At 44.1% G+C, this 144,179-nt stretch overlaps 3 protein-coding genes across 3 annotated transcripts in view; 2 read left to right on the top strand and 1 right to left on the bottom strand.

The window, feature by feature from the left end:
• Positions 1 to 12,079, bottom strand: part of HEPACAM (hepatic and glial cell adhesion molecule) — a 16,992-nt gene extending 4,913 nt beyond the window's left edge. Inside the window, exons 1-2 of the mRNA XM_068978895.1 lie at positions 11,995 to 12,079; positions 1 to 34 (exon numbers count right to left, since the gene is read on the bottom strand). The exon at positions 1 to 34 is cut by the window's left edge and continues 308 nt beyond it. Coding sequence (XP_068834996.1) covers positions 1 to 34; positions 11,995 to 12,079 — 119 coding nt within the window. The remainder of the gene's footprint in view (positions 35 to 11,994) is intronic.
• A 20,886-nt stretch (positions 12,080 to 32,965) lies between these two features.
• Positions 32,966 to 81,946, top strand: CCDC15 (coiled-coil domain containing 15). The gene is made up of 16 exons (XM_068978450.1): positions 32,966 to 33,145; positions 35,314 to 35,463; positions 36,023 to 36,214; positions 41,787 to 41,900; positions 45,357 to 45,479; positions 46,168 to 46,182; positions 47,555 to 47,671; positions 47,939 to 48,442; positions 49,370 to 49,492; positions 52,310 to 52,384; positions 53,284 to 53,406; positions 59,995 to 60,087; positions 60,243 to 60,346; positions 79,163 to 79,339; positions 79,845 to 79,993; positions 81,263 to 81,946. Exons 1-16 carry the CDS (start codon positions 32,966 to 32,968, stop codon positions 81,382 to 81,384), a joined length of 2,361 nt encoding a protein of 786 aa, XP_068834551.1. The 3' UTR covers positions 81,385 to 81,946.
• Positions 81,947 to 111,300: 29,354 nt separating this feature from the next.
• SLC37A2 (solute carrier family 37 member 2) lies at positions 111,301 to 139,103 on the top strand. Its single transcript, XM_068978186.1, has 19 exons — positions 111,301 to 111,417; positions 126,228 to 126,309; positions 126,795 to 126,888; positions 127,004 to 127,082; positions 129,283 to 129,418; positions 129,799 to 129,875; positions 130,784 to 130,950; positions 131,476 to 131,513; positions 131,749 to 131,901; positions 132,228 to 132,318; positions 133,791 to 133,853; positions 134,144 to 134,229; positions 134,695 to 134,743; positions 134,914 to 134,987; positions 135,253 to 135,331; positions 135,451 to 135,548; positions 135,779 to 135,843; positions 136,059 to 136,115; positions 138,099 to 139,103. Exons 1-18 carry the CDS (start codon positions 111,359 to 111,361, stop codon positions 136,084 to 136,086), a joined length of 1,518 nt encoding a protein of 505 aa, XP_068834287.1. The 5' UTR covers positions 111,301 to 111,358; the 3' UTR covers positions 136,087 to 136,115; positions 138,099 to 139,103.
• Positions 139,104 to 144,179: the final 5,076 nt, after the last annotated feature.

Below are 144,179 nucleotides of genomic sequence, written 5' to 3'. Positions count from 1 at the left end.
ACCGGGCTGGTGATGTTCACGCCTTCCAGGGGCTCTGTGAACAGAAGCCCACAGAGAGAGGGCAATGTCAGGCCCTGGCTCCTTACCTCATTCTCATTTCTGATTCCTCTGGTCTCTCCATGCCTCACCATGCTGGGCTCTTCACTTCCTAACAGTTCTTCCTTTTTCCAAGCCAAAAGGCAATGAAACTAAAAGGTTAGTTGTGCAGATCAAAGCAAATTAAATTTAATAAACATATCCAACCCATTTTGGGAACAAGTGCTTTGTTAGGTAGTGAGCTCCTCATCTTTAGAAGCAATCAAGGAAAGGCCAATTGAATGTTCATTCCCCTCTCTGTGCTTTCATTTTCTCCTCTGAATAATGAGGTAGTAGGACCAGATAATCTGCAACCTGACATTCCAATCCTGACTTTCTATCATCATGTGTCAAGAATGTTATAATAAAAAAAACCTTTAGGTTTGGAAGACACTACCACAATGATGAAAGCCACCATATTCATGAATATTATATACTTGTCATTGAGGGGAGTCTCAATTGTGGGGGGAGTTAGAATGGAGAAAACCAAGTATTTTCAAATTTTCTTATTAAAGGTATTTTTGTTCCCCAAAACCCTATATAAATTGAAAAGAAATGAAACTTAGTTCTAGCTCACTTGATTTAGTCAAAGAGGTGGTGAAGACCTGAGTCCTGTCCTTCCCAGGATCTCGGAGCGCTGCTAGGGAATCTTCTATGGCTCCATGCATCAGACTGAAATCTGATTGACCTCATGATACTTAAGATTTCTCCAGCTCTTGGTTTCTGGGATTATATAGATGGGATTTCCTGCCTAGCAGGTGCTAGGTCCCAGGCTTGGTTTGACTTAGAAACACAAGCTTTCAAACTTCCCTGAAAAGGCAAATTGGGTTTGGTGTAGGTGACTTGAAGTGGCTCTGAAAATAATCAGTGAGCTTCATTAAGGGCCAGGATGGGAACATCTACCCCCCTTCTCAGGGCCCAATCTGAAGCAGTGGGGTCAGCACATGAGGGTGATGTATGCAGAGCCACCCTGGGGTTTAGCAACCCCAAGCTCCTTGGTTCTCATTTCTTCTTTCCAGGACGCTGGGCTATGACAGTCCCAGACTCAAGGAAAAGCGGAATGGATTCCCCTCCCTGCTTCTTTCTTCTTGGACCCTCCCTTGAGTTTCCCCTGTGTCTACTCTGTCTCGTCACATATAAGGTCCTAGTAGTGCTTTCGGCGAAAAGCAAAGGAGAAAAGGAAAGATATAAGCATCTGAATGCAGAGCTCCAAAGAATAGCAAGAAGAGACAAGAAAGCCTTCTTCAGCAATCAATGCAAAGAAATAGAGGAAAACAACAGAATGGGAAAGACTAGAGATCTCTTCAAGAAAATTAGAGATACCAAGGGAACATTTCATGCAATGATGGGCTTGATAAAGGACAGAAATGGTCTGGACCTAACAGAAGCAGAAGATATTAAGAAGAGGTGGCAAGAATACATGGAAGAACTGTACAAAAAAGATCTTCATGACCCAGATAATCATGATGATGTGATCACTAATCTAGAGCCAGACATCTTGGAATGTGAAGTCAAGTGGGCCTTAGAAAGCATCACTACAAACAAAACTAGTGGAGGTGATGGAATTCCAGTTGAGCTGTTTCAAATCCTGAAAGATGATGCTGTGAAAGTGCTGCACTCAATATGCCAGCAAGTTTGGAAAACTCAGCATTGGCCACTGGACTGGAAAAGGTCAGTTTTCATTCCAATCCCAAAGAAAAGCAATGCAAAAGAATGCTCAAACTACCACACAATTGCACTCATCTCACATGCTAGTAAAGTAATGCTCAAAATTCTCCAAGCCAGACTTCAGCAATATGTGAACCGTGAACTCCCTGATGTTCAAGCTGGTTTTAGAAAAGGCAGAGGAACCGGAGATCAAATTGCCAACATCCGCTGGATCATGGAAAAAGCAAGAGAGTTCCAGAAAAACATCTATTTCTGCTTTATTGACTATGCCAAAGCCTTTGACTGTGTGGATCACAATAAACTGCGGAAAATTCTGAAAGAGATGGGAATACCAGACCACCTGACCTGCCTCTTGAGAAATCTGTATGCAGGTCAGGAAGCAACAGTTAGGACTGGACATGGAACAACAGACTGGTACAGTACATCAAGGCTGTATATTGTCACCCTGCTTATTTAACTTATATGCAGAGTACATCATGAGAAACGCTGGACTGGAAGAAACACAAGCTGGAATCAAGATTGCCAGGAGAAATATCAATAACCTCAGATGTGCAGATGATACCACCCTTATGGCAGAAAGTGAAGACGAGCTAAAAAACCTCTTGATGAAAGTGAAAGAGGAGAGTGAAAAAGTTGGCTTTCAGAAAACAAAGATCATGGCATCTGGTCCCATCACTTCATGGGAAATAGATGGGGAAACAGTAGAAACAGTGTCAGATTTTATTTTTGGGGGCTCCAAAATCACTGCAGATGGTGACTGCAGCCATGAAATTAAAAGACATTTACTCCTTGGAAGAAAAGTTATGACCAACCTGGATAGTATATTCAAAAGCAGAGACATTACTTTGCCGACTAAGGTCCATCTAGTCAAGGCTATGGTTTTTCCAGTGGTCATGTATGGATGTGAGAGTTGGACTGTGAAGAAGGCTGAGCGCCAAAGAATTGATGCGTTTGAACTGTGGTGTTGGAGAAGACTCTTGAGGGTCCCTTGGACTGCAAGGAGATCCAACCAGTCCATTCTGAAGGAGATCAACCCTGGGATTTCTTTGGAAGGAATGATGCTAAAGCTGAAGCTCCAGTACTTTGGCCACCTCATGCGAAGAGCTGACTCATTGGAAAAGACTCTGATGCTGGGAGAGATTGGGGGCAGGAGGAGAAAGGGACGACAGAGGATGAGATGGCTGGATGGCATCACGGACTTGATGGACGTGAGTCTGAGTGAACTCTGGGAGATGGTGATGGACAGGAAGGCCTGGCGAGCTGCGATTCATGGGGTCGCAAAGAGTTGGACACGACTGAGTGACCGAACTGAACTGAACTGAGTGCTTTTGGGATGTCTTGCCCCCTTCAAGTTTGCTCTTTCTACCAATTTGTTTATTTATTTTTGCTACATGATGCAACATGTGGGATCTTAGTTCCCTGACCAGGGATCGAACCAGGGTCCCGTGCAGTGAAAGCATGGAGTCCCAACCCAGAACTGCCAGGGAAGTCCCTCTTTCTCCCAGTGTAAATTTGATCCTTCTGGGGACTTCCCTGGTGGTCCAGTGGCTAAGATCTCCCACTCCCAATGCAGGAGGCCTGGGTTCCATCCCTGGTCGAGGAACTAGATCCTGCCTGCCAACTAAGACCTGGTGCAGTCAAATAAATAAATATTTAAAAAACAAAAAGTAAACTTGATTCTTCTGGATAAAACCATTGGAGAAGTTACTGCATATGGATCACCTTGGGCCTCACCCTCCTCTTGGTGGGTGCCTTCCCCGTGTCTGTGAACGAGTCGTGCCCCTGAGTCATAGGGGTGTATGTAGGCATGTTCAGAAGTGGAGGGCGCAGTCTTTCCCAGAAGCTGACAAAGAGCATTTTGTGCAGAGCAAACACTGTTTCCCAAAATCTAGCCAAAACTGGAGTTGGTTTTAAGGTCAGGGTCCCACAACTTTCAAGGGACACAGAGAACTAGGACAGGTGCCAAGGAAGGACACAGAAGCGAGGAAATGGCTAATGGTGCAAATAAAAGGAACTAAAACTCTTCAACCTTGAGAAACGATTAACTTAATCATCGTCCTCAAGTCTCAAAAGCATCATTAGGTAGAAAAGTCTCCATTCCCGCTGGAGACTGAACAGAAGGAAATTGACCTCGCTGCAAGATGTCCCTGCCAACTTAAATGGCCACACGGATCAGGGAGGTGGCCCTCATCAACTAGGATTTAAACCTACTATGACATCAAAGAATGTCAAGCTTTAACGTATAAGAATGTACCTGCCAATAGCCTTGGGGACCCTTAATAGCCACTTTCTTAAACCATCATCTGTTCATTTCTATGTGCCCTTTTTGGTGGGCAAAGGTTTTCTATTACCAGTATTTGCCTTAAATTTACCTTTTAAACATATCAGTGAGAGGGGTTTCCCTGGTGGTCCAGTGGCTAAGACTCCTCTCTCCCAATACAGGGGGCCTGGCTTTGATCCCTGGGTCAGGAAGATCCCCTGGAGGAAGCCATGGTAACCCACTCCAGTATTCTTGCCTGGAGAATCCCATGGACAAAGGAGCCTGGCGGGCTCTAGTCCCTGGTGTTGCAAAGAGTCAGACATGACTTAACGACCAAGCACAGCACAGCACAGGGAACTAGGTCCCGCATGCCACAACTAAGAGTCCGCATGCAAATACGAGTCCACATGTCACCGCTAAGAGTCTGCATGTGGCAACTAAAGACTTCATGTGCTGCAACTAAGACCCGGTGCAGCCAAATGCTGTTCAGTCACCGAGTTGTGTCCAACTCTTTGTGATCCCATGGACTGCTGCAAGCCAGTCCATGTCCTTCCCTGCCCTTCACTATCTTCCAGAGTTTACTCAGACTCATGTCCATTGAGTCAGTGATGCTGTCTAACCATCTCAAAAGCATTCATGAGATACTGTGAAACATGTTATACCTAATCCACACACTCTGACACTCCGGACTGCAGGTATGTCCCTTTTTAACTGAAAGGCTATTTCTTTTGTTTGGATCTGTCTCTATAGGAAGTCCCTCCTTCCCTTGGGCTAGCATAGATACCCTTATTTGGGCTTTCTGCAACTCTATTATTTCTTTTTTGAGGTGTGGTGACCAGAACTGCATACAATAACCCAAAGGCAGCACACAGCATGGTTTTCTTTTTCTTTTTGGCTGCACTCCACAGTATGTGGGGCCTTAGTTCCCCAACCAGGAATTGAATCCACATCCCCTGCATTGGAAGGCAGAGTCTTAACCACTGGACTGCTGGGGAAAGTCCCATATGCCATAGTTTCCTAAAAGCAAAAAATATTACTTTTTGCTCTTCATTTTTATTTTTTTTATTATGAATGAATTAATAATAATGAATATTAAATGCTCTGAGAAAACAACACCCCTCCTCTGCCCCTATTGTAGAGGAGCTTCACTGTTGGGGTGACTGTGTTAGAGTTTTCTCTTGTTACTACGTTGAGGCCTACAAGAGTGTGAACTCATTTTAAGTGTCAATCACTCATGAATAGAAGGGAAAATCAGGATACAGAAATTGTGAAGAAGGCCCTTGGGATCCAGGAAAAGAGGGGTAGCTTTTTTTCTATACTGTAAAGAAAGCAAATGTTCAGTAACGTGTACCTAGCTAATAAGTATAAAGATAGCACACAGAGATACACCATGCTTTGGATAGGAGTAGTCATTAATGTTAAGCTGTCAATTTTCCAAAGCTGGCTTATAAATTTAATACAATACTGATCAAAATCCCAAGAGATTTATCCTTGGCACAATAGACAAGTATATCAACAGAACAGAATGAAGAGTCCGAAAACAGACTTAAACATGATAGCTTGACTTTTTATTTTTGGTGTGAGGGTTGTGGGATCTTAGTTCCCCAACCAGAGACTGAACCCTTGATACCTGCAGTGGAAACCTGGAGTCCTAACCACTGAACCACAGGTGACATGCAGTGAAGTACAGAAAGGATTTTTTTTAAATAAATAGTGCTGGGCCACGTTGGAATAAAAATGAATTTTGGTCCTTACCTCACATCTCACACAAATATCAATTCTAGGTGGATTGTAGATCTAAATGTGAAAGGTAAAACAATGTTTTAAAAAGAAAACATTAAAAAAATAAATAAAAAGAAAACATAGGAGAATATCTTTGTGACTTGAGGACAGACATAGATTTTTCGACAGGACACAAAGGTGGTACCCGTAAAAGATGAAAATGATACAGTGGACAATAAAATTAAGAGCTTCTGGTTGTCAAGAGACACCATTTAGAAAGTGAAAGGCAAGCTGTAGGAGATCACTTCCACTTTCCAGGTGGCACTAGCTGTAAAGAATCTGCCTGTCAATGCAAGAGACAGAAGAGATATGGGTTTGATCCCTGGGTTGGGAAGATCCCCTGGAGGAGGGTATAGCAACCCAATTCAGTGTTCTTGCCTGGAGAATCCCATGGACAGAGGAGACTGGCAGGCTACAGTCCACAGGATCACACAGAGTTGACACGACTGAAGCGATTTAGCAGACACACACGCACAGTGGGAGATAGTTGTAATACATATATCCTATAAATGACTCATATCCAATATATATATTTTAAAGTCCTACAAATTACCACTTTTAAAAAAATCTAGGAAACTCAAAAGAAAATAGACAAAAGACTTGGATCAGGTATTTCCCATAAAAGGATTTTCAAATAGCTGATAAGTATATGAACAAGACACAACTGCATTCATCATTATAGATTTGCAATTTAAAACCATAATTTAATGCCACCTCATACTAGGAAAGCTAAAATGAAAAAGAAGATTCAGTTATTGGTGAATATATGGAACGAACATCTGGGACTCTCAGTCAGGGGTGGTGGGAATGTAGCTTGATACAACCACTTCTAAAAACTCTGGCTATGTCTACTAAGCCTAAGCGCATATACATAACTCGGCAAATTCTACTCCTGGGTATATCTGTTCACCAAAAGTCATCTACTAGAATGTTTTTAACAACTTTGTTCATAAAGGCCCAAACTGTTAACAACCAAAGTGTCTATCAAAATTGAATAGGTAAACAAATTTTGGTATATTTATACACTGGAATACTATATAGCACTGAGATCAAACAAGTAACAATTTCAACAACATGCATGAATCTTACAAATTTGGTGTTCAGTAAAAGAAACCAGGCTTAAAAGAATGCATAGATATAATTCCACTTTCATGAAGTTCAAAGACACACAAAATTAATCTGTATTAGATATTAGTACACCACTGTGACCCTGGGGGAAGGCAATAGTAACAATATAGTATGGAGGTGCCTCTCAGGTACTGAAATATTCTTTTCCATGACCTTGGGGGCTAATTAAACGGACTTATTCACTTTTTAAAGGTTCATAAAACTGTATCCTTAGGCAAAATTGCATGTTCCTGTATATAATCTTTAATTGCAATTAAAAAAAAATATAGCACCTACAATATGGAAGGTGATCTTAGAATGCAGAGGGTGGAACCTAGGCGAGGGACTTCTTCCTAATGGGAACCTAGAGGACGGACTGGCTCTAGGATCCCAGAGAGTAACATCTTGCAAATCAGATTATCTAGATGTATGGTATGTTGTGTTTATGACTGTAAATTAGTATCCTAGCCTCTAGAAAAGCTGTGTTGGAATGTCCCAGGAATAGGGCTGTGATGAATTTAGGGAAGCCTCCTTAGTTCGTTAGGTTCAGAGCACCAAAGACTAAGTGCTACTTGCCTGAGGCAAGTAAAGTGGTTGCTGCCAGAAGGGAGTATTGTTGCTGTTCAGTCGCTCAGTCTTGTCCGACTCTCTGCAACCCCATGGTCTGCAGCAGGCCAGGCTTCTCTGTCCATCACCAACTCTTGGAGCTTGCTCAAACTCATGTCCACTGAGTTGATGATGCTGTCCAACCATCCCATCCTCTGTTGCCCCCCTTTTCCTCTTGCTCTCGATTTTTCCCAGCATCAGGGTCTTTTCCAATGAGTCGGCTCTTTGCATCAGGCAGTCAAAGTACTGGAGTTTCAACTTCAGCATCAGTCCTTCCTATGAATATTTAGGGTTGATTTCCTTAATGGCAAGGGATTAAGGCAGATCTCTGGGAGTCAGAGTCATATGGTCCAGGCCACCCTTTTAGTGCCAGCCTTAAAGATATATCTCCCAGCCTCCCTTGCAGTTAAGTATGGCTGTGTCACTACTGATTTCTACCCAATAGTACTAGTAAAAGTGGTAGATTCCACTTATAGGCTGGTGTACTCCTTCCTTTTTTTTTTTTTTTTTTCTCCTCTATTTCTCTCTTAAGAAATAGAGATAAATCTCAGACTGACCATTGGAAACACATGTGAAAGTTGATAGAGCTCCATGAGCTTGGTCTCTGGAAAACCTCATGGAACAGCCTTTGTTCATACCAGGCCTTGCTTGAAATGGTACTGACTACTCCAGGGTTAATCCCAGGAGAACTTAAATGTTGGAATTTATTTGTCACAGAAGCTGACATTTTCCTAATAGATTGAGGATGGCAGAAACTCCTCATAGAATCTCAGCCTTTATTGCTTTTGAATCCACAGCAGTACAATGGCCTGACCCTACACTTACCTCTTACCTATCTTAGTTTGTAACTAATATCTTATTAGCATAGTTTATATTTAGAATTTTTTGTTATATACTTTTTTTTTTTTTTTTTTTGGACCATGCAGCATGTGGGATTTAAGTTCCTGGACCAGGGATTGAACCTGTGCCCCCTGCAGCAGAAGCACAGAGTCTTAACCATTGAACCACCAGGGAAGCCCCTTGTTAAATAATACTCAGTTCCATTGTCTCTCACAGAATTTCCTTTTGTTTCTGCCTAATCACAGTGACTGACAAGATCCTTCCATAATTTTTTCTTTACCATATGATGCCCTGAAAGAGCTTAGGGACACCTCTGATTTGTGCATATCATTGTACATTTCCTATTCCCCATACACTGCCTCCTACCGTTAGCTCTCATTCCCTCCATTCAATGTAATTTCCACTGACACTGCTCTCACTAAGGCTAATGGTAACCTCTTCATGGCCACATCAGATAGGCTCTTTTAGGTCCTTATTACACCAGGTTCCGTGATACATTTGATGTCGACTCTCTGAGAATATCCTGACTCCCTTCACTTTCTGGACACCACAGTCTTCAGGATGTCCCTCTGTCTCTCTGATTGTTATGCGCCTCCTCAATGGGCTTTTGTTCTCTGTTTTCCTCTGCAAATCTTGGGATTCCTCAGATTCACACAAACTTAGAGAACGAACTTATGCTTGCTTGGGGGAAGGGATAGTTAGGGAGTTTGATCGACATATACACACTGCTATATTCAAAATGGGTAACCAACAAGGATCTACTGTATAGCTCAGGAAACTCTGCTCAACGATATGTGGTAGCCTGGATGGAAGGGGAGTTTGTGGGAGAATGGATACATATGTATGTATGGCTGAATCCCTTCACTGAAGCTATCACAAAATTGTTAACTGGCTATACTCCAACACAAAAAGGTAAAAAAATAAAAAAGTTCGCATTGGTTTTAAAAAAAGTCTTAGGGTTCCTCAGTGTTCCATATTCAGCTCATTTATTTATTTGTTCTCACTGTTTTAAATCTCACCTCTTAGCTGACAGCTTCCAAATACCACTTCCCAACCCTCCAGTTTTAGGTTGTTCAACATTTCCCTACAAATGTCTCACAGCCATTTCAACCTCAACATGAGTAACACTAATCATTATATCTCCCAATCTTGCCCCATTTTTAAATTTAATGTTTCACACAGAAACCCTACCTCCTTCCCTAGATTCTTTAGCTTCCTATCAATCACTAGGTCCTGATTTTCCCTCCAAAATATTATCGCATTATCCTTCCCTCCCTCCCTCTTTATTCTAATTCCAGCCTGGTTCATTTCTCTCTTGAACTATTGCAATAGCCTCGTTATGGGTTGACTTGTGCCCCCTATAATTTATGTCTTGAAGTCCTAATCCCAAGTATTTCAGTGTGTGTGTCCTCAGTCGGTTTCCTTAGCAGGGTTTACATATCTCACCTAACTCCATTCACTCTTTCCTCTCCAGAAGGAGTGACTGACTGGGCTGCTCCTAACACTTCAAAAGTGTCTGACTCTTTGCAACCCTATGGATTATACCCCGCCAGGCTCCTCTGTCCATGGAATTCTTCAGGCAAGAATACTGGAGTGAAAAAAAAAAAAAAAAAAGAATACTGGAGTGGGTTGCCATTTTCTGCTCCAGGGGATCTTCCCGACTCAGGGATCAAACCCACATCTCTTATGTCTCCTGCATTGGCAAGTGGATTCTTTACCACTGAGCCACTTGGGAAGCCCCAAGTATCTCAGAATGTGACCTTATTTGGCATTCAGGTCATTGTCGAGGTAACAAGCTAATGCTGGAGGGAGTGGGCCCCCAGTCTAAGATGAAAGTGAAAGTTGTGTCTGACTCTTTGCTACCCCATGGACTGTAGTCCATCAGGCTCCTCTGTCAGTGGAATCTTCCAGGCAAGAATACTGGAGTGGATGGCCATTTCCTTCTCTAAGGGATCTTCCCGATCCAGGGGTTGAACCCAGGTCTCCTGCACTGCAGGCAGATTCTTTACTGTCTGAGCCACCAGGGAAGCCCAATCCAAGATGACTGGTGTCCTTACAAAAAGAAGAAATACGAATATACATGCAAGCACAGGGAGAAAGCCACGTGAAGATTAAAGTTAACCTGTCACAGCCAAGGAACTACCCAAAGACAGCAGAGAGGCCCAGAGTGGAACCCTGCCTAGCACCTTAGGAGGGTGTACAGCCTTCCCGCCACCTTGCTCTTGAAATTTTACCCTCTGGAACTGTGAATCAACACACTTCTGTTATTGAAGTCATCCAGTTTGTGGTTCTACCAAATGGATACAGGCTTCCTTTCCTATCTTGCCTCCAGTTTTGCTCCAACGCCTCCGTGCATAGTGAGCGATCTCTGGCCCTGCTGGTTCCCAGACTGAAAACCATTCCGTGCCCTCCCCTGGCCCCCATTGTTTGCAAATTATCTTCCAGTTTCCTTAGCAAAGTTTACATATCTCACCTAACTCCATTCACTCTTTCCTCTCCAGGAGTGACTGACTGGGCTGCTCCTATCATGCGATACCATTTCAAGCTGTTGACCTTGGCCCATTTTCCTAACTATAATGCTCACTCCCACACCTACCTGTTTTTCTCATCCTTTAAAATTCAGTGCAGACACTCCCAAGTAACTTCCCCTGATATTCCCCTACTCGTATCCTGTGCCACCAGCACCAGCTTCCTGATAGTATAGGTGACCTCTCTCTGTCTCTCACTCATAGTAGTCTCTGCATTTTATTAAAATGATTTCTTCATCTATTTGCCCAATGAAACTGTATATTCCTAGGCTCTCTAGAATAGCTTGTGTGTGTGCACACGCGTGTGTGCTAAATCACTCAGTCATATCTGACTCTTAATGACCCCATGGATTGTAGCCCGCCAGTTTCCTCTGTCCATGGAATTTTCCAGGCAAGAATACTGGAGTGGGTTGCCATTTCCTACTCCAGGGGCTCTTTCTGACCCAGGGATCGAACCCGAGTCTCTTGCGTCTCCTGCATTGGCAGGCGGATTCTTTATCACTGAGCCACCTGAGAATCCCACGTGTGTGTGTGTGCACATAAGCACATATGTATTGAAAATCAGATCATTTCTGCAAGAAGTTGGTAGGGGGCAGTACAGAAGATAGGTGTGTCTGTGGCGTGCCTGAGTTACAGATAGGTTGGCGTTACTGTCCTAAGCCAGGAGACTCATTATCTCCAAAGCTTCTTTCATCTCCCTTGCCTGTTTTACACCCAGAGAAACCAGGGTGTGGGGTTGAGGAGGCACAAAACCAAGATTTCCCCACTCTTCCAAGCCCCACCATAATACCGACTGGGGATTATAAAGAATGCCTGACTGGCCCACGCCAACAAGACGTCCCATAAGCAATGGCTCGTTGCCCTCCATCTAATGTACTGAATGCCGTGGGAGCTCCAAAGTCATGCAGGCTTTGGGGGCTGGGGGGCAGGGGCCAGGCAGGAGGCATGCAGAATGAAGAAATACATTCAACACGAATGCCTGAATTCACTGAGCCGCTTCCCACGGTGGCTGGGCATTCTCCCCTCCTCCCGCCCCAGAGGCCTTCTGGCCCTCAGCTCCCCACTCCCTCTCCTTTGAAAGCCCCGGGCCCCTTCTGCAGACCCTGTCCTGCCCTCTGGTTCTCTTACCTGTCTGGATCAGAAGCAGGTAGACAAAAGGAGCGAGGCGCAGCGCACTGAAGGCTCTGGACGGGGCTTCCCTTTCTCTCTTCATTTTGGGTGGCGTTCTCCAGCTCTGGTGCAGACAATTAGCATGATTTCTCCACTCTGGGCACGTCCCTTTGTACCACTCGGAGTTTCTCTGCCCGGACACAACCCTGCCAAGTTCTCTCTGAATACACAGAGCTCTGTGTGTTGCTGGACTTGTTCTTTCCTCTCTTTCAGACCTGGCATTTTCTAGTTTCAAAGCCCTGCATCCCGGGTTGGGAAGAGGGTATCTGCTTGGAAGACCATCTCCAGCACAGCTTCCAGTCGGAGGGGTCCCAGCAGTTCTTCACCTGCCTGAGCTGAACCCCACTGCCAGGGGGAGATGAGAATCTGGGCCCAGGGAGGGAACTGGGATCCACACTAAACTGGACCTTGTGTGTCCCAGCAAGTCCTGTCTCCACCTCTTGCTCCTCGTTCCTGCGAGGGAGGGTACCCGCCAGGGACACACCTCCAATAAACTCTGAAAAGGCAGGGAGAGGAGTCTTTTGAAAGCTTGGAATGAGAGATTCCAGAAACAGCTGAATCTGCCCCTCTTCTACCCCAAAACAAGAAGATTGGAAAATGGCTTGAATTGTATTACTATCATAGCTGTCAAGTTTTGGCTTCTCCCTCCTATCATAGAATCTTGTAGATGCTGGGGATCTTTTTCCAGTAGCTACTCTGCTCAATCCCCAGCCTCCAGTCCATTTTCTAGAACATGTCAGAGCAAAGATGATGGTAATACCCCAAGAGCCTGGGGTTCGGCCACCAGCTACAGCCCAGCCGTCTCCTCAAGTCTTGAGGTGTGATGAAGTAAAGCACCCTAGCCCTGCCCTGAGCCCCCATTACCACCTCCACAGCTTCTCCTGCAGGTCGCCAATGGAACGCTTGCTTGCTCACTGTGTGATCTGGGGCAGACAGCCGTTCAACCTTGTTAATTCTCCAATTTCACATCTGTAAACGGGGTTGCGGGGGCAGTAGCTTCCTTGCAGAAACTGTTGAGAGGATTGATGAAGATTTAGTACAGTGGAGTGCCTAGAAAATTCTTTGTTGAGGAGGTGATATGCGAATGTTTGTGCGTGTGTGCATCTCAGTCACTTCAGTCGTGTCTGACTTTTCGTGATGCTATGGACTGTCGCCTGCCAGGCTCCTCTGTCCATGGGATTCTCCACGCAAGAATACTGGAGTGGGTTGCCGTGCCTTCCTCCAGGGGATCTTCCAGACTCAGGGATGGAACCCGCATCTCTTGAGTCTCCTGCATTGGCGGGCGGGTTCTTTACCACCAAGAACACCTGAGAAGCCCTGGAGAGGTGGTATTTTAAACTTAAAAGAAAAATCTTCTTCTAATTCCTTTAGGGATTTTTATGTCTTGGTGAGACCAAAGTTTACAACTCCTCCTCTTAGCTGTCTCTAATACTGGAACTCTGGTCGTAATTTTATAAGTGTGGAAGTTATCTTTTAAAGTATTCTTTTTACATACTAGAGAAAGCCTGTGTAAGCCAGGTTTCTATTTTTAAAAAAATTTTATCAGAGTATAGCTGCTTTACAATGCTGTGTTAGTTTTTACTGTACAGCAGAGAGAATCAGTGACATGTATACATATATCTCCTCTTTTTGGGATTTCCTTCCCATCTAGGTCACCACAGAGCATTGAGTAGGGTTCTTTGTGCTATACAGTAGGTTCTCATTAGTTATCTATTTCATACATAGTATCAAGTCAGGTTTCTAGAACTGAAGATTTAGAGCATGGTCCATCTGAGCCGAAGAATGGGGGAAAAGAAGTGGACAGCATTGGTTTTGAACGTCACAGAGGAACTCCAAAAAATATTCTGAAATACATAAATCAGGTTGTTTTTTTTTTTTTCCTTTTGCATCTCTATGATTGCAACTTCTTCCTAGACAGCTTATGGCACTTGTCTGCCTCTGGTAGAGTTAGTGGAGTTTCAGCAGGAATACAATGAAAAAGAGAAAGGCAATATTCAGCTTCTGACATTTAAAATAGTATTTTAGAGTCAGTAGCAAGATGAAAGGCTTGAAAGTCAGTCTTTGTAAGGAGCTAAAGGATATTTTAATTTCTTTTACCTGTTCGTTTGATATATCATGGAGAGCAGGCTGTGGACCGGATCGTTCTTTAGCGTAGAAATGGCCTCTTTTGCTTATGATGATTAGACCTGAAGGCTTATTGTCTGAGGTGAAAGGATATGAGGGGCTCCCAGGTGGCTCAGTGGTAAAGAACTCTCCTGCCAATGCAGGGGACATAAGAGATGCATGCAGGCTCCATCCCTGGGTGGGGAAGATTCCCTGGAGGAAGGCATGGCAACTCACTCCAGTATTCTTGCCTGAAGAATCCCATGGACAGCGAAGCCTGGCAAACTACATGGGGTCCAAGGGGTTGCGAACAGTTGGACATGATTGAAGCAACTTAGCACAAAAGATATGACCTTCAGGAAATAGAAAGCCTGAAGTCTGCCATTTTCAGCCTGAAGGATTATGGGAAGAGAACTGTGACAGAAGGCAGAAGCAGGAAATAAGTTCTTCCCCCCACCCTCATCCCAGGGATGAACTTCAGGCTCCTTACCCCCACACAGAATACACGAGTGCCCCCAAAGAGCCGCACACTTCCTGAGGGGACCCAGAGGTGCTGGAGAGAAAGAACCAGCAGAAGGCAGAACAGGGAGGGAAGGGGCTGCACTGGGTAGGCGAGGCCAGGCCACCAACCGCCCCTCAGACCAGGGAGCAACCGAGACTTGAGCAGAGACCAGTGGGAGTCCTGAAGGCCACACAGGTCCCCAGGCACTGTCTCCTCTGCTGTCACAAGGAGTCCTAGGCCACACAGGTGCTGTGGGAGACAGATGGGCTCCAGGCTAGACATTGACAACTGGCCTCCTATCTGCATTTCGTGGGGCACAAAGAAGTGGGCTTCAGGCTGGATACTTACAGCTCTTTAGCATTTCTTGAGACAAGAGATATGTGGGCTCCAGTTAAGGCATTTACAGTCAGCCTCCTGTTTGCCCTCTGAAGTGGAAGCAACAAAAGAAACAGGGTAAATAGCCAATGTTTGTCTTTTATAAACACCTTAAGGTAATAATCACAGCAATAGTCAAGGTAATAGTCATGGCAAGGACAAAGAGAGGCAAAGCCCTGTTTTAATAAATGATTAAGGGATCTCCGTGTCCCCCTCTTTTGGGACAAGGGAGACATTACACATGCACCAAAAGGCTCCTTGTGGGTCAGAAGTCAAGAGACAATGCCAATTGACAATGCTCCTCCCAGAAGCCTTCACTTGGAGATCCATCTTGGGTGAGGGGGCTGTGCACGCCCAGGGGAGTGTCCCAGGGTAGGTCAGGTGCAGAAAAAGAAACCAAATAACTGGCCTGAAGGAAGACAAAGACCTGGAAGACCTGCCTGATATAAATGACTTAACCGCCCACCTCTTGACTTCACCCCGCCTCACTAGAGGGGATGCCCACACCCTTCCTCTCTGGGTGTGCATCCCCGTCCTGTTTCTTTCTTAACTAATCAAACCATTTCTCTGTGTGCTCTCCAACTTGTTCTTGTGCTGTGTCTCTAATAATAAACTTTGTACCTGCCTCTGTGATAAATACATTTTTCAGTGGGGGCAAAGATCCAGGAAAAAATAGCTTCTAGCCTGTAGCCCTTGCTGGTCTGGTGGCTAGGATTCCTGGTTCTCATCTAAGCTACCCAGGGTCAATTCCTGGGCAAGGAATTAAGATCTCACTTCACGAAACCACTCACTGTTGCTTCGCCAAGATCACAGCTACGCTCACCCTAAACCTTCTCAGAGAGGAGCTGGGTTGGGGGTGGAAACTGAAAAGATTGATCCAAGCAGAGGCTAAGCTATGGAGACACGGGTTTGATCACTGAGTAGGGAAGATACCTGGAGGAAAAAATGGCAACCCACTCCAGTATTCTTGCCTGGGAAATCCTGTGGACAGAGGAGCCTGGCAGGCTACAGTTGGTAGGGTCACAAAGAGCCCGACATGACTGAATGACTGACACACACACACACAGCCCTACAGAACCTCATATCATCTGCTTCTGGGCTCTTCTCTCCTCAAGGACAGAGAAGGACAGTGTCATCGGCCTCTGAAGCCCTACTGTGTTATACAGGGTGGGGCACATAGTAGGTACTTAGCAGACAGTTGCTGAACTCTGAATGGGAGAGAACCTGTGGGGGTGGGGGGACTTCTCAAGCAGCTGGGTGGATAAGGGGCAGCTGTGTGTGAGGGGACTGGACCAGAGAAGGGACAGTGAGGAGGGCGCCAAATAGCAACTGCAGAGAACAGAGCAGGGTGTGAACACACAGGAGGAATTCCTTGGTGAATTCCCAGAAATAACTGGAACGTACTTTGAGGGTGGCCACTGATCTACTAGGCAACTGGGTCACAAAGACATAGGTAACAGCCCAGTCAACTTGGTCTCGTACACGACACGTGACGGCGATCTCACTTGCCCTGGTTGATCCTGTTTTAACCTCCCACCTGCCCTGGCTGACCCTGTTTTAACCTCCCGGGCATCCCCTGGGTTTTTCCCTGCGGGTGTGTCTGTTCTAGCTAATTGTTGATGAGTCAGGCTGAGGTTTTGTGTTTTATCGGTAGGGATATCCTGATTATAAATATTACATGTCTTTAACTTTGAAAGTATATTTGTACTGGTCAATCAGCATGTCCCTCTTTGGGATCAGAAAATATGGTTACTGTGGCCATCTCCTCATTAGCCTGGGAAACCTCTTCGGGGCCCAGGCTGTAGCTCTTTATTCTTGTGGGTCTCCTCCCAGGACCCAGTTCTGAGAGCTGCATAATGTGGCTGTTAAACAACGGTGGAAACACACCTCTTGACCGATGGCAGCCAAGGCCCATGCCCCTTCCTCCTCTGAGCACTTGAGCAGATGCATTTCCACGGGCATTTTCCTCTCCTGAGCTGCTCAACCCAGTCCTCTGGCCCTTCTGTTGCCCACGGTGGCTTCAGGCCACTCTTATTCGGCACCCACTCTGGGATTCCGACCTGGCCCCACCACCCTCCACCCCGCACTCACGGTGGCCCTGGCCTGCTGTTCTCAAGCCCTGTCCTGAGCAACCAGTGGTCCTGCAGCTTGGAATGGAAACCTTGCCCCAACACACACACACACACAGACACAGACACAGACACACACACACACAGACACACACACACACACACACACACACACACACACACACCCCTCCCTGCTGGCTTAAACTCAGAAGTGTTCCATTCTCCAGAATGGGAGGCACTGTTTTCGACTGAGTCACCACCTTATACAGACCTCTGTGAATTGCGGAGAAAAAAATCAAGCTGACTGGGGAATTTATAAAATGATCTCTGTCTTTGAAGAACTGAAGGTCTAGCAGGAGTGGCAGAACAATCAGAGCGACAGACTCACCACACTGTGAGAGACACTTAGGGTGACCTTGTCTCACTTCTTCATTTCTCAGATGAGGGATTAAGGGACAGAGACATTAAGGAATTTTCCCAGAGTTAACCTGCTATTTAACAACAGATGTGGGACTCCGAAAGTTACTTAGCAGTGCAGGCAAGAAGAGGTAAAACACACACACACACACACACACACACACACACAAATCATGTATAAATAAGCACCAATTTTAATAACCCTACCGTTAGATTTAGGAATGTCCCGACCTACTTGGCCTGTTTTATTTATTTATTTTTTTGTCTCCAGGCTCCAGGAAGAATGCTCTGGCACTGTTACTGCTAGTGGATTCAGTCTTTACTAATACTGTAACATCAGTGGTGATTTTATAGTTAGTGTCTTCCCCCTCCTTCCCTCATTCACTTCCTGCTATTAATTGAGTCATTTCTGTCTCCTCCACTAAATTGTAATTAATCTTTCATAGCAGAATGAAAAAAAAAAAACAACCTTTAACAAATGGCACCTAAATTCTTCTTGCAGAGAAGACACTTTTGTCTTTAGCAAGAAAAATATCTGAATATGGCACATGGAATGGAATGCAAGGTCTTAAGCCTAGGGAGTCAAGGCATAAAAAGATAAACTGCTGTGTAACAGAAACAGACAGGAATTTGGGGATGGGGAAAGAGCAGAGAGGGAGAATCAAGGAATGAGGTCGGGGGGAGTGAGCAACAAGGGATGAGGAGCTGAATAAAATTGAAGAACAGTTTGGGGACCTTCCTGGTGGCCCTGTGGCTAAGACTTCATGCTCCTAATGAAAGGGGCCCAGGTTCAATCTCTGGTCAGGGAACTAGATCCCACATGCTGCAACTAAGAGTTTGCATGCTGCAACTAAACATCCTGCCGCTGCTACGTCGCTTTAGTCGTGTCCGACTCTGTGTCTGACCCCATAGATGGCTGCCCAGCAGGCTCCCCCGTCCCTGGGATTCTCCAGGCAAGGACACTGGAGTGGGTTGCCATTTCCTTCTCCAATGCAGGAAAGTGAAAAGTGAAAGTGAAGTCGCTCAGTCGTGTCCGATTCTTTGAGACCCCATGGACTGCAGTCTACCAGGCTCCTCTGTCCATGGGATTTTCCAGGCAAGAGTACTGGAGTGGGGTGCCATTGCCTTCTCCAAACATCCTACATGAGAAACATCCTACATGAGACAACTAAGATCCAATACAATACAATAACAAAATAAAATACACTTAAAAAAGAAAAGCTTACATTGTTATACTATAAAACTCTTTCTCCTCTGTCTTCATCAAAACCCTCAGAAAAGTTTACTATACACAATTGGAGTATGTGTGTGTACTTCTAGCTAATAAATATGGCAAAGGTGATAGAATAGCCACTCCCTTGATCAGGTTATGTTATCTAAGACTCTGACTTAGCACATTAGAGCCAGATGGCTTTGCTGACTTTGAAGAAGTCAACTTCCCTGTTGTGAAACAGCCTAACAGAGGCTAACAGCTACTAGAGGCTAGGGGCCTCTAGTAGCCAAGAGCTACCCTCAGCTAATAGCTGGCAAGAAAATAGGAACCTCAGTCCCACAGCTGCAAGGAACCAAATTATTCCAATGACTATATGAGCTTGGGAGAGGACCTTGAGCTTCAGAAGGGAATGCAGACCAGCAGACATCTTAATTGAAGTCTGATGAAACCTTCAGCAGAAACCCCAGCTAAGCTGTACCTGACCCACAGAAACTAAAAAAATTAATGTATGTTATTTTAAGCTGCTAAATTTGCGGCAATTTGTTATAACGCATAGAAAACTAAAACGGGGTGTGTGTGTGTGTGTGTGTGTGTGTGTGTGTTTATATATTGAGACCAAGGACTGAGTTCCTGGTCCGGATCACCACTGTGGGCAGGAAGCGGCACGTGTAGAACAGTGAAATGATCTCGGAACTGATTAAATCAGCTGAAGCAGAAGTCCTGAGTCAGCGACGGTCCTGCGAACGTAGCCTTCAGAAATGTGGAGAAGTATCGGTATCTCAGCCTCCTCCACAGGCAAACACTGAGTCAAGAAGTTAAATTTCAAGGGCCTTCCTTGGTGGTCCAGTGGCTAAGACTCTGCATGCCCAATGCAGGGAGGCTCAGGTTTGATCCCTGGTCAGGGAACTAGATCCCACATGCCACAACTAAGACCCAGCACAGCCAAGTTAATTCTTTTTTTTAAAGTTAAGTATGGATATTTCATGTGAAAATTGATCCCAGAAAACTAGGTAGGATATTGGGGGAATGAGTCAGGCAAAGTGAAGGAAGCCAGGGAAGGCTGAACATCAAGCAGATTGCTGTGGGCAGCTAGAGCCTAATCCTGTGGGAAATAATGAAGAACAAGCCCCAGAGTTATCACACCCAAGGAGCATTCATCCACTGAAATGTTTATCCACCAACGGCCATCAGATCTGGGCTGAGGGCTGCTTCTGATGGGTAAGGAGAAATTAATTCCCCAGACTTCTGGATGACCCTCTCAGAGAGGCATACTGTCCAAGCCTTCTCCCCTTCTCGAACTGCTCTCAGTGGGTGTGTGTAAGCTCCTCCTCCTGTCAGGCACTTTATATCTATTTGTTCAGTTAATCCTCCCAGTATCTTCTTCTCAGTAGATATCATCACCCCATTTTACAGACAAGAAAGACTAAAACTTCAAGAAGTCAGCAACTTGCCAAGGTCATATAGTGGCAGTTGTTACTAAGTGGCAGTTGTTTCGTTTAGTTGCTAAGTCCCTTTTGCAACCCCATGGACTATAGCGTGTCACCCCCCAGCTCCTTGACCAGGCTCCTCTGTCCATGGGATTTCCCAGGCAAGAATACTGGAGTGGGTTGCCAATTCCTTAGGGTAGGACAAATTGAGAAAGTAGCATTGCCATATATACACTGTCATGTGTAAAATAGAAAGCTAGTGGGAAGCTGCTGTATAACATGGGGAACCTAGCCTGGTACCCTGTGATGACCTAGAAGGGTGGAATGGTGGAGGGAGGCTCAAGAGGAAGGAAATATGTATATAACTATGACTGATACATATTGATGTATGGCAGAGACCATAGCATTGTAAAGCAATAATCATCCAATTAAAATTAAAAAAGAACCTGGATTAGAAACGCAAGTTGGTCACCAATGAAGTTCAGGCTTCCGACCACCTCTCTGAGTCATCAGTCGGAAGTCCACTTCCTGGTCTAACCTTTGCTCCCAGGACCTACCCTCTGAGTAAGCTCCAGGATGTAAGGTGGACCTCTCTGCCCACTCCTGGTGCCCTCTCTTCTGGCTGAAGCTATTTTTGATTCTTGCTTCCATAAACCTGTATGTGAATGGTGCCAGGGTTGTCCCTACCATCAGTTCAATTTGCCAGAGTGGGGGGAGTGGGAGGACCAGAGAGTCTGTGAAGCTGAGGCACGTTGCCTGGGAAACGAAGAATTTGTGTGAGGCTTTGTGTGGGGAGGAGGCAGCGCCCCGCTGCTCCAGCAACCACGGAACAAGAGACAGATTAGCTGGCCAGCTCTCTCTGGAACAAAACAAGCTTTTTGTGGGCCTGGACAGTGAGGAACGGCCCTCCCCAAGTACTTTTTTTCCTTCTCCTTTTTCTTTTTAAAGCTCTCCAACTCTGGCTCGCTTCTGAGAAACATCAAAAAGAAATGGAGATAGGGCGGGTGGGTGTCAAAAACTCCCTTGCCCTTCCTGGGGTCTGCATCCTGCAGGTTGGTTTTGCTGCCTGCTGATGTCTATAACTGTGGGGATTAACCCAGAAGAAAAGCATCCTATAGAGATGTGTGTGTGTGTTAGTCGCTCAGTCGTGCTTGACTCTTTGTGACTCTATGGACTATAGCCCGCCAGGCTTCTCTGTCCACAGGATTCTCCAGGCAAGAATACTGGAGTAGGGGTTGCCATTTCCTTCTCCAGGGGATCTTCCCGACCCAGGGATTGAACCCAGTTCTCCTGCATTGTGGGCAGATTCTTTACCATCTGTGCCCCCAGGGGAGCCCTCTGCGGAGATGGGGTGTCTCAAAAAGACGTGGGGCTTGTTAGGAGAAATGTGTGATTCTGGGAGAGCATGGGGTCCTGGGGTAGATTTCCATAAGGCTCGGAGGAGGAGCTCCCAGTTTCAAACTGGAATACTGAAAAGCATCCAAGTGTTTTTATGCTGAGAGTCAATATTTGATTTCTGAATAGAATTCCTGCCCCCTCAGAAGCTGAGAGGAACTCAGGCTTGTGTCCACAGTTGATGAACGTGCCCTATTCAGCAACTCTCCAGAGGAACAAAGAGGAGCAGTTCACTGGCATCACAGCATGGAGAGATCCAGCTTTCACTGACCTATTTAAGATGCGGCGAGGACGTTCTAGAAAACATCTCTGGATTTCTGTTCATGTAAAGCTTCAGGAAGATCCCCTGGAGAAGGAAACAGCAACCCACTCCAGCATTTTTGCTTGAGAAATCCCATGGACAGAAGAGCCTGGTGGGCTGCAGTCCATGTGGTCATAAGAGTCAGATATGACTGAGTGGATTAATCAACAACAACAAAGTTTCAGTGCTCAAACAAAAGGAGGTTTAAAAATCGGGGAAGCCACAGATTACCCTCAATTCTTCAAAGGCTTCATTGTTTCTCTTCTAGATGCTCAGATGGTGTCCTCCCACCAATGGTATCCCGGAAAGTGTTTGCTCCCATCCTCCCTTCCCTGCCCTCCTCCCAGAGAGGGAGGCTCGGAAATGGAAGTCACTCCGTGTTCCAGACTTTAGTAAGAGGAGTGGGATGTGGGGAAGGGGACCTGTTTGAAAGTAACAGAAAACACAATCCTTGTGGAGGCATCTAACCCTACCTGGGAAAGCTGCATCTATTAATAAATCTGCAATGCCATTGATAATACAGCTCTACTGCCCTTACAGTGTGTCTTTTCTTATTTTTTTAAGGTTATTTTTATTTACAAGTTTGGGAAAAGGTACATTTTTTACATGGGTTACTTGGGCAAAATTAGAACAGTGATAAAGACACACAAATTGACAATGGGACAAAGGGACATTTAGAAGCCTTGTCCCGTACTGCTTCTTAAAGGTACCGTTTATCTAAAAGCGTAAATACCTACAGGAAGATCGCAGTGACTTTAAGGTTCTTTACTACGAAAAGGGACGAAGAAACTGAAGCATGCAGCATACACTGAGGATTTGAGGGGAAAATAGTTTACCATTGATATGTTCCTTTCCTTGGGCTAATTAAAACTTTAAAAAAAAATCCCAAACAAAGGGGGATTACACGTTTGTTTCTCTAGAATAGCATTGCTTCTTTAAAAAGATTAAAGGATCCCCAACTTTCCCTAGCTTAAAAACTAATGATTGTTTCCATTCCTCTGCCAAACTGTCTTTTAGAATACTGTCTTATTCTAACAACTCTGTGTGGCAAGAATTTTTTTTTTCCCAAGGAGGGACATGAAGCTCAGAGAAGTTAAGAAACCAGCTCAAAGTCACGCAGTTATGTCAACATAGTGTACACTTAGCCCATGCTTCTTGCTCTAGTGTTCACACCCTACACTCCTGAAAGAGATCACTTTCAGTCAAGCCCAGAAGTAAAAAGTGGGTAGAAAAAAGGATGTCTCTGAGACAAGGTATGAGACAAGGAAGGATAAAGGCAACCAACAGGAACTTAAAAAAAAAAAGATTTAGCAAGAGAATGATTGAGTCCCCCATGGTGACTCTGAGGACATTTAAGATAATGAATTTATGATACATGGGATTCAACGAAGGGAGCGACAAGGTTTCTTTTCTTTATATAAGTATATTTATTTATTTGACTGTGCCTGATCTTAGTTGTGATTGCAGCCATGAAATTAAAAGACGCTTACTCCTTGGAAGAAAAGTTATGACCAAACTAGATAGCATATTGAAAAGCAGAGACATTACTTTGCCAACTAAGGTCTGTCTAGTCCAGGCTATGGTTTTTCCTGTGGTCATGTATGGATGTGAGAGTTGGACTGTGAAGAAAGCTGAGTGCCAAAGAATTGATGCTTTTGAACTGTGGTGTTGGAGAAGACTCTTGAGAGTCCCTTGGACTGCAAGGAGATCCAACCAGTCCATCCTAAAGGAGATCAGCCCTGGGATTTATTTGGAAGGAATGATGCTAAAGCTGAAACTCCAGTACTTTGGCCACCTCATGCAAAGAGTTGACTCATTGGAAAAGACTCTGATACTGGGAGGGATTGGGGGCAGGAGGAGAAGGGGACGACAGAGGATGAGATGGCTGGATGGCTTCACTGACTCGATGGACGTGAGCCTGAGTAATCTCCGGGAGTTGGTGATGGACACGGAGGCCTGGCGTGCTGCGATTCATGGGGTCGCAAAGAGTCAGACATGACTGAGCGACTGAACTGAACTGAACTGAACTGATCTTAGTTGAGGCACTCAGGATCTTCAATCTTTGTTGCAGTATGCAGAATTTTTTAGTTTAGTTGTAGGACCTAGTTCCCTGACCAGGGATAGAACCCAGGCCCCCTGCATTGGAAGCTTGGAGTCTTAACCACTCGACAGCCAGGGAAGTTCCCTATAAAACATTCTTGAAATTCCTCTTTTGAAATTGTTTTTAGACCCTTCAATATACTTTTTAAAGTATCTTTTAAGATTGCAATTTTTTAAATTTTGGTGCTAAGTCACTTCAGTCATGTCCGACTCTTTGAAACTCTATGGACTGTAGCTTGCCAGGTTCCTCTGTCCATGGGATTTTCCAGACCAGAATACTAGAGTGGATTGCCATGCCCTCCTCCAGGGGATCTTCCTGACCCAGGGATCTAACCTGTGTCTTTTATGTCTCCTGCATTGGCAGGTGGGTTCTTTACCACTAGTATTGAGGAGTACATTTTCTAAAAATGTCAAAATATGGTGAATAATATAGAGGACAATTTATTGACAGATAAAATCATTTTGCAGAGAAGGCAATGGCAACCCACTCTAGTATTCTTGCCTGGAAAATCCTATGGACGGAGGAGCCTGATAGGCTGCAGTTCATGGGCTCGCAAAGAGTCGGACACAACTGAGCGACTTCACTTTCATGCATTAGAGAAGGAAATGGCAACCCACTCCAGTGTTCTTGCCTGGAGAATCCCAGGGACAGAGGAGCCTGGTAGGCTGCCGTCTATGGGGTCACACAGAGTCGGACACGACTGAAGCGACTTAGCAGCAGCAGCAGCAAAATCATTTTGACCCGAACTGGCTTTGTGTTAAGGTGAAGTCTCTCATCTTAGCAAAGCTTCTTTGACTACAAACAGCCATCCCAGGGAAGTTACCATCAGAGGCAAAGCATGCCACATGGGTCTAGAATTGCAGCGCTAATACACTGGAACCAATTTTTGTAGGCAGCTCTGAATCTTTTTGCTTATCGGCTACATTCTCTTACCTTTACCAATAGCCTCCCTCTATTTTTCTCACCTAGGGGCTGTCTATGTTACAAACAACATAAAACCTAATGCAAACTGGCATTCATGGTAAGGGACTTAATTGGCTCACATTTGCTCACAGTCTAGAGGTGGGGTAACCTTGAGAGTTAGCTTAATCCACAGGCTCAAAAGTGGCAACAGCTAATAGGAAGGACTTTAAATTGTGGTTAGACCATCTCTTTGAAATGTTGCCAGCCTCTTTGATGAATAAGAAAAGAATAAAGATGACGCTAGTGATAAAGAACATGTTTGTTGATGCAGGAGGCATAAGAGATGGGAGTTCGATCCCTGGGTTGGGAAGATCCCCTGGAGGAGGCAACCCACTCTAGTATTCTAGCCTGGAGAATCCCATGGACTGAGGAGCCTGGCGGGGCTACAGTTCATAGGGTTGCAAAGAGTTGGACAAGACTGAAGCAACTTAGCACATACACACAAGGACTATCTATGGATTTTACAGTGGGAGTAACATGGACTGAAAGCTGTTCATGCCTTGGTCCCTGAGGCGTAACAACACTCAGAGGGGGTCATAGCTGGTTTCACCAGAAAGCAGACTCTGAAACGAAGTTTCAAGTTCAGGATTTTATCAGGGACTGTGCTGGATATTGACACCTGTTGAAGGGAGGAGGAGGAAATAGGAGGAGGCACAGGGATCGATTGAGCTGTGATTCAGGCTGGACAGCCTCAGCCAAGTCCATGGGGAGCTCTGAAGCTGAAATGATGGCTCATCAGAATTGCTTCAAGTTAGGCAGAAACACCCACGCCTTATGTATCCAGAGAAAAACATGATCAAAAAGGATATATGTGTCCCAATATTCATTTCAGTAGCGTTTACAATAGCCAAGACATGGAAGCAATCTAAGTGTCCATTGACAGAGGAATGGATAAAGAAAACGTGGTACATATATACACAACGGCATATTACTCAGCCATTAAAAAGAATGAGATTAATGCCATCTGCAGCAACATGGATGGACCTAGAGAGTGTCATACTGAGGGAAGCAAGTCAGAGAGGAAAATATCATATGACATCACTTATATGTGGAATTGAAACAGAAATGATACAAATGAACCTACAAAACAAAAAGAGACTCACAGTCTTAGAAAACAAATTTAGGGTTGCTGCCGGGAAGGGATAGTAAGGAAGTCTGGGATGGACATGTACACACTGCTATGTTTAAAATGGACAATCAGTATGGACCTACCACATAGCACAGGGAACTCAGCTCAATGTCATGTGGCAGCCTGGATGGGAGGGGAGTTCTGGGGAGAGTGTATACATGTACATGTATGGCTGAGTCTCTTTGCTGTTTGCCTGAAACCATTACAACATTGGTAATCAGCTATACCACAATACAAGATAAAAGTTTAAAAAATAATAATAATAAACAAAAAAAATCTTGTCTTTACATTCCCAGACCCATCAATCTTGGGATGAGTCTCCTCAGAGAGAGAGCAAGGCTGCTCTTTGAAGCTGATGTCCCTTAAGGAGCCGACAGCTCAAGGGACTACAACGCTCTCAGAAGCTGGGCCATCAAATCCTTGCTTGATTCGGGATCTGGGAAGCGCATCTCTATGTCCATGTGAAATGAGTATTTGGTAAAACGGAGGACAATGAAGTTCTTGTGTTAATATTTTTTTTTAATCACCCACGAAGATAAAGGGGAAAATGCTTCTTCATCTTTGATAAATTTAGAGAATTTTTTGCAAAGATGAGTACAGCAGATGCTCTTGAGACAAGCGGGCTTAATCGGAACAATCTGTTATTGATGCCATTTACAAGGAAACGCTGCTTGTAAAAAACTTGGTTGGCACAAACAAGCAGAAGGACCCTTGCCAATGATTTCAGTTAGAAAAGTTATTTTGAGATTGATACCAAGCAGGGCCTTGTGGGGCTCCTGGGCACAGAGCCTTTCTGTGTCTCCCATTTCCTTGATCACAGGAAACAGCCCTCATTCAACCTTCATGACCTTCCCTGAGTTCCAACGGGCAAATTCAAACAGTTGTTAATTAGGGAAGGGAGGGGACGCAAGACCACGTAGAAACAGTCATGGGCCAAGGTCCTGTTTCCCCATCAAAGGGTACACACAACAATATCTTTGAGGTATTTTGTAGATATGGAAATCCCTTCCAGGTGGGAGAAGTTATGGTATGCTTCCTGTAAGCATGTTGACCCCAGACCAGTTGGACCTGAAGGCTGATGATGTTGACGCCTACTTAGCTCCCCACCAACCCATCAGAAGAAAGTCAGGAGCTGACATTTACTATTAAATTTGTCACTGTCTTCCCCAAGTGGGGACACATGGTTTTGAGGGCATTAGCCCACTGCGGCCCCCTTTGCCTGGCAAAACAATAAAGCTACTCTTTTCTGCTTCCTCCAAAACTCTGTCCAAGATTTAATTCAGCACCAGTGTACAGAGGAGTTGAGTTTTTGGCATCAAGAGGTAGGCAAAGAGGAGGAGGAACAGAGAAGACTTGGAGGAAACAGCCCAGAACATTGGATGCTAACCCTAGGGAATCCCGCTCAAGTGCGGGGAAGAGAGTGGAAATGGGTGACGACACAGCAGTCGAGCACCCAGGTCCCTAGAAGGGAGAACAGGCCATTTTCCCACTTAAGGAAAGCTTCTCCTCAGGACAGACCCTTGGGACGAACAGGTGACCACGTTTTCCAGTGTGTTACAGGTTGTGGGGAGGGTCAGTCAGCCACAAACTGATTAATGGCAACCAAGCAGCACATTTCATAGTTCTGTGTGGGGTGGACCGCTGCCAAGGACCCAGTGACTCGGGCTCCGTGCGCTGATAGCTAGGGATCCCCTAGTCACACGTATCAGAGAGCACTCCCCCGAGGAGGAGTGATTGAAGCAGGGCCGCAACACTCTGGTGCCAGCAACCCTGTTCTTTTAAGTTCCTGAAGGCAGACATTTCTAAGCAAACAGTTCCCTTGCTGAGAAACTAACTCTGGCCATGAAAGATAAGCCTTGTGAAAACGTCAGCAAATGGGAGCTGGGCTCAAGATGAGATCTCTCTGGAAATGCAAGAATGTAGATTTGTAAGAAGCCACTGGCACAGCAGCTAGTGGGAGGCACAGACCTGAGTGAGCAGGTAACACTTCTTTCTAGTGTTGGGTGTGTGTGTGTGAGTGCGTGTGTGTGTGTGTAGGTGCATAAATCCATCTCCCTCTGGCCTTCTCCAGCTGTAGCTGTTTTCTGTTTCTCACCACCCTGGGTGGATGTGGGGTGTGTTTTCTTCTTTTTTCCCCCCTTACTTTCTTTTTTTTAAATTAATTATAAAAAAAATTACACTACTTTTTAAAATTGGAGGATAATTGCCCTACAATATTGGGTTTCCTTCTTGTTACTTGATTACTCAGTGCTATCTAGAAACCATCTGTTTTTTAATTCTATTATTTATAAAAAGGGAGCTCCTTTTTTCTCTGCTTCACCCTTCGCTTTGACTCTGATGTTAGGCTATGCCATGCACTAATTTGCCAGCTACACTCATTCACCAGCCTCCAGGTCTTTTCCTGGAATTCCCTGAAGACTTGCTTCTGGCTTTCACCAACACTATTCTGGTCATGGATCTTGGTGATTTCAATAACCTCAGGGATAATCCATTCAGTGCCCTTACCCTCATTTCTCTGACCTCTTCTGCAGCAATTTTGTTCTTCTACTTCAGCACTCTCTCCCTTGGTCACACCATAGACTTTGACAGTACCGATATTGCGGTTTCAAGAATCTTGAGATCACCACCTATTTTTAAAAATAGGTATTTATTTATTTATTTGGCTGCATCAGGTCTTTGTTGTGGCATGTGAGATCTTTAGTTGAGACCCACGGAACTCTTAGCTGTGGCATGTGGGACCTAGTTCCCTGATCAGGGATGGAACCTGGGCCCCCTACACTGGGAGCTGGGAATCTTAGCCATTGGACCACCAGGGAAGTCCCTCAACCACCTCTTATTTTTTCAGTGCATCTCACTCTAACAAACCTTAGACTCCCTAACTGGACCCTACAAGGTCTTGATCCTGCCAACTTTACCAGGTCCCTTATCTACTTAGTAGCTTCCCTGGTGGCTCATATGGTAAAGAATTTTCTTGCAGTGCAAGAGACCCGAGTTCGAACCCTGGATTGGGAAATTCCCCTGGAGAAGGGAATGGCGATCCACTCCAGTATTCTTGCCTGGAGAATTCTATGGACAGAGGAGCCTGACGGGCTACAGCCAATGGGATCGCAAAGAGTCGGACATGACTGAGTGACTAAGCACACAAACAGATAATGGAAAGGGTGACAAGTAAGTAAGATGATTTTTAATCACTCAGTCATGTCCGACTCTTTGCAATCCCATGGACTGTAGCCTTCTAGGCTCCTCTGTCCATGGGGATTCTCAGGCAAGAATACTGGAGCGGTTCGCCCTGCACTCCTTCAGGGGATCTTCCCTACCCAGGGATTGAACCCAGGTCTCTGGCATTGCAAGCGGATTCTTTACCATCTAAGCCACCAGGGAAGTTTCAATTCCATGGTCAGTCGTTAATTACTCCCTTGCACTCATCTTTAACTCTCTTGCGCCTTTCTTGCTTGTGAGTAATAGTTTAGTAAAACCTCAACCCTGGTTAAAATTAAAACCTCCACCTATGATTATGCCTGTAACCACACAACTGAAGGAAAAGCCTCAAACATGCTGACTAGTCTTACTTTAAATTCATAATCATGAACCTCACATGGGTCCTTAAGGCCGTCTGGCAACTGTACATGTTTCTAGTTTATACTTCTACTCTTCTGGACAACTATTTTATACCTTTTCAAAGGTCCAGCATCTCTTTTTTTCTATTTTATTCATTGATGAATTTGCCTTCTATTGGTAATAGTTATGTCTTTCTGTGTAACCAGTTACCTCAGTATCTAGCATCTTGAAACAACAAATATTATCTCACAAAGTTTCTGGCTGGATACTCTGGCTCAGGGTCTTTTATGAGATTTCAGTCAAGTTGTTGGCCAAGACTGCAGTCTCTGAAGACTTGACTGGGGCTGGAGGATCCACTTCCAAGATCATTCACCAGGCTGTTGGCAGGAGCCTTCAGTTCACTGCCATGTGGTCCTTTTTATATGACTTCTCATGACATAAATGGCTTCCCCCAGAGCAAGTGGGAACGAGTGAGAATCACAGCAAGAGTGAGAGATGGAGAGAATGAGAGTACATGGTGGAGAGAGAGAAACACAGCATTTTTTTTTATAACCTAATTTCTAGTGACATGTCATATACTGTCGGTCACACAGAACAATTCAACACAGTGTGTACAGTGTGAAAGGGGACTACACAGGATGTGAATACCAGGAGGTGGGGATCATTAGAGTCAGCTAACAAAAATACTATTTTACAGAGAAAACAGAGCAATCAGAAAAGAACTTCCACAAGCTCCCACTGCCATATTAGTCAATTACCAGTATATATTCTAGTTCACTGCTAGTGGTATAATGAACTCTCTCTCCAGCTATCTAAGGCCAATCCCTCCAACTGTTCACTAGATCCATTCCCTCTTGTTCATTATCTCCTGTTTCCTCTTACCCACTTAAGGACACAGATACAAAAATTCCCCCATCTCTCTCCTGCATTGTCAGTTTTCTTTTGTTTACTGGATAGTTAGCATCAGCAGAGCATGTGGACTGCAACATTAAAGAAAAGAATCCCATGATCCTATCTTTCAGATACACATTTTCTCTGCATCACTTTACAATTCAACTCATTGTAAGAGTTGTCTAAAATGGCTGTCTCCAATTCTTCCTCCCTCTCTATGTCTACCCAACAGCCTTTTGATCTCAAGCTACCCCCAAAACACTGCTCTTATAAAAGTTATCTATGACCTCCATGTGGTTCAATCCAATAGTTAAATTTCAGTCATCATATTATTTGACCTATCAGAATTTAACACAGGTTAAATTCCTCTTCAATAAAACATTTTCTTCAAGGTATTACACGCTCCTGGTTTTCTTCCTAGGCTTACTGGCTGATCCTTCCAATCTCTTTGCATTCCCCTCTTCTTCCCAGCCTGTTTAATGTGAGGAAGCCCCAGGGCTCAGGTTCTCAGCCAGGCAGGCACCCACTCTGGAGCGATTGTACTTGCTGTTCACTTTGCTTGGAACTTTTAGAAACCTCTCCAGTGAAAATCGGCTTGTTCCGCTAGTCCATGGAAATTTGCATTGGAGTCTTTGCTGAAAATTACCTCAGTGAATGAAGCCTTCTCTGGTCATCCTATCTAAAATTTCATCTCCCCTATCCTCTGACACACTTTTTATCCTCTTCCTCAGCTTTTAATCTACAATGCTCATCACCTAGACACATTTGTTTATTTATTCATGAGTCTATGCTGTTATTTCTCATCATCACTTCCATGAACAAGGGATATTTATCTGTTTTGTTCACTACTATACATTCCCAGTGCCTAAAACAGTACTGGTATATAAAAATCTCTCAATTATGATAAGTTACATGAAAGAACGAATGGGTATCTCAAAGGGATAATGAAGTGTCCCTGGGTTATACTAAAGCTTGGAGCAGACAGGGAGACCACTCAGGAGGCTACCATATTTATGCATAAGAGCATGTATGAAATAGCACTACTAATGTAAGCAGGTGTATAAAGGATGAGCATGATTGACAACTGGCTTGAAAAGTGTTAGTTGCTGAGTCCTGTCCAACTCTTTAGAACCTCATGGACTGTAGGCTGCCAGGTTCCTCTGTCCATGGGACTTTCCAGGCAAGAATACTGGAGTGGGTGCCATTTCCTTCTCCAGGGGATCTTCCCGTAGGGACTGAACCTTGGTCTCTTGCACTACAGGCAGATTCTTTATGGTCTGAGCTGCTGGCTTAGTTCATTCCTGAAGGAAGCCCTGCCAGGCCTGCCTTCGCCCATCCTTTTCCTGTGCTTTCTTCAATTAGGCCCCTGGCCAGCTCAGTTATGGGCTTCTCTGATGGCTCAGTGGTAAAGAAGCCGCCTGCCAAGGACACCCGGTCCGATCCCCCCTGTTGGGAAGATTCCCTGGAGAAGGAAATGTCAACCGACCCCAGGACTCTTGCCTAGGAAATCCCACAGACAGAGGAGCCTAGCGGGCTAGTCAGTGAGATCGCAAAAGAGTCAGACGCGACTTAGCAACAACAACATGCTCAGTCAACCCGCTTTTCAGCCCCAAATACTCCTTTTCCTGAAGATGCCGGACGTCCCCGGTGCTGGGATATTCGAGGCACCGCCGGCAGACCCACATTTCTGCTGGCCGGTTTCCCAGCCGCCGTGTGGACCCACCCAGGCCGCACCCATTCCACCAGCATTCACAAGTCCCGCCCCCTCAGCGAGACGAAGCGGAGGTGACGCACATCGGGAGCGCTAAACCCCACCCCTCACGCTTTCCCAGTCCCCGAGAGATGACGCAAGCCCGGTAGAGGCGGGTATGAGGCCGCCGAGGAGCAGGGTGGGGCAGCGCGGCGCGACCTTTCCCAAAGCGGCGGTTTACTTGCGGTAGTTACCTTAGTATCCACGTTAGCTTGAGTTGTGGCCGGCTGCGATTGGTACTACTAGGCCGGTGCAGTCTCAGCCAGAGTGTGACCCCGAGGCCTGAGAAACAGGATTTTCTCTGGTCCGGGACTCCCTGGCGATCAGCGTTGCCCCCATAACCGGATACCAGTTATTTGAACTTTCTTCTTCAGACCCAGGTTCCCACCCCGCACCCTCCCAGTCCCATCGCGCTCCCGCTGCTACACTCTTTCCTCCCTTTCCCATGTCGCTGCGCCACCAGTGGCACAGTTTCCTCCTCTCAGTCAGGTTCTTGTTTGAACCCCGCTCTCCTCCGTGTTGCTTTTCGAGGGCGATCTTGAAACTTCCTTCCTTTATAACCTTTTCCCTTCTCTTCCCCCTTCCTTCCTTCGCCAGAATCTTTGGCAGAGTACGGCCTCCTGCAAGGCTTCACTCATTTTCAGAAGTCTGTGGCACAGGTGTTAGGGAATTGAGTTTTCAAGGTGGTCGTTTTAAGATTTTGAGCTTTTCCTCTCTCCTAACCAGGAGTCATAGATGCCAAGAAGTATGGCCCCCCTCAAGAAGCCTCGAAATACCACGAAGTTGCCCCTGGCTTTAAACCCCTTGAAGAGCAAGGACGTGTTGGCAGTGCTGGCTGAGAGGAACCAGGCTATAGTACCCGTTGGGGCCTGGGTGGAGCCTGCCCCACCAGATAGTTCAGAAGTCCCGGCAGCTGTGAGTGTCAGTTTGATGCCAATGTGGTGGCATCTTTCTTTCCCTAATTCCTTGTGCTCGAAGAAGCAGTCTGGGGATGCCGTTTGTATTCCGTCATAAATAGTTATGTTTTTGCTTTAGGGTTATTGAACAAATATGTAGTTGTTAATTATCATACAAAGATGTTTAGTTGTTTCTAAAATGTGGTACACTCTTAATCTTTGGTTTACACTTGGAAGCCACAATTTGGAACCAGTCATGCACTTCAGGAAAATATTTGGTAATCTCAAGGTGAGGGCAAAAGAGGGCAGACAGACAATGGGAGTGAAGGAAAGAGGTGCCGGTGGCTTCAGTTTGTCTGGTCTTGAGTTAACCTGAGTCACTTGTCCAGACGATATATATATATCTCTCCTTTGGAACTGTGTTACCTAATTATTCATTGATGCTTGTACATTCTGCTCTCTGGTACATATGTTCTAGAATGTTTATGGGACAGATTTTTTGGAACTCATAATTTTAATTAGAATTTAATTTCACTTGATTTTGAGAATTTAGAGACTGTGAAATAATTTGAGGCACCCCTCAGAATTAGAATTTGGTATCACTGTGTTAGAAGAAGGGATAGACAGGAGGTATGATGGGTTTATTTAATTTGGAGACTCGTTATGGAAGAGAGACATAGTCAAATGAAGAGCAATACAGTATAGGACATAAGTGTTGGAGTCAGAGAACATTCTAGCTTTGCTCCTTGCCAGCTGTAGGATCTTTGGCAGCTACTAAAGATGAATGTTTCTGAGCCTGTTTCCTCATCTTTCATGTAAGAGACAAGAATACCTAGTATTGGAGCTAGTTTTGAGGATTCAGTAATATGAGTTAAAGTGTTTTTGCTAATAGGTCTTTACTCATGGTGATTACTATTGTTTTCATTCTTTGCTATTCAGAGCACTGAGAGGAAGTGAACAATGATCAAGGACTCAAATGTAATAAAATGTTCCAGATTGTTTTGGAATTAAGCATTATATAAATATTGAGTACCTTTGTATTCTAGGCTCCATTACAGTAGGGGAAACAAAGGAGAATGAAATACATTTCTTGCCCTCAAAGGATTCATAATCTAATAGGGAGTTAAGAATTATTGTACTCAATGTTAATAAGAAAGAGAGGTGGTGGGTGGTGGTGGTGGTGGTGTAGTCGCTCAGTTGTGTCTGACTCTTGGGACTCCATGGACTGTAGCCTGCCAGGCTCCTCTGTCTATGGGATTTGGAGTGGGTTGCCATTTCCTTCTCCAGGAATGAGAGGAGATGGGTATTGGATGTTCTTGAAGATTGAGTAGGCCTTTTCTAGGTAGAAATGACAGGAAGGGCATGCTCGGTTAAAAAAGCAGCATAATTCTCGTTTTATAATAGCACATAGTGGGTGAGTGGTGAGCCATCTGATATGTTGGTGTTAGTTTCACAGTCGTGCCAGACTCTTTGTGACCCCATGGACTGTTAGCCCACCAGGCTCTGTCCATAGAATTCTTCAGGCAAGAATGTTGGCGTGGGTAGCCACTCGCTTCTTCAGGGAATCTTCCCTATCCAGGGATTGAACTCAGGTCTCCTGCATTGCAGGCGGATTCTTTACCATCTGAGCCACCAGGGAAGTCGAGCAATCTGATATATGTGGACTATTTTACTCACTTTAGAAACTGAAACATAAGATAGGTTTGAATTGGTTCATTAAGAATTAATGAAGATACTTTTAGTTCTCAGTACATGAAAAATTAAGATTTGAGTTTTGTGCTAACAGATTCTGAGTTTTAGTTTGTGATTTGGTTTAAGTTCTTGGTACTCACTTGAGCTTCCCTGGTGACTCAGATGGTAAAGAATCCGCCTGCAATGCAGGAGATCTGGGTTCAATCCCTGGTTTGGGAAGATCCCCTGGAGGAGGGCATGAGAATCCCCATGGACAAAGGACCTTTGTGGGCTATAGTCCATGGGCTCGCAAAAAGTCAGACATGACATAGCGACTAAGTGCAGCACAGCTATGTCTAGATTATCAGCTCTGAACTACTGTGACTTCTTTACTGTACAGGGAATTTTGGATTATAGAACTGAAGTATTTTTTTGGGATTGTATCCTGACCACTTTGTGTTTACAGTAGGCAACTAGTGGGACAGTACATTTATTTTCTATCTTTCATCTTTAAAGACTTCAGCATATATAATTGAAGAAGAACTGAAGGAGCAGCTAAGAAAGAAGCAGGAAGCTCTGAAGCGTTTTCAGAGACAAGTCAAAAGCCGAGTAAATCAGCAAATTAGGCTGAGAAAAAAGCAACAACTTCAGCGGTCTTATGAAGCTGTAAGTTCAAAACTGAGCCTGAATAAAGATTGGATGGAACATGTATTTGTTATGGGAAATGCTATTAGGCAATAACAGAATCACCTTTTTTGAGCCCAGGCTTTGTATAGTCTGATTAACTAGTGAGGGCAGTAGATTTGTAGGCAGAGAACCTGTTGTTTCTGTTTTCCTGTGTTGTTCTGACTACCTCTTTTGCTTTCACCAAATAGTTATAAATAATGTCAGAGTTTGGGTTGGGGTTTGAATTCTGGCTTTGCTCCTTACTAGCTATGTGACCTTGGGCCAAGTGCTTAAATTCTCTCAGCTATGGTTTCTTTATCTGTGAAGTGGGGATATAATACTTGTCTCACAGTGTTGTTTTGAAAATTAGATAATGTAGATTATTAGCACCCAGTAGGTGCCTGGTAAATGTTAGTTGCTTTGCCAACTAAAATTTCCCATCCCTCTCCCCAACCCCAGTTTTAAGACTTTTGGGCTGCTTGTAGATATTAGTTGATTATACTGGGCTGGGGGAAATCACTCTCACAAGAGGAATCTCACTCTTTCTTCCTTCATGTAGGCAGAGAAAGAAGGCTCAATAGCCATGTACTGTTCAGATCTAGCACACTTAACTCCTAAAAGAACGAGCGTTTTTCCAAGCAATTTGAATGCTGCTATTGGAAGGGCCAGATTGCCTCCTCCCCACATGCTTGAGGGTGGAATAGAAGACAGAGAGAATCAGAATGAACTGTTCCAACAACAAGCCCAGGCTGTAAGTACATATTCATTTTATTTATGTTTCTGGTTTTTTCTTCTTTTTAGATATATAACATACCTGGCCTATGATAAAGAGATTAGGAGTCACATCAACTTCGATTTGTATCACCTCCCCCCCCTTTTTTTACCTTTGTAAAGTGAAGATTAATGGGACGATGTTTATTTTTAATATATATTTAAAATTATATGAGAGTCCTTTGGACAGCAAGAGGATCAAATCAGACAATCCTAAAGGAAATCAACCCTGAATATTCAGTGGAAGGACTGAAGCTGAAGCTCCACTACTTTGGCCACCTGATGTGAAGAGCCAGCTTACTAGAAAAGACCCTGATGGCTGAGAAAGGTTGAGGACAGGAAGAGAAGGGGGAGACAGAGGATGAGATGGTTGGATAGCATCACTGAGTCAATGGATATGAGTTTGAGCAAACTCCAGGAGATTGTGAAGGACAGGGAAGCCTGTGTGCTATAGTCCGTGGGGTTGCAAAGAGTTGGACATGACTTAGTGACTGAACAATAGCAACAACAATTTATATTTATTGATTAGACACTTATGATACTAAAGTATTAGAGTTCAAAACTCACGAGAAAAAGCTTTAAGTCAAAGAATGTAGATTTTCCAATTATACTTAAGTTGTTATGGGTAAGTGACTCTCAGTTTACAGCATATGGACAAAAGTGATTCCTAACCTCTATTCCACAAAGGTTCAGTACGTATATGGGAATTCCCATGACTGTTTGATTATCACAGTGAATTGATCTGTAAGTCAAGTAATAATAAGTAAACTCTAAATTGACATACTCACAAATTTTTAATGTAACTTTTCAGTGATAGACTTTGAATACCTAATATTTAAAAATTAACCACCATGCGTAGCTCCAGCCACTCAGGTCACTTGACGCCATCTAATCAGCACCCCCACCCTGCTTAGTGTACCTTGGTTTCTGTTCAGTTGATCACGTTCTTCAACTTGGTTGTGGGAATAATCCTTCGTCTTATCATTTTATTTTATTTCATTTTATTTAGTTCTACAAGTTTATTGCTACCAACTAATCTCCCTCCACCCTCCTCAAGCGTGTGCTCAGTCATGGAACCCCATGGACTGCAGCCCGCCAGACTCCTCTGTCCACTGACTTTTCCAGGCAAGAATACTGGAGTGGGTTGGCATTTCCTTCTCCTATCTTATCCTTTTAAAATGTAATCCAGAGGGTTAGTAAGAGGAGAGAAAAAATGTGGAAAGTTATGATTATATGAAAATAAAAGTTGTGTGATGCTAACAAGCTTGGTCATAAATATGAAGCAAATCTTTTTGTGCTGTTAGGATAAATAGAGAAAGTTTTATAAGTACATGTGTGTTGAAATACTTTTTTAAAAGATTTTTTTCTCTTTCCCAGACTATGGCTTTTTCTTATTATTGTTTGGCTTATAGTGATCATTTTTTATTTTCTTTTAAATATTATGAACAATTTACCGAGCCAGTATTTCTTGAGCCAGACACTGCATAAAGTACAAAGGATAAAGCGTTGACCAAGACAGACACAGCCTTTGCTTTCATGGTGCTTGTAGCTATAAATCCCATTAGAGTGAGGCTTATACTTCATCTGTTCAGTTCAGTTCAGTTCAGTCGCTCAGTCATGTCTGACTGTTTGCAACCCCGTGAATCGCAGCCCGCCAGGCCTCCCTGTCCATCACCAACTCCCAGAGTTCACTCAGACTCACATGCATCGAGTTGGTGATGCCATCCAGCCATCTCATCCTCTGTCGTCCCCTTCTCCTCCTGCCCCCAATCCTTTCCAACATCAAAGTCTTTTCCAGTGAGTCAACTCTTCACGTGAGGTGGCCAAAGTACTGGAGTTTCAGCTTTAGCATCATTCTTTCCAAAGAAATCCCAGGGCTGATCTCCTTCAGAATGGACTGGCTGGATCTCCTTGCAGTCCAAGGAACTCTCAAGAGTCTTCTCCCAACACCACAGTTCAAAAGCATCAATTCTTCGGCACTCAGCCTTCAGGACACATCAGTCCACAGATATTTGAATATACTGTGTTTGTTAAGCATTGTAGTGATACTAATGATATGTGAAATAGGACCTTTCATGGGTTTACATTTCCAAGTAGAGATACAAAGCTAACAGACTCCTAATCTGTTGGTTAATAATTTGGAAATATATGCTGCATTTGGTGATAAATTTGTGCAGTGGAAGTTCAAAAATGTTTTAATTCTAAAGAAATAGTTGGGGAAGAATTCTTGGAGGAGGTGGAATTGAGCTGTATATTTTGAACTGGTAAACTGAGTTGAATTGGTAAATTCAAAAGAATTTTAAGATAGGAACAGTAAAAAGTCTAGAATATAAAAGTTTTTATACCCTGTTTTTTTTTGGGGGGCGGGGGGGGGGCTGGACCTTGGAGCTTGTAGGATCTTCTTGTTCCCTGACCAGGGATCAATCCATGCTGCTTGCTGTAGAAGCAAGGAGTCCTAACCATTAGACCACCAGGGAAGTCCCGACCCTGTTTTTTTCTTAAAAGAAGATGAGCTACTGAGGAATATTCAGTGACTTAAACTACTCTAAGCCTATAAACTTTTGCTTATGCAATCTGTGACAATAGAAGCTCAATTTTTTTTTTTTAAATCTTACTGTTTCTGTTGCACTTTCTATCCACTAGATGTCACTAAGAACTAGACAGTGAGACAGTGTCCAAAGCACTAACTCCTTTGGGACAGTTCCAGGCAAACTGGGACAGCTGGTCACCCTGTCTCTACATGTGTTCATGCTTCTTTACTTACTTTTCTACTACTAACTGGTATTCTCATCATCACAGCTCCAAAACTTTTACAAATTATGTAAAATGAACATTTAACAAATAGAGGGATTTGTAAGCCCACAAACTTAGTGGCTTAAAATGACAAAAACTTTTTCTCCAACAGTTGTGGACACCAGAAGTTCAAAATCAGTTTCACTGAGCCAAAATCAAAGTGTCTGCAGGATTATGCTCCTTTCTACAGATTCTAGTGAAAATTTGTTCTTTGACTTTTTGAGCTTTTGGTGTCTGCTGGCATTCCTTAGCTTCTGGCCACATCAAACCAATCTTTGGCTCCATCTTCACATCACCTTTTCTGTATGTCTGGTTTTCCTCTATCTGTTTTATAAAAACCACTTGTGATGGCTTTTAGTGCTGGTATAGATAATCCAAGATTATGTCTTCTCAAGATCCTCAACTTAATCACATGTGCAAAGGCCCTTTCTCCGAGTAAAGTAACAATTACAAGTCTAAGGAATTAAGACCTGATACCTTTGTGTGCGTGCTAAGTTGCGTCAGTTATGTCCAACTCTTTGGGACACCATGGACTATAGCCTGCCAGGCTCCTCTGTCTGTGGGATTTTCCAGGCAAAAATACTGGGTGGGTTGCCACACTCTTCTCCAGGGGGTCTTCCTGATCGAGGAATCAAACCTACATCTCTTGTACATCCTGCATTAGCAGATGGGTTCTTTACCATTGATGCCACCTGGGAAGCCCATTGATATCTTTGGGTGACTGTTACTCAGCATACTACATCCTAATAGCAGGTCATTGAAAGGGCCTTTGGGTTGATTTAATGACAGAGAAACTGAATGTTAGGTATAGTGCAGTTGCTGGACCAGTTGAAATATCCTGCTTAAGGGACTAAAATCAATCTGCAGTTCTAATAGAGGTTGGACTTGATGGAAAAAGAATAATACGTAACTCTTATCTTAAATCTGTCACACCAGATATTTTGCATCCTTGGTCCCATTATACAGGGCAGTGATGTCTGCCATACCTGACAGTGAGTTAAAGCAGGCGTTTGTGGCTCTGTACTTTTTCGTAACTTTAACTGCAAATATACTGTGTCTTTTTGCATTGTAATTAACTCCATCTTGGGGAGTTGGTGATGGACAGGGAGGCCTGGCGTGCTGCATTTCATGGGGTCGTAAAGAGTCGGACACGACTGAGCGACTAAACTGAACTGACCCCTTTAGCTGCTCTACTAACTAAATTTAGCTGCTCTGTGGTGAAGTCGCTCAGTTGTGTCTGACTCTTTGCGACCCCGTGGACTGTAGCCCACCAGGCTTCTCAGTCCAGGGAGTTTTGCAGGCAAGAATACTGGAGTGGGTTGCCATTTCCTTCTCCAGAGGATCTTCCCAACCCAGGGATTGAACCCCGGTCTCCCGCACTGCAGGCAGATGCTTTACTGTCTGAGCCACCAGGAAGCCCAGCTACTCTACTCTAACTAAATTTAAAGTATAATGTTTCAAGCTGGTTTCTCTGGCTAGAGATATAGACCTTCTTAGAAGCAAGGTCAAAACAGAGGTAATATGCTGTAAGGAAACTGGACTGGTAACAAGAGAGAATTTTCATCTCTAGTCACTATTAGTAAATACCATAAAATATTTGTTATTCATATCTGTAAACCATAATCATTATTTCCCTTTAAGGAAGAAATGATGTCATTAAACTTTCACTGGATGGATTGAAATTGGTCCTGGCTTTGCCATAATTTTACTGAATTGTATAGGGATACACTTTGCTGGATTTTCCTTAAAGGAACATTCTGTGCAAAAATGTGAATATAAAATAGGCAGTGCTTCTCTGAAAAAGAAATCAAAGTAGGTGCTTGCTGAAATTGCTAGGTAGAAATAAGGAATAAGCACAAAATTAACATATTTGATATTAATACTTATTACTAATTGTTGTCTAGAGTACCTGAAACAAATTGGTTCTGTTGAGATGTTTGAATTTGTGTTTAAAATTAATGTAGGAAGGCTTCCTGGAAGAAGACATTTGAGAAAAGACAAGTAAGTACAGTCTTCAAATGTTACAGGTGAAGAAAGAACCCATGTAAATAAGAAAAAACAATTTTAGGGAACTAGGAGTGATAAAAGTGATCAGGCATGCAAGGACCGGTTGAAGAAATAACTCTTTATTAAGAAGATAGATAAAAGGTAAAGAATATATCTGCTGAATCATTTCCAAATTCAGATCTTTAGGTTCTAATATTTTTGTGTACTTACTTAATATACTGCTAAGTCACTTCAGTCGTGGCCGACTCTGTGTGACCCCATAGATGGCAGCCCATCAGGCTCCCCCATCCCTGGGATTCTCCAGGCAAGAACACTGGAGTGAGTTGCCATTTCCTTCTCCAGTGCATGAAAGTGAAAGGTGAAAGTGAAGTCGCTCAGTCGTGTCCGACTCTTCACGACCCCATGGACTGCAGCCTACCAGGCTCCTCCGCCCATGGGATTTTCCAGGCAAGAGTACTGGAGTGGGGTGCCATTGCCTTCTCCAACTTACTTAATATAAAGCATACATTATTAAAAAATGATTTGAGTAACAGCACTTAAATCAAGTTATGAAATGCAGTCTCTTAGAATAATAAAACAGTGTTGTAAAAGCTTATCAGCACATCAGAAAGTCTTCTTTGCAGGTAATCCTCTGGTCTCAGGTCTGGCATTTTTTAATAATAGGGGCCTGTTTTCCTGTTGGAACACTTAGTGAATCTGGTGTTAAGACTTTAGCCTGTTTTTGTTTTCTTTTTTCCCCTTTTCCTTGGCAGCTTAGTCAAAGCATGAAACAAGCACGTCACCGGCTGGCTTCGTTTAAAACTGTGAATCAGAAAGATGCACCAGAGTTTCCAGATGATAGAAAGAAAAGCTTTCCCACCCAGGAGGTAACTTAAGTTCTCATGAGTTGTTTCTAAAAATACAGGTAAAAAATTGGATAAAGATTAATTTATACTTCAGCAGTATTTAGAACTGAAAAATAATTGGAAATGACCTTAATTTTCCAATAGTAGGGAGTGGTCTACAAACATGATATATCCATATATAGCTGTTATCAAAAATATCATGCTTTCGAAGGATATTTGAAGCCTAGGGAAAGTGTTTGTGAGTGGAAAAAGTAGGATATAAAATTAGATATAGTATAAGCTCAATTTAAAAAATTCATCCAGTAAATATTTACGGACTATCTGTAGTTGCCAGGCATTGTTCTAGAAGCAGAACTTAACAATGATGAAAAGATCCCTCAAGGAGCTCCTGTGCTAGTAGGGAAGCATATTCTTAAACAAGCACGTAAATACAGAATATTAATTCCAATGATAAGTGTAAAGCAAAATATCGAGATGGGGAGAGAACGCTATGTGCATAGACAAAGGCCTGAAAAGAAATGACCCAAGAGGTTCATGCTGATTATTTCTGGATAGTGTTATTACAAGTGATTTTTTTTCTTTTTTTTTAATCATAGAAATCTTCCATAATGTATATATTTTAAATTTTAATCAGGAAGGAAGAGGTCAATGGCATTTTTTAAAAAGAAAGAAATTCTCTTGGTTTTTTGGATTTTTTTTTTTTTTTCGCCATACCAAACAGCATGAGGAACTTCCCTGACCAGGAATTGAACCTGTGCCTTCTGCAGGAGAAGCATGGAGTCTTAACCACTAGACCACCAGGGAAGTCCAGAAAGAAATTCTTTTGTTTCAAAATATAGAATAACTTTCTGGACGTCCCTGGTATATATTTTACCAAAGTGAAAATAAAGACTGTGATTGCAGTGAGAAAAGCTATAGAGTAAAGTTAGATCGAATTGGAACCTAAATATTGTTAGATTTAAAAGAATATTTAAAGCTATGCTTATAAAATTACATTGTTTTGGTGTCTCCTTATTTCCATGTTCACAGATTTGGATCCTAAACCCGTATATTTCCCTGTGTTTACTTAATTTTCACATTAGTTTCAAGTTGTGATAGGCAGAATCGATAAAATGGATTATTAATCAGTCTTTTTTTACTCTTTTTTTGGTACTTTTATCAGCTGTCTCTTGTTTAGTTCTCTCTCAGTTTTCCTATCTAATTAGTATTTTTTTTTACATTTTCCTAGATTACATATATGTTTATATTTTATTTTTGTATTTTTCCCTTAAGTATCTCAGTGCAACCAGCAACCATCAAAGACACGCCTCTATGTTTGTAGTTAGTAGAATACTTCCTCTGTAGTGATAATTAAGAAACTTGTAGTTAAATATGGACTTCCCTGTAGCTCAGACGGTAAAGAATCTGCCTGTAATGCAAGAGACCTGGGTTTGATCACTGGATCAGGAAGATCCCTGGAGAAGGAAAGTAGCAATCCACTGCAGTATTCTTGCCTGGAGAATCCCATGGACAGAGGAGCCTGGCGGGCTACAGTCCATGTGGTCACAAACAGTTGGACACGGCTAAGTGACTGGCACACATAGTTAAATATAAAAAGCAAGTAGGCATGGGTGTGCCTAATATTGCATTCCATCTTAGATGCATTAAGTGTGGTTACCTCTAGGATTGCATTGTTGTGACTCAAGACACAGTTTCATTTGTAACTAAATTCTTGACTTGGTTTCTTGACAATTTTCATACCTCTTCCACAGATTTGGCAGTACTGTAGTTTTGGTCCGTAAGACTGACTTCCCGGAACTGCTAAAAGGAGATGGTTGGACCCAGTTGATTTAAACCAGAAAAAGAAGGATGACCAGATCCTAGAGACTGATACTTTATATTGTGCAGAACATATTCCAACCTTTCAATTGATGTTTTTCCAGAAAGAGTACTGTTCCTAGGTCTGACTGAAATAATTATCCAGTAGAAGAGAGGAGGTTAAGTCTGATACAACATCCTTGTATAAACCAGTTTTATACGTCAAAGGTGCCATTTAAGTGTAGTTCATTATGATAATGATGACTGGTCTAGCTGCTTGCTTTCAAATAACGCATGTGCTGTTTCAGATAAAGTACCACAAACAAATCTATGGCATATAATTGACAGTGAAATTTTTCTTATCGAGTATGTAGTCTTTGCTTTAAATCTGAACAGTTCTACCCACTTAGTTGTGAGCAGGAGGAATCTGCTCGTCAGAAAGGAGAACAGCCTATAACCCAGTTGAGCTCTGGTTTCATTTGCTTGTTAGACTTATTTTTACTGACATTAGAATCTGTCTGGTTGTTACTGTTGTTCTAGATTTAGAGATACACGTAGAAGATAGGTTTGTTTACCCACTGTTAGATCACCAAGACAAAATTATAAGCATTCTGAAGTTGTTACTGGCTAGGATAGGGGCGAATTGCAAAGAAAGTTAAAGTAATCTACTATCTTATTTCACTCCTTACGTTTGTTATGTAAATTATTTGTTTGTATACTTGAAATAGAACTCTCTATTCTGTATTATCAATAACCTCAGATATGCAGATGACACCACCCTTATGGCAGAAAGTGAAGAGGAACTAAAAATCCTCTTGATGAAAGTGAAAGAGGAGAGTGAAAAAGTTGGCTTAAAGCTCAACATTCAGAAAACAAAGATCATGGCATCAGGTCCCATCACTTCATGGGAAATAGATGGGGAAACAGTGGAAACAGTATCAGACTTTATTTTTTGGGGCTCCAAAATCACTGCAGATGGTGACTGCAGCCATGAAATGAAAAGACACTTACTCCTTGGAAGGAAAGTTATTTAGTTACCAACCTAGATAGCATATTGAAAAGCAGAGATATTACTTTGCCAACAAAGGTCCGTCTAGTCAAGGCTATGGTTTTTCCTGTGGTCATGTATGGATGTGAGAGTTAGACTCTGAAGAAAGCTGAGAGCCAAAGAATAGATGCTTTTGAACTGTGGTGTTGGAGAAGACTCTTGAGAGTCCCTTGGACTGCAAGGAGATCCAACCAGTCCATTCTGAAAGAGATCAGCCCTGGGTGTTCTTTGGAAGGACTGATGCTAAAGCTGAAACTCCAGTACTTTGGCCACCTCATGTGAAGAGTTGACTCATTGGAAAAGACTCTGATGCTGGGAGGGATTAGGGGCAGGAGGAAAAGGGGACGACAGAGGATGAGATGGCTGGATGACATCACCAACTTGATGCATGTGAGTCTGAGTGAACTCCGGGAGCTGGTGATGGACAGGGAGGCCTGGCATGCTGCAGTTCATGGGGTTGCAAAGAGTTGGACACGACTGAGCAACTGAACTGAACTGAACTGATTCCGTGATTCTGTATTAGATTACCATAAACTGCTAAGATTGTATCAGATAGTTCACAAAAACTCAACTTAGTGTTATGAGCATATTGCTTTCTCTAGACCGTTTGTATTAATTTTTCTTTTTTGCAGAAAGCACTTTGTAGGAAGCCATCATTTACCAGGATAAATATAGGCGTAAGAGGAGAACTGCCCTTGGAGGTCCATCAAGGTCTTTTAACTCCTGCAGATTACCAGAAATTTATGGATGATCAGGTAGGTAAATATAAAGAGTAGAGGGGAAAAAAGATACCCTGTTAGAACTAACCATACAAGATGGACTTAAGTATTGGGATTATAATATCTAATAGTTTTTTTTCTAACAGTTTTATTGAGCTATAATTCACATACCACACAATTCACCTACTTTAAAGTATACCCTTCAGTGTTTTTTGGTGTATTCACAGGATTGTGCAACCATCATGTGAAGTCGCTCAGTCATGTCTGGTGCTTTGCGATCCCATGGACTGTAACCTAACAGGCTTCTCTGTCCATGGGATTTTCCAGGCAAGAGAACTGGAGTGGGGTGCCATGTGCAGCCATCACCACAATCTAATTTAGAACATTCTCATTATCCCTAAAAGAAACACTGTACCCATTAACTGTCACTCCCTAGTCCCTTCCTGTTTCTATCCCCAGAACTAAACAACCACTAAACTACTTTCTGTCTCAGTAGATTTGCATATTCTGGGCATTTCATGTAAATGTGTGTTTCATATAAATGGAATAGTATAAAATGGGGCTTTTGTGACTGACTTCTTTTACTTTGCTTAATGTATTCAGAGTTTATCCACCTTGTAGCATGTATCAGTACATCAGTATATTACACTTGGTATATCCATTCATCAGTTAATAGACATTTGGATTGTTTCCACTTAGCTTTTATGCATAATTGTGCCATAAGCAGTTAGATGTATTTGTGTGAACATTCATTTCTCTAGTTATGGAATTTCTGGATCACATGATAACTATGCCTTTTATTTTGAGGAACTGTCAAGCTGCTTTCCATTAGCAATATATGAGGTTTCCAGTTTCTCCACATCCTCTTCAATCCTTGTTGTTGCCCATCTTTTTATAGCCTCCTAAGTAGGTTTGGAGTGGTATCTCACCATACTTTCAATTTGTATTTTCCTGATGACTAGTGATCTTGAGTATCTTTTCATTTGCTTATTGCCCATTTATTTATCTCTCATGAAGAAAAATCTGTGTTCAGATGCAGTGCCATTTTTAAGTTGGGTTGTCTTTTTATTATCAAGTTGTAAGAATTCTTTGGGCTTCCCTGTGGCTCGGCGATAAGGGATCCACCTGCAGTGCAGGAGACACAGCTTTGATCTCTGAGTTGGGAAGATCCCCTGGAGAAGGAAATGGCAACCCACTCCAGTATGCTTGCCTGGGAAATCCCATGGTCAGAGGAGCCTGGCGGGCTACAGTCCAGGGGGTTGCAAAAAGAGTTGGACTCTACTTAGTGAATAAACAAAAACAAGAATTCTTTATATATTCTGAATGCAAATCCTAAAGTTACATGATTTGCAGGTATTTTCTCCCATTCTCTGGGTTGTTATTTCATTTTTTTGTGTTTATGTGTGCGAGAAGCCTCTTTATTGGGGTACCTTCCTTTATTGGTGTAAGAACAAAAGTTCCAAATTAACCATGTCACTGCTTTATTCTCATAATAGATTTTTCTTCTCCAATTCTTTTGAAATTTAGACTCATTTGTAAATATATCTTTCTACATTAAAACTACTCTTCAACTCACAAAGACCCCACTTACCTTTGATTTCTATGGACACATTTTCAATTACTCATTTTATCCACTACACAAAAATCCCACCATTTTGTAAGCAGTTTAAAGGCCCTCAAATGACTCTCCACCAATTCATCAAAATAAAATTACCAAAATACAAATCTTTTTAAAACAATAAAAAATTTCTGTTTCCAAAACCATATTTACAAGACTGACATTCCATCAGCATAAGAATGAAATTGCATCAACATTGCCATCAATGTAAATATTCATTTCACTTTCTTAATGCTATCATTTTTTAGCACAAAATTTTTAGGTTTGGTGTCATCTAATTTTTGCTACTTGTGCTATGGTGTAGTATGTATTAAACCATCACTTAATTCTACGTGTTCTTCTAAGAATTTTATAGTTTTAGCTCTTATAATCCATATGGAGTTTTTTTTATATATAGTGTGAAGAAGAATTCTAACTTAATTCTTTTACATGCATTCTTGTTTCTACCTGTAACATTTGTTTGTTTTTCCATTTTTGTTTGTATGTTCTTTAGGAACCTGAGGAATCTTCATCTGTTATGATAGATAAGAAAGGGAAAAAGCATTTGTCTTGGGGGGACCAGGAGACTCTCTTTCCTGAAGACAAAGATATACCTTTCAGCAGAGTTCAGGTAAAGCAGAGGGAAGGGAGGTGGTATAATATAAATGAAAGTAATTATGATTTGGACTTGAGCTGTTGGTATTCTTGTGCCTGGTTGGGGATTGTAGATTCAGGTTCTGGTGAGTTGAGCAAAGACTGTAATTTTGCATTTTATCTTAGTAATGTTCGGTTTGGTTTGACTACCATATCATTTTAAGATTATTTTAGGAATCTCACAGAAAACCTGAGTGTTACTGCTACTTGGCATTCTATATTCAATGTTTCTGTTCACTTTTAGAAAGTACAATTCAAAACCCCACTATTTGATGTGATGGAAGAGGAAGAAGTAAAGCAATTACATCAGGATGTTTTGCCAGAAACCCAGGATTATCTTCCAGAAGCCCAGGGGGATTTGACAAGTGTCCTCGATGTTGAGTGGGAAGCCCAGTGCTGTGAGCCGAGACTCAGTACCCAGCGTATCGACCTGGAAGGCCACACTGTTGAGGCCAAAGCCCAGGCCATTAAGACAAAAACTAAGAGTGGTATGCTGAAAGACACGACTGTTGGACTAGAAGATGGGGATATTGCCTTGGAAGTGCAAGATTTTCCACTCCAAAATCAGACTTTTCTACCCACAGATGAGCACATTCTCCCCAAAGACCAGAATGTTCTACCCAAATGTCAGGACCAGGATTTTCTACCCGAAGACCAGTGTGTTTTACCCAAAGACCAATGTGTTCTCCCCAAAGACCAGAATATTCAACCCAAATGTCAGGACCAGGATTTTCTACCCAGCAATCAGGTAAAATAAAGTGGAAAGAAGATAACAATAAAAAGAAATAAGCATGTTAAGGCTTGTAGTGCGATTTGCAAGAACTATTGCAGCTGATTTAGAGAGTCATAGTTGGGGAAAAGATAACTTGCCTGATTGATTTCTCACATGTCCAGCATTCTTATTAATGTTAAAATTCTTAGCAGCAGCATATTACCCCTGTCTGGACAATTTACTTTTTAAAAAAACTTTCTTTGTTAGGTAAAATATTTCTCACAGCTGTCGTCTGTTTTGAGAGCTGAAAGATGGGAAAAAAGAGTAGGCTGCTAGTGTCCAACAGTATTTTTAACCCAGGTCCCAAGGCCAGCCCTCCAGCAGAGATTGATTAGACTAAGAGGAAAAGAAAGGGATCAACAGGAAGTAAACTGCTTAGGGCTGTGGCTAGGCTTATGTGGCATAGCGTATTAACTTATTCTCTAAGACGATGGCCTCAGTTAGCTTCTGAATTCCCACTGCAGACTAAAGTATTATTGATTACCTTGTGTTTCTTAACTGAGCAACTGCTATTTTATAGTTGTTCTTTTTTAGAGAGCAGATTTGAAGCCGGCAGTATCAATGTTGATAGGTAGGAGTCGGGGAGAGGTGTTTCCTGTGGATATCCATCAGGATCTTTTACACAGGCATGAAGATGAGGCCTTCATCAGTGGCAAGGTAGAGCAGAAAAAAGGAGAGAACATGAGGAATTGCATTATTTGGGCTTAGTTTGGAACTTTTCAAGATTGTTCTCAGATAGATTTCAAGAAGTGTGGTTAGTGTTTTATTACATATTGTTTCACATTATCTGGAGTTGAAAAAATTACTGTAAGGTTCCTTATAAAGCCTGGACTATTATTTCTATTACTTCATGTTGCTCTCATTGAACAGTTGACAATATATGTTTTTTTTTTTGTCTTTTAGAAGGTATGCTTCAAGGAGACATATTGTGATATGATGAATGAGAAAGGAAGAAAAGAGTTTTCTCTGGAAAGTTATCAGTATCTGCCTCCTAAACTTCAGGACCAGGCCTCCATCAGAGATCAGGTAGAGCTCAGTCAAAAATCCCATGGATGGAGGAGCCTGGTAGGCTCCAGTCCATGGGGTCACTAAGAGTTGGGCACGACTGAATGACTTCACTTTCACTTTTGACTTTCATGCATTGGAGAAAGAAATGGCAACCCACTCCAGCATTCTTGCCGGGAGAATCCCAGGGACAGAGGAGCCTAGTGGGCTGCTGTCTGTGGGGTCGCACAGAGTCGGACACGACTGAAGCGACTTAGCAGTAGCAGCAAACTTCAGGACCAGGCCTCCATCAGAGATCAGGTAGAGCTCAATCAAAAAGATATAGATGGGGGACTTCCCTGGCGGTCCAGTGGGCTTCCGTTGTGGCTCAGACTGTAAAGAGTCTGCCTGCAATGCGAGAGATTTGGGTTCTATCCCTGGGTTGGGAAGATCCCCTGGCAGAGGAAATAGCAACCCACTCCAGTATTCTTGCCTGGAGAAGCCCATGCACAGAGGAGCCTGGCTGGCTACAGTCCATGAGCTCGCAGAGTCAGACACGACTGAGTGACAACACTATTCCAGTGGTTAAGACTCTGCATTTCCACTGCAGGGGTGCAATTCAGTCCTTGATTGGGGAACTAAGATCTCACGTGCTCCGAGGTATGCCCCTCCTCCCCACCCTGCAAAAAAAGAAGAGACATAGATGGAAAATAAAGTAACTGGATTTTATACATTTCCAACAACTGGTAATGTGAAATATAGAATCAGACCCTTGTTTAGTGAACTGTATCAATCAAAGCAGTTCTGTCATTCAGAAGGCTGATAAATCACACTTATATTCTTATTGCGGAATCAGACTATTTTAATTTATTAAGATTATGCTATAACTTTTGGTGAGGCATTATTCCCACAGGTATACTGCTCTTACATGAACAATGTAGGGGAATTAGCAGATTCTAAATTACTTAAAATTTGAGGGGGTTGTCAGACTGTTCGGTGAATGTTTCGGGATTAAAAAGTAAGATCTATAGAGTTGGGTTAAAAGTTTAACATCCCTGTTCAAACTAAAATGTATCAGAATACCCTCATGTGGTACCATTTCCCTGGCTTTCTCACTGAAGCCCAGAGTGTTAAGGTTAGCATGTTGCCCTGATTAGACGATTTGTTTTCTGTGTTTGTTGTTTCTTTTAAACGTATTTCTGAAGCAACTGTCATCTCTAATGCGAGAAGAAAGATGAATTGACTCTGGGGTGTCATCAGTACATTCAACCTAAAATGTAAGACCGCCTCCCTCCCCGCAGAGGGCAGGTAGAGCAGAAGACAGTGGGCACGCTGTCTACTTTCTAAAAAAGTCACTGCAGGTGGTGACTGCAGCCATGAAATCAAAAGACGCTTGCTCCTTGGAAGGAAAGTTATGACCAACCTGGACAGCATATTAAAGAGCAGACATTACTTTACCAACAAAGGCCCGTCTAGTCAAAGCTATGGTTTTTCCAGTAGCCATGTATGGATGTGAGAGTTGGACTATAAAGAAAGCTGAGCACTGAAAAATTGATGCTTTTGAACTGTGGTGTTGGAGAAGACTTGAGAGTCCCTTGGACTGCAAGGAGATCCAACCAGTCCATCCTAAAGGAAATCAGTACTGAATATTCATTGGAAGAACTGATGCTGAAGCTGAAACTCCAGTACTTTGGCCACCTGATGTGAAGAGCTGACTCATTTGAAAAGACCCTGATGCTGGGCAAGATTGAAGGCAGAAGGAGAAGGGGACAATAGAGGATGAGATGGTTGAATGGCATCACTGACTTAATGGACATGAGTTTGAATAAACTCCGGGAGTTAGCGATGGATAGGGAGACCTGGTGTGTTACATTCCATGGTGTCGCAAAGAGTCGGACATGACTGAGCGACTGAATTGAACTGAACTGAGATTACTTAAGATTTGGGCTAGAGCTTGTCAAGCTAGCTTGTATGTAGGTTGCATAGAATTAAAGCTTCTGGCATTAGACTAAGAGTATGATGTCTTCAGTTATTTCAAAATGTGTCAAATCTAAAGAGAGTCCAGGTGACAAAGCATATGTCTGTCATTTGGGCCAAATAAGAGATAGATTTTACTTGTATAATATTGATTGGTTGTCAGTAAACAGTTCTTAGTAAACTCAAGTCCTTCAGTAAATTTGGCTTTGAACATTTAGTCTTCTATACAGTGAAGAAATTCTACTCTTGGGCAGCTGAAGCAGTACACCAAAGGCAGACATCCAGTTTGCAAACCAATTATGATGAAGAACAAAACAAGCTGTTTGCCACTCACAGCTTCCCAGACTTCACCACTTCTGTTGTTTGTGCCTGGAATTATCGGGGACACTGAGTAGGCGTCCTTAAGGGAAATGACACAAGCTTGTTTCCTGGCATTACCTGAGAATAGGTTGGCAACTTTGTAAAGATATTTTCTTGTTGCCTTATCTTATTCTAAATGTGTTGTTGAATAAAGAGTTAGCCCATGCAGGAAAAGAAAAAGAAAAAAACAGAATAATCTAGGATTTGCTTTCAAATACCCTAGGAAAAATGTGGGAGAAAAGATATATGAAAAAACATGATATTGCTAATTGCTGACACTGGGTGATGGGTATCTTTGGATTCCTTATACTATTTTTTTTCTACTTTGATGTATGTTTGGAAATTTTATATTAAATACATACATGCACACACCTGTTAAATTATCCTTCCCTAGTATCATTATTGTGGGCTGTCACTGAAGTGTACAGTACTATTATCAAACTACTACTATTATTTAATAGGTTATTAAATAATAACCTATTATTTTTGCTCAGTTAGTTTTGTATTTTGTTGTTCCTTTAGAGCAAGTGTGTTATGCATCCCTCATGTTTCAAGAAATCGGAGCTTGGAAGAGGAATTGCTTCTGGAGTGTGGTTGGTATGTCTCACCAGTGTTCAAGACCTAGCCCTTCCCAGAGAGTAAGTAGAACAGAATATAGTGGGGAGTAAGTGATGACAGATTCCTTAGGTTTGAATTCCAGATTGGCAGGGCAAAGTCATAACTGCTTCAGGGGTTTAGTGTTAAGGTCAATAACAATGGGCAAAGGTATAACGTCCTCTTGTTCTGTGACTGTTCTGCCCTGTTGAGACTGGTTCTGGCCTCTTCACTGAAGCTTTCGCCAGGGCCCTGGCCTGATGCTACTTCTTGGACAGTTGTTCAAGGTTTCTTTTCTTTTAGCACAGGAACTATGGGCAGGCCTCGCATAATGTGACAGATGAGAGATGGAGAGAGGAGCTATTTCTGGAGCACTGTGAATGTGTCATTCATGAAATCCAGGATCCAGTCTCTGCCAGAGAGAAGGTAGAGCTTAGTATAGTGAGGAGTAAGCGGCAGAAAGTCAATTAGTGAGAGTTTGATACGGGCTTGCCAGAGCTATGCTGCCAACAAGCAATGATGATAGTGTTATCTCTTATTAACAGTATTAGTAATGTTATTAGTATCATTATGAATAACAGCTTAAATTCATTAAACATTTACCATAGCCACAATGGTTCTAGAACTTTGTATCCGTTGTCTCATTAAACTCTCAAAATAACCCTGGGAGATCGATGCCATTATTCCTTGTTTTGCCAATAGAGAAACTTAGGATTGCTTCGCAGATACAGTTAAAAATCCATAGTAGTGGCAGGAAGTGTAGTGTCTACTTTCATGCCCTAATGCATCAGACTCTTCTGACATGTTTAGATTACATCAGGGCTATCACTGCAGCCTAAAGTATTTTCACCAACATCATGCCACTGCTCATGCAATTTGGTGAACGCTTTTGTATCTTTTAGAGCTTATGCTCCATACAGCAACCATGTGTTGGAACAGCTGAAAAATGGCAGGAAGATTTGCTTCTGGATGGGCATCAGCATCTTGCATCCAAGCAGCAGAGAGAGGCTTCTAGCAGAAAACAGGTAGAGCAGACTGTGGAGTGTGAGCAGTGGGATTTAGATAGGGTCATAGGTACCTACTGAGCTGGGAACAGTAAGGCTGAGCAAAAAGCAGATACTTGGTTTATTTCATGGTGTGTGAAACCTATCCTGACCTAAGATTACTCCCTGAAGGCTAGGGTATTGTCAGAAACACTTGTTGCCTATTGGAAAAATTGTATTTTTTACATGTGTATTCTCTTATAAAAGGTGTATTTTTTGGTGTCTCTTCTTTTATGAGAAGGAAAGAAGTAAGTGGTTTCTGAAGGGTCGGGGTCAGGAGGATCTTGCACCCAACAGCCAGGACTAGATCCCCATCAGGAACCTGGTAGAGCATGAGGCAGGATCACTAAGACATTTAGGCTGGAACTTGTTAGGGTTATGTTTTCCAAGAAAATGTCACAGTACTCTGGCCTACTGAGATTTCCCTGTGACTGAAGTCTAGTTTATTCCCATCAGAATTTTACACTGTCTGCATAATTTCTAACTCGTGGTTTTTTGTTATTTTAGAAACAGAGCCTTCAGGCAACCAGCATTGTTAGAATATATGAAAAAGATAAAGAGAAATTTTCCCTTGGTCCTTTTAAAAGAGCAGAAAAAAAGGAAGAAAGGCAGAAAGAAGGACTTGGGCTGAGCTTTTCAGACTAAACTGCAGCTTTATTATTTTTGGTTTAGGTCTCTAAGGTTGGTCTAAGGGAAGGCTGTTGTGTTTTATTCTGCATCACCATTTCTATATTCTGCAAGCCCTTTCTACTTGCGTCCTTTGCCTATTTTTTCCTCTTTTTGAGAGTCTTCTTTTTTTCTCTTTGCGAAGCTGGTCTCTTCTCATCCTTTAGAATTTCAACTTCACCTTCTGCTCTGACCACCTTATCAAGAGTAGGCCTCCTCCCCTTTTATGTTTTTCCTCTGTCCCTGCATTCTGTTTGTTTCCTTCTCCATGCACGAGACAGTTGGTAATTACTTATTTCCATGTTTTCCAGTAGTCTGTAAGCTTTATGAAGAGAGATAGCATACCTGTTTTGTTTACCGGAGTGTGGACAGCCTTTAGCATGGTGCCTAGTACCTGCTTGTCTCTTGCTAAATTTGTTTAGAAAGAATTGGTCAGTCAGTCAGATGTTCATTGAGCACCAGTTTGATGTTAGCCATTGTTTAGGTTTTAAATATTAAAGATAAAGCTGTGAATAAGACTTCGCACTCAAGTTTCAGACTGTCTGAAGAAGAGAGACTGACAAATAAGCGATAATTATGAAGCAACGTAATTAGTGGTAGAGAATGGATAGGCCATTAACTGAGCAAGAAGAGAGGTACCTAAACCTGACTGTCTGATTCAGGGTGCCACTTTAATAGTCAGAATCTCTTCTGCCTGTCCTGCACACCAGCCCTGAAAACCCTAGATCAGTCCTTTCACCTTTCAGACTCCCAAACAATCCAGGTTTATTGTAAAAAAATACCCTCTTTAGTGGTATAGATATAATTATACACATCCATACTTGGGGTTTTACAGTCACAAATAGATCCCCAGTGCTGCTTACCATTTTTCTTAGTTGCTGCTTGTTAGCTCCCTCACACATGGCCCACACTGATAATTCTAAACCTTAAATACTCCATAAAGTTCTTTCTGCAACCCTATACTCTCTGACTTTCATTAAAAAGGGGGCCTTCATTCAGTAACTCCCTTGACCATTTATTCTTTTGCCATTCTTCCCTGTTTCTACTAATCTCAGAGGAAGAATTGTCCTTTTTCTTTTTGGACTGTATGGCACATTAGATCTTACTTCCCTGACCAGGTATCAAACCCAGGCCCCCTGCATTGGGAGTGTGAAGTCTTATCCACTGTACCACCAGGAATGTCCCATCCCAGAGCTGTTTTTCTTTGGATCCGTATTCTGGATTCACTTTCCATGTTTTCTTCTGGGTCCAGTTTTGAACATTATATTGAGAGACTGACTTCTTGTTAAAATCCTCTGAAGAACACTCCCTTTTTTGTTCTAGCAGGCAGTTGACCTGGTTAAGTTCAGGCTCCAAGTTCTCTCTCATCTTCTGTGAACAGCAGCTCCAATGTTAGTTCAGTTCTCAGAGCCTTCTTTATACTCATTAAGTCCATCCCAGGCAGCACAGCTCAGGGGTGATTCTGGGGTGTATGCCATTTCATAGACAGAATTAAGGAATCCACTTTTCTAACTCACTCCTCTTTTTTTTTAATTAATTTTTATTGGATTATAGTTGATTTACAATGTTGTATTAGTTTCAGGTGTACAGCAAAGTGACTCAGTCATGCAGACACATATCTGCATTCTTTTTTGGATTCTTTTCCCATTTAGGTTATTACGGAGTGTTGAGTAGCATTCCATACTCACCCCTCTTCAGGGTACCACATGCATATACTCTCCAGATACTTAGAGCCACATTTCCTACAATTTTTACTTAGAATCAGTGAGAGAGAGCTAGAGGCTTGGAGTGGGCTTACTCCTTGGCCAGTGCTGGAAGTCCGATTTTTCTTACTTTATAATAGTGTGTTTTCCTGTACTTTTGGCTGTACTGGGTCTTCATTGCCACCTGCAGGCTCTCTGGAGCTGTGGCGTGCCGGCTTCTCATTGCGGTGGCTTCTGTTGTGGCGCACAGGCTCTAGGGGCGTGGGCTTCAGTGGTTGAGATGCATGGGCTTAGCTGCTCCATAGTGTGTGGAATCTTCCTGGACCAGGGGTCAAACCTGTGTCTCCTGCATTGGCAGGCGGATTCTTAACCACTGGACCACTGGGGCAGTCCTTTTTTACTTTTATGAAAGCAGAAAAAATAATTTCATTTTTATTACAGCAAAAAGTAAATACAAATAAAAAGGAAAAAAGACCCCAAATTACAGAGATAGCCACCATTAACCTTTTGCTACATATTGTTTTTACATTTTATCTGTAACAAACAAACTTTATTGAGGTGTATAGTCAATTCTCTTTATTCATAATAGTTATGTTCTATAAACGTGCCATAAATACTGCAACTGAATTTTAGTCAATACTGAACCATTGCTTAACTGTTTTGCATGAATTTCTGTTTAGACACCTTATTAAAATGTATTGTTGATTCATTAACATTGGACTCAGGGCCAACGGCACTATAGCTCACGCCTGAATGAAGCTGATCTAATAGATGTATTTTCTCCATAAGGCACATCACAACCTTCTTATGCTAAAAACACTAGGTAGTACTTGAGCACTGTGCTTGAGGGGTGTTTTAAATAGCACAATCAACAAAAAAAGCACAAAAATGCAAAAAGCTTTGGACTCAATGTACATTTGAAAGGATACTTGTTTACAGTATGAAGGCTGAAACAAGAAGGCAGAGCATCACAGTGTTTGACCTTAGCTGACAACATGTGCATCTGATGACTCACATTTTTCCCAGCGCTGCTCATGTCTGGAGGTGACCATAAGCACTGCAAGCATTAATTCTACGATAACAAATACATCTTGGTGAATAGGCAAATTCACAAATAAGGAGTAGTCAAATAATGAAGCCTAGCTGCTTTGTATACCATACAGGTATACAACCCATTGAAAATTTACAGTTCAGTGTTTTTACTATATTCAGAATGTTGTGCAAACTTTGCCATAGTCACTTCTAGAATATTTAATAACTGCCCGGAAGTCACATACCCTTTAGCGACCATCATTCCCCTTTTGCCCCTTACCTCCAACCCCAGCCCTAGGTAACCACTAGTCTACTTTTAAATCTCTCTAGATTTGCCTATTCTGGACGTTTTATGTAAAAGGGATCATAGAATGGCCTTTTATCACTGAGTTCTTTAACTTAGCATAATGTTTTCCAAGTTCATAGATCTTGTAGCATGTAGCAATGCTTGATTCCTATTCATTGGATAATATTCCATTGTATGCATGTAGCATATTTTATTTATCCATTCATCAGTTGATAGGCGTTTGGATTGTTTCTACTTCTTGACTATGAATAGTGAATAGTGCTGCTGTGAACATTTGTTTATATGTTTTTCTGTGATATGTGTTTCCATTTTCCTTGGGTGTATAAGTAGGAGGAAATTGCTGAGACTTATGGTATCCATCCATATGCTTAACCTTTGGGGAGGAACTGCCAAACTGGTTTCCAAAGTGGCACAGTGCTGTTCGTCCTTACCAGCAGTATTACGAGGTTTCTGTTTTTCCACGTCCTCACGAACACTTGTTATTGTCTTTTGTCTTTTTAATTATAGCTCTGTTAATGGGTGTGCAGTGATATCTCATTGTGGTTTTGATTTACATTTTCTTGATGAGCATCTTTTCATGTGCTTATTGGCCATATGTGTATTTTCTTTAGAAAACTATTAAATCCTTTGCCCAATTTCTAATTGGATTATTTATCTTTTGATTATTAACTTATGTGAGTTCTTAATATATTCTACACATAGTACCCTTATTTATTTTGTGATTTGAAAATGTTTTCTCCTATCCTGTGGGTTGTCTTTTCACTTTGTCAGTGGTTTCTTTTGCAGCACAGAAATTTTTAATTTTGATGAAGTCCGTATTATCTACTTTTTTGTGGCTTGTGCTTTTGATGTCATATCTAAGAAACCATCACCTAATATTTCTCTAAGAATCTTGTATCTCTTGCATTCAGGCCTGTGATCCACTTTGCATTAATCTTCATATATGGTGTTGGGTAGGGGCCCAGTTTCACTCTTTTCTGCATGTGGGTATCCAGGGTGACCCAACATCATTTGTTGAAAAGACTCTTCTTACTGACTTCTCATCACTCTTGTCAAAAATCAGTTGATTGTAAATATGAGTTTATTTCTGAACTACCAGTTCTGTTCCACTGATCAATGAGTCTGTCCTTATGCTAGTACCACACTGTGTTGATTAGTGTAGCTTTGTAATAAGTTTTGAATTGAAAAAAGTGAGTTCTCCAACTTTGTTTCAAGATCATCTCAGCTATTCTGGGTAAAGCCCAGCTGGTAAAGAATCCGCCTGCAATACGGGAGACCTGGGTTTGATCTCTGGGTTGGGAAGATCCCCTGGAGAAGGGAAAGGCTACCCACTCCAGTATCCTGGCCTGGAGAATTCCATGGACTGTATAGTCTACAGAGTTGCAAAGAGTCGGACACGACTGAGTGACTTTCACTCATATGAATTTAAGGATTACCTTGTCAACTTCTACAGAGAAGTAAACAATTTTTTTTTTAATGTGGACCATTTTTGAAGTCCTTATTGAGTTTTGTTTTTTTTTTCAATATTGCTTCTGTTTTATGCTTTTGTTTTTGTACTGCAAGGCCTGTGAGATCTTAGCTCCCTGAACAGGGACCGAACCCCCATCTCCTGCATTGGAAGGTGAATCTTCAGTGCTGCAGGAAGGCTTTGTCTAGTTGTGGTGTACAGGCTTTTCATTGCCGTGGCTTCTCTTGTTGCAGAGCCCAAGCTCTAGGGAGTGCAGGCTTTGGTAGTTGTGGCACACAGGCTCTAGAGCGTGGGCTGAGTAGTTGTGGCGCATGGGCTTAGTTGCCTGTGGCATGTGGAATATTCCTAGACCAAGGATCAAATTCATGTACCCTGCTTTGGCAGGTGGAGTCTTAACCACTGGACCAGCAGGGAAGTCTAGAAGGTGAAATATTAACCACTGGACTGCCAGCAAAGTCCCATCAACTTAAATGTTGATGCAGACTGCATTAAATCTGTTGACTCATTTGCCATCTTAACAGTATTAAGTCTTCTGATTCATGAACAAGAGATGTCTTTTCACTCAATTAGATCTTTTATTTCTTTTAACATGGTTTTGTAGGTTTCAATATATGCAATTTATATTTCTTTTATTAAATTTATTCATAAGGTGTGTTTTGATGGTGTATTATATGGATTTTACCTTTAATTTCATTTTCAAATTGTTCGTTGCAAGTACACAAAAATTTAATTGATTTTTGCATACTGATCTTGTATCTTGCAACTTTGCTGACAGATAAATAACTTCTTTTTGATAAATAACTTTTAAGTTAAAAAGATCAAAGTAATCTAAAACTTGTATTTCTAAAAGTTAGAGATCATAATTTGAGCCATGTAATGTCAAAATAAGTATATTAAGTTATGTCAACAGGCTTTCCTAGTATTTTGGGAGAAAATAAGTTCTAGTTTCTTCTCTACCATGGCAGCTGATTGCTATAATATTTTCTTTCAAGCTTTTATTCTCTAAATTCACACCATCAAGAATGTGTACAAATTGAAAATTATTATAGATATGAGATAGTAAGAGATCTAATTTTATATCCTATATTCGATCCCAAGCACACAGTCATAATAGAATGATTTCAAGTGACCATTTTAGAAGGCTTCTGAACATTTTGATTTGTCATGAATTCATCCATGTCTTTGACCTGAGTCTTTTGTTTTTGTTTGGTTAATTCCTTTTATTCTTTCTTAAAGTTTTATTCTTTTATATATATATATGTTTGTTTAACTTTTAAAATCTAGTTGAGCTCAAGATTGCAGGAGGAAAGAATTAGTAGATAAAATTATCAAAAGCGTGCATAGGTCTAGCTTTTGGCAGTTTTGTCACTTTGCACGACTGGACTTCCTAACAGGTTGGTGATGAGTATCAGTCAAGATTGAACACTGAATTTCAAACTCCCCTGGCACTTCAGTCCGGAGTAAGTCAAGAGGAAGACAAGAAAGAGGTATGTAGTGGTAATGGCTTTTGGACATCAGTATATGTGAGATTGGAAGCAATTTGTTGTGTCCTAACATACTGAGCTAGTAGTTTAAGGATATTTTCCTTTCTTGGAAAATCTCTGAGAGCAGAGTCTTAAAAATTTTTACTTCTTTTCTTCAGCGTCAAAAGCAATACCTGAGGTATAGACGACTTTTCATGGATATTGAAAGAGAACAAGTGAAAGAACAACAAAGGCAAAAAGAACATAAGAAGAAAATTGAAAAGTAAGTGCTTTGATCCTCATTGTGAGCTGTAAATTACCAGTTATAAGATTATTTTGGAAGCTAGATTTTAGAAAGAGTCAGGCAGTGGTTTCACCTTCTTATCCATGGTGGAAACAACTATTTTTTATCTCAGTTGCAATATTAAAAGATGGTTAAGAGTTATATTTTTTTAATAGACTTATTTTTTTGAAATAGTTTTAGATTCATAGCACAATTAAACAAAAAGTCCAGAAAGTTCCCATTTACTTCTTACCCCTGCACAGGGACTGCTTCCTCCACTGTCAATATCCTGTACCATAGTGGTGAATTTGTTACCACTCATAAACCTACATTGACACACCATAATCCTATTTTACATATGGACAAATAATACTCTAATATCTGGAAATACTACAGTTTATTTGTCCATTCACTTCCTGAAGGATACCTTTTTTTTCCCCCAAGATTTGGCAGTTATAATAAAGCTGCTTTAAACATCCATGTGTAGGTTTTGTGTGGGCATACATTTTCAGCTCCTTCGAGTAAATAATGGGGAGTACGTTTGCTAGATTATATGGTAAGAGGATGTTCATTTTTCTGAGAAACTACTGCACACCAGGATCAAGTGGAATTTATTCTGGAGATGCAAGGGTGGTTCAGATCCACAAATCAATCACCATGATACACCAAATTGACATAATGAATGATTAAGATCATGTGATTGTCTCAATAGATGCAGAAGAAGCACTTGGCAAAATTCAGCATTCATTCATGATAAAAGCTCTCAACAAAGTGAATATGGAGGACATGTACCTTGACATAATAAAGGCCATATGTGACAAGTCCATAGCTGACGTCATACTCCATGGTGAAAAGCTGAAAGCTTTTCCTTTAGTATCAGAAACAAGACAAGAATACCTATTCTTGCCACTTCTATTCAACATAGTATAGGAAATCCTAGCCTGAGCAGTTAGGCAAGAGAAATAAATAAAAGACATTAAATTAGAAAGGAAGAATTAAAACTGTTACTTGAAAAGAAAGAAGGCATCATTTACCAATATTAGGAATGAAAAAGAAGCCATTACTACAGAGCCTGCAAACATTAAATGTTAATAAGAAGACAGAAAATTTGAACACTTTGATGAAATAGACAAACTCGTAAAAAGAACAAAATGAATGCAAGAAGAAATAGAAATCTGACTAACCCCACACAAAAAAAAATCACTTATGGAATGTAAACAAATTAAATCACTTTTTGAAAAAAATCTTACCAAAAAGAAAAACTCACATTTAGATACAGGCTCAGATGTCTGCGTTCAGTTCAGTTCAGTCACTCAGTCATGTCCAACTCTTTTCGACCCCATGAATCGTAGCACACCAGGCCTCCCTGTCCATCACCAACTCCTGGAGTTTACTCAAACTCATGTCCATCGAGTCAGTGATGCCATCCAGCCATCTCATCCTCTGTTGTCCCCTTCTCCTCCTGCCCCAAATCCCTCCCAGAATCAGGGTCTTTTCTGATGAGTCAACTCTTCCCATGAGGTGGCTGAAGTATTGAAGTTGCAGCTTTGGCATCAGTCCTTCCAATGAACACACAGGACTGATCTCCTTTAGGATGGACTGGTTGGATCTCCTTGCTGTTCAAGGGACTCTCAAGAGTCTTCTCAAAAAAAAAAAAAAAACAAAAAACAGAGTCTTCTCCAACACCACAGTTCAAAAGCATCAATTCTTCAGTGCTCAGCTTTCTTCACAGTCCAACTCTCACATCCATACATGACCACTGGAAGAACCATAGCCTTGACTAGATGGACCTTTGTTGCCAAAGTAATGTCTCAGCTTTTTAATATGCTATCTAGGTTGATGTCTGCATTAGGGGATCCCAAATATTTAAGGGAAAAAATAACACCAGGGTTTATATAAGCTATTCTAGAGGATGGAAAATAGTGAATACTTCCCAAATAATTGTAGAGGCCAGCATAATCTTAGTACCAACCTGACAAGGACTTTATAAGAAAGCAACATTTATAAACTTAATTTCTCTCATGAATATAAATTTTACTTGAAATTAAAATAAGAAGACCTAGTGGCCTGTTAGGGGCACTGCTTCACCTATTACCCCCTGACCTTAGGGCTTCTGCCCAAGCATCTGCCTTCTTCCCCAGGACAGCTTCTTAACTACCCCTGAACTTCTCCCAAGCCATGGACCCAATGGAAGCAGAGCTTTTTGCAAGAACAATGATGATGAACACAATGATTAAGCATTCCAAGATGTATAATTGTCTTTCACTGGGGGAAATAAATATTTTTTTTTCTATTCTTTCTGCTCTTCAATTTTTTATTATTTATATATTTGACTCTGGGAGCCTAAGCAGTAAGAGCCCCCTAGATTAATGTCTTGTTTTTTTGCTATAAAGACTACAAAGACTTCTGAAATTTTTATGTGGTAGTCCGCTGGTGAGAATGGTTTTCCTGTGAGGTGTTTTTATTCTCACATTTTTTTTCCCCTTGGAGACATGTTATAATACTGTTGTCCTAAAAGTGACTTGGCAAAAACTGCTGCAGTAAAAAAGTATATGTGTATGTATGTTTTGGATTGGGATTAAAAGAGAGAGGCTTGGAAAAATCCTTGTGAGGTTAGCCAGGGTAGCCTTTAGGCAGAATTCTGTTTAAATAGTTCAAGGATATTTTCTCTTCTTAATGTTCTTTGGAACTGTAATTATGTAATTCCCTGGATAATAGTTTCAGAATCTAAGGACATTGGCTCTCTTTTGCCATAATTATGATCTGATCTCCATCAAAAATAAAAAAATCTGAATTCTGTGGTGCCCATATATAAGCATTTTTACAGACTCATCAAGCAAAACACAGAATAGAAATTTTAGTTCATCTAATTGAAGCCAAGACATCTCTGCTGTGGGTATTTTATGTCTACCTTAAATCTTCTTATGACATGCCTACCACATGGTGTAGTCAGTGGGGAATTCTTCTTTACTATTCTGCTGACCTTCTTTGAAAGCTTTTCTGCTTAAGGCTTTTGTTTTATTGCCATTTTTCACTGGATAATCTTTTTCTTGTTGGATTTATACTCTTGACCCCAGAAGAAATATGAAGGTCTCTGTCTTACAGATGGTATCAGAACATTAAATCTGTTGTCAATGACAGTTTGCAAATAATATAAAATTATTTTTTGCTTTTTACTTGTTGAAGAAATGAAATGTATGCCCTTCTTTGCATGGGGATTATTTGTTTTAACTTGAAGACAAAAACCACTTTAGCAGCATGCTAAAATAAACATATACCTACTTTCTACATAGGAATTGATAGTAACCACTTTACCTCACCCAGTTGTTACGAGAATCAAATGATATGTCTTCATTTATTCATTTAGCAGCTATTTATTGAGCATCTATTAATTGGTAGACATGATGCTAGATTTAAAGCATATAAAATATGGATGATCCCATCCTTCAAGGATCTTAGTAGATAGATTCCACTGACTAATGGGGAGGCAAATAAATGAATAATTATAGTGTGATATGTTAAGTATTACAAGACAATGTAGCATGTGATTAAGAACCTGGGGAGATATGTGTTCAAGTCCTAGCTCTGCTGCCCACCAGCTTCTTGACTTTGGGAAAGTTACTTTCTATTAGCCCTAGTTTCTTCTCTATAAAACAGGTATAAGAGGAATATACACCTCAGAAAGTTACTGTGAGGATTAAATGAGGTAACATGGCAAATGAACTTAGTGTAGAATCTGGCATGTGATACATGCTCAATAAATGTTAGTTACCAAATATTTAAGGGAAAAAATAGCACTAAGTTTTACATAAAATATTCCAGAGAATGGAAAACAGGAATACTTGCCAAATAATTATAGAAGCCAGTATAACCTTAAAATCAACCTGTCTTGGATATTAAAAGATAGCAATATTACAGACTAATTTCTTTAATCAACATAAATGTAAAAATATCAAGTCAAATATTAGTAAAGTAAAATCTTTCGTCTAATGTCTGTAGAAGGAAAAAATTACAAGAAGGTATGAGAGCACAGAAACTCTTTGGGGGTCCCGATATAGCAGTACAGGGAAGACTTCCTGGGCTGAGGTATTAAGGGTCAGAAGTGTATGAGACACAACTGGAACCGGGTGGACCAAGAGTAGATAGGGATTCCAGGCAGAAAGACTAACACTGTAAAAGCAGTAACACGAAGAATATGACACTTCTGAGCTGGATGTGGTCGGAGCTAATAGAATGGCAAGAGGTAAGCTTTATACAATGAGGAAAGATTATAAAGAATTTTGTATGTTATAAGAAGGAATTTGGATTTTATCCTGAAAACAGGAGCCACTTAGATACATTGTGAGGAATGGGTAAAATGGCTAAGACTAGATGTTAGGAGATTATTATTCTTTTTATTTTACAGATGAGAAAATGAGCCCCAGAGAGGTTAACTAAGTTGCTTAAGATAAAGATTGTACTTAACAGTGGCAGAACTGGGATTCAATCCCAAATTTATTCAGTTCCATCACCTAACTGCTTTGAAGTCTGTAACTTCAATAAGTTATAAGCCAGGACCAGGGAGGCAGTGACGAGGAGGCAGTTTTAAGAGCAGAAGACATAGAATTGATAAGATACTGCTAGAGGAGAATTCAAAGATAAGTTCCAGGTTTATGGCTTAGGCCACCCTTAGCCCTTTTACCTAATGAGCTGCTTTGAAACAGATTTTCCAGCAAGGAGGTAGAGGTGGAGAAGATAAGTTTAGTTTGGGGCAAATTGGATTTGAAGTGCCTTAAAGGAAATTCAAGTAGAGCATCCAGTGGGAAATATTAGGTTATTTTTAGTAACGATTTCAGAAATCACTAAGGAAGAATACTGCCAGAATCAAGAACGAGAGAAAAAGGTTGAACAGGAAAACAGGATTGGCAAGCAGAGATTTAGACTGTGCTAGATTAGACCTTAATCCTGTTGTACCGAAGAGGAAGATTTCTTTCATCTCCTTAAGAAGTTATTTTTCTAGCAGACACCTCTTTTAACTCCTGAAATAAAGCTACTTCTTATTCTTGAATGCAGAGTTCCCTTTATTTGACAGTGTTAGTGTTGGCAGATTTCTGCGATTGCTCAAGAAGTATGAATTCATAGAGCCAAAAAGCCTTCAATTTTAGTTCTAGATCTCTACCTATTACAAAGTTTAACTTTGTAAAGGATTAGTGGCGTGACCTTATATGAAGAATGACTAACAAGAGTTTTTGAGTTGTTGTAGTTATAAGAATGTATTTTTAGTGTACTTTGCCTATGATACCGCTTTCTCTTCAGGATTCTTTCCAAATGTAAATATTGCCATCTCCTTGTTGTGCACACACTCAGTGTAGCAAGTTGACAAATCAATTTGCAGAGTTTTATATTCTTACTCTCTTTTACTGAAAGTTTGACATTGGGTTTAGCATGACCCGAGAACCACTGTAATTGTATTCACGTCAGTGCCCTGGGAAAAACCCGTGTGTTGACATCTTGATTTCCAACCTAGTTAAATTTCTATTGTGTATCAACTAAAAAGTATATTTACGCAAGAAGCTTTAAAGACATTTGAGAGGTTTATAAAGTAATTGTTTTCCTCAACTTTTTAAGTTGGTTTTGCCATTTTTTATTGTTATGATCCTTTCTGAAACTACTGTGTGGCTTGAGAATCTAACCAAAGCTGTGGATCCTTTTCCCAGATAAATACCTTTGAGACACTCAAGTGGAATGTCAAACTGGCAGGCAGTTAAATAGGTTTAAATCTCAGAGGAATGGTCTATGCCGGAGCGGGAGCTTAATGAGTTACAGATGATAGGGGTGGTCACAGAAGCAGATGGTATGCAGAAAGTCACCTAGGGAGAAGGCATAGAATAAGAAATGGACAATGCCTTCTTCTAGAGGAAGAAATAGACATGGTGTATTTCTACTTATGTACTATGACCTTTTCAAGGGCCACAAACTATTTTAACATCTAAGATATTTTGCTCCCTCGAATCAGTTTTTGCTGCCGTGGGTATAATGTCGCCCCTGTTGAGAATGTAAATGCCAGATGGATTAACCTGTAGGCCACCAATGACCTTAGAGAGAGTTGTTTTGTGGAGTGATTGATGGGTCTTAAAAGCCATATTGGAGGGGAGAGGAGATCAGAGAGGAAAAAGCTAGACTCTTAAGGTATTTGACTGTGAGGAGAGGACTAACTGGGGGGAAGAAGGGGAAAGGGCTGATTACATCACTGCTAGTAATTGTCCTGTTACCAACAATTTCGAGTAATTTTCCTGTTACCCACGTTTGAGAAACAATGCTGACATGTTTCCTTAGCTCTTAGTTTATAGGTATAGAGAATAAATGGTATAGAGAATTATGTGTGTGTGCGCTAAGTCACTTGAGTCGTGTCTGATTCTTTGTGACCCTATGGATTGTAGCCCGCCAGGCTCCTCTGTCCATGGGATTCTCCAGGCAAGAATACTGGAGTGAGTTGCCATGCCCTCTTCCAAGGGATCTTCCTGACCCAGGGATCGAACCAGCGTCTCATGTCTCCTGCGTTGGCAGTTGGGTTCTTTACCACTACTGCCACCTGGGAAGCCTATGGAGAATTATACCAGTAACTAAACCATTCTGTTATTATTCACTTGGCTCCATTGAAGTTTCACTCTTGAAAACCTGAGGCTTCCCTGGTGGCTCAGTGGTGGTAAAGAATTCGCCTGCCAATGCAGGAAACACGGATTTGATCCCTGGGTGGGGAAGATGCCCTGGAGAAGGAGATGGCAACCCACTCCCATATTCTTGCCTGAGAAATCCCATGGACAGAGGAGCCTGGTGGGCTATAGTCCATGGGGTTGTAAAACAGTCAGACACAGCTAAACAACAGCAACCATTGAAAACCTCAGTTCGATTTCTCATCTGTAAAAAATCTTTTCATATTTGCATTTTTCACCAGCTCAGGAGTTATTGAACTAATCAAATATGAATGTCCTCAAAATATTTACTTTTTAAAACTGGCTCTCTTTGGGAAAAGATCTTTATGTAAATAGATCCTTGGCGAAGGGCATCTATGATCCTAGGCTCATATTTAAACTTTTATACTTTTTTAATCTCCTCCTTTTATTCTCTTACTTATATCATGCATTATATTTTAAGAGAGCAAATTGATGTATATTTTGAAGTTAATTGTGGGGAATTCCCTGGCAGTCTAGTGGGTAGGACTCTGCACATCTACTGTAGTGAGCATGGGTTCAATCCCTGGTCAGGGAAGTAAAATCTTGCATGCTGTCCAGCATGGCCAAAAGAAGAAAATTCAGGTGTGAATACATATGTGTGCTGTGGCTCTTCTCCACATTACCTTTCTCATGTTCCTAGTACACTACCTGATGTGCCTTTGTATCTTGATCCTTACTAGGAATAAAACATCTCTCTACACAAGTTGGAGTATTGAGATTTCTTACTTCTACCTTGTTCCAACTTTATATTGCATTTGAGTTTGATTGTGATCCACTTCATGGATCACAGCCTTATCGTGGTGAAGGGGCTGTGTAACACAGTGAAGCTATGAGCCATGCCATACAGGGCCACCCAAGACAGATGGGTCGTAGTGAAGAGTTCTGACAAAATGTGGTCCACTGGAGGAGGGAATGGCTAGTATTCTTGCTGCGAGAACCCCACGAACAGTATGAAAAGGCAACAAGATATGACACTGGAAGATGAGCCCCCCCAAGGCCAGAAGGTGTCCAGTATGCTGCTGGAGAAGAGCCGAGGACAATTACTAATAGCTGCAGAAAGAATGGAGCCACTGGGCCAAAGCAGAAACAGTGCTCAGTTTGCAGATGTGTTTGGTGGTGGCAGTAAAACCCAGTGTTGTAAAGAATGGTATTGCATAAGGACCTGGCATGTTAGGACTATCAATCAAGGTAAAGTGGACGTAGTCAAGCAGGAGATGGCAAGAGTGAACATCGACATCTTGGGAATCAGTTAACTAAAATGGAGAGGAAAGGGCGAATTTAGTTCAGACAACCATTGTATCTACTGCTGTGGGCAAAAATCCGTTAGAAGAAATGGAGTAGCCCTCATAGTCAACAAAAGAGTACACAATGCAGGACTTGAGTGCAGTCTCAAAAACCCCAGAATGACCTTGGTTCATTTACAGAGTAAACCATTCAGTAATCACAGTAATCCAAGTCTATGCCCCAACCACTAATGCCAAAGAAGCTAGTTGACTGGTTCTGTGAAGACCTACAACACCTTCTAGAACTAATACCAAACAAAGATGTCCTTTTGATCATAGGAGATTGGAATGCAAAAGTAAGAAGTCAAGAGATAAACCTGGAGTAACAGGCAAGTTTGGCCTTGGAGTACAAAATGAAGCAGGACAGAGCCTAACAGTTTTGTCAAGAGAACACACTGGTCATACCAAACACCCTTTTCCAACAACGCAAGAGATGACTCTGCACATAAACATCACCAGATGGTCTCCGTGCAGTCATGTTTGACTCTGTGGGACCCCGTGGACCGTATCCCGCCAGGTTCCTCTGTCCATGGAATTCTCCCGGCAAGAATACTGGAGTGGGTTGCCATGTTCTTCTCCAGGGAAATCTTCCCAACCTAGGATCGTACCTGAGCCTCCTGCATTGTAGGCAGATTCTTTACCATCTGAGCCACCAGGGGTTGCTATCCCAGATTGTCAGTATCAAAATCAAATTGATTATATTCTTTGCAGCCGAAGATGGAGATACTCTATACAGTTAGCAAAAAGAAGCCCTGGAGCAGACTGTGACTCAGATCATCACTTTCTTATTGCAAAATTCAGGCTTAGATTGAAGAAAGTAGGAAAAACCACAAGGCCATTCAGGTATGACCTAAACCAATCCCTTATGATTGTACAGTGGAGGATCGAATAGATTCTAGGGATAAGATCTGGTACAGTGCCTGAGGAACTATCGATGAAGGTTCATAACATTGTACAGGAGACAGTGACCAAAACCATTACCAAAAAAAAGAAAAGGACGAAGACAAAGCGGTTGTCTGAAGAGGCTTTACAAATAGCTGAGGAAAGAAGGAACACGAAAGGCAGGGGAGAAAGGAAAAGATATACCCAACTGAATGCAGAATTCCAGAGAAGAGCAAGGAGAGATAAGAAGTCCTCCTTAAACAAACAATGCAAAGAAATAGAAGAAAACAATAGAATGGGAAAAACTAGAGATCTCTTCAAGAAAATTGTAGGTATCAGGAGAAAACTTTATGTAAGGATGGGCACGATAGCGAGGACAGAAGCAACCTAACAGAAGCAGAAGAGATTAAGAAGCGGTGGCAAGAATACACAGAAGAACTATACGAAGAACTGTACGAAAAAGGTCTTATTGCCCTGAAAACCATGATGGTGTAGTCACTCACCTAGAGCCAGACATCCTATAATGTGAAGTCAGGTGGGCCTTAGGAAGCATTACTATGAACAAAGCTAGTGGAGGTGATAGAATTCCAGCTGAGCTATGTAAAATCCTAGACGATGATGCTGTTAAAGTGCTGTACTCAGTATATCAGGAACTTTGGAAAACACATTAGTGGCCACAGGACTGGAAGAGATCAGTTTTCATTCCAATCCCAAAGAAGGGCAGTGCCAAAGAATGTTCAAATTACTGTACAATTGTGGTCATGTTACATGCTAGCAAGGTTATGGTCAAAATCCTTTAAGCTAGGCTTCAGCGATAGGTGAACTGAGAACTTCCAGATATAAGCTGATTTAGAAAAAGCAGAGGAATCAGAGATCAAATTGCCAACATTCGTTGGAGAAGGCAAGAGAATTCCAGAGGAATTTGTACTGTTGCTTTATGGGCTACACTAAAGCCTTTAACTGTGTGGATCACAACATACTGTGGAAAATTCTTAAAGAGATGGGAATACCAGACCACCTTACCTGTCTCCTGAGAAACCTGTATGTGAGTCAAAAGGCAGCAGTTAGAACTGGACACGAAGCGACTGACTGGTTCAAAACTGAGAAAGGAATGTATATCAAAACTATATATCATCACTCTGCTTATTTAACTTCTGTGCAGAGTACATCATGTGAAATGCCAGGCTGGATGAATCACAAGCTGGAATCAAGATTGCCAGGAGAAATATCAACAATGAGATATAGAGATGATACCACTCTAATGGCAGAAAGTGACAAGAAACTTCTTTCCTCTTTCCAGACAGTGAAGGAAGCTCTTTAGAGCTTCTTGATGAGGGTGAAAGAGGAAAGTCAAAAAGCTGGCTTAACATGCATCATTTGAAAACCTAACGTGACATTCAGTCCTATCACTTTATGGCAGATAGATGGGGAAAAAGTGGAAGCGGTGACAGATTTTACTTTCTTGTGCTCCAAAATCACTGCAGACAGTGACTGAAGCCATGAAATTAAAAGGCACTTGCTCTTTGAAAGGAAAGCTACAACAAACAGGCAGTGTATTAAAAAGCAGAGATATCACTTTGCCAACAAAGGTCCGTATAGTCAAAACTATGCTTTTTCCAGCAGTCATGTACAGATGTGAGAGTTGGACCATAAAGAAGGCTGAGCACTGAAGAGTTGATGCTTTTGAACTCTGGTGTGAAGAAAACTCTTGAGTAGTGTCCATTGGACAGCAAGGAGATCGAATCTAAAGTCCAAACCTAAGTCCATCCTAAAGGAAATCAACCCTGAATATTCATTGGAAGGACTGATGCTGAAGCTAAAGCTCCAAAACTTTGACCACCTTATGCACAAAGCTGACTCACTGGAAAAGACTCCGATGCTGGGAAATATTGAGAGCAGGAGGAGAAGGGGATGGCAGAGGATGAAGTGGTTAGATAGCATCACCAACTCAGTGGGAGACAGTGAAGGACATGGGAGCCTGGCATGCTGCAGTTCATGGAGTCCCAAAGAGTCAGACATGACTTAGCAACTAAACAACAACAACATACCATAAAAGCTATTTTTATGTTCTAGACTGTTTGAGGAATACTCCTAGTAGACTTATAGCTCAAGAAAGAATGGCAGGTGTGCTGAACAGTTATAAGAAAATCCTTGTTTAGAGTGGACTTGTCACCTCTACTGGAGGTGACAGAATCTGGATGAACTTAGTCGCACGTCAGGTTTCTTGTACTTTTCCAGGGCCTGATCTTTGAGCCTTTGTAGGACAGCTTCCTGGTTTTTAGTATATACCTGTATTAATCTAACAAAGGAAGCCCAGAATTCCCCTGGAGTAAACAGGCTGCTACAAATGGATGGAAGCCCAGAATTTTCAGCAGACCATGCATTATTGAAGAGGTGTGTGAATTGACCTCATACTACTGTTCAGAAAATAGCAGCTCATTTGTTTCAAAGTCATTTTTAGCAACTGACATTATCAGCATACATCTATAAGTTCTAGTCTTGAATTATATTGCTTTTTAAAAAACATTTACTTATTTGGCTATGTCAGATCATGGTTGTGGCATGCAGGGTCTTTCGTTGAGGTGCACGGGTTCTCTCATTGTGGCACGCGCTTGGTAGTTGCAGTGCACAGGCTTAGTTGCTTGGTGGCATGTGGGATCTTAGTTTGCTAGCCAGGCGTTGAATCTGTGTTCTCTGCATTGCAGGGTGGATTCTTTACCACTGAACCATGAGGGAAGTCCCGAATAGTTATATTTCTTAACAAAAGCTCTTACATTAGGATTTCTGACAATTTTCTCATTGTGCAACTAGAAGGTGTTTTTTGCTCTCTACTAGAAGGTGTTTTTTCAAAAAAGAAGTATAATTGATGTTCAGTAAACTACACATAAAATTTCACACGTACATAGACACACACATGAAATGACTATCATAGTCAAGACAGTGAACATACCTATCATCCTCAAAAGTTTCCTTCTGCCCTTGGTAGTACCGCTTACCTGCACAGCCCCCTCTTCCTCAGGCAGCTACTTGTTTGCTTTGTGTCACTGTAGATTAGTTTGCATTTTTGGAGTTCTGCAGCATGTACTCTTGTACCCAGCTCCTTTTATTTTAAATAAATTTTATTGGAGTGTAGTTGCTTTACAATGTTGTGTTTCTTGCTGTATAGCAAAGTGAATCAGTCATACGTATACATAAATCCCCTCTTACGGATTTCCTTCCCATTTAGGTTGCCAGAGAGCATTGAGTAGAGTTCCCTGTGCTATACGATAGGTTCTCATTAGTTATCTATCCTACACATAGTAGTGTATATGTGTCAGTCCCAGTCTCCCAATTCATCCCATCCCGCTTGGTAGCCGTGAGTTTGTTCTGTATATCTGTGACTGTATTTCTGCTTTGCACATAAGTTCATCTCTGTCATTTTTCTAGATTCCACATATAAGCAATATTATGCAATATTTGTTTTTTTCTTTCTGACTGACTTCACTTTGTGTGACAATCTCTAGATCCATCTATATCTCTGCAAATGGCACTATTCTGTTCCTTTTATGATTGAGCAATATTGCATTGTATATATATATATCACATATTCTTTATCCATTCCTCTGTCAATGGACATCTGGATTGCTTCCATGTCCCGACTATTTTAAATGGTGCTGCAATAAACATCAAGAGTACATGCATCCTTTCAAATTGTGATTGTCTCTGGATGTATACCTAGGAGTGGGATTGGCCCAGTTCCTTTTTTAAAAAATTAATTAATTTTACTTTGTGGAGGCTGCACTGGGTCATCATTGCTGTGCATGGGCTTTCTCTAGTTGCAGAGAGTGGGGACTACTCTAGTTGCCGTGTGAGGACTTCTCATTGTAGTGGCGTCTCTTGCTGTGGAGCGCAGGCTGTCAGTGCGTGGGCTCAGTAGCTGCAGCACACGGGCTCAGTAGTTGCATCTCACAGGCTCTAGAGCATAGCCTCATGGGTTTAGTTGCTCTGCTGCAGTTGGACTCTTCCTGGATTGAACCCCTGTCCCCTGCATTGGCAGGCAGACTCCTATCCACTGTACCACCAGGGAAGTCCTGGCCTACCTCCTTTTATTCAGAGTAATTATTTTGAAGATTTGTCTTTGTTGTGGTGGTGTCAAGCGTTTATTCCTTTTTCTTGTAGCTAGTATTCCATTGTTTGGATATACCACAATCTGTTTCAAAGGTTAATGGACATTTGGGTTGCTTCCAGTTTGGGGCTAATACAGATAAAGCTGCAGTGAACATTCATGAGCAAGTCTTTGGAAATCTGTTACCTTTTCTCTTGGGTGAATACCTGAGAGTGGACTGGATCATCATGGTAGGTATATATTTCAGTATGGTTTTCTAAAGTAGTTGTACCACTTTATGTTGCCACCAGCAGTGTAAGAGAGTTCAAGTTCCCTTACATCATTGCCAACACTTAGTGTGATCGGTCTTTTTCATTTTAGCCATTTGAATAGGTATGTAGTGGTACCTCATTGTGGTTTTAGTTTACATTTCTTAAATGACTAAAGAGATTGTACTTTTGGTGTCATAGTTAAGAAATCATTGCCTAACTAAAGGTCACAAAAATTTATTGATGTTTTCTTCTAGAAAGATTTTCATTGTGGGTTTTACATTTAAGTCTGTGATCCAGTTTGAGTTCATTTCACACGTAGTGTGAAGTGGTTTTTTTGTATAAGGATATCCTCTTGCTGAAGTTATTCTTTCTCCACTGCATACTTTAGTGCATTTGTCAGAAATCAATTGTCCAACGAATAGTAAAAGAGAAGATTGATAAGTTGGACTTCATCAAAATTAAAAACTATAAAGAAGGTGAAAAAAACAACTAAAGATGGGAGAAATTATTTGCAAATCATATATCTGATGAGAAACTTGTAGTCAGAATATATAAAGGGACTCATAACTCAGTAATAAAAAGATAACTCAATTAAAAAGTAGACAAAGGATTTAAATAGACATTTCTCCTAAGGAAATAATATATAAATGGCTAATAAGCACTTGAAAATACACTCAACAGCATCAGTGTTTCTAATGAATATTCAGGGTGATTTCCTTCAGGACTGATTGATTTGATCTCCTTGCTGTCCAAGGGACTCTCAAGAGTCTTCTCCAGCACACAGTTTGAAGGCAATTCTTCTGTGCTGAGCTCTTTTTATTGTCCAGCTCTTACATCCATACATGACTACTGGAAAAACCATAGCGTTGACTATATGGATCTTTGTAGGCAAAGTAATGTCTCTGCCTTTTAACAGTCTAGGTTTGTCATTGCTTTTCTTATAAGGAGCAAGCATCTTTTAATTTCATGAGGATGTTGATCAAGTCTATTTCTTTGCCATGTTTAAGCCTGGTTTTTCTATCAATAATTGAGAGAGGATATTAAAAATCTCTGCCTTAACTGTGGATTTATTGTAACTTCTTTGCAGTTCCATATGCCTTTGCTTCATGTATTTTGAAGCTCTTTTATTAGATACATACATGTTTGGGATTGTTATATCTTCTCAGTTAATTGACTCTGTAATTATGAAATAACCTTTATCTCTGATAGTTTATTTGTTCTGAAATCTACATTTTCTGATAATAATATAGCTATTCCAACCTTCTTTTAACTAGTGCTACAATGGCACCCCACTCCAGTACTCTTGCCTGGAAAATCCCATGGACGGAGGAACCTGGTAGGCTGCAGTCCATGGGGTCACACAGAGTCAGACACAACTGAAGCGACTTAGCAGCAGCAGCATATATTCTGCATTTCTTGTATTTTTAATCTGTTTCTTTTCATTTAAAGTGAATTTCTTGTCAGCAGTGTGTAGTTGAGTCAAATCCTACAATTTTCATCAAATCTGACAATCTCTTCCTTTTAATTGGGTGTTTACACTATTTACTTTTAACATGATTATTGGTAGAGTTTGATATATTATCTTGCTGTTTGTCCCATTTCTTCTTAGTTCTCTTTTTTCTCTTTTTATACTTGTTTTGAATTACTTTTATATCTTTATGATTCTAGTGCATCTCCTTTGTTGGCCTGTAAGCTATGACATTTTTGTTATTTTATTGGTTGTTCTAGGATTTATAGGGCTTCCCATGTGGCTCAGTGGTAAAGAATCCACCTGCTAGTGCATGAGACGCAGAGTCAATCCCATGGAGTAGGAAGCGGCAACTCACTCCATCTTGCCTGGGAAATTGCATGGATAGTGGAGCCTGGCAGGCTGTAACCCATGGGGTTGCAAAGAGCTGGACACAACTGAAGAGACTGCGCATGCACACACAGGATTTATAGTTGTATATTTCTTAACTTTTCACACTCTACCTTTAAATGATATTATACTACTTCACATATAATATAAAAATTTTAATATAAGAATCTTAGAGTAGTGTACTTCCATTTCTCTTATCCAGCCTTTATACTATTGTTATACATTTTACTTTTACATATAAAATACACTGTTATTTTTGTTAAAGAAGTCTGTTATTATTTAAAAGAGATTTAACTAATAAGAATCTTATATATATTACCGAAAATACAATTTTGTTCTTGTCTGAAAGATAGCATTTAACGTTTCCTGCAATTGTGGGTGTACAGGCATACCTTGTTTTACTGTGCTGCACCTCATTGTACTTGGTAGATACTGCATTTTTTTACAAATTGAAGGTATGTGGCAACCTTGTGTTGAGCTAGTCTGCTGATGCCAATTAGTTTTAAATTAAGGCATGTACACTTTGTTATCACACACTTAAAAGACTACAGTGTAAACAGAATTTTGTATGCACTGGGAAACCAAAAACTTTATGTGACTTGCTTTATCTCAATCTTCCCTTTATTACAGTGGTCTAGAACCAAGCCTGTACTGTCTCTGGATTATGCCCATACTGGGGATGAATTCTTTCAGGTTTTGTACATCTAAAAACAACTTGATTTCATTTTTTTCCCTTCTTTAATTCATTTATTTATGTGACATGGTTTTTTTCTTTTGATGGTAAAAAACATATAATGTATAATTTACCATTGTAACCATGTTTAAGTGTATAGTTCAGTAATGTTAATAAACAAATAAACATACCTATATTGTTGTGAATATAGTATGAGGTGATAATCTCATTGAAATTCTGATTTGTATTTGAATGAAGATTCATGATGTTGAGCAGCTCTTCTTATGTTTGTTGGTCGTTTATAGATGATCTTTGAAGAAATATCTATTCCAGTCCTTTACCCATTTTTAATTGGATTCATTGCTTTTTTGTGTTCCTTTTAAATTTTTGGATTTTCTCCCTGTGGTTTATTTTGGATAATTTCTATCATTATGCTTTCAGATTTAGTTTTGCAGTGTTTAACGTGCTAGTAATCCCATCCAGTGTATTTTTTTAAATAAAGAATTTATTTTTGTAGAGCAGTTTAGGTTCATGGCAAAATTGAGAGGAACGTAGAGCAATTGTTCATATGTACTGTCCCTTGACATTCAGAGCCTCCTCCATTATCAACATCCCCCTCCAGTGTGGTACAACTGTTAACACATGATAAGCCTGTATTGGTACATCATTATCAACCAAAGTTTATAATTTGCACTAGGGTTCACTCTTGGTCTTGCACATTTATGGGTTTGGGCAAATGTGTAATGACTTGTATCCATCATTAAGTATCATATAGAATAGTTTTACTGCTCTAGAACTCCTTTATGCTCTGCCTGTTCACCTTCTTTCCCTCTCTCCAACCCCAGCTTCTGGCAACCACTGATCTTTCACTGTCTTCATTGTTTTACTCTTTCCAGAATGTCATACGGTTGGAATCATACAGTATGTAGCCTTTAGAGATTGGGTTCTTTCACTTAGTAATAGGCATTTACATCGAACATCTCTTCATGGCTTGATAGCTCATTTCTTTTTAGTACTGAATAATATTGTGCTGTTTGAAAGTACAACAGTTTATTTATCCGTTCATCTAATGAAGGACATCATGGTTTCTTCTAGCACTTGGCAAATAAACTATTGCAAACATCCATGTGCAGGTTTTGTGTGGGTGTAAGTTGTATAAATACCAAGGGGCACCGCTGGATTGTGTGGTGTTTGATTTTGTCAAATGCTTCCTCTACATCTTTTTATAGAATTGTGGTTTTTCTTATATAGCTTTTGAAGTGCTCTATTACATTAATTGATTTTTTTCATGTTGAACCAGCCTTTCATTCTTGGCCTAAATTCCTTTTGATTGTGATATATATGTGCATTGTTAGATTCGACTTGCTAATATTTTTGAGGATTTTTGCCTCTTGTTCATGAGAGATATTGGTAATACTTTCTAATATCTTTATCTGGGTTTGATTTTAGAGTAATGCTGAGAATGATTTTAGAGTAATGCTCACAGAATGAGTTAAGCGTGCTTTCTGTTTCTGTCTACTGAAAGAGATTGAAGACATCTGGTGTAATTTCTTCCTTAATTGTTTGGTGAGCCCATCTGGGTCTGGTGCTTTCTGTTTTGGAAGGTTACTAATTATTAATTCTATTTCTTTAACTTATAGACTTATTCTCCAATGTATTTTTTATTTCAGAAATTGTAGTTTTCATCTTGATAAGTTGATTTCAGTCTTCTTTATGTCTGAACTTTTTGAACATATAGGATCTATTAATAATTGTACTATCTTGTTTTAATGTCCTTCTATGCTAGTTCTAATCACTGTCTATTCTAGGTTGATTTTGGGTGGTTGATTACTCTCTTCATTATGAATTGTATTTGCCTGCCTCTGCATGCCTGGTAATCTTTCATTAGACGTCCAACGTTGAATTTACCTCATTGGTTGGTTACTGGTTATTTTTGTATTTTTATGATATTTTTCTGAGCTTTGTTTAGGGATGCAGAAGGAAATGGTAACCCACTCCAGGATTCTTGCCGGGAAAATCCCATGGACAGAGGAGCTTTGAGGGCTACAGTCCTTGGGGTCACAAAGAGTCAGATGCAACTGAGCAACTAGCACTTTTGTTTAAGTTACTTTGGGGCTTTGCTTTTACAGTGTTGGCTGTGTCTGGAACAATTGTTATTCCCCACTACTAAGGTAAAGTCTTCCTGAAAACTCTACCCAGTGCCCGTACATTATGAGTGTTTCAAGGCTTACGTGGTGGGAACAGTCTCCATTCTGTGCTGTGTGAGCGCAGGACACTGTTCCCTGTTACTCTTTAGGATGGCCCTGTCCTTGGTCTCAGATCGTGTCCTCACATACATGCTCAGTGTGCTGCTGGGTATTACAAGGAGACCCCCTAGGTCTCTGGGGTTCCCTCTCTGAGCAGCCCTTTCCCCTGGGTTTCCTGTCTTAAGTACTCTAGTTGCTTTGTGTCCCTGTACTTTGAGCGTCTTCTCCCCAACTCAGAAAGTCTCTCAGGCTCCACCTCAACTCTCCTGCCCTGTGCTGCTGCTGCCTGGAAACTTTGAAGGCAGTGAACTTGGGCACTTGTAGGACTCACTTCACTTGTTTTCCATCTGTCAAGGATCACTGTCTTTCATTGATGAATATCCAGTGTCTAGAAAACCATTGGTTTTTGTTTGTTTGTTTGTGGTTTCTGGGTTGATTTGTTGTTTTATTTATTTGGTTGTTTAAGGTGGTAGGGCAAATCCAGTCCCCGGTAATCCATTTTAGCTAAAAGGAGAAGTCCTATCTACTTGTAATTTTAACCTCAGAAAGTTCTTGTGTTAGAATTCTTCCAGGAACACTCTTTTAGTAGTAGCTATGAGTCATTTCCATTCAAGAGACTATGTGTACACATGAGCAATGAGATAAACTTAAATCAGCCAGCAGGGAGTTTTGAGGCTTTTCTAGGGTTGTTAAACTGATTTCCTGACTCCCCTTTTTCTGGGAATTTCTTGAGGTATTTGGATCTAAAAGCTAATTCTAAATAATGACTTGATGAAATTCCTAACTATGTTGATTTTATTCTCAGAATTAAGAAAAAGAAAGAGCAGCAACGTTATGCTGAAGAACAGAGAATATTAAGAATGAACTCCCATGAAGAGCCATGTTCAGGGGAGAAGATGAGTGAGATGTTAGCCCAACTACAGCTTGAGGAAATAAAAGGAGCCAGAGAAAAACAACAGCAGAAAGAAAAAGAATACCAAAGGTACTTTGGAAAGTTCTGCATGAAATTTTGGCCCTAGAGGAGACCTGTTAGGAAGTCGGTGTTCTCATTTTCCCTAAAATGAATTGACTGGTGTCTTCTTATGCTTCAGGAGGTACAGAACTTCATCACATTTCTTTTTTTTTAAGACTTTTTTTTTTTTTTGATGTGGGCTGTTTTTTAAAGTCATTATTGAATTTGTTACAATATTGTTTCTGTTTTATGTTCTTTGGCTGTTTTTGGCCATGAGGCATGTGGGATCCTAGCTTGCCGACCAGGGATCGAACCCTCACCCTGTGCCTCAGAAGGTGAACAGATTTCTTGATTGCCTAATACCTCTCTGGAATAGCACTGCATTTTTCCTTGTACTGCTTCTTCGTACACAGAGGAAGGATTGAAGCACAGTGATATGAAATAGTTTCACAGTTTGAGCTAGGAGTAAAATAAGGGCTCATGCTTATTCTCTTCCTAGTGGTTCACTTTGCTTGGTCATACTGTATTTTTATAGATATGTGGAAGCTTTAAGAGCCCAGATCCAGGAGAAAATGCAACTATATAATATTACTTTACCTCCACTCTGCTGCTGTGGTCCTGATTTTTGGGATGCTCATCCTGATACCTGTGCCAATAATTGTATTTTCTATAAAAACCACAAAGGTAAGTGTCTTCAAGGAATGGTTGGGGCCTGGTGGCAGATAAAAAATAACAAGAGTAAAAGTAGTGATTGTAGTAGAAATTTAGCATTTATTGACTAAGTGCTTATTATATATCAAAGACTGTTACACCCCCCTTTACATAACAACTCTGAGGCAATAAAAATAACTATAATGAGTTATATTTCTCTTTGAGATATGTTATCTTCTTGTCTTCATTTATGCTAGGGAAATAGTCCTAGCCCATTGTACAGTAATGAGACTAGGGTTGTAGGTCCTCCTATCAATGAAGAAGATTAGAGGTTTATAGCTATCTAAGTTAGGCCTCTGTCCAGTTGAATACCCTGTTATCCAAATTCTTAAATGTTATCTAACATAGACTTATCATCTGTATAATATTTATAATGTGCGTATATCCACATTAGACTGCCAGTTCTGCTAGGGGTCACTGAGAAACATGAGGACCAATGTAAACTCTGTTAAGAATACCAGCTAGAAGAAATGGAGTCATTTCCTGTTGTCACTCATATTTCTGTTTCCTGTCCATTCTTAAATATTGATTTACATAGTGTAGAGATTATAGAGGCTTCATACAAACACCGAAAATGGTGGTGGTGTTTGTATCCCTAATGTTCCATCTATGATATGAGTTTCTTATCAGTCCTGTGAATTATGTTTTAAAAACACACATCTGATTGTGCCGTTCCCTTATCATCAGACCTGTAGGACTTACCACTGCAATACAAAATAGAGTGTATAACCGGCATGTTTTCCCTCTGGCTCCAGGCCATACTCCAGCCATATCGAACCTGCTATTGTCTGTACACCACATTAAAAAATATATATATATCCTGTACCCCCACACACTCATTTCTTTGCCTAGAAGGCCTTCTTTCCTTTACTTCTATTAATCCTTCAAGACCATCTTAAATGTTACCGATTCTTTTTTTTTTTTTGGAATGTTGCCACTTCTCGGAATCTTTTTCATCCTCTCCTAGTTTTTTTTCATTTTGAACTTCATGCTGTGATGACATTTTGTATATGCCTCTGGTTTGGAAATAGTACACTGTAATTTAATTTTTGTGTCCATCCTCTCATGATCTTTTCTTTAATCACAGAGTACTTGGCATGTGGTAAATACTCAATACTTATTCAATGGATTGTTAAAGTTAATGCCTATAAGACTGGGCAGAGAAGCAGTACTAATAGGAAGAGGTTGGGAGAACTTTTAGAATCCTGCTTCATTCATCACTATGCTAATCTTTATTTGCAGCGTATACCCGGGCCCTACATTCAGTCATCAGTTCCTGTGACATCCCTGAGGGGAACTCAGATCTTCGAGTTGCCATTCATAATTTTGCTTCTGCACATAGACGGACTTTGAAAAACCTGTAATAAGTATCTGAAATCAACCATTAGTATTTCAACCTACTTAAAATCTACCCCAAGAGATTATTTTAGGAAAAACTGTCAAAGTGTATAAGATGTGTAATTTGGAAAGACTGTCCCACACAATTGGTGTCTTTTTAATTAAATCATGACCATTATTTCACTCTCTGCTTGGGACCAAGATTGAAAATTGGCTTCCAGACTTGTCTCATTACTGTAAACCATCTGGTACCTATTGTTTTAAAAATGATCACTCAGGCTGGTGAGGTTTCTCTCACTTTGCTCTGCTCTGCTCAGAAGATATTATTAGAAATCTTTGAGATTATCTGATTTATTATCTTTATATAACTGTACCACTTGAATCTTGACAAAATTGAAAATGTTTGGATGAAGAAGAGGAGATGAAGAAATGAATTTCTGAGCACCAGTGGCCATCTGTATTGCTGTTAGCTTTTCTAGTTGTGTACAGCAGTTAGAGATGAGAACAATCTGAATTTCATGTATGTTTTTTCCTCAAAATTTTTTCTCTCGTGTTTTTAAGTTTATTACCTCTTTCCCCATTCAGTGATGATGAACACAGGACTTTTTAATTTTATAATTTTTATAGCAAAAAAGGCAAATAAACCCTCTGCCTTTTGAGCGTGTTTTATGTGAAATAATTGTGAGTGACATTTCAAAAAGTGAATCTGAAGTCAAAGAGAGTAAAGTCCTACTTTATTTTTCTATCTCTAAAAAATCTGGTGAATGCCATACCTACAGAGCAGGTGAAATAAAAATTGCTATAGTTAGTATGAATTTGTTATTTCTTTACAGTGTTTCTTGACACAAAATATGAAAAGTTTTAATATTGTGAATTAAGGAGAGGTACTGAGATTTTCTTTTTCCTGCTTCTAATGGTCAGTGTTGAAAAAGCACTGAAGTTATGTCTCAGAAAACACCTAAACATCTAACCAGGTCATTGAAAATAAGTGTCAGAATTACTCGTGTGACAAGATTGACTGGTTATTTAATCAGATTAATTATCCAATTCAGTCAAAATCCTTATGCAACTAAATCCTTGCTTTAGCCTTTCTGAGTTGTGTTTTTTAACACCTTTGTTGAGATATAATTCATATATCATTTGATTCACTGACTTGAAATGTACAATTCAGTGGTTTTTATTATACTGTATGGTTGTACAACTGTTACCACTATCAAAGTTTAGAACACTTGTCACTCTGAGGAGATGCCCAGGTGATCCAGCAATCCCACTGTGGGTATATATCCTAAATAACTGAAAGCAGAATCTTCAACAGATATGTTCATAGTGGCAAGAGGTGGAAGCAACCTAAATTTCCATCAACAGATGCGTGTTAAACAAAATGTGGTGTATACATACAACGGAATACTCTTCAGCCCCAGAAAGGAAAGAAATCCTGTCATGTAGTGTAACCTGTATTAGCCTTAAGGACATTGTGCTAAGTGAAGTAAGCTAGGAACAAAAAGACAAATACTGTGTGATTCCACTCACACTAGGAACCTAGAATAATCAAATTCATGCAGACAGAAAGTAGTGATGGAGACTTCCCGGTGGTCCAGTGGATAGGAATCCACCTTCCAATGCTTGAAACACAGCTTCGATCCCTGGTTGGGAAACTAAGATCCCACATGCTGTAGGGCAGCCAAGCCCGTGGGCTGCCCCTGCTGAGCCCTCGCATTCTAGAGCCTGTGCTCCGCAACAAGAGAAGTGTGCATTCGCAACTAGAGAAAAAGCCCGTGTGCTGCTATAAAGACCCAGCACGGCCAAAATTAAAAAAAGGAAAGCAGAGTAGTGCTTGCCAGGATCTGGGGTCAGGAGGACATGGGAAGTGAGTAATGAGTAGAGTTTCAGTTTTGCAAGATGAAGAAGTTCCAGAGGTCTCTTTCACAACAGTGTGAATATAAATACACTTAAGATACACTACTGAAAAGTATACTTAAAATTGGTTACAGCTGTAAATTTTATATAGTTTTTTTCTAACAATAATCAAATTATTTTAGTATAGAAAAGAAAAATCCCATACCCACTAGCAGTTGTTTCTCATTCTCTCAGCCAATCACCAGCCCGCTTTCTGTCTCTATAGATCTGCCTATTTGGGACTTGCCATATAAATGGAGTCATGTAATAAATAGTCGTTTGTGACTAGAGTCTTTCATTTAGTATCATGGTTTAAAGATTTCTCTATGTTGTAGCTTGTATCAGTAATTCATTGCTTTTTATTGCTGAATAATATTCCACTCTGGATATACTCTATTTTATTTACCCAGTTGATGAACATTTGGGCTGTTTCTATTAATTAGCTACTGTGAATAATGCTGCTATGAACATTTGTTTACAAGCTTTGCTGTGTTTTTATTTCTCTTGGCTATATACCCAGGAGCGGATTTGCTGGGTCATATGGTAGCCTAATGTTGAACATTTTAAGGAGCTGAAAACTTCTACAAAGCATCTGCATCATTTTACATTCACACCAATTGTGTATAAGGGTTCAGATTTTCTTCACATCCTCCAACTCTTATCCTTATCTATCTCTCTGATTATAGTCATCCTAAAGCGTATGAAGTGGTATCTCATGGTGATTTTGATTTTCCTGATGACTAACAATGGTGAGCATCTTTATTTTTCTGATGGCTAACGATGGTGAGCATCTTTTCACATGCTTATTAGCCCCTTGTATATCTGTTTTGGAGAACTGTCTTTTCAAATCCTTTGCCATTTTGTAATTGGGTTATTTATCTTTTGATTATTGAGTTCTGAGAGTTGTTAATATATTCTGCATAAGGTCCCTTATTAGACTTACAGTTTGCAAATATTTCTTGTTCTGGGGATTTTTTTTTTCACTTTTTTGATGGTTTCCTTTGCAGGACAGAATTTTTTAATTTTGAGGAAGTCCAATTCATCTATTTTTTCTCTTGTTGCTTTACCTAATCCAAGTTCAGGGCTTCCCCGGTAGCTCAGTGGGTAAAGAAGCTGCCTGCAGTGCTGGAGACATGGATTCAATCCCTGGGTCAGGATGATCTCTTGGAGGAGGGACTGACACCCCACTCCAGTATTCTTGCCTCGAGTATCCCATGGACAGGAGCCTGGCGAGCTACAGTCCATATGGCTGCAAAATCAGACACGACTGAAGTGACTGAGCATGTGTGCATACAGTCCAAGTTCACAAAGACTTACTCCTGTGTGTTCTTTTAAGGGTTTTTTAGTTTTAGCTCTTACACTGGGGTCTGTGATCTGGTTTGAGTTAATATTTATGTATAGAGCTAGATAGGCATCCAACCTCATTCTTTTGTATGAGGATATCTAGTTGTCCCAGCATCATTTGTTCAAAAAACTATTATTCACCCCACTGAATTGATATGACACTGTTGTCAAAAATCAAGGGACCATTAATATTAGGGTTTATTTCTGAAATCTCTTTTCTATTCCATTAATCTATGTATTTATACTTAAACCAAAGTAGTCTGTTTTAATTACTGTAGCAAGTTATGAAATTGAGAAGCATGAGGCTTCTTTGTTCTTCTTTTTAAAGATTGTTTTGCTATACTGAGTCCCTTGCATTTTTATATGAAATTTTAAGATCACCTTCCTGCAAAAAAAGCTAGTTGAGATTTTGATAAGGGTCACATTGAATCTATATAAATCAGTTTGGGAGTTGTCATCTGATTCATGAACGTGGGATGTCTTTCCATTCATTTCTTGCAACAATGTTTTATAATTTTCAGAGCATATAATGTGTACTTTTCTGTTAAATTTATTTCAAAGTATTTTGTTCTTTTTGATACTTTTTAAATGGAACTATCTTCTTAATTTTATTTTCTCATTGTGTATCATAAGTGTGTACAGTTGAATTTTGTATATTATGATAGCTCAGTTGGTAAAGAATCCACCTGCAGTGCAGGAGACAGCGTTTTAATCCCTGGTCAGGAAGATCTGCTGGAGAAGGAATAGGCTACCCACTCCAGTACTCTTGGGCTTCCCTTGTGGCTAAGCTGGTAAAGAATCCGCCTCCATTGTCAGAGACCTGGGTTGGATCCCTAGGTTGGTTGGGAAGATCCCCTGGAGAAGGGAAAGGCTACCCACTCCAGTATTCTGGCCTAGAGAATTCCATGGAATCTGTAGTTCATGGGGTCACAAAGAGTCAGACATGACTGAGAACTTTCACTTTCATTTTTCAGTCTTGTATCTTGTAACCTTTCTGAACTAATTTTTTAATGTCTGTTGTTCCTGTTCTTCTCATCACATTATCTCTTGAATACATTGTAGTAAGACTTATCTGCCTTTACCTCTCTGGTGAAGTGGCTTTTCAAAGCCATCAGTGACTTCCACATTGCTAAATTCAATGGTCATTCTTAAAGTTTATCTTGACCTGCCATCAGACTTAAACACAATTGATCACTCCATTTTTTTATTGAAATATCTTACACCTGGCTTCCACAACCCCAAAGCTTTTAAGAGTATCCTGGGTCTCAGTCCCTGGACACCATTACTGTCTACACTTGCTCTTCTGGTGATCTGTTTTAGTCTCATGGGTCTCTTATCTATATACTGATAACTCCTACATTTATATATCTGGCATAGATCTCTCTCTGAAAATCCAAATTTTTAACCTTAACTGCCACTTAACATTTCCTCATCGTTGCTAAGTCGCTTCAGTTGTGTCCGACTCTGTGTGACCCCATAGACAGCAGCTCATCAGGCTCCCCCATCCCTGGGATTTTCCAGGCAAGAATACTGGAGTGGGTTGCCATTTCCTTCTCCAATGCATGAAAGTGAAAAGTCAAAGTGGAGTCGCTCAGCCGTGTCCAACTCTTTGCGACCCCATGGACCGTAGCCCACCAGGCTCCTCCGTCCATGGGATTTTCCAGGCAAGAGTACTGGAGTAGGGTGCCATTGCCTTCTCCAAATTGGTTCCCCTCAATTTGCTCTTCCTATAGTCTTCCCCATATTGGTTAATTAGCAATTCCATGTGTCTAGTTATTGAGACCAAGAACCTTGAAGAAATCATTGAATTTCCCCACTCTGTCTCTTTCATCCTTCACTTCATCAGCAAATTGCGTCAGCTTTACCTGAAAAATACACTTCCAGTTCACATTACTTCTGCTGTGAGATGCCTGGTCCATACCATCATCGTCTATCTCATAGATTATCTTAAGAGTTCCTAAGTAATCTCTTCCCAGGTGGCTCAGTGGTAAAAAAAGATCTGCCTACAATGAAAGAGATGTAAGTTCAGTCTCTGGCTGTTAAGATCCCCTGGAGAAGGAAATGGCAACCGACTCCAGTATACTTGCCTGAAAAATCCTATGGACAGAGGAGCCTGGTGGGTTACAGTCCAAAGGGTCACAAAAGAGTCAAACATGACTTAACAACTAAACAACAAAGTAATCTCTATTTGTATCTGTGTACTTTCTCAATACAGCAGCCAGGCTTAACACATCCAAAACCAAATCTCATGATCCCCACTCTCAACACACAACACACACACAGACAAAACCTGGTCCCACTTAACTTCTCAAACGTTTATCTCCCACTGCTTTCCTCCTTGCTTGTTCTGCTGAGCTTCGTTGACCTGGTATTTGGATGGACATTCCAGGGACTCTTTCTTCAAGTCTTCTTTATTAGCTCTTTCTCTGTCTGGAGACACTTCTTCTCAGATAATTTTTGGATCACTTTATTACCTTATCAAGTATATTTTAATTAGAGGACATTCTGTGTGTGTGTGTCTGTGTGTGTGTGTATGCTCAGTCATCCAGTTGTGTCTGACTCTTATGAGTCCGTGGACTGTAGCCTGCCAAGCTCCTCTGTCCATGGAATTGTCCAGGCAAGAATATTGGAGTGGGTTGTCATTTTCTTCTCCAGAGGATCATCCTGACCCAGGGATCGAACCTGTGTCTCCTGCATCTCCTGCATTGGCAGGCAGATTCTTCGCCACTGCGCCACCTGGGAAGCCCCTGACCACCTGTTTTAAAATGTGACCCTCCTATCCACCTGCTCCCCTTAGGTCCCCCCTCCCCTTCCCCTGCTTTATTTTTCTTCATGATATTTACAGCTGTATGGTTTAGTCACTAAGTTGTATCCGACTCTTGTGACCCCATGGGCTGTAGCTAGCCAGGCTTCTCTGCACATGGGATCCTCCAGGCAAGAATGCTGGAGTGGGTTGCCACTTCCTCCTCCACAGCTCTGTGGCATACTGTATGGTTTACTTAATGTTTAGTTTCTTTACTAGATTGTATACTCCACAGACACAGGGATTTTTGTTCAATGCTGTATCTGGCATGTAACAAGCTCTCAGTAAATGTTAAATAAATACACAGACTTGAATTATTTAAATTCCAAATGCTTCTACATGATTAGTAGTCTTACCTGATGTTTTTGATGTCCTTCCAGACATCATGTTACTTTGTTTTTCATTCTGTAATTAAGACTAATTCAGGGCAAGTAATTGAATTTCTCTGGGCTACAGTTTTCTGTAAAGAGGGTTATACTAAGTGAACTTCAATCTCCCCTGTAGCTCTAACATTCTACAAATTCATTAATTATGTTTTACACCTTTGACCTCACTAACTCTCCATTTCATTTGCTCTACATGACGAGTCATGGACTCGTACATTTTACTTGTAGATAGCACGATAGTGTTAGACAAGTTCACTCCCTTCAACTCTGACTCCAATACTAATCTTGTCAGAGTAAATGCATGTTCAGTAGGGTCACAGTGGACTAGGACAGGAGGGTGTAGGACACTATAGGTGTGTCCGGCAGGGGGGGTTCCGTACCCCAGACTCAGCTGTGCTGTTCCCCAGAGAGACCTGTATCAACTAGAGAATTTGGGCCAAGAGACGGAATATGTATGTGATAGAGGCAATTCCAGGATTATAGTAGTTGCAGAGGATATTCATGTACTCGTTTTCATGCAGTAATGATCAAAAAGCTGATGCGTGACATATTTTCCTAGGCAGTTCAACCTAAAACAGCTTTCTCAAATTGCTCTGATTTAATGAACGCTGTGTCCTCTCCCTGGCATTGCTCCAGCGTATTACTGGAAGTTGTCCAGTATCACTTACCCTTACTTTTTCAGCCCTTTTATGATGGGCAGGAATAAGATTGTCAACAATTTTATTGACTACCCACTCAGTGCAGAGGCTAGAAACTGCTGCTTTCTTTCATATCTTCCAACAATTTACGGTATGATAGTTAGCAGGTATGCCTTTTCTGTGTTTACTTACTTAGATTCTGGTTTCTGGAAGGAAAATATTTCCTTTAGTGTCCCTTTAAGTGCAGTGATCATAGTCTACTGTGTGTCCCATTTTGGGCATTCTCCCCTGCTTCTCAGGAAAGCACACGTGTGTGTGTGTGTGTGTGTGTGTGTGTGTGTGTGTGTGTATGTGTGTGTGCGTGTTAGTTGCTCTGTTGGGTCCAACTGTTTGCATGCCAGACTCCTCTGTCCATGGAATTCTCTCGGCAAGAGTACTGGAGTGGGTTGCCATTTCCTTCTCCAGCGGATCTTCCCCACCCAGGGATCAAATCTGGGTCTCCTACATTGCAAGCGGATTCTTTACCATCTGAGCCACCAGGGAAATACTGTGCAGAGCTTAGTCACTCAGTCATGACTGACTCTTTGCGACCTCTTTGGACAGTAGCCCGCCAGGCACCTCTGTCCATGGAATTCTCCAGGCAAGAATGCTGTACTGGGTTACCATGCCTTCCTCCAGGGGATCTCCCCAACCCAGGGATTGAACCTAGTTCTCCCACATTGCGAGCAGATTCTTTACTGTCAGCCATCAGGGAAGCCCAAGAATACTGGAGTGGGTAGCCTATCCCTTCTCCAGGGGAACTTCCTGACCCAGGAATTGAACCAGGGTCTGCTTCACTGCAGGCGGATTCGTTACCAGCTGAGCTACCCGGGAAACCTGGAAAATACCATAGAGGAAGATAAAGGCAAATGTTCTCCTGGCCGGCTGTGCCCGTTCTGCTGGCTAAAAGACTTTGAATATGTTGATTTTTATTTTTAAAGCTCTCTTGGGGTATAAATGAATGGTTTGTGTCTAGTCTTGGCTCTCAGTATTACTGACCACTGTTATTGGGTGTGCTGATGGGGAGAAGTCAAATTGATTTCTTTTGATTAAGATTGATGAAGACAGTTTGGTGGTGTATATGCTGCGTGAGTCATCATCCTGTCCAGGCCCTGAGATGAGATCACCTTTGGTAAATGTTTCACTCAATTCTTGTCTTAGGTTCCTCCCCCTCCCTCAAAATATCTAAGGCAATCATTAATGGATGAAACTATTACTCACTGTCATCATCTGAACCCATTAATTCATCTTTCTGTCACTAAAAGCGAGAATAGACATTGTACCTCCTGATAACCTTCAATACGAAGCATTCAGTGCCTTCAATTAAGTATTTCTGCCAAAAAAAAAAAATAGTTGAAACAATATAATCAAGACTTTAAACCTTTTTCATTTTGGTTTTGAAATTTAAGTTCTACTGCCCTAAGGAATCCACTATGTATAATAAATTAACTTCTCTTCGCTCTGTTCATGGAATTCTTCAGGCAAGAAGACTGGAGTGGGTAGCCATTCCCTTCTCTAGGAAGAGTGAAATTGCTCAGTTGTGTCTGACTCTTTGCGACCTCATGGACTGTAGCCTACCAGGCTCCTCCGTCCATGGGATTTTCCAGGCAGGGGTACTGAGTGGGTTGCCATTTCCTTCTCCAGGGGAATCTTGCCGACCTAGGGATCGAACCCAGGTCTCCCACATTGCAGGCAGATGCTTAACCGTCTGAGCCACCAGTGTGTGTGTAAGTTGATCAGTCGTGTCCAACTCTTTGCGACCCCGTGGACTGTACAGTCCATGGAATTCTCTAGGCCAGAATACTGGAGTGGGTAGCCTTTCCCTTCTCCAGGGAATCTTCCCAACCCCGGGATCGAACCCAGGTCTCCTGCACTGCAGACGGATTCTTCACCAGCTGAGCCACCAGGGAATCCTTCAGTTGAATGAAGTGCCCCTCAAACTGAGTTCTCTGGCTGAGTTTATGATTAACCTCTTTATCTAAAGCGTTATTCCCTTTCTTGTCCTGCCTCTAGTCCCCTAGGGGAACTGGATACAACTGAAGAGTATCAAAGAAAAGGGGATTGGAACTGTGGACGGTGGGGCCCTCCCAGGCACAAAAGCCCCTCTGTGTCCCCCGTTTCTTGTAGAAAAAGGTTTTCATCTACTAAAACTTGCCTGAGTTCTAATGAGCAGACTCAGTCAGTTGCTAATTAGGGAAGTGAGGGAGCGCAGAATCAAAGGAAAAGCAGTCAACCAGTTCAGCAATAAAACACAGTCCTAGTTCCTCCTCCAGGAATCCTGACATGTATTTTTGAGTTGTTCTGCTGGGGCTTAGAACCCCCCACCCACCCAGGTGGAGGGTGGTAACTAAATGCTGAACATAAGCACACAGACCCCAGACTGGTTGGAACCAGACGATTGATGATAAAGATTCCTGAAACATCACCCTGTTACCACCTCATCACCAACCAATCAGAAGAAAGTCCATGAGCTGATCATGCTCCCTGCAACCTCTGCCCCTAAGGTTGTCTTGAAAATCATTCCCTGAAATCCACTGGGGAATTCAGGTCTTTTGAGCACCAGCTACCCTGCACTCTTTGCTTGGCACCTTACAAATAAATGTTGTCATTTCCTTCATGACACCCCGGTGTTAGTGAATGGGCTCTGCTCCCTGGTGGGCAAATAAGACCCAAGTTCACTTTAGTTACACACTTAGAATGGCACGCGCCGTGTACCCTCCTTGGGAGAATTGAGAAAACAGTCGCAAATCATTTTCTGTGTTTTCTAGTTTAGATGAATATGTAAAGAGGAAAACAGTGAGAATTCCCTTTATAGGAGATAGGGAGAGAGAGGGAAATGAATTCTACCATGAGAAAGCGGATATCTAGAGGAGAGACCACTCTAGGAAAATTCACCCAATTTCTTCAACAAGTTAATGGCTTGAATTTGAAAAATGGGAAGATAGCTCTACATTAATACAGATTCATAGAGAGTACAACCCTCAAATATAATGTATGGACCTTGCTTAGATCCTGATGTAAAACAAAACAAGAGAGTCTGAAAAAGGTGTGTATGAAGCAATTTTGAATAGTCTAAGCTATTCATTTTGTTAAGATAACAGTAGTAGTATAAGAAAATACCTATACAGGAATGGATACTGAAGTATACAGGGATGAAATAAAATTATGTTTGAGATTTGCTTTGGAATAATTCAGCAAAATGGGACAAAAGATACGGATAAAGTGCAGCAACACTTTGATAATAGTGAATCTAAGGGGCAGGTATATTGAGTTTTTATTATGCTATTCACTCTATTTTTTATAATTTTTAAAATAATTAAAAAAAAAAACTTGAGACTAAAATAAACTTATTAGCCTTATAAAATGTCCTTCCCTTTCCCCTTCCCCTTCCACTGCCCTCCCCAATAATAGGAAGTTTAGGTAGGGAAGTAATATCCCTTAGTTGCGTGACTTTTTAAAAATTAATTTTTATAGTTGTGTGACTTCTGACGTGATCATTATTTTCAGGTGGTGATTAGAACCTAGAGGCTGCAGCATTTTGTGGTCTTTTATTTAAGATTTTTTTCTTTTCTTGATGTGGACCATTTTTAAGTCTATTGAATTTGTTACAATAGTGCTTCTGTTTTATGTTTTGGTTTCTTGGCCGCAAGGTATGTGGGATCTTAGCTTCCTGACCAGGGATTGAACCCCCTGGATTGGAAGGCAAAATCTTAACCACAGGACTGCCAGGGAATTCCCATTTTGTGGTCTTTCTATAAGAAAGACTGGGCAGTCAGTCACTTGGTTTTATTATTTGGTAAATTCCTAGGCATATAAAAGTTGGGAAAATCAGGGATGTAAGACCATGGAAAATAGAGTTGTTGTTCAGTCAGTTAGTCGTGTCTCACTCTTTTTGACCCCGTGGACTGTAGCACTCCAGGTTCCTCTGTCCTCCACCATCTCCCAGAATTTGCTCAAATTCATGTCCATTGAGTCAGTGATGCTGTCTAACCATCTCATCCTCTGACGAAACCCTTCTCCTTCTGCCCTCAATCTTTCCCAGCATTAGGGTCTTTTCCAGTGAATCAGCTCTTCACATCAGGTGACCAAAGTATTAGCGTTTCAGCTTCAGCATCAGTCCTTCCAGTGAATGTTCAGGACTGATTTCCTTTAGGATGGACTGGTTGGATCTCCTTGCAGTCCAAGGAATTCTCAAGAGCCTTCTCCAACACCACAGTTCAAAAGCATCAATTCCTCAGTGTTCAGTCTTCTTTATGGTCCAACTGTCATGTCTGTACATGACTACTTGGAAAACCATGGCTTTGACTAGACGGACTTTTGTCAGCCGAGTGAAAATAGGGTAGAAATTTTAAAAACTACAAAAGGAAATACGGTATAAATAACAAAAAGAACAAAATGGTAATTTAGTAAAAGAAGCTTTGAAATCTTAGGGTAAAATGGGACTAAGAATATTTATGTGCTGTAAATCAGAGATGGGACAAGTCATTTAGATTTCTATCCTGCCTCTGGATAGGATCTGCTAGAGATTGTCACACTGTTTTTTTGTAGTCAGATCTCTTTCTTGGCTCTGTCTTCATAGGCCCTACTTCTATGGGATAGTTTGGGCTCTGGTTAAGGTCACAGTCACAGGTTCAATTCTTATGGTACCACGTATCAGCTGTGTGACCTTAAGCAAGTTACTTGAGTTGTCAGGGCCTCCATTTCATCACCTGCAAAATGGGAATAATAATAGTACTTACTTCATAGAGTTGTGAGAATTCAATGGGATGGTTCAGACATTTCATTTGACTTTTCATATTAATGCCTAAGTGAAAAGATTTTCTAAGTCCCATGGTTATGATGACATTTACCTTTATTTGAAGTGAAGTGAAAAGTCGCTCAGTCGTGTCCAACTCTTTGCGACCCCATGGATATACAGTCCATGGCATTCTCCCAGCCAGAATACTGGAGTAGGTAGCTGTTCCCTTCTGCAAGGGCTCTTCCCACTCCAGGGACGGAACTCAAGTCCCCTGTACTGCAGGTGGATTCTCTACCAGCTGAGCCACCAGGGAAGCTTTTGGGTATTTGATTGTATTCATTATTCCATCTTCCTGTGAGCCTGCTTACCACTGAAGCCAATTTTTTTTGTTTTTTTGAGGTAGAGAATCAAGGAAAGAGAGTTTGCCCAGTTGCCAAATGGATGGGTGTGCCATTTAAGTTGTAAATTAGCACGCCTTGTTTATTGCTCAATCCAAGATGAGATGATGCCTACCTTGAAATCCTTCCTAGCTTAGAACTGCAGGTACCTCCTCTCACAGGATTTGGCCGCCTTATCACACTGGCAACACTGAGTTGCAGTTCAGCTGGAGAAGGAACATGTCTTACCCTGTTTACCCAGATGGATTGTGTGTTTCCTCTAAGGAGTTCAAAGCAATTGCCATTGAGCTGACTAACAACACATCTCTTCCTGTCACTATTGAGACTTTATAGCCTACGCATAAAACCTGACTGTCACACAGCTCAGTCTTTAAGCATTCAGCCTCATGAGTCTTTTTTCATGTAAGTTAACTCTTTGTTCTTTTCATACCAGTAACTTGGGTCAGGGATGGTAGACAAGGGCCTTGCTGCCTGTGACCCCTGCTCTGTAAAAAAACAAAAAACATGGGAAAGGAGTTTGGGGGAGAATGGATACGTGTATATGTATGGCTGAGACCCTTTGCTGTCCACCTGAAACTATCACAACATTGTTAATCGGCTATACTCCAATATAAAATTAAAAAAAATTTTTAAAGGAAGAAAACAATGGCAATACAACTAGAAAAATTTTCTAAAACAAAAGAAATTTAAATGACAGATGTACTCTATTTAGGGACTTCCCAGGTGGCGCTAGTGGAAAAGAACCCTCCTGCTGCAGGAGACATGAGACTCGGGTTCGATCCCTGGGTTGGGAAGATCTGAAGGAGGAAATGGCAACCCAAACCATGAATCGCAGGACACCAGGCCTCCCTGTCCATCACCAACTCCCCGAGTTCACTCAAACTCACATCCATCCAGTCAGTGATGCCATCCAGCCGTCTCATCCTTTGTCGTCCTATTCTCCTCCTGCCCCCAATCCCTCCCAGCATCAGAGTCTTTTCCAATGAGTCAACTCTTCACATGAGGTGGCTGAAGTATCGGAGTTGGCCTGCATTAAGCTCCTAAAGAAGGCTGAGCACTGAAGAATTGATGCTTTTGAACTGTGGTGTTGGAGAAGACTCTTGAGAGTCCATTCGACTGCAAGGAGATCAGTCCTGGGTGTTCTTTGGAAGGAATGATGCTAAAGGTGAAACTCCAATATTTTGGCCACCTCATGCAAAGAGTTGACTCATTGGAAAAGACTCTGATGCTGGGAGGGATTGGAGGCAGGAGGAGAAGGGGACGATAGAGGATGAGGGCTGGATGGTATCACCGACTCAATGGACATGAGTTTGGGTGGACTCTGGGAGTTGGTGATGGACAGGGAGGCCTGGCGTGCTGCAGTTCATGGGGTCGCAAAGAGTCGCACATGACTGAGCGACTGAACTGAACGGAAACTTACCTTAAGTCCTATTACATTTTCTGAACTCCTTACCTACCTCTTCCTCTTTACCATTGTCAAAACGGAAATGTATGGGTTAAAAGTCATTAATGAAACTAATTTGACTCCAGGAGTAAGCTGCAATTAGATCCATCCATACAACTACATCCCTGGCCTACGGATCCCAGTTACATCATGCCTCACACTCCTGGTCTTGCCAGGAGTCTTTCATCAGCTGAGCAGTGGGACTGTAAGCCTTGCCAGGTCAGATATACAGGGAGATTCCCTGATGTTGTTTCCAAATTGGGAATTGCTCCTACATGAATCTCACAGGATTGAGTCTGGCCTTTCCTTGGGACACAAGGGTGCTGGGTCCTGACTCATAACATTTGGGTCAGGAGAGTCCCTTAGGATTACTAGTCATTTTGTTTATTCTTCCAGTTCTCAGTCTTAAAATTTTACTCACCCTTAAAGCCAAGTATTACCTCCACGGACATGCTTAATTTCGTACGACTTTTTGAGACCCTATGGACTATAGCCTGCCAGACTCCTCTTACCATGGGATAGTTCAGGTAAGAATACTGGAGTGGGTCGCCATTTCTTTCTCCAGAGGATCTTCCTTACCCAGAGATTGAATCCCTGTCTCCTGCATTGCCAGTGGATTCTTTACCTGCTGAGCCGTCAGGGAAGCCTATTACTACCACCTGCTCTATGAAGACATACCTCTTTTCTCTCAGTTCAGTTCAGTTCATTTCAGTCACTCAGTTGTGTCTGACTCTTTGCGACCCCATGGACTGCAGCATGCCAGGCTTCCCTGTCCATCACCAACTCCTGGAGCTTGCTCAAACTCATGTCCATCGAGTCAGTGATGCCATGAAACCATCTCATCCTCTGTAGTCCCTTTCTCCCACCTTCAATCTTTCCCAGCATCAGGGTCTTTTCCAATGAGTCAGTTCTTCACATCAGGTGGCCAAAGTATTGGAGTTTCAGCATCAGTCCTTCCAATGAACACTCAGGATTGATTTCCTTTAGGATGGATTGGTTGGATCTCCTTGCAGTTCAAGGGACTCTCAAGAGTCTTCTCCAACCCCACAGTTCAAAAGCATCAATTCTTCAGTGCTCAGCTTTCTTTATAGCCCAACTCTTACATCCATACATGACTACTGGAAAAACCATAGCTTTGACTAGATGGACCTTTGTTGGCAAAGTAATGTCTCTGCTTTTGAATATGCTGTCTAGGTTGGTCATAACTTTCCTTCCAAGGAACAAGCGCCTTTTAATTTCATGGCTGCAGTCACCATCTGCAGTGATTTTGGAGCCCCAGAAAATAGTCTGTCACTGTTTCCATTGTTTCCCCATCTATTTGCCATGAAGTGATGGGACCAGATGCCATGATCTTAGTTTTCTGAATATTTAAGCCAACTTTTTCACTCTCCTCTTTAACTGTCTTCAAGAGGCTCTTCAGTTCTTCTTCACTTTCTGACATAATGGTTGTGTCATCTGCATATCTGAGGTTACTGATATTTCTCCAGGAAATCTTGATTCCAGCTTGTGCTTCATCCAGTTCAGCATTTCTCATGATGTACTCTGCATATAAGTTAAATAAGCAGGGTGACAATATACAACTTTGACATACTCCTTTCCCAATTTGGAACCAGTCTGTTGTTCCATGTCCAGTTTTAACTGTTGCTTCTTGATCTACATACAGATTTCTCAGGAGGCAGGTCAGGTGGACTGGTATTCCCATCTCTTTAAGAATTTTTCACAGTTTATTGTGATCCACACAGTCAAATGGTTTGGCATAGTCAATAAAAACGAAGTAGATATTTTTCTGGAACTCTCTTGCTTTTTTTGATGATCCAGCAGATGTTGGCAATTTGATCTCTGGTTCCTCTACCTTTTCTAAATCCAACTTGAAGATCTGGAAGTTCACAGTCCATGTACTGCTGAAGCCTGGCGTGAAGAATTTTGAGCATTACTTTGCTAGCGTATCAGATGATTATAATTATGTGGTAGTTTCAGCATTCTTTGGCATTGCCTTTCTTAGGGATTGGAATGAAAACTGACCTTTTCCAGTCCTGTGGCCACTGCTGAGTTTTCCAAATTTGCTGACATAATAAGTGCAACACATTAACAGCATCATGTTTTAGGATTTGAGATAGCTCAGCTGGAATTTCCATCACCTCCACTAGCTTTGTTCTTAGTGATGCTTCCTAAGGCCCACTTGACTTCACATTCCAGGATGTCTGGCTCTAGGTGAGTGATCACACCGTCGTGATTACTGGGTCATGAAGATCTTTTTTGTACAGTTCCTCTGTATTCTTGCCACCTCTTCTTAATCTCTTCTGTTTCTGTTAGGTCTTTTATTTCTGTCCTTTATTGTTCCCATCTTTGCATGAAATGTTCCCTTGGTATTTCTAATTTTCTTGAAGAGATCTCTAGTCTTTCCCATTCTATTGTTTTCCTCTATAATCAGAAGCAAATATTCCTCCTGTCCAATTATGGATGTGTGCCTGCTAAGTCACTTTAGTCATACCCTATTCTTTGTGGCCCTATGGACTGTAGCCTTCCAGTCTCCTCTTTCCATGGGTTTCTCCAGGCAAGAACACTAGAGTGGGTTGCCATGCCCTCCTCCAGGGGATCTTCCCAACCCAGGGATTGAACCCATGTCACTTACGTCCCCTGCATAGGAGGCGTGTCCTTAACCACTGGTACCACCTGGGAAGCCCAATCGTAGTATACTACTTGTAATTTTATGTAGGACATATTGTTCTGCCTTACATGGTGATTGTTTATATATATTAAAAGGCAATTTTCAGGAAAAAGTAAACTTATGCCTCTTATACAGATAATAAAATGAGCATGTTGATATTAAAATGAGCATGTGTTACAGACTGAAAATCCAAGGGAAATAAGCAGATGTTATAGCTAGTTCCAAGAAAAAGTAAATGAAAAAAAATTTTTATATGAATAAAAGACAGTTGTGAAATTTCAAATGGAGACAAACCTGATTTCTTTCTAAATAGTTATTTAAAATTTACAGAACTGTAAATTAAATTAACTATAGGCTAAAATCAGATAACCTGGAAGTCCTCTAAACAATATATAATTTTCCACTGAAGCATGACATTTTTTTCTACAGCCTCCTATGCTTTGATCAAAAATAGCCCTAAAGAAGGACTATTCTTGATCATAACCTAAAGTTGGTTTCATTGGATTACGTCTAGTTATTTATATAGGTACAGTAAGAGTGTTAATTCATGATCCAGGTATCCTTAAGATTGCTTTGTTGGTAGTTTTTATAAGGAATTTCATATTTGACTTTTTAAAATTTTTGTTAATTAACCACGCTGAATATTCATTCATAGTTCATCTGTTTTCATCTTGATTGTACTTTTTAATTTTGAGGCTTCTGTGTCTGTGCGTCTTTTGGGCTTCCCATGTAACTTTTATCAGCTGAGCCACCAGAGAAGCCTGACTTGACGGACTTGACAAGGTAACACAAAGACTTTGAAAGAAACCGATGAATTGTCTTACTTTTTTTCTTTTTCCCAGAGATGTCTGGGCATACCCACCCCTACAACCAGCTGAAGCTCTGTCATTCTAAACTAGAAAGACCTACACAAAGTCATTAGTAGGAAAGTGGGGGAAAACATTTAGGAACAGGGCTCAATCAGTAGAAGCTGCTAGAGCACATTTTAGCATATGGTGAGCATTCAGATGATATTTGATTCTGAAAAGGGGAAGAATCAAACCCAGTTTTGGGGTTTAAAATAAGAGTTTCTCTGGGATTTCCCTGGTGGTCCAGTGCTTAAGATTTCGAGATTCCAATACACAGGCTGTGGATTCAAACCCTGGTTGGAGCAAGAAGATTCCACATGCCACAAGGTGCAGCAAAAAGTTGAAAATAACCTAAGAGCTTCTCAGAAGCACGAGGATTAGGGCTGTCCCAGGAATTTGACTCTCAAACACAATTCCTGCCTGTCCTTTACATATTTTACAAGGAATGCCAACCGTGTGCTAGGAACTAGGGATCTGACACCCGTAGGAAAGACTTTTGTGGGGAAACTAGGATGAAGGTATTTCTGGGCCAAAGGAGATATAAGAGAGTTTGTCCAAATGTGGGGCCTGCCTTTGCTGCCATGGGCACCTAAGAGTAGCAAGAACATCTCCAGTTTTTATTGTATGAGACTAGTTTGTTTATCCAGGCTTCCTTTAATCTTACTAGTAAACTTTTCCCTAAAAGACCTTCCAATTCTTGTCTGCAAAAAGCATCATAGTTCTTTGAAGTCACATGCTTCTGATTTCTAAATCCAACTTCCAGTTTTCCTTTGTCCAACCTGTTCTCCCTGTTTCATACCTCTAGTTTCACAACGATGCAGTAAAACTGTATTCCCAAGTATAGATTTAAGAGAGTAGCGGTGGAAGGCAGGAAGGCATCCCACAGTCACCCCAGGGGCTGAGAACAAAGGAATCTGATCTCCATATATTCGGAGTGGCCCTGGGGAACAGTTGATATCTTCTCTTGCCACCACCATCATCATGTGATCCAGTACATGCTTTTTTCCTTCTATAAGCTTAAATTTTCTCGTCTTTGGAATGGGGAGGAGTATAATCTCCTAGCTGTGAAGTGGTACAGACAAAGTGTTAGATAAAAACAGAGCTGGAACCATTTGGAATCAAAGGAATAATGCTGAAATCATGAATAAGGAAAGTTAAATGTTAACTTAAATTAGCATGGACAGCTGACCTTGACACGCCACAGCATATTCTCAAAAGAAAACATTTATATTAAAAGGTAAATTCATGGGACTTCCCTGGTAGTCCAGTGGCTGAGACTCCACACTCCCAGTGCAGGGGGCCAGGTTCAACCCCTGGCCAGGGAACTGAGATCCCCCATGCTACAACTAAAGATCCTGTGTGCTTACAACTAAGACCTAACATAGCCAAATAAATATATAAATATATATATAGTTTTTTAAAAAGGTAGTCATACCATCCCATTTCCAGAATTAGCAAACTGAGGACTACTAGAAAAAATTTAAAAGTTGACAGAGTTGCTTTTTTTTCATGTTTTACAAAACTTTCTATAAAGTAATTATATATGGACTTCCCTTGTGGGGTTGGTAAAGAATCCATCTGCAGTGCTGGAGACCTGGGTTCGATTCCTGGGTTGGGAAGATCCCCTGGAGAAGGGAAAGGCTCCCCACTCCAGCATTATGGCCTGGAGAATTCCAAGGACTTTATAGGCCAAGGGGTTGCAAAGAGTCGGACACGACTGAGCAACCTTCACTTTCATGTATATATACAGGAAATTGCAAAAATAGTTCAGGGAGGAAATTTACCCAGTTTCCCCCAATGGTTCCTTTTAATATAACTGTAGCTCAATATCAAAAGCAGAAACCTGGCATTAGAACAGTATGTATTGTAAGATGGTATAGATAAACCCAAACAAACTTTTGGGCCAACCCAGTGGGTATGGTTCTATGTTGCCATTTCCACGTGTCCTGATTCATGTAAATACCACCATCGTCAAGACACAAAACTCTTCCATCACCATAGAGACCTCCCTCTCATGTTACTCCTAGAGAGTCACCTTCCTACCCCACTACACGATCCCTAACCCCTGGTCACTAATTCATTTCCTCGATATCTCTATAATTTTGTCATTTCGAGAATGTTATTTAAATGGAACCATACAGTATGTGGGGGCTCTCCTGGTGGTTCAGACAGTAAAGAATCCACCTTTAATACGGGAGACCTGGGTTCAGTCTCTGGGTGGGGAAGTTCCCTTGGAGAAGGGAATGGCAACCCACTCCAGTATTCTTGCCCGGAGAATTTCATGGACAGAGGAGCCTGGTGGGCTACAGTCCACAGGGTCCCAAAGAATCGGACACGACTGAGCAACTACCACTTTCACTCGGTTTGCATAGGCTACCCTTTTCTTGATCCCTTACTTAAATCGCCAGCTTTGCTTGGTGTTTTTGCTTTTTCCTTTCCTTCTCTTTTCTGTCTGTGCTGCTGTGCTTCTGGACTGCAGCCTTCTCCAGTACCCAGTCCAGGATAAAAGGAAACCTGGACAAATCCCTGCTCTGTCTTCTCCCAGATCTTGAGGTTCCTAGCTAATCTTCCTTCTTCTCTCTACTTTTTCAGAGTTTTCTTAAGGTACTGTGTGTTTAATGCCCAGGGTTTTTAGCACTTAGCAATAGGCGTGGCTTCCTCCTGGTAGTTCAGTCGGTAAAGAATCTGCCTGCAATGCAGGAGGCCCCGGGTTCGATTCCTGGGTTGGGAAGATCCCCTGGAGAAGGAAATGGCAACCCACTCCAGTATTCTTGCCTAGAGAATCCCAAGGACAGAGGAGCCTGGCAGGCTTATAGTCCATGGGGTTGCAAGAGTCGGACACGACTTAGTGACTAAACCACTACCACCACCAAGTAGAATAGGGAGCAATGGGTCTATTCCATCTGATCCAAAAACCAGATGCCCCCCATGCCTTTAAAATGGCCATTTCTCCTCTAAGATCTGATCACCTCTCAGTCTTTTTTGAAAACCTTTTCTTTACATCCAGCTGTCCAAAGAACAAGATCCCAACCCCTTAACACTGACATTGAAGGTTATTTCACCACAAGGGGCTGTGGTTGTATCCTCTGGAACACCTCACGGTACAAGCGTGCTCTCCAGCTAACAGAATTGTTTATGCACCATTTTTTGACCAGACCACGTTTTTTCCTGCTTTGTCATTTTGCATACACTGGTGTCCAGGCACTCTGCAGGTCCCAGGGATTTTTTGTTCTCCACTTGGCCCACACCCAGCTATAGTTCATATCTGCTTCTCATACGAGGTATGGTGAACGCTCTCAGCTCTTCCAGAGTTATTGATCCTTTGTCAGTGCCACCTTATCATACCTATATAAGCTGTAGCTCTTCTCCTAGAGCTTCCCTCATGGCTCAGTGGCAAAGAATCTGCCTGCCATCGCAGGAGACCTGGCTTCCATCCCTGGGTGGGGCAGATTTCCTGGAGGAGGAAATGGCAACCCACTCTGTATTCTTGCCTGGACATTTCCATGGACAGAGGAGCCTGGCAGGTTACAGTCCATGGGTCGCAAACAAGTTGGACTTAACTTAGCAACTAAACAACAACTTCTCCTAGGACTCTGAGGGGGAATTATATCTCTACACATCTCTGTCCCATTCAACTGTGACTTTGAGATTAGGGCCATGCCTCTCTTGCTCATCAGTATATCCTCAGCACAGGGCCCCACGCCTGGTGCATACCTGCTGTTCAAAAAGTGTTGATTAAGTGAATAAAGGAATGAATTGTTCCTTTCAGATACTAGAGCAACTGAAAGTTGTCCTCAGCTTGTGTGAGCAGACTACGGGAGGCTGCCTTTTATATATTCCTTTTTTATTTTCTCCCTTGAACAAAGTGAATTTTGGAGACCATGATACTTTTTAAATTATTTATTTAGTTAGTTATTTTTTTCTGTGCAGGATCTTCATTGCTGCACACAGCCTTTCTCTAGCTGCATCAAACGGAAGCTGCTTTTCATCATGGTGCACGGCCTTCTCATTGTGTTAGAGTCTCTTGTTGCGGAGCACAGGCTCCAGAGCATGGGCTCAGTAATTGTGGTACACAGCTTTAGTTGCTTCAAGGCACGTGGAATCTTCCGGGACTAGGGATCGAACCCGTGTTCCCTGAGTTGGCAGGCAGATTCTTATCTGCTGGACCACCGGGGAAGTCTTGGGAGACCATAATAATTTAACCACTTCCCCAATCTGCTCCCTCCCTCCTGCAGTCTGTCTCCTTATATATATCTGCTGCCACTGGTTGATGGTTTGAGAGCAGGGCTTCCCCCTTGTTTGACTCTTAGTGGTCTCGAAAGCCCATTCTTAAGGCCATTGAGTCTTGAGTAGACTGAAGCTTCCCCTCCCTTTGACCAGTTTTATCAATGCTGGGGCTTTCTTTGCCAAGAGCTTCCAAACTATTGTCTTTTATTTGTTTATGTTTTGGATTTATTTCTTTTAATTTTTTAATGTAAATTTATTTTTAATTGGGGAATAATTGCTTTATAATATTGCATTGGTTTCTGCCATATATCAACATGAATCAGCCATAGGTATGCATATGTCCCCTCCCTCTTGAACCTCCCTCCCACCGCTCTAGGTTGTCATAGAGCACCAGATTTGAGCTCCCTGTGTCATACAGCAAATTTGCACTGGCTATCTAATCTTATATATGGTAATGTGATGTTTCGGTGCTGTTCTCTCAATTTGTCCCACTTCCCCACCGTGTCTGCAAGTGTGTGCTCTGTGTCTCTGTCTCTCTTGCTGCCCTGTAGATCGTTCCATCAGTACCATCTTTCTAGATTCCATGTGTGCTAAGTTGCTTCAGTTGTGTCCAACTCTTTGTGACCCTGTGGCCTCTAGCCCACTAGGCTCCTCTGTCCTTGGGATTCTCTAGGCAAGAATCTTGGACTGGGTTGCCATGCCCTTCTCTAGGGGATCTTCCTGACCCAGGGATCAAACCTGTCTGTATCTCTTGCAATCGGCAGGTGGGTTCTTCCCCACTGGGGCCACCTGGGAAGCTCATATATGCATTAATATATGATATTTATCTCTTTCTGACTTACTTCACCCTGTATAATAGGTTCTAGGTTCATCTACCCCATTAGAACTGACTAAATGTGTTCCTTTTTATGGCTGAGTAATATTCCATTATGTATATTACCACAACTTCTTTATCCATTCATCTGTCAGTGGACATCCATGTCTTAGCAATATAGTGCTGCAGTGAACATTGGGGTGCATGTGTCTTTTTCACTTATGGTTTCCTCAGAGCATATGCCCAGTAGTGGGATTGGACTATACAAAAAAGATCTTAATGACCTGGATAACCACGATGGTATGATCACTCACCTAGAGCCAGACATCCTGAAGTGCAAAGTGGGCTTTAGGAAGCATCACTATGAACAAAGCAAAAGACATCTTAATGACCTGGATAACCACGATGGTGTGATCTCTCACCTAGAGCCAGATATCTTGGAATATGAATCATCACTACAAACAAAGCTAATAGAGGTGATGGAATTCCAGCTGAGTTATTTCAGATCCTAAAAGATGATGCTGTTAAAGTGCTGTACTCAATATGAAAGCAAATTTGGAAAACTCAGCAGTGGTTGGTCACAGGAGTGGAAAAGGTCAGTTTTTGTTTCAGTCCCAAAGACGGACAATGTCAAAGGATGTTCAGACTATTGCACAGTTGCCCTCATTTCATATGCTAGCAAGGCAATACTCAAAATCCTTCAAGCTATGCTTCAACAGTACATGAACTGAGAACTGCTAGATGTACAAGTTAGATTAAGAAAAGGCAGAGACACCAGAGGTCAAATTGCTAACATCTGTTGGATCATAGAAAAAACAAGAGAGTTCTAGAAAAACATCTGCTTCATTGACTATGCCAAAGCCTTTGTGTGGATCACAACAAACTGTGGGAAATTCTTAAAAGAGATGGGAATACCAGATCACCTTACCTGCCTTCTGAGAAATCTGTATGCAGGTCAAGAAACAACAATTGTAACCATACATGGAACAATGGAGTGGTTCAGAATTGGGAAAGGAGTATGTCAAGGCTGTATATTGTCACCCTGCTTATTTAATTTCTGTGCAGAGTACGTCATGTGAAATGTCAGGCTGGATGAATCACAAGCTGGAATCAAGATTGCCAGGAGAAATATCAATAACCTTAGATATACAGATGACACCACCCTAGATGGCAGAAAGCAAAGAGGAACTAAAGAGCTTCTTGATGAAAGTGAAAGAGGAGAGTGAAAAAGCTGGCTTAAAAGTCAGCATTCAAAAAACTGAGATCATAAGATCTGGTCCCATCACTTTATGGCACATAAATGCAGAAAAAGTGGTAACAGTGACAAACTTTATTTTCTTGGTCTTCAAAATCACTGCAGATGGTGATTACAGCCATGAAATTAAAAGACCCTTGTTCCTTGGAAGAAAAGCTATGACAAAGCTAGACAGTATATTAAAAAAGCAGAGACATTACTTTGCCAATGAAGGTCTGTATAGTCAACGCTGTGGTTTTTCCAGTAGTCATGTACGGATGTGAGAGTAGGACCCTAAAGAAGGCCGAGCACTGAAGAATTGATGCTTTCAAACTATGGTGTTGGAGAAGACTCTTGAGAGTCCCTTAGACAGCAAGGAGACCAAGCAGTCAATCCTAAAGGAAATCAGTTCAGTTCAGTAGCTCAGTCGTGTCCAACTCTTTGCGACCCCATGAATCGCAGCACGCCAGGCCTCCCTGTCCATCGCCATCTCCCGGAGTTCACTCACACGTCCATCGAGTCCGTGATGCCATCCAGCCATCTCATCCTCTGTCCTCCCCTTCTCCTCCTACCCCCAATCCCTCCCAGCATCAGAGTCTTTTCCAATGAGTCAACTCTTCGCATGAGGTGGCCAAAGTACTGGAGCTTCAGCTTTAGCATCATTCCTTCCAAAGAAATCCCAGGGTTGATCTCCTTCAGAATGGACTGGTTGGATCTCCTTGCAGTCCAAGGGACTCTCAAGAGTCTTCTCCAACACCACAGTTCAAAAGCATCAATTCTTCGGTGCTCAGCCTTCTTCACTGAATATTCATTGGAAGGACTGATGCTGAAGCTGTAGCTCCAATACTTTGGCCACCCTATGCGAAGAGCCGACTCATGGAAAAGACCCTGGTGATGGGAAAGATTGAAGGCAGGAGGAGAAGGGAATGGGAGAGGATGAGATGGTTGGATGACATCACTGAGTCAACGGACATGAGTTTGAGCATCTTCAGGAGATGGTGAAGGACAGGGAAGCCTGGTGTGCTGCAATCCATGCGGTCACCAAGAGTCAGACATGACTGAGCGACTGAACAACAACATGGTAGTTTTACTCCTAGTGTTTTTTGTTTTTGTTTTTGTTTTAGCGATCTCCATAGTGTTATCCATAGTAGCTGTATCAATTTGCATTCCCACCAACAGTGCAAGAAAGTTCCCAAAACATTGTCTTTTATTGAGAAACAAAATCTTTTTGGATACACAGCCACCTTGTTTATCTATTTTTTGATTGTATTGGCTGGAAAAAGTTTAAAAGCAACTCTTCTTAAGATTTCAGCACCTTTCATTTTCATGACACTTTACTCAACTCATAAATCCATTCTTGTTACCCCCCAATTATTCTACATGTGCTATCATAATGCTTACAGTGACTCAGTGAGTGAAGTTGTATACACTCACAGAGATACACACATGCCTATACATTCATACCTATACACACATACACACAGGATATTAAAGACTTTTCAGGTGAATCTATTCTGTTATATCCACCAACACTTTTTTCTTTTAATTGAAGGCTAATTACAATATTGTGGTGGCTTTTGCCATACATTCACATGAATCAGCCATGGGTGTACATGTATTCCCCATCCTGACCCTCCCTCCCACCTCCCTCCCCATCCCATCCCTCAGGATCATCCCGGTGCACCAGCCCTGAGCACCCTGTCTCATGCATTGAACCTGGACTGGTGATCTATTTCACGTATGGTAATATACATGTTTCACTGCTATTCACTCAAATCATCCCACCCTCGCCTTCTCCCACAGTCCAACAGTCTGTTCTTTACATCTGTGTCTCTTTTGCTGTCTCGCATATAGGGTCATCATTATCATCTTTCTAAATTCCATATATATGCATTAATATACAGTATTGGTGTTTTTCTTTCTGACTTACTTCACTCTATATAATAGCCTCCAGTTTCATCCACCTCATTAGAACTGATTAAAATGCATTCTTTTTAATAGCTGAGTAATAATTCCATTGTGTATATGTACGACAGCTTTCTTATCCATTCGTCTGCCAATGGACATCTAGGTTGCTTCCATGTCCTGGCTATTGTAAACAGTGCTGCAATGAACGTTGGGATACACGTGTCTCTTTCAGTTCTGGTTTACTTGGTGTGTATGCCCAGCAGTGGGATTGCTGGGTCGTGTGGCAGTTCTAGTTCCAGTTTTTTAAGGAATCTCCACACTGTTCTCCATAGTGGCTAATAGTTCGCATTTCCACCAACAGTATAAGTGAAGTGAATTGAAGTCGCTCAGTCGTGGCCAATTCTTTGCGACCCCATGGATAGTAGCCTGCACCAAGCTCCTCCGTCCATAGGATTTTCAAGGCAAGAGTACTGGAGTGGGTTGCCACTTCTTTCTCCAGGGAATCTTCCCGACCCAGGGATCGAACCCAGGTCTCCCTCATTGTACACAGACACTTTACCGTCTGAGCCACCAGGAAAGTAAGAGGGTTCCTTTTTCTCCACACTCCACACCCTCTCCAACATTTATTGTTTGTAGACTCTTCGATAGCAGCCATTCTGACCATCGTGAAATGGTACCTCATTGTCCACCAACACTTCTTAAGTACTCTGATCCTCTGGTGCCTGTATTTTTTCCACATGTATAATGGCCATTGGTTTCTAAAAGTTGTAGTCAGTATCTGTTCCTAATGCTAAATATAAGCTCATGCACATATAATAATTGTTCCACCAGACTTATTTAATATGGCCATATACTTTTTATATGCATAATTTTAAATTCTTACAGCTCCCCTGCAAGACAGATGTTATTGTCCACATTTTACAGAGGAAAGAACTGAGGTTCAGAGAAGCAGCTGAGACAGAGGTGGCTCTGCTGCAAAGTCCATGTTCTTTTCACTACACTTGGCCTCTCAATAAAAAGGCCTGAGTAAAATAGAATCTTTAGGGACTTCCCTTGTGGTCCATGTTAAGAATGCATGTTTCCACCGCAGGGGATGTGGGTTAGATCCCTGGTGGGGAAACCAAGATCCTACATGGGCGTGGCCAAAGGAAAAAGAAAACGAATTTTTAAAATGTTGAATAATCTCTATTTCTCCTAATATCTCAACTCCTACCCCATTAATCAAGGGCCTGGGCTTTGATTATATCACAAAAATTGTGCTATTTTCTGTTTAGTGACACAGAAGTGGGAGGGGGAAAATGTGTTCGAATAATGATGCTTGTGTGTGTGCAGGGAAACGCGAAGTTTCTGCCACCTGATGCTTTTCCTCATGGTCTGTTCTCACAGACTTTCTCAAGAATTCAGGTCCCTGGGTCCCTCTGAAATACCAGAAAGGACACTCGTTGCCCTATCTGGAAGGATCCAAACAAATAACTGACCACCCAAAAAGCTCTGTGGATGGCCAAAGAAACTTGCTAGCAATAGGAACTGGTGACTGATGGACAAAAAGGCCATGAACTGCCAGCACCAGGGGAATGGCTACCCACTCCAGTATTCTTGCTTGGAGAATCCCATGGACAGAGGAGCCTGGTGGGCTACAGTCCATGGGCTTGCAAAGACACAACTGAGCGTCTTTCACTCACTCAATACCAAACTATAGTGAACATTTTTTTAAAAATTCTTATTTTGTATTGGGGTATAGATGATTAACAATGTTGTGATAGTTTCAGGTGAACATCAAAGGGGCTCATCCATAACGTATAGCTGTATCTGTTCTCCCCTAAACTCCTTCCCATCCAGGCTGCCACATAACCTTGAGCAGAGTGCCCTGTGCTGTATGGTAGGTCCTTGTTGGTTAGCCATTTTAAATAGAGTGTCATGGTGAGCGTTTTTGACCAATTATAGGTCTATCCGTGGGACCTCCTGATGTTCCAGTGGTTAAGCCTTGTGCTCCCACTGTAGGGGTCAAGGGTCTAAGACCTCATATGCCAGAAATTAAAAAATAAATAAATAAAAAATTTAAAAAGTATTTTAAAAATTTAAAAATTTAATTTAATCACTACCCGCAGTGAGAACTAAGGCTCTTTTCCTTTAGTGTGTGACTCCATAGCTCATCCCTTCCCTCCTGATTTCCTTTAGATACTACTACCCACACCTGGCCGGGTTTGAGCAGGTAGCGTGTGAGGGGGCCGATAACAGGAAGGTGAGCCAAGGGTAGGATGCTTGGGTAGGTGAGTGCAAGGAATATCCTCTTTCGTCACTCCCTTAAGCAAGGAAGCGAGGAGACGACTGTCAGCTCCCCTACGGGAGCAAGGGAGGAACACTGGTTGGGGTGTCCCCACTGCCATCCTGGCCCCTTGAACAGGGATGTAAGGTTGAATTCCCAGGAAGGAACTAGGACAAGGCAAAGACTGTCTCAGGACTGGCCCTGCCCCCAACAGCTCAGGAGCCATACCACGGACAGGGGATGGTCTCTGTGCCTCTCTGAGGGTCCCAGCCACAGACGAGCGTGCTCTCCCGGGGGACAGAAACACATCTTCTCCGGAGGGGCATGTGAAATGAGTGGCAATGAGTCTTATTCCTTGGCTTCTCTCTCTCTGCAATGGAAAGCTAGCGATTCCACACAGCTGAGGTCTGGATAGTACCCCTGGAGGCCTGTGTGTGTGCTAAGTTGCTTCAGTCGTGTCCAACTCTTTGCGACACCACGGACTAGCCAGCCAAGCTCCTCTGTCCATGGGATTCTCCAGGCATGAATACTGGAATGGGTTGCCAAGCCTTCCAGGGGATTTTCCCGACCCAGGGACTAAACCCAGGTCTCTAGTGTCTCCTGCATTAGGAGGCAGTTTCTTTACCACTAGCGCCACCTGGGAAGCCCCCTGGAGGCCTGGTGGTCAGTTCTTTCCTTCCCCTGCTGACATCCATGTACTCCTCCCATGTAGCATCAAGTAAGCTCAGCTGCTTCCTTGGCTCCTTTGTATCCAACTTTATCCTTCCCTCTAGTCCCTGGGACACAAGCAGCTGTCTTCCTGGTGATGTCAGCTCATTATTCCAGTGTCTTTTCCACCCGTAATCTGCCTTCTCTCAGGCCCAATGTCTTTTGGGTGTTACTGACCTCAGAGCTATCCATTGTGCATTCTGGGGAAGCAGGTGTCTGCTGGGGTTGTCCCAGGCAAACCAGCATATGTGGTTAGCCTTCCCAGATGGATCATGCCCGCCTCGCTGACTTGTAAGAATGAATGGAATAAATGTACATCTGGGCACCGAGTATGGTGTAATTTAAGGGCTGAGTTAGCTACTGGTAGCTGAGCTCTTCCTCAGGTGCCAGCTCCATACCTTACACATCCTAGCCGGCTCCTTCCTGTTCGCTCTTTCATTTCTAGTCCCCCACCTCCTGCGCTCTGCTTGTTGCCATCTCCATCTCTGCGGCTAGATACTGGCTCCCAGACTTCCCGGTGTTAAGGGAGGGTTTTACAACTCTGTTTACCTCTTTTTGCCTGATTCCGGGACTGGTAGGGGCCAAGCCCACTCTCCTGGGTCCGATCCTGCTTGGTATAGCCCTTCCCGGCAAGTCTCTGACCTTGAACTTTGGGCCTGGGCACTCCTAGGGGTGAGGGGCAGGGTGGGGTTAGAGCTGAAATCTATTTGCACAGGGACGTTCCTAGTTTATGTCCTAATAACAATTTTATTCTCCAGGCCACGCTTCCCTCTCCACCCCGCTATAGTTCACCCTTGGTTTCACAGCCAACGATCTCACAATAACTCCTTTTTTATAGGTGGAAACATGCCCTGGAACTCTTCAGGCTAGAGGTGTGCAGAATTCTGTGCCTCCGAGGGGCCCTTCACTGTTGCATGGCTGTGGGCCTGCAGACGGGAGAGCAGGGGTGGCCGCGACCCTGTCCCCGTGGGGAGTAGAGTGGTGGTGGGGTGGATCAGAGGGTCCTGTCTGGCTCAGCGCACGGGCTGGAATCTGAATGGGACAGCAAGTCCCTGCTGGGACCTGGGAAGTGTGTTTGGGGCCAGGGGGCGCTCGCACTCAGATCGCGGTCCTGTGGTGGGGCAGGGAGTGGGGGCGTGGGCGGGGGAGGGGGGCGGGCCGCGGGGTGTTAGTCCTGGCCCTGCAGCCGGCCTCAATTTCCCCGGTGTCGGGGTCGCTAGTAACCAGGGTAGGAAGGCGCGGCAGGAGCCGCTGCGGGTAGACAGAAGGTCGCTCAGAGGCGGCTGCATGTGTGATAGCAGCTTTCGGTTCCCCGAGGGAAGTGAGCCGGCAAGTTCGGGCTGAAGGAAGGGCCCACAGAGGCGCGGAGGGCCGCGGGTCCACTGCCCGAGGCGAAGCACGGGAAATTCGCGTGCGAGCGGACGGACCAAAGGATGGGCAGGCCGTGTGCGCTCTGCACAGCGCCCGGCGGCCCCGAGGGCGGTCAGGTGCAAGGGGGCGGGGGCTAAAGGCCACGGGTTGCGGGGTCGGGGCGGGCCGGCCGGCGGGGCATTTAAACCCCGGGGATTGTCAGCTCGGGACGCGTGCCCAAGCTCCGCGTCCTCCTCCGCTCCGCCTTCGCTTCGGGTACCGCCGGGCAAGATGCGGTCCTCTCTGGCGCCCGGCATCTGGTTCCTCCGCGCCTTCTCCAGGGACAGCAAGTGAGCGGGGCTGGGGCGTGGGGGCACGGGGAGCGCCGGGCCCCGCGGCTTCGCTACTGAGACCCGACTCCCGGAGTCCCAGAGCGCTTGTTGGGGTGAGGCTGGGGGGTTCTGGTAGCATCTGGCCGGCGGTCGGCGGGGAGGTGAAGTGGCACGTGCTCACTCCGCCTCTTCTGAACCCCTCCCTGGGACGCTGCCCAGGAGCGTCTCCGCCTTGTCCTTTCGCATCCTCACCTCCTCGCACACACACTCCCCTCTGGGGGAGATCCGATTCAGAGCGCCTCCTTTATCACCCGGGGGACCCCCGGTTTGTAGACTAGGGAACCGAGGTCAGGGCGTGGCAGCTGCTGCTACGAGAAAGTGGCCGTTGGAGTTGCCGAGTGTCCCATTTGGTCTCTTTTAGCCCTTGGATAGCTCCAAGACCAGAACCTAGTGGTCCTGGGAGCTTGCCTTGAGCAGTTCCAGGCCCTAAGGGACACCCCCGGGGAAGGCACACCTCTCAGATCAGGGGGCAGCTGCTCCTCAACTGGCTGGTCACCCCAGCAGCCGGCCAGCGACTTCCTCCTGACTAAGGAGGCTTGAGGAGGCCACCGGACCATCAGGTGTGTGGTGGGCTAGAGAGTTTTCAACCCACTCTTCATCAGAGGCCACACAGTGGAACACTTTGCTTGGTCTGCACCGTGTCTTTGTTTCGTTCTGTTTCACTTTGTGTTACTTGCCATCACTTGCAAATGATAAAACTTAACCTTGATAGCCAGACTCCTCCTTCCTCTGATCTAGCAATAGCAGGCCTAAATTCTCAAATTTTATCATAAAGAGTATTAACACCACCCTTTAGATGGGGTGCAAGCTCTTAGTAGGACCCAGCTTTGTTTTCAAACAAAATCCTGCGCCCCAAACCCCCTCAGTCCTGGGCAAATCAGGATGGTCACCCGAGGCACTTTCCAATTAGTGACAGTCCTCCTTGGGGACCTTCCTCATCACTACCAGCCTTCCTCATTAATTTGTTTATTTGGTATTTTTCAGAAAAAAGTCAGATGACTCTTGTAAGGATATAAAAATGAACGTGTGTTAAAAAAATTTTATTTCACTTGTGATGAGGGTGCCAGAAGATGGTATAATTGGCACAAAAGAAAATCCAGGGAGGGGAGAATGGGGAGTTACTGTTTAATGGGTACAGCGTTTCAGTTTAGGAAGATGAGAAGGTTCTGGAGATGAATGGTGAAGGTTTCGCAAGAATGTGAAGGTATAAAATGCCACTGAACTGTGCACTTAAAAATAGTTAAATTTTATGTTACAGATGTTTTACCACAATTTTAAAAAGAATACAAAGAAGATGCCCATTTAGGTCAGGAATATTGAGGCAAAACTGGTTGAGAGGGAAGATTATTGAAACTCTGTCAATTCATGGACATATTTTATATGACTTATTTGTTACTTGGGTTTCCCTGGTAGCTTGGATGGTAAAGCATCTGCTTACAACGCGAGAGACCCAGGTTCGATCCCTGGGTCGGAACCCACTCCAGTATTCATGCCTGGAAAATCCCCTGGACTGAGAAGCCTGGTGGGCTACAGTCCATGGGGTCGCAAAGAGTCGGACACAACTGAGCGACTTCTCCTCACTTCTTCATTTGCTACTTACTGTTTGATGAAATTCAAGGTCAGGGAAAGGCATGAATCAGATAACTTGGAGGGGAAGGCTGTCCTGTAGGCAATGCACAGTTTTCCAGAGAAGCACACACACATTTTTTTTCTCTCCTATACTTTTCTCTGCTAGGATAAAAAATAATCTCAAAGAATGATTATTCTTGGTCACAAAATAAGGTTGGTCGTGTTAGGTTTGATCTGATTATCTATATACATAATTTACTATGTTAAGTTCACTTGGCTGGAAGTTTTCATAAAGGTTCTGAGACTGGACTTTTAAAAGCCTTCTATTATTTACTGTTCTGAGATTAGGAAGCCAAGCCAAGAAATTGTCTCCACTAGGTTTTACCCGCTATACCTATACCTTTATTAATAGACAAATTACCCTCTTCTTGAGGTCCCCAAAATATCCTAAGGTTCCTGGGCCTGCCAGGGAGTGAAGTCCTGATTTGCCTGTAAGGGAAGACAGTAAGCCAGTTTTCTTGGGAGGGTTTGTATTGGCTGTCAATCTTAATTCCTTAAGAGTGGCATCAATATCTGATTAAACGAGTATCATTGTCAAATACAATATTCTAGGCAAGGCCTTGGCTGCAGAACCAAGTTTTCAAATTGTTGTTGTTGAGTCGCTAAGTCATGTCTGACTCTTTGCAAGCACATGGACTGTAGTCCCCCAGGCTCTTCTGTCCAGTGGGATTTCCCAGGCAAGAACACTGGAGTGGATTGCCATTTCCTTCTCCAGAGGATCTTCCTGACCCAGAAATCAAACCCACGCCTCCTGCATTGGCAGGTGGATTCTTTACTGCTGAGACACCTGGTAAACTCGTTTTCAAATATGTCCTGATAAAATAAAGAGGACGGATTCTTATTGAACTTTTGCAAATAACCATATTTTATAAAAAGCAAGGAGACAGTAAAAGTTTCTAAATTCTGGGGAGTCAGGTAGAGAGAATAAAGTATTTACAAATATTTCATTTGTTTACAAAAACAGAATCTCCTAAATTGTTATGGGTTACAGACATATTAAGAAGAAAGAAGAAAGAGCTTTCTTATATATTCAGAACACTGAACGCTATAATGTCACTGACATTCCAAATGTCAGTGACAGTCATCCTCATCAGTTCATTCAGTTCTAAGTGATTAATTCTTGTTCTGCTGAATCTTGGGTCAGCAACCTCATAAACCTGTCAGCATTTTTACCTAAGTTTTGGAAATCCTGACTCAGGCCACAGGTATGTTCTTAAAGATACCTGAATGATATCACCAGGAGTCTGTACCCACGAATGTGTACCTGGTCCACTGATTTCGTGAGACAGTGCTCGGCTGTTAAAGATAAAACCTTCGGCTTATAGATGATTGCAGAGCCTTTAGGGAGCATCCAGAATAGAACAGAAACTATCTGTAAGGGTCAGAGACCTGCAAAGGTATGGATTAATTTATTAATGATAATTTTCAAAAGTGAATGATCTGATGAGAAGTCATGACAAGAAAAATGCAGCTAACAGTGAAGTCTGGTTGTTCCTGAGGTATGTAACACACACAAAGCCAACCCAGAAAATATTAGACAGTGTCTAAAAACACACTTAAGGTTAATCTCAAAGAAGATGGTGAACACAATATCCGATTTTTAAGAATGTATAATTTTTATAGAGGAAAAAAATCTCAAGATTTTTTGTATCTCAGTATATATACTTTTATGTATTTAGAGATATATAAAAGTCTCAAGACATAATTTGCATAATATACCAAGGGAATACCAAGAATGTCAACTTAGATTTAGTAAGTCCAGGTGACTCAGTGGTAAAGAATCTGCCTGCTAATGCAGGAGACATGGGTTTGATCCCTAGGTCGGGAAGATGCCCTGGAGGAGGAAATGGCAACGCACTCCAATATTCTTGCTTGGAGAATTCCATGTACAGAGGAGCCTGGCTGGCTACAGTCCATGGGGTTGCAAAGAGTCGGGCACAACTGTGCATGAACATACACCAGCAAGTCCTAAACATCTATGTTTTAATAAAGCTCCGTAGGAAAGTCCGATGTACCTCCCCAGTTGAAAGCCACTGACCTAGAAGATGCTAGACTCCAAATAAAGAAGTAAAGTTGCAGCTTGGATAAGATTAGCTGAAGTCATGACTGGTAATACTGTCATCATTAGGCAAAGAACACCAGGATACTGATCCATAGAGACAGATCATGGACCAAGAGGGTATTGAGAAGTCTATAGAAATTTCTCATGCAGCAAACCATTTCTGAGATACTTATATAAATAATCGTATTCTACTTCTCTTTTTTCTCTTAATAAACAAAAATACATCTCATTACTGCATATACAAAGTTGTACCTCTCTGCCACTTATTGTTGCTAGTAGAGTCTTATTCATATATATTAACTATACCTTTTAACCGAACTATACCTTTTAACTTGGATTTCAGAGAAAATGAGGGGGCAGAGAGACTGGGTCATTGGAAGTAGCCTGTCCCACACCAGCATTTTAGAAGCGCTCAGAAACACACATAACTTTCTACAGCTGCACATGTCATTGAGACACTTCTTAAAGTGTGAATCCAACCACGTCTCCCAGGTTTAAGACAGATCTGCATTGAAATCCTCTCGCCACTGTGTGTTTTTGAATAGTTAACTTCTCTGAGCACCATCCCCTGCTGCCCCCGCATCAGTAAAAGTTGGGTGGGTTCTTGGGGGCAAAAGTGATCCATGTACGTTCTTGAGCTCCCGTGGCTGATGGAGAGCCCACGGCAAGTGTTCCTTCACTTCCTCCTCCATGTGTGTAGGTTTGGACTCCTAACAAACACCCAACATCACTGTAGTTCTTACTGTAGGCACATGATTGTTTTGAACTCTCAGGCTTACAAAGATGATTAAGACACAGTCCTACTTTCTCGGAATTAAGGATTAAGCTAGAGGGAGGGCGTGTCCCCTCACTATCAAACTGGCTGCTTCCACACGTTCCCAAGGAGGACTTTTAAACAGAAGAGAAGAAAGCAGGCGTTCTGGAGTGGGACCTTGGCGGATGGGCTCCCCCCGAGCTTTGGCTTTGCCTGTCTGTACAGCAAGGATATTTGTAACACCTGCCTCATTCCATAGTTGTGAGGATTAAAGATTGTCACAAGGTGAAGCAGGTAAAATACTTAGGTGAGTGCCAGGATCAGGGTAAGCACTGACTAAACATTAATTATTGACTATTACTCTACTTGCTCTTCCTACCACTCTGTACCAGGCATTGTGTTTGTGGTTCACTGCAAGATCTTTGTTTCCCGGCCTAATTCCCCATTATAAGGACATAATGAGGCACAGAGAAGTTATGCAACTTGTCCAGCACCACATAGCTAGTCAATGATTGAGCTGAATTTGAATCCAGGTTAGCTGGACTCCCAAGTCCCTGGTCTTTTCCGACTGATTAGAGGGTGGGAGGGGAAAAGAAAACAGGCGTTTTGCTTGAGACAGATCACTAAATTTCTGAGGCTTCAGGTCCTTGTCTTTAAAATGGAAATAACAATGTACCTCTAGCCCAGGGCTTTGGTGAAATTAAGTGAGAAGACATTGAAAGCACTTAGCCCGGTGCCTGGAGCACACTTAGTCCTTGGGAATGGCTTGGTGCTTGTCAGTTTCTGGAGGTGGGATTCATCTTCATTAGAAAGGAAAGGTAGCGTTTGACGGGCTGGATTGAGAGGTATTCTGAGCAGAGGCCGTGGAGTGGCAGTCAGGGCAGGGAGGTCACAGCCTGTCCCTTCGGCACTGGTCACCTGCTGGCGGGAGCCTGGGGGTCTGAAGGCATGGCCCCCGGATAGGAGGCTGAGAGGCAGGTGGCAAGAGCTATGCCAGCAGAAGGCAGAGACTCGGAGGAGTTTCTGCCCAGGAAGATGGTACCCCCCACTTCCTCCTCCAGTCAGACCCCTGCTGTGTCCGGCGGCCCCTCTGAGTCCTCCCTGGCGCTGGGCCTAGTCTAGCCGGTGCCCTCCCCCTGTGCCAGCCTCTGAGTGGGCCTGTCTGGGGGCAGATGGCAATGTGGGCATCTCGCCAGAGAGATGACTATGGTTGCTGCACATGGGGCTGGGCCCATTTTCCTGGGACCTGTGGCAGGGAGAGGAGCCCGTGGGAGGAGGAGCAGGAGCCGGATGAGCAGGAATGGGATGAGGCACCGGACGGGCAGGAAAGCAGGAGTTGTGAACTCCCTCATAGCAGTCCTCCCCCACATTCTAGTCCTCCCGTGGGAGCTGGAACGGTGAGGCAGGTGGTAGTTGCAGCAGGGACCAGAGGATCTGTCTGCCAGAGTTTGCTGAGGGCCTGCTGCCAGGTCCCTCGCAGCTCATAGTCCTTATGGACATCTCCTGTGATGTTCAGTCCCTCAGTCGTGTCCAGCTCTTTGCAACCCCGTGGACTGCAGCGCGCCAGGCTTCCCTGTCCTTCACTCTCTCCCTGGAGTCTGCTCAAATTCATGTCATTGAGTTGATGATGCCATCCAACCATATTATTCTCTGTCGCCCCCTCTCCGATAGGAATTCACTGTCTTATTTATTTCTTTGGCTGTGCCCAGTCTTAGTTGGGGCATGCTGGGTCTTTAGCTGTGGCATGCGAACTCTTAGCTGTGGCCTATGGGATCTAGTTCCCTGACCAGGGATCAAACCCCGGGGCCCCTGCATTGGGAGTGCAGAGTCTTAGCCACTGGACCACCAGGAAGTCCCTTAGTATCTCATTTAAAGGAAGATCGAAGTGAGACTGAGAGGTGAAATGTTCTCTGCATTAATCCCCAGGGCCACCTCGATGACAGTTTACTGTCTCATTTAAAAGAAGCTCAAGCAGAGGCCGAAGGTGAGACAGCTGGCCCAGGGTCACAGTCACAGGACCAGAAGTTAAGACTCAGGCTCTTGTTGGTCTAACGAACTTTTCCCTGTTCTGCTGTGGCCTCAGACCAGGGGTCCCAGACGCTGCCTAAGCACTTTTCTCTTGTCTTATTTTCCTGGTACCCAGTATGGATGAGCTGTGATGGTGAAAGGCAGCTCTGAGAAGGAATGAGAGATCCTGGCAGAGGACCTGGAGGGCTGAGCCTGTCCCCTGTCCCCACTCTCGCACCCTCTGCCCCCACCCCAGTCCTCAGGCTGATCCCCAGAGAGCATGTGACCCTGGTCGCTCCCCTCCCCCACCCACCCATGATCGCTGTCTTCTCCCCCAGCTGTTGTGCTTCCTCTTCTTCTCTGCTGTTTCCCTTTTACGGAGCAGACTGAAGAGCACTTCCTTGGCTCTGGGTGGGGCCGTCTGCCCCAGGGGCCAGCGGCTAATCTAGAAGGCAGCAGGGGTTTGGGAATGGTCTGTATGGATGGCCAAGGCCTTATGTCTTCCAGTCGGCGGTACCACCTGAGCACTGAAGTTGAGGTTGAGCAGTTCCCAAGTGATACCAAACCGGGACCAGACACCAAGGGTGGAGTCGGTGAAGCCCACAACCCCCACCCCCCCATGTCACAGCCCCCGCGTTGGTATGTGGGGTAGAGGTGAGGTGGACAGCTTTGCTGCTCCCGTTTTGGCCTCTGGCTCATGCCTCACTCCCTGGATCCTTCATGCTGGGGAGAAGGCATAGAGGAGGGTAAGCCAGGGGCCAGGCCTCCGGAGACTCTCCAGAGGAGGGCCCCCATCCTGATGCCCTGGCAGGACCACAGCCTTGCCACCATCAGTGCATTCCACTGGTGCTGTTTGCATAGCCTCTCTGCAGAAGAGAGACCAGCTCCCTGCCCACTTCTCCCAAACTCTGCCAGCTCTCACACGCTCCCAGAGGTTTTCCAGGTATCCACACGACACCTCATGCTGTAGCTGAAAGCCAGGTCTTTTCATTCTGTCTGAATACTCGGGGTTCTCCTGCTTAGATTCCTTCTCAAAACAAAGCAGTCTAGCAATCTAGCCTATAGTTTCCACTCTCCTAAAAAAGATTATGATGTACTCGTTCCTTCTAGAAGGTCCTGGGCTGCTTGTGCTACTAACCAACGACTCCCTTCTCCAGAAGGACCTTGGGACCGAGCCCAGAGTCCCCGCGATCCCTCTGAGCAAGTGCCTGAGTCCCAGCTGGAGGAAAGGGCAGCACGTGGAGGATCTGATGGTCAGGCTGCGCTCAGCTCCAGGAGGGCTTTGTTCCTCAGAGGCCGTCACGGACCTGGCCCGTCCTGTATGGCCTGTCTCCATCCCCTCCTGTCAGTGGAAAGCCGGGCTCGGGGGCTCTGCCCTGTGCGGTCTGTTCCGGCCTGGCCTTTCCCTACCAGGCTGTGTCCCAGTGGTAGTGGAGGACTTGGCAGGAAGCGCAATGATGGCATCGTCACCACTGCCCTGGTTCTTACCATCCCCAGCCCTCTCTCCCTTTCAGATCTGCTGAGTCCCAAAACTGGCACATCCAAGGACAGGCCACCAAGTTCATTTCCTCAGGGCAGGTGCCAAGGTCACCACCAGCCCAGTCTCTCACGTGGCCAACCCGAATGGCCCTATACATCTACTAGCTGCCCCAGACTCCAGTGAAGGGCTGGGCTGAGGCAGGAAGTGATAGGAGAGGGTCAGTGAGGGAGCTCAAGTCCCCCTTGACCTGGGGCCTGAAATGGGAATGGGAACCATCCGCAATGTGGTTGCAAAGCCAGGAGGGGGATGCAAGGACTGGGGGATGACCCGGTAGACGCTGGATGAAAGGGACCTCTCGCCACTGTCTCCTAAGGTCCCTCTCCTGGGCTCTTTCTTATTTTCTATTGTTGCGCTGGTGGTAGTAGCAGGTCCTTGGGGTTTTGTTTGTTATCGGTCACTGCTTTGGCAGACACTGTTCTTTGTCCCTACCTCAGAAGCATTTCTAGTGCAAAGTCTTAACGAGGTCCATAAAGCTATTAGCATGCTCATTTGAAAGAGTAAGTTGGACTGTCAGCTAATAGTTAAGAGATAGCCAGTCCACCTCTCTATCTGACTTGGTTACTCAGTAACCAGTGCTGGGCAAGGGGAGGTGAGACTCTCGGAAGTGACATTTCTCACTAACACAGACTTGGAGGGTCCTGGGATAGGCGCCGGGCCCGGAACAGTCTGTGGGCCTTGCTGTGCAGGTTCCGGGGTCCCTGGCTCGCTTGTCCAGCCTGCCCAGCCCCTGGGTTGCCTTCCCTCCCCTCTGCAGCTGCCCTGGGGCTAGCTGGGTTAGGCTAGCCTCTGTGTGTGTTTTGCCCCTGCCCCCCTTTCTGGGGCCCCTTGGTTCTGAAAGAAGGGCTCGTGAGAGCAGAAGTGAAACTTGCGGCTTCCACAGGCGTCAGGAGCCCGTCAGCTATCTTCCAGTGAGCTACTGTGAGGTCGCTGGCCTCAGCCCAGCCCTTCACTCCACCCATGTCCCCAGTCCCCTTTGAACTATGGCACCTTGGCCTTTTTCTTTAAGAGATGTCAAAGTGGAATGGAAAGTGAACTGGACCAAGGAGAGGCCCGGCTCCAAGCACGCTCTGCCCAGCTAGCCGGGCCTCTCCGGGCTCCTCCTGCCATCATGCTGGAGTCTAGGCAAGGAGTCCCAGAGGAGGCCAGTGCCCAGCCCGGCATCACACAGCACTCTGAGGACCTTCTGCCCCACAGCCTCCCTCCCTCTAACTCTCCTGCTCTCTTGGGCGTCAGGTTCTCTACGGAGGGATGCGGTCAGAGCTGGGAGAAAGGTCAGCCAGGCCTCTGGGCAGGGCTGGAATCTGGCCGATCGGCATGTCTATGGACCTCTGCTAAGCCTCTCCATCTACTCCCAAGGGAGTGCAGGGGCGGGCCCAGCGGACCAGCCTGTGCTCTGTCCCCTTGCAGGCTTCCCCGTGGGCACTCGTGGCCTCAGGCGTCTGCAAAGACGCCTCCAGCTCAGGTCTGCAAACTGGGCCAGTGGGGAGGAGTGGACTAGCCAGCCTCCAGACCCCTACCTTACAGGCACATCCAGGGCCTGCAGCCCCGACTACTCAGAGCAGCTTGGTGCCCACCCCCACCCTGCTCACCTCCCGCCCGCTCCAGTTTTCCTTCCTCAAAACCTGAAATCACCATCGCTGTCATTTTTAAGTGTGGACTGCGTGTCAGAAAACTGTAAGAGGTATGCATCATCTCATCAACCTATCACCAGCCCTGTGAGAGAGGTGATAAACTGTACTTTCAGATGACACACAGGTGTAAGGAATGAAAGCAGGTTTCACCTGATTCCTGAATCCAGGGCACCACCGAGGGTCTCCCCGCGGGTGGCCGTGTGCCTGGGGAGTGGCTGTCAGGATGGACGAGGCAGAGGAAGCCGGCCCTGCCTTCTGCGAGGAAGCCCGTCTGGAGTTTTCCCAACTCACCAGCAGGGCAGACCCCTGGGTCCCCACCTGGCTGGTGCCCAGAACTCTGTGACCTAGAAAATCCCATCCCTCTTCAGTGACGTCCCGTCACCCCAAGAAACAGTCCAATCTCGCCCAAGGCCCTCCGTGACCTGTCCCTTTCCTCCTTCCCAGCGCCCTCACCTGCCGTGCTTGGCTCAGCCCCACCTTCCAGACACCCTGAACTACACCCTGAACCATACAGAGTTCCCCAAACAGGTAGTGATATTCACGCCTTCACGCTTCTGCACAGGCACTTCCCCTCTCCCTGGCCCTGCTCCCACCCCAGCCTTGGTGAACCTGGCTGCCTCCTGCTAGTTTGTAAAGACTGTGCTGAGACCTCACCTCCAGGATTCTTTCTTTCTTTCCTTTTTAAAAAAGTTTTATTGGAGTATGGTTGCTTTACAATATTGTACCAGTTCCTGCTGTCTGACAAAGTGAATCAGCTATATATATATATATATATATATATATATATATATATATATATATATATGTCCTCTCTTTTTTGCATTTCCTTTCCTGTTAAGTCACCACAGAGCACTGAGTAGAGTTTCCTGTACTCTACAATAGGCTCTCTTTAGTTACCTATGTTATACTTAGGGCTTCCCAGGGAGCACTGGTGGTAAAGAACCCACTTGCCAGTGCAGGAGATGCAAGAGACCTGGGTTTGAGCCCTGTGTCTGGAAGATCCCCTGGGGGAGGGCATGGCAACCCACTCCAGTATTCTTGCCTGGAGAATCCCCATGGACAGAGGAGCCTGGCGGGCTACAGTGTATAGGGTTGCAGAAGAGTTGAACATGAATGACGCGAATTAGCACACCCATCAATAGTGTATACATATCAATCCCAATCTCGCGATTCATCCCACCCTCCGCTTCCCCTCTGGTATCCATACTTTTGTTCTCTTAAGTCTGCGTCTCTTTGCAAATACCCTTTTTCTAGCTTCTACACGTACAGGTTAATATACGATGTTTGTTCTTCTCTTTCTGGCTTCCTTCACCCTGTAGGACAGTCTCAGGTCCGTTCACGGATTCCTCTCCTGCCCCGGCCCCCAACCCAGCCGGTCTGGGCGTCTCTGCTCGGGAGTCGCGCGGGGCTGGCCGCCCTCTTTTGTAGCACAGTCACACCGGCCCCGCTGTCTCCCTGCTGCCCCGTGACCCCGGCGGGCAGCGGTCTCTCCTACGGTTGGTCTCCCCAGGCCCCTGGCTCAGGGCCGGGCACGTGGTGGGATGCGCGTGGGGGTGGGCCGGCAGACCGGATATCCGCAGCGGGCCCGGATGTGCTCGCTGTTCCGTCACCGCTTCCCCCACCCGAGGGAGAGGACCCAGGTGGGGGCAGATAAGGAAGAGCACCGGGGGCCACAGGCCGGAGAAAGTCCAGGGCGGCGCTCCGAGGTGCCGCCCAGGTGGGCGGGTGCCGGCCCCTGGGGCAGAAGCCGTGTGGTGGGGAGCGCAGGGGGCCGCGGGTGGGGAGGAGAAGGGTGGCTGCCAGCGGGGCTGTGCCTTTTGACACCTCACTGACTCCGACCGGCTCCCGGGGGCTCAGCGTGGCTGAGGGCAGCCTGGGCCTCACGGCCAGGCCTGTCAAGGCAGGACCGTCAGTGCCGGGGCCTCAGCGGGGCCCCGGGGATCTTTGAGGCCCAGCGGGCGTGCTCAGTCACTCAGTCCTGCCTGACTCTTTACGACTCTATGGACTGTACCTGCCAGGCTCCTCTGTCCATGGCATTTCCCTCTGTCCATGGGATTTCCCAGGCAAGAATACTGGAGCAGGTTGCCATTTTCTTCCCTAGGGTGTCTTCCCCATCCGGGGATCGAACGTACGTCTCTGGAGTCTCCTGAATTGGCAGGCAAATTCTTTACCACGGCACCATCTGGGAAGCCAAGAAGATCTAATTTGTCACCAGAATCACTGCATCCATGTAGCAGCGAAAAGAGACTTGGCTGAGCCCGAGAGTGGAGGTCTTAAGGGTAGCACAGCAGAGACCTAGGGACTAGGGTGAGAGTTACATTGTATTCACCTGTCTTTGACTCAGATATGGTTGATGCTGTTCTCCCTGTACATCTGATGAGGAAACCAGAGGCAAAAAAAATAAAGAATTTGCATCTGGTTGCACAAATAATTAGAGGCTTCCCAGGTGGCTCAATGGTAAAGAATCCACCTGCCAATACAGGAGACACGGGTTCGATTCCTGGGTTGGGAAGATCACCTGGAGCAGGAAATGGCAACCCACTCCAGTATTCTTGCCTGGAAAGTTCCATGGACAGAGGAGTCATGGAGTTGCAAAGAGTCAGACATGACTGAGTGTGCGTGCTCACACACACATACGTCTACAAAACTTGAAGCTTTTTTCCAGACAGGACACTGGTGAGTGTTAATCTGCAGGGCTGTGGTTTTCTTCCATCCTTTGCTTTCTGAAGAAGCCCAGCTGGGCACAGTCTCCAAATCCTTCCACCCCCTGCCCCCACCCGCTGCCAGATTCTGAAAGTCCCTGATTCAGGAGTCATGAGCCATTTACCAGTTGGAAAACATTGCTGCCACCAAGCTTGTCTATGTGGGTCACTGTGACAGTCCCTGGGAATGACCCCAGATTCCCTGGAGAATCCCTTGTGACTGCCTGCCCCCATGCACCCCATGTCTGGAAGTAGGAGCCAGACAGATCACACAGTAGAGGAGCCTGAAAGCCAGGCTGAAGAGTTGGAGCTTCATTCTTTTCCTCCCCCAAGCTTTCAGCTTTTTATTTTGTACGGAGCTTCATACTTAACGGAATGGAGAGCCAGTGAGAATTATTCAGCCTGGTGACGGCAGGGTACATGTCCCTTCATTCTCTTCAGAAGATGAACTATGAGGCAGTGGAGAGATGGAGATAGACCAGAAGTCACGGACGAAGTGAGAAGGGTCCTGGCAGCCCAACCTGATTTCACTCTCTGATGTAACACCCTTCATTTCACAAACCGGAGCCTTCGTAACATGCTTGTGGGGAAGTGATTTGGGGTTTGGAGGCAGATCACTAGAGAGGGCAGAACGAGCCTCCAGTGTCCTGGCTCTTTGATTCGAGGAGCCCAGGCATAGAATGGGGTTTCCGGGCCCCCTCCCCTCCTTCCCCACCTTCTCCAGGGGATCTTTAAGAAACCAAGGCTCTGGCCTTTCTCCTGGGCTGGAGTCCACGCTGAGCTCTCTTTTTCCATGTACTTCCTGGCTCCGGGATGCTGAGTCGGCTCAGCTGATGTTCTGCTGGGGAAGCAGTGACTCAGGAGGATATGGGGGCCCTCCCCCAGATCCTCAGGAGAAGGGGGCGAGTGGGGCAGGCAGTGGAAACTTCAGTGGTGCCTGGCTGACCTGTGTTTTCCATCTCAGATCAGAGCATGGGATGAGAAGCGGGGGTGGGAGAGGGCTGTGTGATGCATGAGCCACAATGGAAAGAGTGACCCTTCTGTCTGGAGGAATGGACTAGAATGGAGCAGGCAGAGGACCTGGTCCTGTCAACCGGCTTTCCTCTGCTGCCACATTTCCCTCTATGTTTTGGACTCTGCTCCTACTGGACTGTAGCAGGTGCCATATCTGCAGTGTTCTCGGCTTCTCTGGTGGCTCAGACAGTAAAGAATCTGCCTGCAACGCAGGAGACCTGAGTTCGGTCCCTGGGTGGGGAAGATCCCCTGGAGAAGGGAATGGCTACCCATTTCAGTATTCATACCTGGAGAATCTCGCAGACAGAGGAGCCTGGAGGGCTACAGTCCATGGGGTGGCAAAGAGTCAGACACGACTGAGCAACCAACTAGGCTTACGAGGAGTAGCTGATCTCGCTTTAAAGATAGACCATATCTGAAAGTTTGGAATCAACATCTACACACTGATATATTTAAAATGGGTGATGTATATGTACAGCTCAATCCCTTCGCTGTTCACTTGAAACTACCTCAACATTGTTAATCAACTGTACCCCAATACAAAATGTTTCTGGTGTTAAAAATAATTAAAAAAATTTAAAAGTAAAATAAAATGGATAACCAGCAAGGACCTACTGTATAGACAGAGAACTCTGCTCAATGTTATGTCGCAAGCTGGATAGGAGGGGAGTGTGGGGGAGAATGGATGCATGTATATGTATGGCTGAGTCCCTTCGCTGTTAACTGGAAACTATCACCACATTGTTCATCAGCTGTGGCTCAGACGGTGAAGCGTCTGTCTACAATACGGGAGACCCACGTTTGAGCCCAGGGTTGGGAAGATCCCCTGGAGAAGGAAATGGCAATCCACTCCAGTACTATTGCCTGGAAAATCCCATGGACAGAGAAGCCTGGTAGGCTACAGTCTGTGGGGGTCGCAAAGAGTCAGACACGACTGAGCAACTACACTTTCACTTTCTTTCACCCCAATACAAAACAAAAAGTTTTTCAAACAAAGAGACACTTGGCATGCATCCTCCTCCTCCTGGCTCCCACCTTTTCCAGTATATAAACACAGTTCTGTCTCCCTGCGCCCCTATCTCTCTCGCACACATGCACACAGAGGCACCCTGATCTTAGGGAGGACAGGGAGAAGTAGAGGAAATTGGCAGTGACAAGAGCCGCAGAGGGCACTTTGGTGCCATCTAGGACGCCGCCGCTGGCCCAGCTCTGCTGGGAGGCCTCTGCCCTCGGGAGCAGGAACTCTGAGCACTCTGGCCTCTGGGCACCTGTCCCTCCCCTCCCCGTGGCCTCTGCCCCAAGCAGCTTGTGTCTGGAGGGGAGCGTTGGTGGTGCCGCCAGAACGGGCACAGGCGGACTGCTTCCTGGACACAGTGCAGACGGTAGGCCTGGACTCCCTGCTCACCCAGATGCCCACCTTCCCCTGCAGGTACCGAGCCTTCATCCTGCTCATCACCTTCTTAATCTACACCTGCTATCACATGTCCCGGAAGCCCATCAGTGTCGTCAAGGTGAGCTGGCCTGGGGGTAAGGAAGAAGGCAGGACTGCTAGCCTCAGCAGAAATACGGAAATACTTCAGTAGAACAGCCCGGAGCTCAGTGAAGCCCCATCCTTGTCCCTTATCTTGGTCACCAAGTCTGTCTCTTCCCCCTTGGCTGACTCCCACTGTTAGCAGTTCTTTTTCCCAGGAGAGTTTCCTGGGTTTCTTCACCAAGAGAGCGGTGTCGGGGAACTGGGGGTGGAACCAGAGAGCAGGCACCTTGGGTCCCCTGGGTGCTGCTCATAGACACCCCTTGCCCTTCACCGAGGCTCTGCTGCGGCCCCTTGTCCCCAGAGCCATACCTGCCAGACCGGGTGTCAGAGGAAGATGCAGGGAGTCCAGTGGGGAGGGGCAGTGGGCTGCTGTGGTGGGGAAGGTTACTGGCTCCCTTGCGGGCTGGGTTGACTCTGGGGCCACCAGCTAACCCCTGACCTGCCCGCCCGTCGCCTCTCCAGAGCCGTCTGCACCACAACTGCTCAGAGGTGATCCAGCCCCTCAATAGCACCCACAGTCTCAACGACACCACATGGTGCAACTGGGCCCCCTTTGGTAAGAGCGGGGTGAGCTGCTCCTCCCCATGCCTGCTCGCCATCCAGGTCCAGGAAGGACTTCTTGCTGGGGGCATCCAGACAGCGAGCTTTCTGTCTCCCCCGTCTGCCTTCAGATAAGAGCAACTACAAGGAGCTACTGGGGGCCGTGGACAACGCCTTCCTCGTGGCCTACGCCATCGGCATGTTCATCAGGTAAGAGGCAAAGCCTGCGCTGTCCTGCAGGATAGCTCAGGCTGCTGTCTTCTCTACACCAACCTGGGGCAGCGGGGTCAAAGAGAGAAAGTTGTTGGAAATGAGACAAGCCTTCCACACATCCCGTCACCCATAGCTGGCGTGTTGCCACTATCACCCAGCCTGCTCCTTCACCTGGCTGACTCCCTCTCTTAGTAATTCTCCTGCAAAGGCCTTCCTGGATCTTCTTTTGAGTTTATTCACTCAGATGGCATGTCAGCAGTGTGGCTGGAATATGGTCTGTCCTGGACAGGGGTCCTTCACGAATAACCCGAAAGCTGAAAGCCCAGCACAGCATTTATGTAGCAAGCATGATGTTTGTTCCCAGGAGTTGAGGGTGGCTGAGGCTGGGTACTACCTTTAGAGAGCTCACAGCCTAATGGAGTAACCGATACTTCAGCAGCTATGTTATAAACAGTGTGGTGGCTCTGAGACAGAGGTGGCTATGTACGGAGCTCCAAGGAGTCACTTTGTCTGAGCTGGGATTAGAAAAGAGGGGTCAGGAAAGGCTTCTTGGAGGAGATGACATTTGAACTGATGAAGAGAAATTGGACTTGACTCTTTTAAAAAGACCCTGATGCTGGGAAGGATTGATGGCGGGAGGAGAAGGGGACAACAGAGAATGAGATGGTTGCATGGCATCACTGACTCAATGGACATGAGTTTGGGTAAACTCCGGGAGTTGATGATGGAGAGGGAGGCCTGGCATGCTGCAGTCCATGGGATCACAAACAGTCAGACACGACTGAGCGACCAGACTGAACTGAACAGAGACAAGAGTCTTTCCCAGTGGCTCAGTGGGTAAAGAATCCACCTGCAAAAAAAAAAAAAAAAATTAGAAAAAAAAAAAAAGAATCCACCTGCAAGGCAAGAGACAAAGGAGACTCGGGTTTGATCCCTGGGTGGGGCAGATTTTCTCGAAGAGAAAATGGCAACCCTCTCCCACATTCTTGTCTAAAAAATTCCTTGGACAGAGGAGCCTGGGGGGTTACAGTCCACAGGATGGCAGAAAGTTAGACATGACTGAGCATGCTCGCACAATGGAGTCATGGCTTGGTGAAATAAGGCAGGTGTAATTTGAAGCAGCATGACTGCACAGAGGGCAGGGGCTGGACTGGGGGACTCGCAACAGGCTCACCAGCGTGTAAAATGCAGGAGACAGGGCTGAAGAGTGAGGTCATTGTGTACTAGGCTGTGAGCACAGGAGAGCCGCTGAGTGGGTGGCTCAGTGGGTGTCATGTTCAGACCTACATGTCAGACAGATACTGACAGGCTGACGGAGGTGGACTTGAGGGAGAGAAGGGCTGATCGGCTTTTCTGGTAACTCAGACAGTAAAGAATCTGGCTGCAGTGTGGAAGATCGCCTGGAGAAGTGAATGGCAACCCACTCCAGTATTCTTGCCCATGGACAGAGGAGCCCAACTGGCTATAGTCCATGGGGTCACAAAGAGTTGGACGCGACGGAGTGACTAACACTTCATTTCAGGGCTGACTAGCGGATCAAACTAAGGAACAGATTTGACAGTAGCTCCAGCTGGGCTTGGAGGAAAGCTTGAGTTAGAATGGTATTATTAATAGAGATGGAGAGAAATGATGCGCTGGAGAGAAATAAGAGGAGCAGCGGGCAGGTCTTGGAGGTCACTTGTGGACGGTGGGCTGCAGGGACAGGAGACTGAAGTAGCTCGTTTCTGGCTTGAGTGGCCAAACGTGGGGGTGCCATCCAGTCCGCCGAGGGGCACAGACACGGGGCAGGGTCTGCCAGGGAGGCAGAGGAGTCCAGTCTTTGGAGTTGTTGATTAGCAGCTGTTTGGGAGGCACTGCAGTCAGGATGTCCAGAAGCAATGTGGATATGATCCTGGGAGGAAGTTCAGGGCTGTAGACATACAGCTGGGCCATGTACGTGTACATACGTGGCAGGTAAAACCATAAAGGTGATGCAAGAGAAGACGCAAGAGATGGGCTGGTCAGCCAAGGGGGAAGAGGGTCACGGGGATGTTACAGAGTCCACTTTGCCAGGCACGTTGCGAGGCCCGTCGTCAAACAAAGCAGAGGTGCCTAGTGGCAACACAGACGTCCCTGGTGGGGCCCCGGGGGAGCCAGGAGGCGGGGGGCAGGGGTGCGAGGTAGCGGAGATTAACCACGAATCCAACTCTCTCTGCAGTGGCATTTTTGGGGAGCGGCTACCCCTCAGGTACTACCTCACAGCTGGAATGCTGCTCAGCGGCCTTTTCACCTCACTGTTTGGCCTTGGGTATTTCTGGAACATCCACGTGCTCTGGTACTTTGTGCTGGTGCAGGTACGAGCCTCCTCCGTCTTGCACTCGGGCCTCTGTTCCTGCACAGAAGGATCATAGAGGCTGTGAGTCCTTCCCAGCCGCTCCAGGTCACGGCAGATCCCGACTCAGGCTCCTTTATCACAGTGCGGGGTCCCCTGCCCATAGCTAGGGTGGCCTCGCCAGCTCAGGGAGTCTGCACTGAGCATCAGCCTGAGGTCCCTGGAAGAGCCTGTGAGGCCCAGTCTCTGCTGTGGGGACCTCGGGTCAGAAGGGCATCAGCTGGTGGGTGTGTGCACGCATGTGAAGGAACAGGGTGCATAGTGTGGATTCTGGAGGCCTCCCCCATCCCAGAAGCTGCACCACTCAGTCCAGGGGCCTCTATCCCCCCACTTTCCCTGTAGATCTTCAATGGACTTGTGCAGACCACGGGCTGGCCCGCCGTGGTGAGCTGCGTGGGCAACTGGTTCGGGAAGGGCAAGTGAGTGTGACCAGGGAGGAGGGTGGGCATTGCCTGGGGGTGCTGGGCTGGTGTGGGGGCAGGAGGTCCCTTGTGGCCTCTGATACGATTTTAGGAACAAAGATTAGAAATAAGCCTCCGTCCTGCTGACTTTCACAGGCTGGAATACAAACGTTTTAGTGACTAAAAGCAGTGATTTTTTTCATTGCTGAGGTTTTAATCCTTAAAACCTGCCATCTTCATTATGCCTTTTCCTCATAATAGATGAATTTCAATTTTGCATGAAGACAAAAATGAAGCCTATAAAACTGTGTGTGTATATATATAAATACATATATCCATATATTTTTAATGCATATATATGTATATGTCTTATATATTTATTTATTTTTCCCTTGAACTGGCTTTTGTGCAAAAAAAAAGTTTCTTTTGGGCAGAGTTTCTCAGCCCTGGCACTGTTAACACTGTGGGCTACATTTGGGGCTGTGTAATTCTTTGTTGAGGGGCTATCCTACACACTGTAGCATTTAGCAGCCTCTACCTGCTAGACACCACCAGCACACTCTGGGCTGGATCACCAGAACTCTCCAGACAGTGTCCATGTCCCCTGGGGGCAATCACCCTTAGCTGAGGCCCTCAGAGACACAGCCTCAGGGCAAGAGAAGAAAGGGTGGGGCTGCGGCCCTGGGACGGAGGGGAGGAAGGTCTTGCTCAGAGAGCTGGCTGGGGAGCAGGACACCGCAGGCCTGGCTGTCACTCACTTGATGCCAGCCAGCCCTGCCTCTCCTCCCTGACTGGGGTCTTCGGGCACAGAGGCTGCAGGCAGCCAGCTGTTCACACTTGGCTGGGGCGGTCTCCGTGAGCCCGGGGCTTCTCTTCTTACCTTTTCTGCTCTTGCCTCCCTGCCTCCCTCCCCGCCTCCCCTCCAGGCGGGGGCTCATCATGGGCATCTGGAACTCCCACACATCCGTGGGCAACATCCTGGGCTCCCTGCTGGCTGGCGTGTGGGTGGATCAGCAGTGGGGCCTGTCCTTCGTGGTGCCCGGCGTCATCACTGCCATCATGGGCATCATCACCTTCTTCTTCCTCATCGAATGTGAGTGGACCCCTCTCCCTCCATCCCCACAGGGCCAGAGCGAAGCCTCCCAGTTAGGTTCTGGGAGAAGGAGGCTGGTCCCGTGGGAGTCGCGGGGTTGGAGGCCTAGATGTGTGACTCAGAGGACAACCTCTCTGAGTCTTGATTTCTCACGTGGGACACCTGCTTTCCTGGGCTATGGAGAGTGTCTGTGAGACGTATGTCAGGATGCCCAGAAAATGCTGGCTCCTCTGAGCCTGACGCCGGAGAAGTGGGTTGGACAGCACCGTCTCCATGCTTGCTGCTTTTTTCCTGGCTCCCTGACAGATGGCCCCTGGAGTCATGGCCACGGTCACTTGTAAGCAAAAGAACGAAAGTCCACGAGGCTCTCGTGGTTAGGAGACCCAGGCCTCAAAGGTGGTCTCCGGAGCCCCGGCTCCCTCGTGCTGGAAACTCCACGGGCCCCTTTGCGGGTGTGGGGGTCACATGTCGTGCAGGGTGAGGGCCTGGTCTGCTGGCAAGCTTCTTAGAAGGTTTTCCTTTCAGACCCAGAAGACGTGGACTGCTCCCCGCCTCAGCACCACGTGAGTGTGGCCCCCCGCCCCACTCCACTGGGGGCTGGTCCCAGAGAGGCCTGGGGAGTTGAGGAGGGGCCTGTGTGTCCCAAGTTGGGCCCATGGGTGGCTCCCTGGCAGGTGGTGAGTCAGGTCCAGGAGGGGAGTGCATACCTCATGCAACTGATCTCACGTGGGTTGTCCCTCTAGCTGGTGGGGGAGTGGTATGTGGACGTGCCCCCAATAAGGGCTCTTCTCTGCTCAGGGTAATCCAGAAGAGAGCCAAGACCACCCCGAGGACCCCGCAAACGGACCCAACTGTAACAAAGAGAGCAGCCTGGAGTCAGCTGTCACCTGCTCCAAGGAAGCAAGTGCTCAGCCTTCCGCCATCAGCTTCTTCGGGGCCCTGCGCATCCCGGTGAGTCATCTTTGGACCAGAAGGAAGAGAGAGGCTCTCTAGATTTTTCTGTTGGGTGTCAGGAGATGGGGACACTCAGGGTGATCCATGGTTTTTGGAGTTTCTTTACGAGCAACGCTTAGAGCAGGGGCCCTCCTGGGGAGGGTAATGTGGCCAGACATTACCCTAGCATTCAGGCAGCAGGCATGTTGCTGTACCTGAGACTGGAGGTGTTCTAGAGGCTGCTCCGTGTGGTGGGCGGTGGAAAGTGCTGGCGCAGGGCTCGGAGGCCGCAGGCCCCAGGCTGTCCTGCCCACCTTCCCACCTGCCCTCTGCTGTGCTCGCAGGGCGTGGTCGAGTTCTCCTTGTGTCTGCTCTTCGCCAAGCTGGTCAGTTACACCTTTCTCTACTGGCTGCCCCTGTACATTTCCAATGTGGGTGAGTACACGGGGAAGAAGAGGGGATATAGGAGCAGGGGGCCTCCAAGGAAGAAACCCGCCACTTATGCTTATGACTCCACGAATAGGCAGGATTTCTGCTGATCCTCTCCTAGCACAGAAGGAAAATTTTTTCTTTCATGGGAAGCTAAATTTTGCAGAAACCCTCCTAGTCCCTGACTGATTCCAGCCACTTTTCCTCACTTGGCACTCAGTCGAGGTTAGGAACTCAAGTCCTCTCTAATGTCTACTCCGGCCTCCAGTGAAACCCCGCTTCAGGCCCATTGGCTCATAGATGGGTGGGATCGGAGGGTCCTGGAGAAACGGTCTGCCTTCTGAATGCCTGCAGGAGTCTCTCAAGCCTCCCCCAGCCCAAGGAAGAGGGCCTGACGAGCTGTCCTCACTGCTGGTAGCCTGGTGGGAAACACCATTCTCTTCCCAGGGGCTGCCGGGATACTTGGGTCATTGATACCCAGTGCCCAGGTCTGCTGGGCTGCCCACCTTGTGGTCTTCCTGTCTCCTGCCTCTGTCCCTGCCCAAGGATGGACAGATGAGGAGAGATCACTTCTGTGGTTAGAAAAGGATGTTTATGTCCTCCCGTCCTGGGCCTCTGGTTTTCCCCAGGTGGGGCTGCTCTATTAAGGAGCAGCTCTGCCTCCAGAGCCCAGAGCCCCAGAGCCCCAGAGCCCTGCCAGGGTCAAGGACCTCTCAGCAGGACCACCGGCCTCCCTCCAGGGCCCTGGGGGAACAAGCTGCGGTCCACACAGTACACTGGGCCACAGGATGCCGTTTGGATGAGTCAGGGCCAAATCTCAAGTTGTAACCTGCCCCCTCCCACCCTCATCCTGTCTGCAACTGAGGGGCCTCCCCCAAAGACAGGGCTAGCGCCAGGGCGGCCCTGTGGACACTGATTCTTTGTTCTGTGGCCTTGATGCTGGCTACAGAGCATGAGTCAACCTTGAGGGCTGGGCTGCCAGTCATGCTGCTGGGCGTCCCTCTTTCTAATCCCAGGGCAAGGTCAGGGGCCTGAGGTGCCCATTTTCCCAATGAGCCTCCTTCCTGTTTATCAGTAGGGACCTCAGAAGGAGGTGACAAGCTCCTGTGCGGGCGTGCTGCTCCACCAGGGGCGGGCAGGCATGTGGCTGGACGGGCTGAGGCTCAGACAGCACTGAGGTGCCCCCCGGTGGGACAGGGTCCTTGGCGGCCAGATCCCTGTGCTCTCGGAGGTCAAGGCCATCCGACAGGAGAAGAAGGTAGTACGGGCCTGGGGGCCAGAAAGGGTGTCCCGTCCCAAACTGCTGCAGACTCACCTGTGACCTAGGCCAGTCGCTTCCCTCAAGGCCCCTCACTCTTTCCTCCGAAGAAGTGGGCAGTGATCCCGGACTGGGAGTCTGCTGGGATGCTTCCAGCAGTGGCCCTCCACGCTGTCTGCCCTGAGCCCCCAGGTCTGAGCATGTGCTTCGCTTTCCACAGTTCACTTCAGTGCCAAAGAGGCTGGGGACCTGTCCACGCTGTTCGATGTTGGTGGCATCATAGGTAAGGCCACGCCCTGCCGTGCCTCTCAGCTGGATCCACCTCTTCTCCTGTCGGGTTGCAGAGAGAAGGGACAGGTTCCCGTGGGATGTGACCTAGGCAGGTGGCCTCAGAGGGAAAAGGTGGCATCCTGCCCAGGTGGCCCTCCCGTGAGCCCTGGCTACGGGGATGGTTGCAGAGGGGGACAGTCTGCTGGCCCGGGGTGCCCCAGTCAGGCTCGTGCTGGGTGGACTGCTGGGGCGGTGCTCGGGGGTGCCCGTGCCTGGGGCGGCAGTGTGCACATTGTATTCCAGGTGGCATCTTGGCGGGGCTCATCTCTGACTACATCAACGGCAGGGCCACCACCTGCTGCGTCATGCTGATCTTGGCTGCCCCCATGGTGCGTAGAACCTCAAGGTCGAGGGCTGGGAGCTGTGTGCACGCCCGGGCATCACACACACACACCCGTCTCTTTGCATGTGTGCAGCCCTGTGCACGGCCAGGGGAGGAGAAGCCAGGATCAGCACAGGGAAAGGGATCCAAACTGAGAATTTTGGAAAAGGGCTAGTGGCTCTTCGACCTCAGTTAGAGCGGGGAATGTCAGCTGCTAAACTTCCTGACCAAAGAAAGAATAAGAGGCTGAGGTTTGATAGGAGAGGAGACTGCTGGGGCAAAACGAAACAACGGATTACTGCGTGTTAGACGCTGCCTCCCTGGGACACTTGAGGACCAAGAGGCCAGGGTATGAGAGGAAAGAAGGGAAAGCGGGCTTCTGGGGTCTCTAGTCTTCTGGGCTCCAGGCTAATGGAGGTGGCCCACGGGGAAGCCAGCATGTGAGCCTGCCCCTCTGGTTCTCCTCTCTCAGATGTTCCTGTACAACCACGTTGGCCAGAGAGGAATCGGCATCTCCATAGGTGGGGAGCTGGCACTGCCCTGGGGAGCACACGAGGCTGGCTTGGGGGCACGGTGGGCAGCCTGGGGAAGTGGAGGTTCTTGGCCCGGAGCCTGGGGGACTCACCCGCTTTGGGGCGGAGGATGATGGTGGCCTCTCCTCTCTAACTGGCCGTCTCCATCACCACCTCAGTCATGCTGCTTATCTGTGGAGCCCTGGTCAATGGCCCTTATGCGCTCATCACCACTGCTGTCTCGGCTGACCTGGTAAGCAGGGCCACCTTGGGGCCTGGGCAGGGCCTCTGTCTCCAGGCTCATCTTCCCCACGTCTTTCCCCTTCTTCCAGCCTCCAGAGACGAGATCCTCAAAGTCCTTCAGAGTCTGCCTTGGTTCCCTGTTTCTTCCCAACTCCAAGCCCTCATCGCTCCCTTTCCCCGAGCCAGCCGCTTTCTCAGTCCTGGTCCTGCTCAGGGCGCTGCCTCTTAGTTCGGCCCCCACCCCAACCCACCCCAACTCTGCTGTCTCTCTCCAGGGGACGCACAAGAGCCTGAAAGGCAACGCCAAGGCGCTGTCCACTGTCACAGCCATCATCGACGGCACTGGATCCATAGGTCTGTAACTTTCACCCTGGGCTCTCCCAACAGACCCCCGAGCCTGGTCTTGGGCAGAGTTTAGGATGGAGGGCAGGGCCCCTGCTCCGGGCCCTTCTCTGACACTGTGCTCCGCACAGGTGCGGCTCTGGGGCCTCTCTTGGCCGGTCTCATATCCCCCACGGGCTGGAACAATGTCTTCTACATGCTCATCGCTGCCGATGTCCTGGCCTGCTTGGTAAGAGTTTGGGGGCACACAGATGGGTAGTGGGAGGGGTCCCCTCCTGCAGGCCTGGAATCTGGGGCTCCAAAGTGTCCGGACAATGAGGACTGTTTCCTTTGCATGAAGCACTCTGCCTCCCATGGGTGACCCCCTGCGGAATGGCACTGTGAACAGCCAGCCCAGCAGTCACCCAGCGTTAGGGACTGGTGCTCCATGATCGTGCCTCCCTCCCCTCCTCCCCCCAGCTCCTCTGCCGGCTGGTGTACAAAGAGATCCTGGCCTGGAAGTCATCCCTGGGCAAAGACAGAGGGTAAGTCCTGCAGAGAGAGTGCTGGAGCCCTGTCCACCTGGCCTCACTCCTCCTGGGAGTGAAATCCATTGCTTGGGGGCTCTGGACAGAGTCTGAGCCCAGCTCCAGCCCAGACCTCAGGAACGTGGCCCGCGGACCCCGAACGTGCTCCGTGAGCCCCGGCCCAGCCCTCAGCTCCACTAACCTGTCGTCTGTTGTCCCGTGTGTCTCCATAGCTCTAATGTGGCCCTAACCCACGCGTGATAGTCTTTTCCTCAAGTCCCATGACTTTTGTGAGTATTTCCTTCAAGTCTGTGACTACTGTGCTCTTAAGAGTGCATGCAAAGCCTCTCTCTCCTCCAGTGTGATTTTTCTGATTTTCCTGACTTTTCTGACTTTTGCTTTTTCCCTGGGGGCCAGTTCCAAAGATTCGGACTCTGGGCTGAATATGGTGCTTGGGAAGTATTTCCTCAGATTCCAGAGCCGCTGGGAAGGTCGGCAGCCTCTCCTTACGGAGAGTGACAGGGTTTGGGACGGACCCCGTCCCCCAGGACAGAGGAAATGGCGTCTGGGGAAATAGTTTTTCCTCTGAACTCGGACGCTGAGCTGTCTGCACCTCCCAGAGTTCAGAAGCCGAGGGTGTCTGGCCGATCTACCTGGGGTATGCAGAAAAAAAGCAAGTGCCAAGTGAAGCCTCTGGAACAAAACCCCAAGCTGACCTGAGGTGCGGTCTGCCTGTCGCCCAGAGGTGGTGGGTGCGGAGGTGGCTCAGACAGGCTCACGGCTGAGGCTGGGCGTGAAAGGCTGGGCTGTGCAGCTGGTGCTGAGGCTGGGAATATTCTCTCGCTGCCTTTCTGGCTTTCCTTAGGAAGCTCTTGCTTGTGAGAAGTGGCCTGAGAGATGGACCTGGTCTGGATGGTAAACATGAGGAAGAACCCGCTGGGGGCCTGGGAACCAGCACCATATCTGGGGAGGCACTTCCCTTTAAGGAAGGTGTCATCCTGGCTCGGGGAGAGCAACCCGCAGGGCAGGAGGCATCAGCGGGGTCTCTGTCCTGCCCTGCCCTGGAGGGGGAGCAGAGGATGGCACCTCAAGACCAGTGCTGCTTCCACCTGCTGCCCCCCGCCCCCTAGGCCAGGCCTACGGGGACCCAGGGAGGAGAGGGTCTGAGGCAGGAGGGGAGGAGAGGGACTGAGGCAGGAGGGGAGGAGAATGATGCATAGTGAGCATCCGCTCTTGCCGTTGACTTGAGTGCGTCTAGCTGTACTGGCGTCCCTCTCAGCAGCCCCGAGAGGCTCAGAGCTCACGGGACACACCTCAGGCCTTTAGGTCATCCCAGCAGAGCCCGCCTTTGGACCTAGGTATGCGAGTTCACTGCCATCTGCATCATCAGCGGGTCTTTCTCTGAGGAAGGCCTGTGTCGGGGGCATGGAGGCGCAGAGCCAGGGCTCCGCACCAGAAACCCTGGACAGTCCTGACTTCTCTGCTCGCCTGCTTCTGTCCAACCTTGGCACCTTCTCCGAATGTCCGCGTCCTTGTGTGTCCAGTGGGGGTGCTCATTCCTAAATATCTGATTGGGTTCGTCTCAGGCTGAGACACCCTGGGATAAAATGTGACATGGCTTTGCAAAGCTGTCAGACGTGGTACAAACACTGTGAAGTTTTTAAAAACATGATTCTGGCTTGGTGCTTCCTGCTGAAGAGGTGACGGGGAGCCCTAATGGCAATGAATGGGGTGAAAAGCAATTATTGGGTTGGCCAAAAAGTTCATTCGGGTTTTTCCATGCAATGTTACCTGTTCAGTTCAGTCGCTGAGTCGTGTCCGACTCTTTGTGACCCCATGGACTGCAGCACGCCAAGCTTCCCTGTCCATCACCGACTCCTGGAATTTGCTCCAACTCCTGTCCATTGAGTCAGTGATGCCATCCAATCATCTCATCCTCTGTTGTCCCCTTCTCCTGCCTTCAATTTTACCCAGCATTAGGGTCTTTTCTAATGAGTTAGTTCTTTGCATCAGATGGCCAAAGTATTGGAGCTTTAGCATCAGTCCTTTCAATGAATGTTCAGGACTGATTTCCTTTAGGATTGACCAGTTTGATCTCCTTCATATGATGTTATGGGGAAGCCCAAACTAACTTTTTGGCCAGGCTAGTATTAAGGGACCCAGTATTAAGGCAAGGGGACTTGCCTTCCCTGTTCCCACTGTTGGGACGGGAGCCACCACTTGTTAACCTGTGTCTCACCTTCTCTTCCACTGCCTGTGTCCTCCTCATGCAGGTATAGAGAAATGTGAGGCCCCTGATCAGAGCAGAAACATGGAGGGACTTTGCCGGGTCCCAGAGTGCCCCCCCCACACACAGATGGCTGAGGCAAAAATCCCCTTGACCCAGCACCAGCCAGCCCAGCCTGCGAGGCTTCCAAGGGCTAGGAGATGCTCCACGGGAAAGGACCGCCAAGTTCGAGGACATGGAAAACTCAAGGGCCTTGTTGGAGAATGGAGGGAACACAGAGTGCTCACCATCCTGAAAAGGCATCTTGAGACCAAAACAAAACGCTCAGGCAGCTCCGTGCCATCAGTGGATCAGCTTATTACAGGGTCACTTAACAGGATGGGATAGGCTGGACAGCGATCTGGGAGCACCCCCATGCCACCCAGGGGCTGTACGGACGATTCTATGGCTAACCTGGGGGACGGGGAGGCAGGACATGCATTCCTAAGTGAAAATTTATGAACACGTAACCAGTCTTGTGGGTGCTGGGAACATGTCAGAGAAGATTTCCATCATTGTTTGGGGACTAACAGAGCATAGAAGCTACCTGATCCTAATGGTTATTAAACAGGGCAATGATTCAGCATACCGTACAGTCCTGAGTAGGCCCAGAGGAAGGAGAGGAGAGACTGTGAAGATCCCTGATGATGTCAGTTTCGCTGATCCAGGCCTGAATTCTGGAGAGCGTGGGCCGGAGGGATTGGGGCTGAGGGCTGTCAGCGTTTTGGTACAAGGAGGGGTCTGCTCAGACTCTTTCTTGTTCAGATTCCAAGATGGATAGCCGAGGTTTGGTGAGGCCAAGGCCTGGAAAGAGTGTGTCTCTGCTTCTCATGTTAAACTGGAACCTCTGTAATCAGCCTCTACCTGAAAGTGTGCATTTCAGAGCCACCAGACCTCTCCTTGTCCCTTATGTCCACAAGCCTGTCTCTGCATGTGTTTCCCCACATTGGCACCCCTGCTTCTACCCTCCATCTGATTCTGTTTCTAACTTCTGACCCATTTTGATTAAAACATTGCTGTATCCTCCAGGGACCAGGGAGAGGCAGGGCGGGGTGGGGGTGTCACTCCCAGGCGTGGCCAGCCCCTGAGTGTGAGGGCACCTTGCCTCACTCTTGTCCCAGCCCTCTGTGTCCCCAGGGCAGATGGCTTATCAGGGCAGTGCTGTTGGGGAAGTGTGTAGGGCGGTGGGGCGGGGTGGGGCATGACCCAAAGTCCCAGTATGTTATTAAATATTTTGATAATGAAATGGCAGTGGTTACTGAGTGCTCACTTTGGCCACCCTGAACCCTTGGGTCTGCCGGGCAAGCTCTTGGCATCTCTGTCTGCCCTCTGACACTGCCCATCAGCCCCTGTGCCAATGTGTGTTGCCAGCTGCTCCTGTGCTCATTGGGGATCATGTGAGCTATTGGCACAGCATCCCAGGACCTCGGAGCGGGGTGCTGGGTGCTCCAAACTGGGGTGCTCACGGCAGCCGTGCCAAGAGGAGGCAGTTCAGTCAGTTCAGTTACGCAGTTGTGTCCGACTCTTTGTGACCCCGTGGACTGCAGCACACCAGGCTTCCCTGTCCATCACCAACTCCCGGAGCTTGCTCAAACTCAGGTCCATTGAGTCAGTGATGCCATCCAACCATCTCATCCTCTGTCATCCCCTTCTCTTCCCACCTCAATCTTTTCCAGCATCAGGGTTTTTTTTCCAGTGAGTCAGTTATTTGCATCAGGTGGCCATAGTATTGGAACTTCAGCTTCAGCATCAGTCCTTCCAATGAATATTCAGGACTGATTTCCTTTAGGATTGACTGGTTTGATCTCCTTGCAGTCCAAGGGACTCTCAAGAGTCTTCTCCAACATTACGGCTCAAAAGCATCCATTTTTCGGTGCTCAGCTTTCTTTATGGTCCAACTCTCACATTCATACATGACTACTGGAAAAACCATAGCTTTGACTACACGGACCTTGGTTGGCAAAGTAATGTCTCTGCTTTTTAATATGCTGTCTAGGTTGGTCATAACTTTTCCTCCAAGGAGTAAGCATCTTTTAATTTCATGGCTACAGTCACCACCTGCAGTGATTTTGGAGCCCCAAAAATACAGTCTCTCACTGTTTCCATTGTTTCCTCATCTGTTTGGCATGAAGTGATGGGACTGGATGCCATGATCTTCATTTACTGAATGTTGAGTTTTAAGCCATTTTTTTCACTCTCCTCTTTTACTTTTATCAAGAGGTGCTTTAGTTCTGCCATAAGGGTGGTGTCATCTGCCTGTCTGAGGTTATTGATACTTCTCCCAGTAATCCTGATTCCAGCTTGTGCTTCATTCAGCCTGGCATTTAGCATGATGTACTCTGCATGTAAGTTAAATAAGCAGAGTGACAACATAAAGCCTTTGTGTACTCCTTTCCTCAGCAGTGGGGATACTGATAACCCAAGGGTATGCCTGGAGGCTAGTTCATTCTTTGGATACAAATCCCTCCACACTGAGACAGGTTGTATACACACCAGTGGTGACAAATAGTAAGTCTCAAACTACTAAGACTCACTCTGGCTTGAAAAGCAGGAGCCAGTTGAAAAGTCTTTTTTTCTTGGGGAGGGAGCAAGAAAAATAAATGCAAAACAACAAAATGGCTGTCTGGGGAGGCCTTACAAATAGCTGTGAAAGGGAGAGAAGCAAAAAGCAAAGGAGAAAAGGATAGATATAACCATTTGAATGCAGAGTTCCAAAGAATAGCAAGAAGAGATAAGAAAGTCTTCCTCAGCGATCAATGCAAAGAAATAGAGGAAAACAACAGAATGGGAAAGACTAGAGATCTCTTCAAGAAAATTAGAGACACCAAGGGAACATTTCATGCAAAGATGGGCTCAAAAAAGGACATAAATGGTAGGGACCTAATAGAAGCAGAGGATATTAAGAAGAGGTGGCAAGCAGCAATCAGAGCAGAAAAAGAAATAAAAGGAATCCAAATTGGAAAAGAAGAAGTAAAACTCTCACTGTTTGCAGATGACATGATCCTCTACATAGAAAACCCTAAAGACTCCACCAGAAAATTACTAGAGCTAATCAATGAATATAGTAAAGTTGCAGGATATAAAATCAACACACAGAAATCCCTTGCATTCCTATACACTAATAATGAGAAAGTAGAAAAAGAAATTAAGGAAACAATTCCATTCACCATTGCAACGAAAAGAATAAAATACTTAGGAATATATCTACCTAAAGAAACTAAAGACCTATATATAGAAAACTATAAAACACTGATGAAAGAAATCAAAGAGGACACTAATAGATGGAGAAATATACCATGTTCATGGATCGGAAGAATCAATATAGTGAAAATGAGTATACTACCCAAAACAATTTACAAATTCAATGCAATCCCTATCAAGCTACCAGCAATATTTTTCACAGAACTAGAACAAATAATTTCAAGATTTGTATGGAAATACAAAAAACCTCAAATAGCCAAAGCAATCTTGAGAATGAAGAATGGAACTGGAGGAATCAACTTGCCTGACTTCAGGCTGTACTACAAAGCCACAGTCATCAAGACAGTATGGTACTGGCACAAAGACAGAAATATAGGTCAATGGAACAAAATAGAAAGCCCAGAGATAAATCCACACACATATGGACACCTTATCTTTGACAAAGGAGGCAAGAATATACCATGGAGTAAAGACAATCTCTTTAACAAGTGGTGCTGGGAAAACTGGTCAACCACTTGTAAAAGAATGAAACTAGATCACTTTCTAACACCACACACAAAAATAAACTCAAAATGGATTAAAGATCTAAATGTAAGACCAGAAACTATAAAACTCCTAGAGGTGAACATAGGCAAAACACTCTCCGACATAAATCACAGCAGGATCCTCTATGATCCACCTCCCAGAATTCTGGAAATAAAAGCAAAAATAAACAAATGGGATCTAATTAAAATTAAAAGCTTCTGCACAACAAAGGAAAATATAAGCAAGGTGAAAAGACAGCCTTCTGAATGGGAGAAAATAATAGCAACTGAAACAACTGACAAACAACTAACCTCAAAAATATACAAGCAACTTAAGCAACTCAATTCCAGAAAAATAAACGACCCAATCAAAAAATGGGCCAAAGAACTAAATAGACATTTCTCCAAAGAAGACATATGGATGGCTAACAAACACATGAAAAGATGCTCAGCATCACTCATTATTAGAGAAATGCAAATCAAAACCACAATGAGGTACCACTTCACACCAGTCAGAATGTCTGAGATCCAAAAATCTGCAAGCAATAAGTGCTGGAGAGGGTGTGGAGAAAAGGGAACCCTCCTACACTGTTGGTGGGAATGCAAACTAGTACAACCAGTATGGAAAACAGTGTGGAGATTCCTTAAAAAATTGCAAATAGAACTGCCATATGACCCAGCAATCCCACTGCTGGGCATACACACCGAGGAAACCAGAATTGAAAGAGACACATGTACCCCAATGTTCATCACAGCACTGTTTATAATAGCCAGGACATGGAAACAACCTAGATGTCCATCAGCAGATGAATGGATAAGAAAGCTGTGGTACATATACACAATGGAGTACTACTCAGCCACTAAAAAGAATACATTTGAATCAGTTCTGATGAGATGGATGAAATTGGAGCCGACTATACAGAGTGAAGTAAGCCAGAAAGAAAAACACCAATACAGTATACTAACACATATATATGGAATTTAGAAAGATGGCAATGATGACCCTGTATGCAAGACAGCAAAAAAGACACAGATGAAAAGATGTGTATAGCGGACTTTTGGACTCAGAGGGAGAGGGAGAGGGTGGGATGATTTGGGAGAATGGCATTGAAACATGTATACTATCATGTAAGAATCGAATCACCAGTCTATGTCTGATGCAGGATACAGCATGCTTGGGGCTGGTGCACGGGGATGACCCAGAGAGATGTTGTGGGGAGGGAGGTGGGAGGGGGGTTCATGTTTGGAATCGCATGTACACCCATGGTGGATTCATGTCAATATATGGCAAAACCAATACAGTATTGTAAAGTAAAATAAAGTAAAAATAAAAATTTTTTAAAAGAAATAAAAAAAGAAAAAAATAAAATAAAAGTTAGAATATACAAAAATTAAAAAATTTTAAAAAAGGAAGAGGTGGCAAGAATACACAGAAGAACTGTACAAAAAAGATCTTCACGACCAAGATAATCACAATGGTGTGATCATTCACTTAGAGCCAGACATCCTGGAATGTGAAGTCAAGTGGGCCTTAGAAAGCATCACTACGAACAAAGCTAGTGGAGGTGATGGAATTCCAGTGGAGCTATTTCAAATCCCAAAAGATGATGCTGTGAAAGTGCTGCACTCAACATGCCAGCAAATCTGGAAAACTCAGCAGTGGCCACAGGACTGGAAAAGGTCAGTTTCATTCCAATCCCTAAGAAAGGTAATGCCAAAGAATGTTCAAACTACTGCACAATTGCACTCATCTCACATGCTAGTAAAGTAATGCTCAAAATTCTTCAAGCTAGGCTTCAGCAATATGTGAACCGTGAACTTCCAGATGTTCAAGCTGGTTTTAGAAGGCAGAGGAACCAGAGATCAAATTGCCAACATCCTCTGGATCATGGAAAAAGCAAGAGAGTTCCAGAAAAACATCTATTTCTGCTTTATTGACTATGCCAAAGCCTTGACTGTGTGGATCACAATAAACTGTGGAAAATTCTGAAAGAGATGGGACTACCAACTACCTGATCTGCCTCTTGAGAAATCTGTGTGCAGGTCAGGAAGCAACAGTTAGAACTGGACATGGAACAACAGACTGGTTCCAAATAGGAAAAGGAGTACATTAAAGCTATATATTGTCACCCTGCTTATTTAACTTACATGCAGAGTACATCATGAGAAATGCTGGGCTGGATGAAGCACAAGCTGGAATCAAGATTGCCAGGAGAAATATCAATAACCTCAGATATGCAGATGACACCATCCTTATGGCAGAAAGTGAAGAAGAACTAAAGAGCGTCTTGATGAAAGTGAAAGAGGAGAGTGAAAAAGTTGGTTTAAAGCTCAACATTCAGAAAACTAAGATCATGGCATCT

The sequence above is a fragment of the Capricornis sumatraensis genome, chromosome 8 (genome assembly GCF_032405125.1).
Source record: "Capricornis sumatraensis isolate serow.1 chromosome 8, serow.2, whole genome shotgun sequence".
Taxonomy (NCBI): domain Eukaryota; kingdom Metazoa; phylum Chordata; class Mammalia; order Artiodactyla; family Bovidae; genus Capricornis; species Capricornis sumatraensis.
This window is presented reverse-complemented; position numbering and strand designations above follow the sequence as displayed.

Bases quoted from the DNA above. Each gene is read 5' to 3' on its own strand.
- CCDC15 (XM_068978450.1), top strand. From the start codon at position 32,966: ATGCCAAGAAGTATGGCCCCCCTCAAGAAGCCTCGAAATACCACGAAG. The intron at 36,215-41,786 runs GTAAGTACATAT...TTTCCTTGGCAG, and splicing joins TCCAACAACAAGCCCAGGCT to CTTAGTCAAAGCATGAAACA. The intron at 79,340-79,844 runs GTACTTTGGAAA...GTATTTTTATAG, and splicing joins AAAGAAAAAGAATACCAAAG to ATATGTGGAAGCTTTAAGAG.
- SLC37A2 (XM_068978186.1), top strand. From the start codon at position 111,359: ATGCGGTCCTCTCTGGCGCCCGGCATCTGGTTCCTCCGCGCCTTCTCC. The intron at 127,083-129,282 runs GTAAGAGGCAAA...CTCTCTCTGCAG, and splicing joins GCCATCGGCATGTTCATCAG to TGGCATTTTTGGGGAGCGGC. The intron at 135,549-135,778 runs GTAAGAGTTTGG...TCCTCCCCCCAG, and splicing joins CCGATGTCCTGGCCTGCTTG to CTCCTCTGCCGGCTGGTGTA.